General features: G+C 34.1%; 17 protein-coding genes, 2 long non-coding RNA genes and 1 other non-coding gene across 23 annotated transcripts; 14 read left to right on the forward strand and 6 right to left on the reverse strand.

The window, feature by feature from the left end:
* Positions 1–2,567: 2,567 nt before the first annotated feature.
* On the forward strand, positions 2,568–5,202 carry LOC145591244 (proline dehydrogenase 2, mitochondrial-like). Its single transcript, XM_081647647.1, has 4 exons — positions 2,568–3,269; positions 3,846–4,494; positions 4,594–4,834; positions 4,964–5,202. Exons 1-4 carry the CDS (start codon positions 2,700–2,702, stop codon positions 5,004–5,006), a joined length of 1,503 nt encoding a protein of 500 aa, XP_081503773.1. The 5' UTR covers positions 2,568–2,699; the 3' UTR covers positions 5,007–5,202.
* Positions 5,203–10,260: 5,058 nt separating this feature from the next.
* Positions 10,261–10,896, forward strand: LOC145592537 (uncharacterized). Its single transcript, XR_014102445.1, has 3 exons — positions 10,261–10,382; positions 10,567–10,626; positions 10,758–10,896. It is a non-coding gene; the product is annotated as an uncharacterized LOC145592537 (long non-coding RNA).
* A 3,535-nt stretch (positions 10,897–14,431) lies between these two features.
* LOC145591246 (uncharacterized) lies at positions 14,432–18,431 on the forward strand. The gene is made up of 6 exons (XM_081647648.1): positions 14,432–14,671; positions 15,183–15,522; positions 15,724–15,869; positions 16,164–16,440; positions 16,948–17,220; positions 17,695–18,431. Exons 2-6 carry the CDS (start codon positions 15,214–15,216, stop codon positions 18,172–18,174), a joined length of 1,485 nt encoding a protein of 494 aa, XP_081503774.1. The 5' UTR covers positions 14,432–14,671; positions 15,183–15,213; the 3' UTR covers positions 18,175–18,431.
* Positions 18,432–18,929: 498 nt separating this feature from the next.
* Positions 18,930–20,828, forward strand: LOC145591247 (uncharacterized). Its single transcript, XM_081647649.1, has 3 exons — positions 18,930–19,490; positions 19,737–20,108; positions 20,222–20,828. Exons 1-3 carry the CDS (start codon positions 19,063–19,065, stop codon positions 20,727–20,729), a joined length of 1,308 nt encoding a protein of 435 aa, XP_081503775.1. The 5' UTR covers positions 18,930–19,062; the 3' UTR covers positions 20,730–20,828.
* Positions 20,829–21,685: 857 nt separating this feature from the next.
* Positions 21,686–26,940, forward strand: LOC145592764 (uncharacterized). Of its 2 annotated transcripts, XR_014102483.1 has the most exons (8): positions 21,686–21,831; positions 22,485–22,809; positions 22,909–23,125; positions 23,619–24,156; positions 24,242–24,340; positions 24,502–24,777; positions 26,005–26,177; positions 26,510–26,940. XR_014102483.1 is itself a non-coding variant. In XM_081649275.1 (7 exons), the coding sequence occupies exons 1-6, from the start codon at positions 21,771–21,773 to the stop codon at positions 24,756–24,758; spliced, it is 1,497 nt and encodes a 498-aa protein (XP_081505401.1). In that variant the 5' UTR covers positions 21,686–21,770; the 3' UTR covers positions 24,759–24,777; positions 26,510–26,938. The 2 variants fall into 2 exon arrangements, 1 of the variants encoding a protein (XP_081505401.1); XM_081649275.1 differs by lacking the exon at positions 26,005–26,177 and having other exon boundaries at positions 26,510–26,938.
* Positions 25,812–26,797, forward strand: LOC145591619 (tetraspanin-9-like). Its single transcript, XM_081648135.1, has 2 exons — positions 25,812–26,177; positions 26,510–26,797. Exons 1-2 carry the CDS (start codon positions 25,812–25,814, stop codon positions 26,795–26,797), a joined length of 654 nt encoding a protein of 217 aa, XP_081504261.1.
* Positions 26,941–27,182: 242 nt separating the features above from the next.
* On the reverse strand, positions 27,183–27,256 carry TRNAN-GUU (transfer RNA asparagine (anticodon GUU)). Its single transcript has one exon. It is a non-coding gene; the product is annotated as a tRNA-Asn (tRNA).
* Positions 27,257–27,771: 515 nt separating this feature from the next.
* Positions 27,772–29,848, reverse strand: LOC145591620 (glucan endo-1,3-beta-D-glucosidase-like). The gene is made up of 2 exons (XM_081648136.1): positions 28,686–29,848; positions 27,772–28,552 (listed from the first exon to the last, which is right to left on the reverse strand). Exons 1-2 carry the CDS (start codon positions 29,846–29,848, stop codon positions 27,772–27,774), a joined length of 1,944 nt encoding a protein of 647 aa, XP_081504262.1.
* A 1,834-nt stretch (positions 29,849–31,682) lies between these two features.
* LOC145592765 (uncharacterized) lies at positions 31,683–32,669 on the reverse strand. Its single transcript, XR_014102484.1, has 2 exons — positions 32,471–32,669; positions 31,683–32,210 (listed from the first exon to the last, which is right to left on the reverse strand). It is a non-coding gene; the product is annotated as an uncharacterized LOC145592765 (long non-coding RNA).
* Positions 32,670–52,999: 20,330 nt separating this feature from the next.
* Positions 53,000–60,371, forward strand: LOC145591248 (protein trichome birefringence-like 19). The gene is made up of 2 exons (XM_081647650.1): positions 53,000–53,648; positions 59,488–60,371. The coding sequence occupies exons 1-2, from the start codon at positions 53,139–53,141 to the stop codon at positions 60,307–60,309; spliced, it is 1,332 nt and encodes a 443-aa protein (XP_081503776.1). The 5' UTR covers positions 53,000–53,138; the 3' UTR covers positions 60,310–60,371.
* Positions 60,372–62,012: 1,641 nt separating this feature from the next.
* LOC145592766 (protein trichome birefringence-like 19) lies at positions 62,013–64,655 on the forward strand. Its single transcript, XM_081649276.1, has 2 exons — positions 62,013–62,590; positions 63,813–64,655. Exons 1-2 carry the CDS (start codon positions 62,021–62,023, stop codon positions 64,590–64,592), a joined length of 1,350 nt encoding a protein of 449 aa, XP_081505402.1. The 5' UTR covers positions 62,013–62,020; the 3' UTR covers positions 64,593–64,655.
* Positions 64,656–65,278: 623 nt separating this feature from the next.
* Positions 65,279–67,594, forward strand: LOC145591249 (protein trichome birefringence-like 19). Its single transcript, XM_081647652.1, has 2 exons — positions 65,279–65,770; positions 66,664–67,594. The coding sequence occupies exons 1-2, from the start codon at positions 65,279–65,281 to the stop codon at positions 67,414–67,416; spliced, it is 1,245 nt and encodes a 414-aa protein (XP_081503778.1). The 3' UTR covers positions 67,417–67,594.
* On the reverse strand, positions 67,593–70,862 carry LOC145591250 (uncharacterized). Its single transcript, XM_081647653.1, has 6 exons — positions 70,553–70,862; positions 69,339–69,461; positions 68,704–68,883; positions 68,411–68,492; positions 68,133–68,197; positions 67,593–67,979 (listed from the first exon to the last, which is right to left on the reverse strand). Exons 1-6 carry the CDS (start codon positions 70,841–70,843, stop codon positions 67,677–67,679), a joined length of 1,044 nt encoding a protein of 347 aa, XP_081503779.1. The 5' UTR covers positions 70,844–70,862; the 3' UTR covers positions 67,593–67,676.
* A 1,768-nt stretch (positions 70,863–72,630) lies between these two features.
* LOC145592769 (glucan endo-1,3-beta-D-glucosidase-like) lies at positions 72,631–75,366 on the forward strand. Its single transcript, XM_081649278.1, has one exon. It carries the CDS (start codon positions 72,872–72,874, stop codon positions 75,068–75,070), a length of 2,199 nt encoding a protein of 732 aa, XP_081505404.1. The 5' UTR covers positions 72,631–72,871; the 3' UTR covers positions 75,071–75,366.
* A 769-nt stretch (positions 75,367–76,135) lies between these two features.
* LOC145592770 (proline-rich receptor-like protein kinase PERK8) lies at positions 76,136–81,283 on the forward strand. Its single transcript, XM_081649279.1, has 10 exons — positions 76,136–76,232; positions 76,408–76,497; positions 77,046–77,943; positions 78,800–79,189; positions 79,424–79,510; positions 79,613–79,683; positions 79,877–79,959; positions 80,138–80,285; positions 80,381–80,542; positions 80,633–81,283. Exons 3-10 carry the CDS (start codon positions 77,193–77,195, stop codon positions 80,858–80,860), a joined length of 1,920 nt encoding a protein of 639 aa, XP_081505405.1. The 5' UTR covers positions 76,136–76,232; positions 76,408–76,497; positions 77,046–77,192; the 3' UTR covers positions 80,861–81,283.
* Positions 81,284–88,314: 7,031 nt separating this feature from the next.
* Positions 88,315–93,152, reverse strand: LOC145592771 (uncharacterized). The gene is made up of 9 exons (XM_081649280.1): positions 92,763–93,152; positions 91,054–91,171; positions 90,861–90,970; positions 90,331–90,456; positions 90,131–90,251; positions 89,954–90,038; positions 89,123–89,236; positions 88,980–89,019; positions 88,315–88,820 (listed from the first exon to the last, which is right to left on the reverse strand). The coding sequence occupies exons 1-9, from the start codon at positions 92,943–92,945 to the stop codon at positions 88,668–88,670; spliced, it is 1,050 nt and encodes a 349-aa protein (XP_081505406.1). The 5' UTR covers positions 92,946–93,152; the 3' UTR covers positions 88,315–88,667.
* A 7,514-nt stretch (positions 93,153–100,666) lies between these two features.
* Positions 100,667–109,627, forward strand: LOC145591621 (uncharacterized). The gene is made up of 20 exons (XM_081648138.1): positions 100,667–101,053; positions 102,083–102,159; positions 102,289–102,358; positions 102,599–102,679; positions 103,093–103,167; positions 103,431–103,532; positions 103,618–103,755; positions 104,388–104,453; positions 104,550–104,693; positions 104,781–104,871; positions 105,354–105,496; positions 106,629–106,905; positions 106,995–107,324; positions 107,406–107,652; positions 107,744–108,028; positions 108,118–108,204; positions 108,404–108,436; positions 108,517–108,576; positions 108,678–108,820; positions 108,946–109,627. Exons 1-20 carry the CDS (start codon positions 100,785–100,787, stop codon positions 109,519–109,521), a joined length of 3,294 nt encoding a protein of 1,097 aa, XP_081504264.1. The 5' UTR covers positions 100,667–100,784; the 3' UTR covers positions 109,522–109,627.
* A 993-nt stretch (positions 109,628–110,620) lies between these two features.
* Positions 110,621–115,081, reverse strand: LOC145592772 (uncharacterized). 3 transcript variants are annotated; one of them, XR_014102485.1, is made up of 4 exons: positions 113,127–113,258; positions 112,388–112,972; positions 112,118–112,256; positions 110,621–112,027 (listed from the first exon to the last, which is right to left on the reverse strand). XR_014102485.1 is itself a non-coding variant. In XM_081649283.1 (4 exons), exons 3-4 carry the CDS (start codon positions 112,805–112,807, stop codon positions 111,830–111,832), a joined length of 888 nt encoding a protein of 295 aa, XP_081505409.1. In that variant the 5' UTR covers positions 112,808–112,972; positions 113,127–113,217; positions 114,070–115,081; the 3' UTR covers positions 110,621–111,829. The 3 variants fall into 3 exon arrangements, 2 of the variants coding, with proteins under 2 accessions (XP_081505409.1, XP_081505408.1); XM_081649283.1 differs by adding an exon at positions 114,070–115,081 and having other exon boundaries at positions 112,118–112,972; positions 113,127–113,217; XM_081649282.1 differs by having other exon boundaries at positions 112,118–112,972.
* Positions 115,082–122,885: 7,804 nt separating this feature from the next.
* On the forward strand, positions 122,886–124,825 carry LOC145591622 (putative F-box/FBD/LRR-repeat protein At5g62970). The gene is made up of 3 exons (XM_081648139.1): positions 122,886–123,629; positions 123,719–123,862; positions 124,583–124,825. The coding sequence occupies exons 1-3, from the start codon at positions 122,886–122,888 to the stop codon at positions 124,823–124,825; spliced, it is 1,131 nt and encodes a 376-aa protein (XP_081504265.1).
* Positions 124,826–131,945: 7,120 nt separating this feature from the next.
* LOC145591251 (protein CROWDED NUCLEI 1-like) lies at positions 131,946–138,770 on the forward strand. The gene is made up of 8 exons (XM_081647654.1): positions 131,946–132,508; positions 133,609–133,818; positions 134,236–134,489; positions 134,589–134,859; positions 134,938–135,021; positions 135,190–137,255; positions 137,831–137,993; positions 138,114–138,770. Exons 1-8 carry the CDS (start codon positions 132,323–132,325, stop codon positions 138,342–138,344), a joined length of 3,465 nt encoding a protein of 1,154 aa, XP_081503780.1. The 5' UTR covers positions 131,946–132,322; the 3' UTR covers positions 138,345–138,770.
* Positions 138,771–140,848: the final 2,078 nt, after the last annotated feature.

The following is a 140,848-nucleotide window of genomic DNA, read 5'->3' on the forward strand; positions in this document are numbered from 1 at the left end:
TAGAAGAAATAAAAAATTAACAAGTTGCAATCTAACTACTTGGACCATGGAGCAACAAAATCAATAATGTATTACGTACGTACGTGGTCACGAATAATTAATATAGATAGTAAAGATTACTACGAGTAGATAACATATTTTATATAGTGGGACGTGGGATTAACGATCGTCAGTCAACTAATCACTCATGACATGACATGACTAATTATATATTTATATGACATACAATCACTAAAAGAATATACGGAGTACTACATATATACTCCCTATGACCCTATGTGTTTGTTGTTATTTCTTATATATGCTATCAAGATATTTTAGAAAAATTGTTAGCAATGTAAACTTTTTTTTTTTTTAATTTTTATTTTATTAAATATGATATCATAAGACTTTTGGTGCAGTGTTTATTGAGACTCATTTGGTAAAAAAAAACAAAAAAAAAAAAAAAAAAAAAAACACATAAAAAATGAAAATTATTTACGATAATGTCATGTTAAATTATTGAATTTTATCACTTGATGATAAACAAAATTAGAGATTAAATAAGATTTTAAATAATTAAAATGTTCGTAAAAAAAAAATAAAAAAATTAAAGTGAGATATTTGAACCGTAACTTAAAAAAAAAAAATGAAAATACAATGAAGCATGCTTGGCGGACAAAAATTCTAAAAAAATAGAGCAGTGAATGAAGGTTGAACGTTGAATAAACTTAAGGTCATAGTCATACGAAATTAAAGATAGTCATAAAATAAAATGTAAGGGTGTATCTTAGTCAGCACCACATGCAATTAACTTAATGTTTATCTTTTTTAATTAATTGAGTTTTAAGTTTGAAGTTGAAGTTGAAGTTGAAGGGTTGTCACTTTGTTTTGCCAATTTGACAACTCTCCCTAATTAGTTGCAAGTCGGTGTTTCTTTTTTCAATTCTTTGCATACTAACCGACCAACATTATTTATTACGCGGTACTTTCAGTACGATTCAAGAAAGAGTCTTTTTGTTTATTTACCGAGTATTTATTTATTATTATTTAAATTTTTAAATTTTATTAACGGATGCAATTTAGTAGGTTTTTTACTTGTGACTCTTTAACCTATACATTATTTAGGCCTTGTTCACTTTACCTTAAAAAAAAATAATATTTAGTAAAAACAATTTCAGTTCATTAGAATTAATTTCAATTTAGTAAAAATAAGTTCAGTTCAGCAAAATTAAGTTCACTTTAGTAAAAATAATTTAAGTTCAGCAAAAATAATTTCATTTCAGTTAAATATTTTTAGTTCAGCAAAAATAAGGTGAAGTGAACGGGGCCTTAGAGAGTGATGGATAACTCAAGTGATTAGAGTTTCCCTCCCACTTTTAAGCGATTCTGGGATCGATTCTCATCACTCGCTCTTATGACTCTCTAAACACACACACACACACACACACAAAGGTATGCATTATTAAATACACGGAGCCTGTTCTCTTCATCTTAAAAAAAATATTAAGTAAATATAATTTCAGTTCAGTAAAATTAATTTCAGTTCAGTAAAAATAAGTTCATTTCACTAAAATTCAGTTTTTTTAAAGAAGAATTATAATAGAAAATCAGTAAAAATAATTTCAGTTCAACAAAAATAATTTCAGTTCAGCAAAAATAAGGTGAAGAGAACGGAGCCTAAGTGTTAACTGAAAAAATGTTGTAATTTTACGAAACAAAAAATGAAGTACATTATACTCGTACTAGTTAAAAAGGAGTAATTATGGAAATATTGAGCCCTAACTGTAAGCTTGTAAATTCTCAATTTAGATTTGGTAAATATAGAATGATTCTCTTTTTCTTTAGTAGACTAATTGCGTTACTAATGAATCTTTTATCTTTAGTAAATCCATTAAAACAAGTTGTAAAAGTTAGGTAAGAGATCAAACTTTAATTATGGTAATCAACATGTAAATTTGTGATTCATACACTTATAAAGATAATAATCGGTAAAACTATTTCCAACATTATGTATATATTTCCATGTACTGTATAAAATATTAAAATGTGATACTTGTATTAGTTTGTTTCCATTTATTAAGGTGTGAAAATTGTTTCCATGTAAATGCCAAATCAATGTGATTTTATACAATAAATTGAAATCTCATGAGTTTTTATAGACATATCACATGATTTAGAAAGAAGTCGATATTTAATTTTTAGAAAGCAATATCACATAATTTTATTTTTTTTTGGGAAATAAATCTCAAAATTTATATTTTAAGTAGATAAAACCATTTTATTTTTTTTAAAAAAATTATTTGCATGGCAAGAACACACATAAACTTTCCACGTAATATTGATGTGTTTTACTCCGCATGATTCAACGCTGACGTATATAAGATTCAAGGAATCCTCACCTTGAAAGATTCCCTTAATTAGTAAACAATAGACCTGTTATTTCGCTAATTACAGCTTCAATACAGCCTTTTCTCTCTTCAACGGCTCAAAAAATTAGTATAACCTCAAATTTAACTGTCTTTTTAGTCAATTTTTAAAAACAACTTACCCTAATATTTTTCACTATAAATACACCCTTTTTGTTCTCAACTTCAGCAACTCACAAAAACCTTTTTCCTTAAAAATACAGAGAAAAAACAGAGACAAATAAGAAAACAGAGAGAAACAGAGGAAAAACAGATAAAAAACAGGGGAAAACAGGGGATTCTTATCAATTGATGGCAATTCGATTTACACCAAAGCTTTTTCAGAGATTTAGCCAAATCACAAGGCCTTTGAATTCATCTCCATCTACCTTACCAGTTTTACCCTTCAATTTCGATGAAAAACCTGAATCATTCGTTGTGAAAAAGCCCGAAACCGGAACCGAAACCGAAACCAAAACCAATACCAAAACAGAGTCCTCAATTCTGAATTTTGAGAATACCCAAGAGTTGTTTTCAAGTTTTTCAACCACAAAATTGATAAGATCAGTGTTTAATCTTAACATGGCATCAATTGATCCTGTTGTTGATATGGGTATTTGGGTTATGAGATCAAAATTGCTTGATGTTCCTGGATTTCGTCAGGCAATTTTAGGGTCTGTTAAACATAGTTTCTATGAGCAATTTGTTGCTGGAAAAGATTTGAAGGAAACTAGTGAGACGGTCCAAAAATTATATGGTGATGGATTAAGAGGGATGTTAAACTATGGATTAGAGCATGCTTATGATAATGATTCATGTGATCAAAATTACAAGACTTTTCTCAATACTATTGAATCAACCAAGTTATTCCCTCCATCTTCGGTATGTTTAAAATCTTTATAATATTTTTTTTTATTTTAATCATGTTTTATTTTTATATAAGCTTGATTAATTGAGGTATGTTTCTTTATTGGGTATTTTTGTTGCATGATTTTGCCTTTTTTAGGACTTAAGTAGGTCTGCATGGCACTTTTGGACTTTTGGTTTGGTTAAGTTTTTGTGAGGCTATGATAAAAAAATAAATAAAAATTTCCGGTGTGTGTATATGCTAAGTTGCTAACAAGTTACATGGGATATTGGGACCCAAAAACCCAAATCTCTACTACAGCAATCGTACATCGCACGAGGACTAATTATGCATGGTCCGGGACCTCGCACTTAAGGTGGAGGTCTCGCGACTAGGCCAAGGACGACTATATCAATTGAGGCACGATGCATGGATGATGGGAATGAAGGATGCAATATGATTTGAAGATGAGAGGCAGTTCAAGAAGATCTGTAACCAAACCAAGATAAAAATTTGCCAACTTTTATGTGTGACACGTTTTTTTTGCATCATTTTTTTTTAGCACTTTTAGAATTTACCTAATTAAAGTTTGTTACAATTTCTTTTGGCAGGTAAGCTTTGTGATAGTGAAGATTAGTGCAATTTGTCGTATGGACTTGTTGGTGAAAATTAGCAATTTGCTTAGATGGGAGAAACAAAACCCTTCATTTAAACTCCCTTGGAAACGAAACACGTTACCAATTTTATCCGATATAAGCCCTTTATACCATACCCTCGACAAACCCGACCCGCTAACCCGACAAGAAGAGCAAGACCTTGAATTAGCCCACGAACGATTATCTAAACTTTGTCAAAGATGTTTAGAGCTTAATGTGCCATTAACCGTTGATGCCGAGGATACCAAAATTCAACCCGGGATCGATTACTTGACGTATAACTCGGCGATTGAGTACAACAAATTGGGTGACGCCCCAATTGTGTATGGTACACTTCAAGCGTACTTAAAAGATGCAAAAGAAAGAATGTTAATAGCAACCGAAGCTGCTGAGAAAATGGGTTTACCAATAGGGTTTAAGATTGTACGAGGTGCGTACATGTCTAGTGAAAGCAAGTTGGCTGCTTCACTAGGGTTTGAGTCTCCTATTCATAACACTATTCAAGATACCCATGATTGTTACAATGATTGTGCATCTTTTATGCTCGATAAAATCGTTAGTGGGTCAGGTGCTGCAGTCCTTGCTACCCATAATGTCGAATCAGGTAATTTAAATAAATATTTTATGTTTCACAAATAATACCCTTTTCGTTACTGTTATATGTTGTCTTTCAAATGCTAATGATTTGTTGTGTTGTCCATAGGGAAATTGGCTGCGACGAAAGCGAGGGAATTGGGGATAGGAAAGGAGAATGAAAGGCTACAATTTGCTCAATTATATGGAATGTCGGAGGCGCTTTCATATGGGCTAAAAAATGCTGGTTTTCAAGTGAGCAAATACTTAACATTTGGGCCAGTTGAGGAGGTCATTCCTTACCTTTTAAGAAGGGCTGAAGAAAATAGAGGGATGTTGTCTTCTTCTAACCTTGATAGGCAACTCATGGGGTATACTTCAATCTTTTGTTTTTATTTTGATGTAACATATTAATAGTTTTATTATAAGCAAAAAAAAAAAATATATGAATATTGTTTTTTTTATGTATGAGCTAACTTTTTCTAACTTGATTTTTGTAGGATGGAATTGAAGAGAAGAATGAAAGGTTGTGTTGGACTGTGAGAGAATGAAGGGTAAATTTGCTGCTGCTTGGATGTAGATAAATAAAGTAGAACTTTCTATTAAAGAAAGTAATATGTTTTGTTGGTTGTAATTAAATTCATTTCTCAAGAATTGTAAATGTTGATTTACTTCTTGTGATAATGATAATTTTCAAGTGGATTTATTTATAATCTAAATATTGTTCCTTGAGCTATAATTTGTTATGTTCTTTGATGATTATGAATTATGGAGTAGTATGAAAATACCACTTAGAAATTTAAAAAAAAAAAAAAAAAAAACCTATAACACATAGTAATCCTTAAACCTATAAAGTTATGTCATATTTCAAATGATGAAATATAATTATGGACTGATATAAGTTAATCAATAAAGAATACGATCTTTAAATGTGTGTTAGTTAAAGTCGTGGATCAATCTTGTAACTTGTGTGAATTTTTTGAGGCAAGGTAAAACCTATTAAAGGTGATTTGTACCTTTGTTAATGAGTGAGAATAAATTAGTGTGAGGCCATCACATATACATGTGTGTATCATTTAGTGAACGATTTAACATACATGCATAAGCCATAAAGTAACACTTAACTTGAGTTGCAAGTTGTTACTAATTCTAATACGAGTAATATCTGAGAATAAGTTAGTGTGAGACTATCTCACATCTACACGTAACTAGCTCAAAATCTAAAAAAAGCAATTTAGCATATTTTAAATACATAAAAACTTTATCCTGTTATTTCATAGTTTGTTATAGAGGATGTCTTTATCAAGTGGGCCAATTAACCTAATCTTCAAAAGCTCGTATGAGTCATATGTATTTACGATGTAGATTAATGGTTGATTGAAGAGTTATTAGTCAACCTCAAAATATTAATTAGTCACGCATGAAGCACACTCATTTTTTTTTTATGTAAATTTATTTCAAACTATAATCGAATAAAGAAAGAATATTTCAAAAATGTTACTTTTTTCCAACTATATCTTCAACGCTTAATTAATATTCTAAAGAATGAAAAGTCTTTATTGTTAATAGTCATTTTCTTTGACAAATTCTTTTGTTTATTGAAATTCATTTTAGATTGGCAAACATTTGAATAAGAAAAATATTTTTGAACCAATTGCTTTGATAATTATCTAGGCAATTTATTAATTACCTATAAAATGTAAAATGTAAAATTGATATATCACCCTTTCAAAAAAAAAAAAAAAAAAATGATATATCATTTTCACGTACTTAATATTATCATAATATAAGTAATACTTTAAACAGAGTAATAGTTTACTCTTCACCTATTCAAATAACTAATTTATAAATTGTTCAATAACATTCCGTGTCAACTAAGTAATTACCAAATATCCCACTTAACACATTCATTTGAAATTAGCCTAATCAGTAAATTAGATAAATAAATTAAATTATTAGATAATTTAAATTAGATGAATGAAAAATACCTTAATTAGTAATATAATTAGGTAAGAGGATGACATAATTCCATAATTATACAATGAGCAAATGAAAAATATTGGTAAAGGTTGGGCAAGAATTAAAGTGAGATTGTTGGCAAGTTGTAAAATGCGACAAATTAGAGGTTGTAAATTTGTAATAAGTGTTGAATGCAATGTCTAAGTGTGCTTCCCGCGTGATAACAGCTGCTGATGTTGATATGATGTGGAATTCCAATCCTTTTACACGCCAAATATTCTTTCCTTTGAATTTAAATTATAAGATAAGATTCCCAAGCATGATTTTAATTGAAAAGTATCCCCATGATGTTGGAAAAGGTGTTTTGGCAACTTGTTCAATTCTTCTTGAGGTCTTTTTAATTGATTTGGATATAATTTTGTATACTATCACCTCAATAATGTGCTGATTGTTTATTCTTATCAATTACCGACACTTTTTCAGTTTAAAAGTTCTTTATTTCAACGATGATCCTCCAATAAAATAAATATGAAAAACTTTTAGAGACGGAACATCTAAGTACATCTTCTGATTTAATAAATTGAGATGAACTGAATTGTTTATAAGAGAAGCATATTAGGAATTGAACTAAAGTGAACTGAAATTAAGTTGAATAAAACAGGTCCTTAACTATGTTTGAATATGACGTAAGATTAACTTTAAATGATTTAACAAAATTTAAAATACTCCATATGATTTTATTTTTGAAGACATATTTGTTTGATGAAGGTGTGATGAGAGCCCAGGTTAATCTATTCCAGTTTATTCCTCTCACAATTTTATGCATTTATTTCTTATTTTATGTCACTTTACTATTTTACTTTTATCATTTAAAAAAAAAAAATTAAATTGTGAGAGGAGATATATTTATAGATTTATCTTAGAGAGAAACTTGGATTTTCTCATATTCAATGGGTGAATGAATTGAACCAATGAGTTGAATTGAATAATCATTTTATCTCAATGAATAAAATATAACATCATTATTTCATTTCAACTAATATAATGTTATTCTGTCAATCTATATTATCATTTGTTGTATGATAGTGGTAAATTTAAAGAGAGAAAGTGATGGCATAATAGTGCTAATTTTTTTTAAGCACATGTCAAATTAAAATAAATAATAACACGATTAAAAGATATTGTTGATTGATTGAGGATACGAAATTGGGAGTAATTGTTGTACTTTTCTTTCTGGTTGATTGATTGACGATTTCCATTAACAAAACATTTAATTGCCTCATGCAAAGTATGAGTAATATAAATTTTTGTTTTCCTCAAAAAAAAAAAAAAAAAAAAAGTATAAATTTTTGTAGAGAGCAAAGAACTTAACCTACAAAGTAATTAGAATGATTAAACAACGTGTTAAAACTAATTTCTTGCACCCTTCAACTAAAAGCTAGAAACAGGGACAACCACTTGTTATCAAAAATTCAAAAGTACAAAACCAATAGAGTACATCTAAGCTAGTACCTCTTCTAAAGGAATTTCCTTAAACTATGGATCTTATATCAACTAATTTTTTAACGTCTGTTTTTTTTTTTTTTTCCTACCTTAAATTTTTTTTTTTTTTAAAAAAAAATTACCAATCACGTATCAAAGACTTAAGATCTCATTACATACAAACAATTGTCGTGATGCAACAACTATATATAACTCTCTTTATCCTTGGAAGCAAATCATCCAATATTCAGTAAACGAATAAAAGTTATATCTAAGTAAAATAAAAAAAATATAAAGTAACGCCCGTCTCTGTGAGGTGGTGAGCTAATTAACATCTACCATTCACAGTGGTTGCGAAATAATTTAGATGTTGATCAGTTTAGTCGAATAATGTTTTGTTAAAAATTATCTATATTATAAGTCATGCTAATACATACACATTGTATTTTTTACTTCCATTGGTTTGGGTTACAGGAGAAGACTAGCAACATCTCAGAAAAGGCTACCAATGCTGCCCAATCTGCCAAGGAATCATGCCAAGAGGTCCATTCTTATTTCCCTTATATCAATTTTTACAAGTGTTACATTTATGAAAATTATATGTACATATAAACTTAGGTTATGAATTAACATTGGAAATTTGTGTTTAATGTAGACTGGAGCACAAATGCAAGCTAAAGCGCAAGGCGCTATGGAAGCAGTGAAGGATTCCATGAGCAGCAGCAAATAGATGCACGCAGTTCGTTACATTTCCAAAATCATGAGCCATTATTGAAGACGAAGCTTAGCTTGATTGTGCTTTGTGCCAGATTTTCTAGGGTTTTTTTTTTTTTTTTTTTTTTTTTTTTTTTTTTTTTTTGGTTTTCTTATAGCAATTTTGTTTATCTTATATACTCTATTAAGGAGCCATGCAAGTAATAATCTAGTTTCTTGCTTGTTCTTCTTAAATTAGATAATAATATAAATTAAAAGTCTTGTGAGTTACAGGCCAGGTTTACGTTTTACCGTATTTTTTTACTATAAGATCGAATTGAAGTTTTAATGCAATCATAATTTATAGACATCATTGTTCCTTAAGCTAGCGCAAGTAAATGGGCCAGGATGCCCAACCCACTGGCTTATTTTAAATAACTTGCCATGTCATTTTTGCCTACCCAATTGCAGTATATCAGCCCATTTGGACATTGATAATTTAAGTACTTCGTATTTGTTTAGGGGACCAATTGTTCATAGCTTCACAAGTAGTGTAAAACTACAAGAGAAATAGATAGAAGGGCATGGGTCTAATTTGGATCTGAACATTAAGTACTTTTTTTTTTTTTTTTTTTTTTTTTTTTTTTTAAACTCGTCATTTTAGGGAAGCTAATGAAGTGGTTTAACTCATTTTGGCCCCATTCAACTCTTCTATTAGAGTGTGAGTGAAAAATGTCTAGCTGCTGATTTTTCTTTAGCTAATAATAAAAGTTAAAATTGTTGGTTGCTATTATAAAACATTGAAAAACACATGTTTGTTTTTCAATTATGTTTGGTGTATAGGAAGGCATGTTGAAAATCATTTTTTGTACGTCATAAAAATTACTCTTATATTCACAAAAAATCATCTACGTATATATAATTAAATGCATACTACTTCTTGGCGATAGTCAATTAGTTATAGTTTTGGTTTTTTGTATTGATCGATTCCAGAATTGAAACTTAAATAATCATTTAGATCTATTAAATGAAAAAAATAGGTAACTTATGGTAATTTAAAAGTAACACAATGATGATTGATGATACAAGGAATAAAGACCAATTCATCTAACTCTGGCTGCTCTACTTTATAAACATTTGTAGTGAGTGGAATAAAGACCTGAGCTCAGTTCTTTAGTTTTACTTCCCTAATTAGGAATCACTATTAAATTTACAAGGTAAATTGCTACTTCTTCCATCCAAAATTAGCAATCACTCTCTATTTTTTACGTCAAATTTTAGCTATTAATTACTTTTTACATTATAATAAAATAAACAAAATACTACGTATATGAGTGAACATTAATAAATAAAGATATTTTTAACTTCAATAAACCGAGATTGAAGGGGAAACCATAAAAACGTACACCCTCCTAATTCCCCTCCAAACTTCATCTCTAACCCTAATCTAACTATTACATTACCACTTGGCAAGGAATTAATTATTGAAATATTTTTAGATCTTCCAATTCTTGATTTTCCTTGAATCATGGATCGTACATCAACATCTTAGCACCATTTGTAAGGAGCACATTTCACAAAAGTATCAACCACTCACTCGATCATAAAAAACATCTATAAATACACTCCTTTTCTAAGAAACAAATCATCAACACTTGAGTTATTCACAAGTAAAAAAGCAAGAAAACCTTTATCTTCTGAAAAAGAAAACACAAGTTCAATACATAGAAAATGGACTCACAAAACATTAACTACCAAGCTGGTCAGGCCAAGGCCCAAACCGAGGTAAGAATTTTGAAACTTTTCAATTCACTCAAATTTTTTCTTAGAAGATACAGTTTGATAGCATGCAATATGATCTTTAATTTTAATTCAATTATATTTTCCTTATTACCATTATATTACACAATGTCTTAAATTTTTACATTTCAATTCCTAAACATATACGCACTTGTGTGTTGTCTCACAGGAGAAGGCTAGCAACTTGACAGACAAGGCTAGCTCCGCAACCAAGGAATCCATTCAAGGGGTCCATTTCTATCCTTCTCTTATTTTAAACGAACCAGGTCTTGTGCGTGTGAGACGGTTGTATAATAAGATATGCACTTTGATTATAATAAGACTAGAAAATTCTTAATACCATAATTTGATTACATGTAGGCTGGAGCACAAATGCAAGCTAAGGCACGAGACACAATGGATTCAGTGAAGGAAGCCACCGGAATGAACAAATGAAGCACCTCACTTTAATTTATTTCAAGTCTTGAATTGGCTACTTTTTATGAATCTAGCTTTTTTAATAAGTGGGGTGAAGCTAGAGTTTCTACCCATTTTTTTCTAGTACTAATTAAGTTTTGGTGTTTTTAGGGTTTATTTGAATTTCATCCTAAAAAGAGATGATTTATATCCTCTAGGTATCCAATGTAATATCGTTCTACTACTAGTTCTTCGAACTTCTTATATAATATCAAGTGAAATATTATTTGCCTCAATTATTTCGATTTTCTCTCAGCACCTTAAGTTTTTTTAATTTTCACTATGAGTATTATTGTTTCCTTTCAAATTAACATCTTGTGTTATTACTCCGTACAAATAAATAATGATAATTAAATGTTGTATGCTCGTATTATTTCTTCCTTCTCAATGTATAAAACTTGTAAAAGTATACAACATTATGCCTTTAAATTTCACTAGTTTAAGAAGTCGTGATGGATTGAGGTTAATTTATGATTATCCTCTACCATAGAACAAAAGTTAATAAATAATAGAGCATATAAATAAAAAAATTAAAAAAAATTATTTATATTGATTCTTAAAATAAGTTAATAGCTTAGTTTCCACCATAAGAGTGACATTCAAATATTTTAGTTTATCGATAATTTTCACTTAGAATTGTTGTCATTAAAAAATGAAAAAAAATTATAACAAAACATATGTTGGATCACTTGCATAGTTGCATGTATTCAGAAATGAACAAATGAGAAGTATATAAAACAATGCAAAGATTGAACCATTAGCACATTCCTCAAATTATTTGGGTTCCATAAACCACTTATCTCCCTCCATAAAATTTAAGGAGCAATATTAATTAGATCATATTTTCATCTTAACTTCTGGTCTTTTGTGAATAAAGTTACTTTTTATGGTCCAATGTGATTTGATATAAAATTTTTTTTTATTTTTTTAATATTTGAAATTAATGTTTTTCATTTCTTGACATATCTTTGATTGTATTTGTAAGCTAATAATATAAGATAAAACATCATCAAGTGAGTTCAGTCTTATTTGTATTACTTTTGAGTTGTAGTGTTCTAATATTGATCTATATACCGTACATAGTATTTTTTGCACCTCTTATTTTTTTTAAACTTAAAGATGATGATTACGGAGAAGTAAAAGACAATTTTTTTTTTATTTTTATTTTTTTATTATTTTTTTTTAAGTAAAAGACTAGTTTGTACTTCATATCTATTATTGAGTAATTTTCTAGTAAAAATATAAAATTATTGTACCCCTAGAAAATTTTATAATATATTGATGGATGAGAAAAACCAATTTAAAGCTTTCTTGGCCTAATGTAAATAAAATATTTCTCAATTTTGTAAGTAGTACAAATATCAAATTAATAAATATAGCTGGTTCTATTTTTTACATATTATCAAAGTATGTGTTAGACAAGGTTTCAAAAAAAAAAAAAAAAAAAAAAAAAAAAGAGAGTATGTGTTATCCAAGTACAAAAAATGTGAAATGTATATTTTTTTTGAGGCAAAATGGAAATTGTGTATTATAGTGTAATAAAATGTGCAATGCCTGATATTTAATATCTAGACCTACATATTTTAACCGCATATGTCTTTAATTACATTATTTACATACTATGTCATAAGAAATATACTTATCAACTCATAGTTAAGTTTGTTTATCAATTCTTTAATTAAAATTTTGATAATTCTAAAAAACATTAAACAAATTCAACAAAATTATAAGTTAATCTTGTCTTTCACTAATCCACTATATTAACTCGCACCAATTACCAAATCTATGAATTAGTCAAAGTATAGATTTAAAATTATGGATGTTCTTAAAATATGGTTCATACAACAACCTTTTAACACTCAATTTGTAAGGAGCTCATTTCACAAAACTATCAACCACTCATTTAATTTCCAAACATACCTATAAATTCATTCATTTTCTATTCAAAAAATCATTCACACTTGAGTTTTTCACAAGAGTTAGAAACAAACCAAAATATAAAAATCTTTTTCATTCTCTAATACTTAATACAAAATGGACTCACAAAACGCTAGCTACCAAGCAGGTCAGGCCAAGGCCCAAACTGAGGTGAATTTTTTTATTCCAACCTTTTGCATTTTTTATTTTTAATTTTTATTTTTTATTTTTTATTATATGCTAATTATTTATTTAATTATTTGCGTTCAAAAAAAAAAAATTATTTATTTAATATATTTTGATGATTATCGGATTTCTTATAAAATGTTGGGAATTCATAGGAGAAGGCAAGTAACATGGTGGACAAGGCTTGTTGTGCCGGCCAAGCAGCCAAGGAAACCGTTAAGGAGGTGCTTTCCATTTGCCCTCTATGTACTTACTATTTCACATTTCATTTAATTATACTTTGTATTTCATAAACAAATTTAAATTACACGATTTATAATTAATTATCACATTGTCCTTGTTATTTAATTTATAATCACTAGGAAATACGACTACTTTTTTCTTCGAACATTTTAAGATGTATAGTATGATTATGATGCAGTAATATTGATATGTTAAAATTTGTCGTATATTTATAGTTTGATGTTTTATTGTGCATAGGGTGGATCACAAATGCAAGCTAAGGCAACTAGCGCTATGGATTCAGTGAAGGAAGCCACCCGGATGAACAAATGAAGATCTTGATAATTAACTTTGAATTATGAATCTAATTTTGTTAATAAGTGGTAAAGCTTGCATGTATGGCAGTATGGCAAGCTTTCCTAGTACGTAGTATCACATTTTTATAATTTTTAGGTTTTTTTTTTTTTTTTTTATTTTTTTTTATTCATCTTTAAAAGTGGCTTCAATCCTCAAGATGATATGCTCAATGTAAAATGATATGGAGTGAATTTATTGGCCTTGATAAATTGATTATCTATCTTGATCAAATTTCTATGGATCAATTTTCAATTTTATTGGCCTTGTTAAATTGATTATCTCAATGTAAATTATGAGGTTTGTTTGATTAGAGTGGCTTAGCCAAATAAACACAATATGGTTAATTAAAAAAAATATGCTTAGGATTCAAATGTCCACATCAAATTAAAGTGTCGTGATTAAGCTATCCATAATAAGAATGTGTCAAAGTGATATATAAAAAATGCAAAAGTCAAATTTGTAATTTTTGTTTTTTCTGAAGTAGATCAAGTATTACATACAAAGTATCAACTTAGGATTAAATGTCGATCTAAGTTTTACAAGAGATACAATACATCAAGAGGTACAATACAATCGATAGTAATTCAAGACTATCGATTGTGTGAAAGGAGGGGTTAGTTGAGAATTACTATCAATTGTGTAAAACATCGATGTTTAGAAAAGCCTAATAAAATTTGCCAAAGTTCAAACTATAACAAAACTAAAGTTTAAATTCAAGTAAGTTCAAATTTAATCAATTGAATTCAGATAAATTCAAATAAGCAAAATTAAACAAAGTAATAAATCTAATAATTCCATGATATAAAAACAGAAGATGGCTAAATGAGTAATCCCTACTTACGAAATTAGAACACGTTACCCATTCAACTCACATTCCAATTTCTAGCCCAATATCAATTACTAGCACAAACCCTAAAAAAATTGAAATTAGTCTTAGAAAAAAGCCTATTATAAATTGGCAATTTGATCCGACAAATAAGCCAGTCCATAATAATTAATTGAATTTAAAATTCACACGTATACAGAGAATAGAATTAATTCCAATTTCCATGGCTTCCCACTTTAGAAAAAGAAAGTGAAACAATTTCTCATAAGATTTGATTTAAGCTCTTCATTTAAAGATTATACTTTTACTGGTAAGTTTCTATTTCAATATATCAAGTCTTAATTTTGTTGTTCATTTTTAGAAATTTTATTGTGGATTAATGTTGATTATAAATTTATAAGATTGTTGTGCTTTGTTTCTAGGATCTGATTTTTGATTAATTCTATCTTTTGTAATGGGTTTGATGGAATTTGGATTAATTCCATATGCGATGAAAAATTGAGACTTTCTGATTGTGATTGTGGTAATTATAACTGGGTTTGAGTTGCATAGTTATGGAACAATGTATCCTTGTTGTTCGGATTTAGTTGTCGCGTTACTAGTTCAGATTACACTATCAATGCGACTATTGTTATCTAGAAGGGACGGAAGGAGTATGTTTTGGGGGTGTTGGTATATTATGAACTTCGTTAATCTTAGCATTTTGTTTAGTTGAAATAGTGTAAGATGATTAGCTGAATCTTGGTACTCTTTGCTGGATATTAGAATAAAATGAAACCCTATAGTTAATTTTTGTTGGGCGTGATTGATCACATGTTCAGGGACTTTTAAAGAGATACCTGAGATAGAAGTATGGCTCCGGCTGAGAATCCTAAGAGAAGAGTAGCATTTGTGCTGACTGATGGCTTAGGTGATGTATCTATCCCGAAATTCGGGTTTAAGAGCCCGTTGGAAGTGGCTAGAGTGCCCAACCTGGATGCTTTGGCTTCAGCTGGAGTTAATGGGCTTATGGACCCTGTTGAACCTGGCTTAGGTTGTGGGAGTGACACTGCCCATCTTTCTTTGTTGGGTTATAATCCAAGGTTGTATTACCGCGGACGAGGTGCATTTGAGTCCATGGGTGCTGGGTTGGCCATGTCACCAGGGGATATTGCATTCAAGGTACTGGTCCTCTTATTTTTTATTTTTAAAATTTTAAGTTGTTTCTGTCACAGTTTAATAAGATCATAGGAGTAATTGACAATGTTTGGTTGTAAAATTACTGAATAACTGTACTTGATATGGAGTATATGCATGGCATGCGCATATTTATGATTTCTATATGTATTGGTGCTTTTGTAATGCCATTTTGTTTTGATTCAGTCAAATTTTGCAACCTTGGATGAGAAAACAGGCATTGTCACTAGTAGAAGGGCTGATCGGCATTTTGAAGAAGAGGGGCCTATTCTCTGTGCTTCTTTGGATGGGATGAAATTGCCATCCTATCCTGAGTATGAAGTTAGAGTCAGGTGCATATGCTTCTCATTCCAGTTCAATCTTACATTAGTCTCAGGGTTTCATCCACATTGTGAATGATATCATTTTATGGATCTATGCTGCATGAAATCAATTGATCAACTATGTGAAGCCCTGTTATTCAGTGAACATTTATTGTTTTAGCTACTTGATTTTAAAAACTTGAAAATTCCCATGTATTGCTGTGATTGATATTCAGAGTTGTAGTATATCATGTCAACGGTATATATGGTTTATGCTAAAACTAAGGTGATAAACTTTGCTATATTTGGTGTTGTTTTGTGCAGGTATGCCACAGAGCATAGATGTGGAGTGGTCGTGAAGGGACCTAAGTTAAGCGGGAATATTTCAGGAACTGACCCCTTGAAGGATAACCGCTTACTTCTACAAGCCAAGCCCTTGGATGATACTGAAGAAGCAAAACACACAGCTGCAGTTGTGAATGAATTATCCAAGGAGATATCACGTATACTTGTGTCACACCCTGTGAATGCAAAGAGAGTAGCAGAGGGAAAGAGCATTGCTAATCTTGTCTTGTTACGAGGTTGTGGTATCCGAATTGAGGTCTGTTCTTCCTTACTCCACTTCCTAGACTATCGTTTTGCTCATGTGTGCCTCATAGAGAAAAAAGTTGACGTAAAATTATATGGACTGGACTTATTTTGTGATCCTTGGGAAATGGGTCCATCTCCCTACTCGAGTTACCAATCTTGGACAGTTAAACCTCGTGTAATTAGCTAATTGCATGATCATTTTACTGCTCTATGCCAAGTCTGGTTTTAACTATGATCCATGCCTTTTCACTAGTTTGTCATGTTAGTCTGTGTCGTATAAGCCATATAACCTATCACGTGGTTTAGTCTAGTTTCGTAGTTTATTGAAATTAAAATTCAAACTACTAGAAGAAAAGAAATATAGAATGTACAAAAAGGTCTAAAATTGCCTCATGGAAAAAGATGATAATTAGTCGATTTCTTTAGTCAGTTGGATATTTTAGCTTTGAATGTTATTATGTTTGTTTATTGTTTCTGTTTTCATCCAATGTCTTTTCTTAGACTTCACTTATTGCAGGTACCACCATTTGAAAAGCAACACAACCTACGACCATGCATGGTTGCTCCTACTAAGATCATTGCTGGTCTTGGGATGTCTCTTGGCATTGATATTCTTGAAGCTCCTGGAGCAACAGGAGACTATCGAACCTTGCTAACTTCCAAAGCGACTGCGATATCCAGGGCTCTTTCAGCTCCTTTAAACTCTTGCCCGAATGTTTTTGTTCCTGGGGAGGATGAGCACAAGCCTGGTCATTCTGATGGATACGATTTTGGGTTTCTGCACATCAAGGTATTCAACTTTCCTCTATTTAACTGTTGATATATTCCCTACTTTGATACTTAGTACCTTGAACTTCTACCAAACCTGGTTCCCACCCTTGGACACCTGGTCATCTGGATATAATGTAAACTTTGGACTGTTTGTACACTTCAAACTAGAGCAAGGGCAAGAAGAACTCCCTGCATTCAGTTTTTTTTGCATCAGATCCACACCTGTATCATTCTTCAATATGTTTGTGCACATTTGCTGAAAATTTTCGATCTTTTTCTTTTTTCCTTTAATCAGGTATTGTTTGCTTTTGTGATTGGTATTTGCTTATGTTATTTGTGAAGGATTTCTGAAGCACAAATTTTACTTAAGTTTTAGAGTATCCACCATTTGAGATAGCATTGTGTATTTGATGGTTTGATCATATTCATGACAACTTTTTCCAAGTCCATTTTTCATACGCTCTTGTGATGTCAAATTGATTTATTCTTGCAGGCGATAGATGATGCAGGCCATGATAAAGCAAGTGTTTTAAAAGTCAAAGGATTAGAAGCTGTTGATAGAGCAATAAGGCAGCTAGCTAAACTCCTTTGGCAAGCTGAATCGACAGGAAAGTTTGAATACTTCCTCTGTGTAACGGGCGACCACTCTACACCAGTCGAATATGGGGACCACAGCTTTGAACCTGTTCCTTTTGCACTGTGTCGATTGAGAGACTTTGTGGGTGCAATAGGCGGTGAATCAATCCTGATGGAAACTTCCCTTGAACCTTTTCCTCTTCCAACTGTGACTGCTGGGGAAGATCTAGCGGAAGAGTGCATATGTGATGATGAAATAAAAGCCTCAGTGAAGGCTTTCTGTGGTGATTCGGTTTCTGAATTGAGCGAGATTGCTGCTGCAAGGGGTTGCCTGGGCCGTTTTCCAGGGAGTGAGATGATGGGAATCATTAAAGCATTTCTCAAGCTGAAATTTTAATCTTCTCTCACAGGAAAAGGAAGGTAACTGACTGATTACAGGGCACTGATTGAAATTCGCTGACTGTCATGATTTTGGCTGAATTACTCTCAGTATCAACTTTATGATATCATGTTCTGCTATCAAATTTCCTGCTGCTGATGTTGTTGTTGTATCTACTGCATTCACATTCTGATGGTTCAGATACTGACCGAAGTTTTGATATGTACATACTGCATTCACCTTAAAAATCTGATTCCAGAGTATTTTGTCATAAGAATCTGATTCTCTTGTACCTCTTTTTGTTATTATTTTTGTTTTTAAATAATTACAAGTAATACATGTTTCTCAAATTGGCATTAAATCGGGGATTTATGGCCTGCTAGCCCTTCTTATTAGTATGTGTTACGTCTTTAATATTTCTACTTTTAGCTAGAGTTCGAGGTGTTATTATAGACCTTGCTGTAAGTAACATCCTACCCCTCCTTCTAGAATTAGTTGTCATGTTATCTTAACGGCTTAAGGAATGAATCAAATGTGGCCTATTATTTTAAAATTCTAATTTCAGCTTTTTTCCGAGGATGAAACTATTGGTCACTACAGGATATGCATGCAGATTTTTGGGTTTGTCTTGTTTTGCTTTCTTTACACCACTCTTTCAGCTTGTACTAAAATATAGTATGACCCACTAAGGTACATAAAAGAAAAAACAATGGCTGCTTTCAGCTTTAAAGATGCACTATCTTTATATCTTCATCTGCAAGGAATAATACTTCCTTCACCTAAAAATTTAACAAATTCAATAATTGAAATCACTTTGCATGAAAAACAGAGTAAAGCTCCACATCATTCTACATTAAAGTACTGAAAAACCACCACTCAATTTAAAGTTGATATGACACTTAAAAAATGTGGACTACACTTGTATATATATGCATAAACTCATATACAATAAGATTAAGAAATCAAATTCACAAAGAAATCAAAGTTGTTAAGAGTATAGTTGATCATAGGATAATGTATGTTACAAGGGGTCTGTCATTATACAGGAAAGACCCAAGCTCCTTGTCAATTAGGCCACCAGATTATGCACCAAATACTGGTGTGTTAGTTATTACTGATGATTTAACAGAAGAGCAGGATACTTACTGTTGGGGCGCTTGTGATTATAAGAGGGTTAAGGCTTTACCCTTCCCTCAGAACAAGATGCTGTCGATTGTTCATTCGTCAGACATCAGAGATCCTACTGTCACTAAGGTTTGGTTTCTCCCGGTTGTTGGTGAGCCACTGTCTGCTCATAGGTACTACATTATTCGCGCTAAAGGCCATCACAAAGGGTATTCTCTCTAACTCTTTCTTTTCGTGGCTAAGTTATCTGATATTGAATTGGTGATTATACATGCATATTTTATCTTACAAAAGCATTAATAGTTCCTTAAATTATTAAATTATTTGATCATGGTATAGTACAAAGTTGAACTTAAATCATGTGAAGGGGATCCTATATTGGTACTTTGGAGCAAATCCTTGTATATTCTTTCTTCTAATCTAATAATTTTCCTAATTCTATCATTGTTTATTAGGAAAGCATGCACAAGCTCAAAAAAGTCAGACATATGCTCATGTTGCTGCTACTCTGACTTTATAAACGATATAAAACCGAGGCCATTTGATTACAGAGACATCTACCAACAGTTTGAGATCCGCCGTTACCATGGTGGTGGCTTCTATGCTAAGTCTGTTGCTTATGATGGAGTTCCTCCACGATTCTTACGAAAGAAAGGGTGGGAGGTACGAGTTTATCGGTCTATTCGAGGAAAAATACATGATGCATTAGGCCTTGATGAGTCTGTCCAAGCATCTCTTCCTCCACCTCCATCTTATCCTCTACCACCTCAGAATCAACATGCTGCAGTTATTGTAGGACGATGGTATAGCCCCTTCTTGTTTCTTAGGTAAGCAACAAACAATAAGCAAAATTTGGGTGTTTATAGTTTTGGACCGCCTTTATGCATCAACATTTAAGTGCGTAGTCATGTTTATGATGGTTATTGCTACTTTAATGTAGGGAAGAGGCAAAGTTGTGGCGACATATGAAGAAATCGATGTTCTATGAGATCACCCTCGAGCAATATTGGGAAGAGATATACTCGCGACCAAATAGGGGCAATGAAGAGGATGACACTATTGTCATTGACGCGATGGTAAAAAGAGAAGAGGTATTAGTGTATGGCTCAGAGGCCACTATAGAAGTGAAACCTATGTTAGGATTTGTGTGTTTCACAGTGCCTAATAATTCAGGCAATGGAAATAAGGTGAGGTTGGGGATGGGATTGGCGGTGTTCGATGCCATGAGAGGGATACAAATGGAAAGGGGATGGATGGAAAATCAAGAAGATGATGTGAGAGTGGAGAGAGTTGAAGAGATTGGAAGGAGGAGAAGAGAGAATATGAAATGGAAAAGATTTGGGTGTTATGTTTTGGTGGAGAGCTTTTTGGTTAGGAGGATTGATGGGATTTTGATAATGAAGTATAACTTCAAGCATACACATAAGATTCAATGTAAATGGGATTGATATGTAATCTTTCTGTAAAAATGTCAAAACTGTGCATAGAGTTTGGTTAATAATGTACAAAAACATGTACGCGTGATATATCAAAGTATATTTCATGTACTTTGTTACTTTCATTCTCATAATAAGCTCTATTTCACCTTTGATACTAAAACTTATTTTTCCAATAAAAATTTGACTTTTCATCCCAATAAAATTTAGTTATAAATTTCAAACAATACTTACCGTATTAGATTATACGAGTACATAAATAATTAAAAAAAAAGTAACACTCAATCGACTAATATCTCAATTTAAAATACAATCTTTGACTTTAGCATAAATACACAAACAATATTATTAAAAGACGATAAACTATGATTAGCCGTGGTTGCGAGGATATGCAACTTGTCCATGTGATCCCTACTATCATTAAACTGTTTTGCCCCTAAGCATTCTAATCAAAGAAACAGATTCCGTATAAATTGTAACAACATATAGTAAACGCTTTGCTTCCCATCAGAGACCTTTAAGACAGACATTCATCTCCGCATGTAATGTTGATTGAGCCAAACAGTGAGCCGCTCCTCTTAACACTCCTTGAATACCAAACTCCATAACCTCCAGTACTATCTAGCCTATGCATTCAATTTTCTACTCTGATATTTTCGCACCAAATATGTGACCCAAATTAATGATAATACCAAACTATATTAGAATTACGACCCGATTTTCTTTTATCACCTCTCTTCTAATGAGGGCAAAGAGTATCACTAGAACCAACTACCAAGGCGTGTCACACCGTCATTAAAAATAAAAACCAAATCATTAATGAAGTGGGCACATTTCTAAATGGGCTGCGCTTAAACTTTGTGTTGAATTTGTAAATTTCTGCCAAGACTACATGAATCATTTAAAAGTCCAACAATTCTAATTTAATGCAAACGAAACAACTTAGTTTTCTTTCCTTTCTTGTTTATAAATTATAATAATGTGGATTAATTAATTTTATATTATAGACTATAGTACAAAGTTTTACTGATTTCAGTAAACTCAACTAAAATAATGGCAACTCAAGCTCTTCTTTCTTCTTCTCTCATTGTTTGTCCAAGTTTCAACTTCAAGGGTAATCTTCCTTTAACTCTGTATTTTCTTGTATTTTTACTAATTTTCTTCAATATTTTTGGTGCAATCTTTATGTTAACTAATTGTTTTTGGGTTTTTCTGGGTTTGGATCATTTACTGCCAATTTTGTTTTTACTGTGTTAGTTGAAGTTTCCTAATAGTACTCCGTTTCTAAAAGTTATTCCTACTTCGACAGTGATTGTTTCAAAAAGTAAGAACAAACATTTAGATACGAAAGAAGTATTACACATTTCCACTGCATGATTTTGGATCAAATTATCTAGATTCGGGAATTTAATCTTACTGTCAATGTTAGTTTGCACCATTTCAATAAAGAAAGTCAAACTATTGGATTGTTTTCATACTTAGATTGTTAGTTGTTTATGTGCCATGAGGTAGGCCTAACCCTGTCTCTTGTGATCTGGGTTTATGTTAAAAATTTCTAGATTACCATTAAATTGGAAATAAATTGAAGTATGAGGCAACCTTGTTATTTTTTCTGGGTTGAATCTAGATCTCTATTGTGGTTTTGAATATAAAATTTGATAGTTTGTAGCAATAATTGTAAACCATTTTATGCAGAATTGTTTTAGTTAAATTCTGACACTATACTGTCCTAGGCAGTAAGGGCTAAACTGAAATCATTTTGTTTAGGTGATAAACATGGCTTAAGGTATTCATCATTGAATACTAAGCCATTGAAATTTGTGAAGGTTTCCACTGGTTTTAACGTAAGAGCACAAGCTGATTCGAGAGGAATCGAAATCCCAAAACATTGGTACAATATAACTGCTGATCTTTCTGTTAAACCTGCCCCACCCCTGAATCCTCGGACTTTTGAGCCTGTCAAACCGGAAGATTTGGAACCTCTCTTCCCTGAAGAGTTGATCAAGCAGGAAGTGAGCAATGAAAGGTTCATTGAAATACCGGAGGAGGTTATTGATATTTATAGTCTGTGGAGACCAACTCCTCTAATCAGGTTATATATTGACTGTATATGTTTCCATTGTACAATGTTTGTTAATTGTAATCCATATAAGAATGTACATTAAAATTTGTTTTTCATAAATGAATGTAGAGCCAAGAGATTGGAGAAGCTCCTTGGAACTCCTGCAAGAATTTATTACAAGTATGAAGGTGTTAGCCCTGCAGGATCACATAAGCCTAACAGTTCTGTACCGCAAGCATGGTACAACGCACAGGCAGGTGTCAAAAAGATTGTGACTGAAACTGGAGCTGGACAATGGGGTAGTGCCCTTGCCTTTGCTTGCAGCATATTCAACCTAGAATGCGAAGTAAGAGTTACTTGATCAGTTGATTGTGTGTTATTTCAGTTATTGTTTCACATATTCGGTCTGATCTCTTTGATTGAACTTTCTTTTACCAGGAAGAAATGATGACAATCTGCATACTTTTGGTTATTCTCAGCATATACATGCTAGGCTACTTGTTTTGTTTTTCTAGTTCTTCTATGTAGCATATTTTTCCTTTTGAAAATCATCTAGGGCTCTAATATTCTTTCGAGAACTTTGTTCCTTTCTTTTTCATGTTCTTAATCTCAGTTTTGGTGCACATGAGTTATGTCAGTTGGAGCTTTCTTATAGCTATGCATAAAGCAGAAAACTTGTTCTATGCATTGATGACTGTGTCTTGAAACAAGAGCGCCCAAATGTAAAGCTTTTCCTGCATTTGACTGTATGAGTACCTTTTTCGGCTTGCATGTTTCTTACTGTATGTGCATATTATCACAATTCACTGTGATTCTGTTCTGTGCTTATAATTTTGCAGGTGTGGCAAGTTCGTGCATCTTATGATCAGAAACCTTATAGGAAACTGATGATGCAGACTTGGGGTGCCAAGGTTCATCCATCACCATCTGACTTAACTGAAGCAGGCCGGAAAATCCTGCAATTAGATCCATTGAGCCCTGGCAGTCTAGGAATAGCAATATCAGAAGCCGTAGAGGTTGCTGCAACAAATCCTGATACAAAATACTGTCTAGGAAGTGTGCTTAACCATGTCCTGTTACATCAGACTATCATAGGCGAGGAATGTATAAAACAGATGGAAGCATTTGGTGAGACCCCTGACGTGATAATTGGGTGTACTGGTGGAGGGTCCAACTTTGGAGGGCTATGTTTCCCTTTTATTAGGGAAAAACTGAGTGGTAAAATGAATCCTCTCATAAGAGCTGTTGAGCCTGCTGCTTGCCCTTCCTTGACCAAAGGGGTGTTTACTTATGATTACGGTGATACTGCTGGGATGACTCCGTTGCTGAAGATGCACACTCTTGGCCATGACTTCATTCCAGACCCTATCCATTCCGGTACTCTCTCATTGTTCCTTGTCTATATACTTCAGAAATCCCCTATTAACCTCGGTATTGTTATGATGTTGGTATGATTGTGTAGGTGGACTGCGTTACCATGGTATGGCACCATTGATTTCACATGCATATGAATTGGGTTTGATGGAAGCATTGGCTATTCCACAAACTGAATGTTTCCAAGGTAATCTTACTCCCTTGTAATCTTCAAGCTTGTACTTCTGATAATCTTCCTGTTAATTAGCTAGCACGCAATGGCTTAGCAAGATTTTTCATGATGGTGATTTGTTTGGCTCAACTGAATGAAACTTTAGTATGATCTAAACCTACTTTGATATACATCAGGTGCTATACAATTTGCAAGGTCTGAAGGACTGATCCCTGCACCAGAACCAACCCACGCCTTAGCAGCCGTTATCAGGGAGGCTCTCCATTGCAAAGAGACAGGAGAATCTAAAGTGATTCTAATGGCAATGTGTGGACATGGCCACTTTGACTTGCCAGCCTATGACAGCTTTTTGCAAGGAAAATTGGTCGATCTGTCCTTTTCCGAGGAGAAGATACGGGAATCACTTGCCAAAATCCCCCAACGTGTGTCTTGAAGAGCTGAATCCTTAAAAGGTATGCATGTTCAGGACTTCTTTCCTTTCAGTAATATATTTTCGGTTAGATTGTTGCTTGGGTGCTTAAAGATTGTTCTTATTAGCCTATTTGGTGTGTGTGCTCAATGTTTTCAGATTGAAAAGTTAAGAAAAACTTATCAGTCTATCAATATGCATTAGAATTTTATTTTATTTTCGGTTAGATACTAATGCATATTATATGTTCACTAACCTCATACTATGAAACCAACTTTTCTACAAAATAGCATGTCTTTCATTTTGCTTCTAGACTTATGTAATGTTCCCCTTGCTCTGTGATGTTCATGCAAGATTTTCATAATTGTCGGTGTTGTTTGTTGATTAGATCCATCAAGGATAAGCTTTTTATAAAATGAATCTACATCTGATTCCAATTTTGTATGAATCTGAAATGATGGATTGATAATCTTCAATTTCTGTTTTGTTTTGATTATGCACTGCATTGAGAAAATCGCAAATGTAATACCATAAAATTTTGGATTTTGTTTTTGACATTACTTACCAAAAATGGGTTAAAGAGGAGTTGGTCATTAAATAGAATGAACAATTGTTATAGCTAAATACAGAAATCTATTTTACAGCCTTTATTTTTGAATGGGGCAGGGTTGGTTGGGTGTTGGCATTACATTAACTAAATTCGGATGCCTACTCTATTGTCACCCCTAAATCAAATTAAGAACAAGAAAATATGCGAATTCATTGCATGTATTTGTACTGAAAACATCTAATATTCCACGCAATGACAGATTCCTTCCTAGCTAAATACATTTCCCCAGCTCCTGCTTGAATATAATTAAGGTACCGCCTTTCTTTGCTAAACACCCACAAAAACCTTTTTTTCCTTCCCCAAACGTTTCCAACTTCCATTTCTTTCCGACTATCAGATTTTATTTCAAGGGATCCCTTGCAATGGCACGTCGAAGCAATGGCATCACAGCCTGCATAAATTTGATAACTCTCCTAATTGGATTTTTCCTTTTATTCCTTGGAATATTCTTGGCCACCCATAAGGACATGACCTGCTTTTCTCTGCTGAGTTCGCCTTGCCTTAGAATAGGTATCGTGCTTGTGGTCATATCATTCTTAGGACTAATTGGGAGTTGCTGCCGATCCCCTTTCATTATGTGGCTCTACTTGCTCGTCTATTTGATCCTCATTTTGGTGGTGACGATTATTGTTCTGCTTTGGATTGTTGTTATCGCCAAAGGTGCTGTCCGTCTTGATGTTGGGAAGCCTCACAATCTTAATGACTTCACTTTCTGGTTCCAAGATCAAGCGATAGGTATAGCTGACTGGTCCATAGTCAGGAAGTGCTTAATCCGCAAGGATATTTGTTGTCATGGCCTAAAGGATAACTTCTTCTTTTCAAACAATCTTAAGGTTTGTTACGCTATATTTTTAACGTTCGTAGGATGTGAAAACAATATGAACTTAAAGTCACCCTGCCCCTAAATAATGTAGTACTTCGTTGTTGATTAAAAGAAAAATTCTTGTTTGAATTTTTTAAAATCAGCTTGTTCCGAGATAATGTATGTATAAATTTAAGCATATGAAAACTCTTGTCTTAGACCATTTGCATTAGGATTCTTTAGACTTGATGATGTATGGTGTGTCGGTGTTCATAACATTCATGATTAAAACACGTCTACATCATTGTCGTTTGTGACTCCTTATAACAAGCCTGACAAAAATTTTGTTTATGTTTTACACAGCAAGGTTGCTGCCGCCAACCTGCCAACTGCACTGTGAACTTTTTGACAAAACACGACTGCAATGTTTGGAATAGGGACACCAAAATAATGTGCTACTACTGCAGTACTTGTGCAGAGGGGTTTGTTAGCCAACTCGCCGTATTGTGGAAAAGGTTGTTTCCGGGGATTGTCGTACTGCTCGTTGTCCTCATTATTGTTTTTATTATTGGATGCCGGGCTTTCAGGCAGAATAAGGCTGATCATTATAGAAGACTCCATCAAAATGATCAAACTGCTGCTAGGACTTGAACTTCAACTCAGATAATTGTAGAGTTGTAGAACACTTTTGGACACTCTCATTTGGAAGTGCATTTTACCTTAGAAACACAATGAATTTTGGGTGTTTTTTAAAATTGCTCCTTTCAGGTTTTTACTACAAGACTTATATTGGCTGCTAGCAGCAATGTTTTACATCTATATGCCTGTAAGATGTGTAATTTGCAACCATAGAGATCTCCAAGTTAAGGTGGATGTTGCCAATGCATCAAAAAAATCGACGAGTTTCAATACACAGGATATTCCTTCTGGCTCAAAATAAATCACATTAATCTATTCAGTCACCTAGATTGATCAATTTCTTATAATTTGCATATTTGAGCTTGAGGTTTAAATAAAAAATAAATTAAAAATATTGCGCTAGAAGGAGGGGTCGAACCTCCGACCTTGTGGTTAACAGCCACACGCTCTAACCAACTGAGCTATTCCAGCTTTGTTGCTCATTCGTAATACTCGTAAAAATAATCTTTCTATATATGTAGATTGTTGCTTTAGCTTTGCATTCTAGTTGCTGAAAGATGAAAATACCCAAATTCATGAAAAACGAGACAAATTTACCAAGCTTCTTCACTCGAATATTAGTACATAGAAATTAGATTTAACAACCGATTCAAAAGTCAAAACACTATCCGCTACCACCGAACAAGGCCATATAGTCTAAAATGTGCTTAGTGGTCGCAAAAACTAATACAAGAGCTCAATAAACTTAAACAAGCAAAGACTAACAAGAGCTCAAGCAACTTGTACTTAAAAAAAACTAAGAGTACCTTACGGCATTAAGCCGTTAATTACCGAACAAGACCATAGCATAGTCTAAAAAGGTTTGGTAACAAAAACTAGTACTAGAGCTCAATAAACTAAACAAGCAAAGGCTACTAAAAGAGCTCAAGCAACTAACAATGCACAAAATTAGGGAAGTGCAGCATTAAGCCATTAACAAGTTGAAATCAGCAGCAATAGGTGCAAAACCAACAATCCTTCGCTTCCTTCTTACACCAAGAACACACGTTCTTCTTCCCAACCCTACTATGAACCCACCACAACATATTCGAAATCGAGTTTCCTTCATGAAAACCTTTCAAATCCCTGATCTTCTTCAATGCATTCTTGTGATCATAGATTGCTTCCAATCCATAAACAAAACCCTTCCAACCATCAGTAGCTTCCTTCCTCGCCAAAGACGGCGCCGCCCACTCAACAACATCCTTAAAAAACCCGATATCGGAAAATAAAATCTCAGATAACACAGGCATTATAGGAAGAACCTGAATGCCAACCCTACACTCCTTATTCTCAGCCACTGTAAACCACAGCTTACCTTCTCTCTTATACTCCCAACATAGACCAACCATCTTATTCTTCTTACAAAACTCCCCATTGTACACACCGCCCTCCTTAACATGCCACCATGTCTTAACAGCCTCGATCTCGAACGAGGCTAGTGTCGACCCAACACTCACTAGATGATCATCGCCATACACCATACCCAATAGTGAAGCCGAGTAATAAGCATTGATTGAAGCACTCGGATTCTCGGAATTCCGAGTATGCTCATCATGTAAACGATTTGTCAATGAATGTAACTTATAAGGATCAAATGATCTAATTTTTGTATACTTAGATTTCTCCTTATTCTTCCCTAAACTCATATAAGATGCAACCAATGCATATGCATGACCCTTAAACTTCATACCCCATTCAACATCAAATTTTGCCAAAACAGCAATACTAAACACAAAATAACCCAATGTAAAATGATGATTATTGTACATACAAAACCCATAATCGGCTAATTCAGAAACAATACCACCCCATTTTTCATCATAAAAAAAACCCATTTTTCTCAAAATTACCAACTAACCAAGGCTCAATATATTCCCTTAAAAACATCTTAATTGCTGGGATTAACTCCATGCAATTAATTTCCTCCGCAATTAAACCCAATCTAGCAATTTTAGCAACCTGCATTGCATAATGATCAGAATTGGTGGCTGAAATTGGGGATGAATTTAAACCACCAACATCTTTCCAAAGTGCACTAGCAATTTCTGGGTAATTTTCTTCACAAATTCCTCGATTAGAGTGCCATGAAATTGGAACATTATTAACCCTCAAACTCCATTGATTTCCAATTACAGCAACTAAATCTCCATCAATTGATTTATACTTAAAATTATCAAGAACCCTAATCCCAGAATTATAAGCAGAAATCAGCTTAAGATGTAATGGATGAGCTAGCATTAACAATTGATCCCCCCACCCTTTTTTCTCCCATTTATACTCCAACTCAAATGGGGTTGCAAAAATTGCTTCGCCATTAACAGGGTAACAAGTACTGTATAAATCAAGAATTTCTTCAGTTTTCTGGGTTTTTTCATCCGGTGAAATGGCAATTCTAACAACCCCATAAAACAATTCTGAACTAACAAAATGGGTATCATCTTTTTTTTCAAGATTCAAATCAGAAGAAGAGTAAATTACCCAGATTTGCTTGTTTTGAAGCTCGACTCTGTGTTTTCTGGGGGTCGGAGAAGAGAGAGAATTGATGGCGAATTTGGTGGAAAAAGAGAGGGGTAAAGTTCTAGAAACTTCTAGAGTAATGTAGGGACATCCTCTAGCTAAGATGAATCGAAAATCAGAAGAGGGGAAATCTAGGGTTACAGTGAGGTCACTGAAGGCGGAGACAAAATGGCGGGAAGATTGAGGGGTGGAGATGGTGAGATCAGGGGAGTTAGAGTGGGAGATGGAAGAGGAAGATGAGGAGATTGATGGGTAGGAGAGAGAAAATGAGGAGGGAGAGAATTTTATAAGGTATGGGTGTATGAAAGATGGTTGATCACCGTTTCCGACGATAAAGTTAGTGAAAAATGACGTGGTAGGAAGTGGTGAGGATAGGAGGGGTGAGGAGAAGTATTTAGATGGGTCGGGAATTTGTTTGGAATTTGATGTTGGGAATAGAAATTGCGATGTTGGTGTTGTTGTCGTCGTTGTCGTCGTCGAGTTTTCGAGTTTGACTACGGTCATTTTTGTTGTTAAATGGAGTTTGAATGTATGATGGTGCAACAAAGTTAATGGAAATTTGAGGGATGAAGAATGAAGAATGCAAGAAGATATGGAAAGTGGCGTGGAGAATTGATTGGAGTTTAAAAGAGTGAATGAAGGGGTTTAAGCATGATGATGAATATGCAACATTTTTTAGGTAATTTGGGGGTTCGTCATGCTCTGCTTGGTTCCATGCAAAAAGAGGGTACTCCGTTTTACTGGATTGTGTGTTTTATTACTTGTTGGATTGTGTGTTTTATTACTTGTTGACTACTTGTGTGTAGTTAAGTACCATCCAAATTGGCTACTCTTAGCCGGTATTGATGGTATTTGATGAATTGATTCTTTACTCGTTTAAATTTACTGCTGCATGTTTATTGTTTATTGTTTACCACATACTCCCTATGTCTCTATATTTTGCATCATTGCCAAAGTATGGTAAAATTTTATAAACTTTGACCATAAATTTTCGTTGATCTACAAAAGGAATGTAAGATTTGTTTTGTTCGTCTCATCATAAATGTAATTAATGTCAATTTTTTATAATTTTTACAGTATTAAAAAACATAATCAAAATGTAATTTAAATCGTCCTTTTATGCCTGCATTAATATACGGAGTACTAGTGCAATTATTAACTCATCATCATTTTTAATAAGTCATTAAATTAAATGAGAAACTAATAGTGCAATTATTAACTCATCATCATTTTTAATAAGTCATTAAATTAAATGAGAAACTAATAAACAGTATTTAGTACGTACAATTCAACAAGCTATTATGACATTCTATCATATTTAAATCGCTAGTCTATTCCTATTATTTCATCTATACGAAAATGACTTCACACAAAAAAAATTAAAGTCGTGATGAGCAAAGGACCAAGTGTGTGAACAAAATGAATTTCTTATATATCTATTTGTTTTTCTTTACTCCCGTGCATTAAATTTGGAAACAATATGAAATGGGCCTGGGTAACCTGAACAAGGAGGAGAGTTCGGTCCACAAACATGGCTTAGGAGGTTCCATACTAAAAACCAATTGGCAATAGTAGGAGGTACTCCTTTACCTTATAAAGTTAAACCATCTCTTCTCTTTCTCTAACATGGGACTGATGGAAGTACTAAAGTTGCAAATAGAGTACCTAAGTTTAAGGTAGAATAACCTCAAGCCCAGGCCAGACCCAAATGGGTCAAGAAGTAGGGTTCTAGTTGACACAAGTGATCTGATAATTTATATTTTTATGTACAAACATACTTCTAATGTGATTAAATAATACTTCCTCTGTCCCTTATTTTTTGCCCCATTACAAATATATGGGTCAAACTTTTAAATCTTTGACCATGAATCTCGTTAATCTATAAATAATACGGAGTAATCGTTAATCTATAAGTACTTAATAGTTCTAGTATGTTACGAATTGTTTCCTATATAAGTTAAGAAAGGAGTACTAGTGAGATCAATATAGTGTTTCCAACAACTATACCAACAAAAGAATTAATGAAATGGTACCCTTTGTAGTTTGTAGGACAACAATATTCATTACGCAATTGTAATGTTTATACTTATTGGCTTATGCTACTTGTCTATGGCTGTATTTGGAATCATTTAGGTAGCTTTTAGTTGTAAATTTTTATCTTTAGATGAATAATACGAGTACTAGCTAAAAAATAAAAATAGGAAACTCCTATAAGCTACTACTCCGTATAAATTAGTTAGCTTAAAAGTCACTTTTCTGTTATTAAAATCAAGAAAATAAAAACAAAACTTTGTTCAAGTAGAAACAGAAAGCATGCACAACAAAAACCACGACAATATGATCATAACACACAACTTAAACGTTACCATAAAAATTCATACAAATTGTAGCATTTTTTTTTTTTTTTTTTTTTTGTTGAAAAAATACAAAGATGATGAAAGTTTATTAAAACCATACATATTAAATTATTAGTACTCCTTATAAATTAAATTGCCTCTCTTAGTAGAAAAGCCGGTGTACTCTAGTCTTAATCTTGAATGAGGTCAAATAATCGGCTACACAATTTGCTTCCATGTTGATGCTTTGCATGACTATCCTGAATTGTAAAATAATACACGACCTTAGCTTCTTGATTTTATGTCAAATGGAAACACTTCTCTTAGTTGGAGAATCGGCAACTTTGAGAGTCTCTTCAATCAACTTTCGTGCTTTTTTACTTCTTATCTCTATTCTCATACTCTCACTCTTCTCAATCTCATCATATTCATAGAGCTTTTTCCCCTTGAAAGACCTAGCCAACTTTGTCTTCAATGTCTCCATCAATCTCTCCAACCCCATTGTCACCATTATAATCTTTTGAACGACCCTACAAGATATAAATTCAAATGAACATTATTATTCGACAATTAAACCCCAAACATATACTTTTTATAATGATTTCATGATGAAAGACTCTACAAATCTTTAAGGGTCGTCGATTAATCTAGACCCTTGAGAGGCGACTAAGTGATTGTTGATCGAGGGATATCCTCAAGAACCCTTAGGATAAAATTTGAACGTGCAGTGTAATCTTAAGATCATGAGAATGAAAAACATATGAACGGAGATAACATTAAAGTAACATACCTGAGAGAATAATGACTATATTTGTATATAAACCTTTAATTGCTATATACAAGCAAGTAGTTGATAATATAATGTATGAAATGGTGAGAAAGAGAGGAAACAAGTGAGAGAGATGATGTATATGAAATGAAATAAGCAGTTGAAAGGTCACGATAAATACATTTAATAGGAAGGGCAAAAATAAGTTACGTGTAGAAGGACGACCACACAATTGTGGTACATTTACAATTTACAAATTACAATATAGATTATTGTAGGAGTAGGACCATACAATGCACCTTAACTTGTAGCTTATTAAATTATTCATGATTGTAATGTGCTCGATTATTAGATTTGTTAATGTTAACTATTAATAATTTCTCAAGATGTATATTTATGATGTGAGAATATAATTATTGGATTATAATTATACACAGATACCACGTCCATGATCTCATACGTAATACATAGTACGTAGTTTCTAGTAAAATATTATGAAAAGAGATTGAAAGACTAATCAAGATTCGTCATCGTTCATTTTTGTTGAGAAATACAAAGTATATAGCCTACATACAATCAAGATTTGATATTTTTCAATGATCTAAATTTACTTGATCTAACTATAAGTTTCTTATATTCAACCAAAAACCTCTTAAATTTGTTTATCAATGTACATTATAAGTTCTCATTATTTAATGTGGATAAACGACCTCTTATAAATTAATGGGAATTCATAGTACGGTCAAAATTATTAAAAGTTGACCAATATACTTCGTATTAGATTTGGGGCAAAAAAATAGGGATAGAGAGTAGCTACTAATTAAGTGGGCTACACAAATAACAAATTAGAACCCACTAATAATTTTTAGGCGTCATTAACAATTACTCTGTATTATTGATATATGATGGATGTGACTAAGAGTCTAAAACTAGAGTACTCCACTAAATAAACGATTTCACTCACTTTGATTCTGATTTCTAAATAGTATAATGACTCCCAACTCCAATTCCACTACATTTATGAGCTCTATTCGTGAATTAGGTTAGAAATTGAAGAAATTAGGTCTAATTTAGATTATACAATATTTCATGATCACCACCAAGTCTATCACTTACTAATCTACTACTCACATTTAATGATTTAGGTTTGAGTTACGATTGTGCATTAGTTATAAGACTATACAAACGAAATAAATTATTCATGTGATCAGTATGTATACACTTCATATAATATTTAACCACAAGTTTTATGATCGAAAAGTAGTTATAAGACTAAAAGTAAATTAGTTGTAAAATTATGTGAATTTTGGCAATCATCTACCGAGTGTCTAATTTATTATACTGTAAATAGAATGAACTGTAGTGATGAGTTGAGTGAGTGATGGATGGATGACTTGGATGTGGGTGAATGAAGATCTATATTTCAATCTAAATAGGATCTAATTACACCCTAATTAGTTGAAACACAAATTAGATCCATCTCATGCTAAAGAGTCAAAAGTATATGACCCCTCCCTAGACTCCTTGCCATTTCAGTCCCCTATAGAACCACCCATTCATGCCATTTTAGTAGGGTTGGGCAGATTAATTATATATTTTTGGACATTTTATGGTTGGATTTAATATAGAGAAAATGGGACAATTTCCCCCATTAAATTTTCAGATTTGTTTTCCTTTAAGTTATTTATTTTAGAATTAGTTTTTCGTTTCCATTAAGAAAAATTAATTTAAGAGGGACAAATTCATTAAAAAAAAATACTTAGTAGTTAGATTAATTAATTCTATGTTAGAGGGAATAGAAATCATTATACAGAGTACTTATTACTCATACAATATACAGATAATTAAATTTTTCTTTGTTCAAAGAGCCATACATAATAATTAACATAAACGAAACTTTATTATTGCATGTTTTAGGTATGTATCGTCTTTCTAGATCACAACACCTACTATAATTTTAAACTTACTATAACCACTTTTATTTGTACATTTACATTACATTTGCTAAGCAAATTTAAGAGATAGATCAATTATAAAATGTGAAAATACATGCACAAATCCACACTCATCCCATGCTTCCACGCATCATCCATCTATCTACTCCCCATCTCTCTCGATCGATCCCTCATGTGTTATGTTTAATTTGTGGACCATTACGTATATGGTACTACATGCATGCATATATTTATATATTATGAATTATGACATAATTAAAAATAATGTTAAAACCGAATCCAAATAGAAACATCACCTTCTGTTTTAACAGCTTTATTGCAACTGAATGAAATTAAAGAAGATGATGCATGCATATTACAAACTTCACCAAGTGTTGTTACTTTTGCCCCCTCGAAAAAACATGAATTGTCATTTTATATATATATATATTTTTATTATATTTTATATTCTAATTAGAGGTCTACAAAAATCGAAAATTTATCTTTTATCACTTTGGAGAAAGTGACAATCTATTTGATGTCGTATTTCTTTTGAGATTAACATATTTGGTTTTTTGTTCTTGGATATATTATTCATGATTCACTTATTTAGATTCCGATAACAGATACTTGTAATAATATGTGGCAATAGTCGTTATATGTTACCAATCACGACTCTTCACTTATCTGGAAATGTTTTTGTCCTTTCAATTCAAGAATTTTCAAGGAAAAAAAACCTAAAATTCTAAGTACTAGTTTTAGTATCTTTTACCAAAATGGTTAATTTTACAAAGTATTTATCAAAACGGCTAATTATAAATTTTAATTCCCAAATTAACTAATTTATTAACTTGGAAGGAATTTATTTCTTATGTTCCTTTGAACTGGTTTGCTTCACTTTATGCTTTTTTTTTTTTTTTTGTTTTTTGTTTTTTGTTTTTGTTTAATTTAAAAAAAAAAATAGTTGCCATAGTTAAAATTGTAGGAATCTATAGGTACTACGCAGCGGAAATAACATACATGAATCATATTCAATAAAGTACCTAATCCCAAGAATCGCATGCATAACACACAAGACACATAATCATACCTTTGAAGCGTGAATTCCACGTAGCTATTCGACAGGCAAATCAGGGAGAGAATAGAGCCCCAAGTGTTGCTCCTCTACTTAGTCCACGAGATTCGAACGAGCCGTCCACCAATACTAGATTGGTCGAGTGATTGAGGAAAACCGCGATCACCACCTTTTCGGACAACCGACCACCGCACGAACCACCACCACCACGAGACACCACCGTGCGCCGGGAGGAGGAGAGAGTCGTGAGAGAGGGAGTATGAGAGGGGTTTGGTTTCGTGTTTGCTAATTAGGGTTTGATCTAAATGATCAGTTAATTCCTTACCTGCAAACCTAGGCACCTAGTCTATTTATAATCTCATTATAATTAGACTAGGGCACGAAGCCCAATAGCCTCTCAAAGCCCCTACATGGCCGGCCACCTAGAGAGATGAGGCCCATGATGGGCCTCGTCCTCTAATGCTCGATCTAGCCCCTTTGTGTGACCTCATAGGATCCGTCCAATTGGGCTTTGGCCTATTTTACTAGTCCAAAGATCGTAAGTACCTCTAGCTATGGCAAAACGACGACCCAAATGTCCGAACTTAATTATCTCCATAATTTGATCCAATTATATATCTAGTAATTGCACACAACGAAGACATAACTCCTTCAATCTCCCACTTGTCTGAGACAAGGGTGCAATATTCAAATTCCTTAAGTCAATGTATATGTCGATTTGATAATATGATTGCATCACATGTCGAGATCATATTAATCTACAAATCGTTTCTTGAAATCTGAGTTAGAATTACAAAACCAAATGATTACTGAGTAATGCATTTGAACGCGGCCACGTATTTTCTGAATTCTCCCTCTTCAAGCGGCCATGACACATTTCCTAATTTAATAGGTAGACTCTATCCAATCTTGTGGCAACAAGCCTCCCACTCAACTTCTGAAATAACCGGGAAACATCCTTTATAATCTCCAGTTACGGGTAGACGTTTGAATGTACCACAGTTATAACATCCATTGAATGAAATCAATGTTCCACTCATGTCAAAGGAATCCACTAATATATACGGAAGCTCTATACTTGAACTTCAAAGTAGGTCAATAGTTCAATCATGCATCATTCATGCATATCCAAGTGATTGATCGAGCATCACTGTGCCCCTATAGCCCATGAAACCGAGCTATCCAATCAATCTTACATGCTAGTCCATTTATTGAAATCATTTATGTCCACTTTAATGATTTCGAACTAGGAACTTAAATAATATACGGATTTTGTTCACCTGTGGGGTTTCATACACCAGGTCTCTATCTGATAGATAACCTGATGAGCCCATCAATCCATAATTATTTTGGACATTTTATTTAATTTCAAAACCATAATTAAATAAGAGAAATAATAATTTCTGTTTTAAACATAATTCTGCAAATTGATGTATTTTCTCATGTAATATGTTTCCACAAACATACACAACTTAAAATTACATAATTTGCTTCAATCCAAGACTTTAATATGACTTTCATACCTTTGTCTATGGAAGGGGTTTAGTGATTTCTCACTCATAATAAAACTTCGCAGAACGTGACCTTCCGCCGGTCAATGATCTCATAACTGAGGCGATATTTTATATCCATTTGTTTGGGTTTGTAATGTGACCCTGGCTCCTTTGTTCTTGGGCAAAGGTGATCCTTTAGTCATATTACATTTTAATCCGAACTTCCTCTAAAACTATCCGACTATAGCTTAATACACATATTCTGACATTGAGCATGCAATAGTGCTCTGCTTTGAACTTTTCAAGCTCACTGTATTTCTCCATACTGACAAAATTGTGCGTCTAGATCAAAATCTAGAGTCATCTTGCCTGTTTGGAGAGAACTCGCATTCGTAAAACTTTTGACAAACTTGTTTACCTTTAACACCATAAACTAGACAAATTCCTTTAGTGCTTCTCAAGTACTCAAGGATTTGTTCTTGGTAACTTTCCGTATGCTTATTCTGTATTTGCTTGAAACTTGCTACACATGCACAAGTCATATGTAACAACTTGCTTTGTACATTTCATGGTACATGTAATGGTCCCTTTTGCAAAAGCATTAGGTCCACTGCCTTTACAACTCAACTCAACTAGCTTTTAAGGCACTGAGTTTTACTGAGTGTAAAACCATGAAACATGGGAAGAGATCCTCTCTTAGAATCTTGCATCTTGAACTCGTCAAGAACCTTATCAACATAAGTCTCTTGATTTGGTCCAGTCATCCTTCAAGATTCACTTTGTGGATTTTGATTCCCAATATGTACTCAACATCTCCTAAGTCTCCCATATAGAAACAATCTTTCTAACCATTGCTTGACTTATTCAAGCATTGATATATCGTTTCATATGAACTGTATGTCAACTACATACTAGACTAAGAAGACCAATTGCTCCCACTAAACTTCTTGTTTGTACAAGATTTCTTTTCATTCTTCCAAGGTAATCAAACTGTTTGATTTCCTAATGAATATTTCAACTCCTTAATGCTTATTTCAATCCATAAATGAATTTCTGAAGTTTGCAAAACTTTCTAGGAATTTCTGGAATTCAAAAACTTAAGTTTTATCATATACATCCCATCCGTCAAGAACATTTCATGAAGGTGATTTTGATTTCCATAACTAGAAATAATCCGAATAGGCTTACATGACTAATAGGTTTGACCCTATTTGTAAGACTATCATGGACTAGCACATCTTTACAGACATGGAGTCCATTCTGGATTTCTTAGCCTTAAGCCATTTCCTGAGTTGGCACTTGTCCAAAGCTTGCTTGTAGGTATGGATTCCAACCATTCCAATAGGAAAATTTTAGAATCCACCTTTTACTAGAATTCCAACAAACTGTTTGTTTTAATCCTAAGTAACCTACGATAGGTGTGAGCGACAATAGAATTATTCTCTTCAACTCTTTGAAGCCTTTCATTCTAGTAGGACGATAGAAGTCTCGTTAGTTGAATTAGCTTGCTTCGACACACGTTTTATCAAATTAGCTGATTTCATGCGCATTCGTCTCTAATGTAGTGTTATCTACATCCCTTTGTTGCTCGTCTCGAATCTCATCGAGATCTAACTTTACTCCCACTTGGCTTTGTAGGAAGACATTTCTTTCTATAAAGACACTATCGCGAGCAACAAACATTTTGTTTTTACGCGATTGTAGGAATAATACCTCTGATTTAGGGTTTATGATGTCATCTTTGTAAACATTTTACATAGATTTCATATTCCCTCAATCCTGTTTAGAAAAGATTATTTTGGAACATTTCCAGTCTTTCTACTGCTTTGGTGAAGTTTCTGTTTAGTATATTCGCAATTGTTGTTGTTCTAATGCATATCCTCAAAACGATATTTGTAAATCATTAAATCTTGGATCGAACCATGGCAAGCAAAGTTTGATTCCTACTTTATACATACATTTTAATTGTAATGTTCCTGGATTGTGAACTAATTCAACAATTCCTTTAGATGATCATTTGTTTTGAGTTAAATATTTATTACAACAATCATATTGTGGTGCTAAATTGTTTATCTCAAACTTGATTTTACATTTCACTTTTGGAATTTTGAACATTTCAATGATTCCAACTTTTATTTCATTAAGTAATTATCGACATATTTGCTTAAATCGTTAATAAGAGCAATGAAATAGTTAAATCCTTTTGCTATATCTTGAACTTATGGTACACACACATCATATGTTTGTGTTCCAAAAGGTCATTTTAGCTCTTTTACCCTTTCAACTAAAAGGTAACTTGGTCATTATACCTTATCAAGCATGACTTCTAATTCTTAAGTGATTCATAATCATATAAGAGTAAGAGTCCATCCAAAACTTTGGATGTGTAAATGGTTTATGTGACCTAACTTTACTTTGTTATAAGTATGTTTGCTTTGAATCATCTAAATTTACTTTGTGATCTACATATATCAATGTCATAAATAAAATTAACTCATATCTAGCAAAATGAAAACAATTTATTACCTTGGTCATGGATCAACATTTGTCCAAGCCAAGTAAAACAAATCAGTATTCAAAACAAGAAAACCGAAATATTGTCTCATCAAAAACTGGAAATAGTTCTAAATGTCATGATAAACTAATCAGAAATTAAAACTATGAAGCTATCTCTGGCCACTCAAATACTCTTAGTGCACCTTCAAGCTCCATCTCCATGCTAGCTTCACTTGCTTGCAGTTCCTGTGCAACATCATAATGTTAAGCACTGCAACTTGGTATCACATACCTTAGTGAAAGTTAAAATGATTATAACTTAATACCTGAGGTTGATGCTCCATTCTTCTTCTTGAGGAAATCAAGGTATTTCTGGCAATTGCGTTTCCAATGCCCCTTCTTCTTGCAGTAAAAGCATTCACTCTCACTTGCAACTTTGGGTTTTGGATTCGCCTTAGGCTTTTCAGGAGCCTTGGCAACTTGCTTGCCTTTGCTCTTGGCACTAGCCTTTTGCCCCTTCTTCTTGAACCCCTTTCCCTTTTGGATCATAAGAACTTCCTTCTTAGGTTCCTTAGGGATTTGTTTCTCAGCACTCACCAGCATTGCATGCAATTGACTCATAGTCTTTGCATTCGCAGTCATGTTAAAGTTCATGATAAACTGGTTGAAACTTTCTGGAAGTGAATGGAGAATGATGTCTGTTGCCAAATCATCACTAATTGGGTACCCCAGTTTCTCCATACTTTGAATTAGGCCGATCATTTTGAAAACATGATCATGAACTGTGGCACCCTTCTCCATTCTACAATCCATAATCTCACGATGAAGCTCATACCTTTCAACTCTAGCTTGTTTCTTAAACAAAACTTTGAGCTCTTCCATGATTGAATAGGCATCCAGGTCCTCAAAACGCTTTTGAAGACTAGGTTCCATAGTAGCAATCATTAAGCAAGTGATAAGCATAGCTCTATCATGAGCTTCCTTGTGCTACTTGATATCTGCCGCAGTTGGATTTTCTGGCAGAGGTCCTGGTAATGGGGTATCAATGATATCCTCCTTGCCCTCAGATTTCAGAACAAGCCTTAGCATTCTTTCCCAGTTGGAAAAGTTTTCCCCTGTCAACCTATCCTTTTCAAGGAATGGTCGCAAATTGTAAACGTTGTTGTCATTGTTATTACGGCTACCCATCTATGTCAAAATAAGGCAAAGTTTAATAATTATGTTTAATAAATTAAAGTACCACAAAACATATTCATTTTGTAACTTTAAAACACTTTATTCAATAATTAAATGATCCCAATTGAATTTTAAGTGATTCCAAGATCCTTTATTTGTGCAATAATTGACCGGACTGAGGCCCTGCCATCAACCATTATATTTTCAAGGTGAGTAAACTCTTTACTGATTACAACTCTTGTAATTCTTGGTTGAATAATTAACCATCACATGTTTAATTATTACCCTTAGCTTCAAGGTTCTAAACTGATCTTTAGGTAACCTTGTTGAATATAACCAATTAAAAGTGTAGATGTGCGGTCCTACCCCCACTTCCCCAAGATATATTATGATGCTCTGCTGAGGCCGACCCATCACAAACGATCAAGGTTTTCGTCGGGTTTTTAATTGGGAAAGCTGTATCAATATTTCTGGGATCTAGATTTATTATGTTGTGATTGTATAGTGAACTCTAGCGCATCATCAAGCAACATAAATAAACCTAAACATGCATAATCTACTAATGCAATAAAATATGACATAGTATGGCCCCTTAGTCCTAAGAAAACTAGAAATAAAATGCTCCCACTTGAATCATCATGGATCTTCATCCACCTTGCTTCTTTGGGCCTTCACTTCATGGGCTTCTTTTGGGCTAACACCATTTAAATAACTATTCTATTTACATTAAATAAAAGTTATGAAAATACTCAACGGTACGCAGACCGTATTTAGATTACAAAAATACATCACGATACGCAGATCGTATTTAAGAATCTATGGGCCATACTAGTCTATATATAGCAACATAATATCATATATTATAAAAGTGCCATATAATAAATCACTCAACATGCTTGTCTAAACTATAACATCTGATGATCATAATAAAGACAACGCATTTCCTAAAATATCTTATATATTTTAATCATAATTAGATAATATCATATATTATTCATGACGGTTTATAAAATATCATATATTTAATTTAGTCATGAGATAGAATCAAATCATATTTTAATCTAGAAAGATAAAATCATATTTAATCTTCCATGATTATCCTAATTTAGGAGATTCTATCCTAATTACTAGCCAATCAAATAATTTTAAAATCAATTACATCCTAATCTAATTATGGGATAATCACATTATTTAAATCAATTATTATCCTTTTGGAATATGCTCAGAATATCCTCATCAATCTTACCCTTAATTAACCACTTTAATTTAGGATAATTATCAAAATAACAAACTAAATATGGATAATATCAAATATAACAACTTTTGAATATTTGATTTTATCCTAAAACAAAAGATTTTATCCAAATAAAACCAACTTTATCTTTTAAAATAAAAGATCATATTTTGAAAATATTTTAACTTATCCAAAATAAAACCGATTTTATCCCAAAATAATTCGTAATTATCCTGAAATAAATTTTTAAAACAGAATTTTTTTTTTTTTGATTTTTTTGAAAAACCGCAACCACCAACGCCGGCCACCGTGGTTGGCTAGCCGAAGCTAGCCACGGTGGCTGGCTGCCGTGACAGCAGCCACTGCCACAAAGGGCAGCAGCGTGGAGCTGCTTTGCTGGGGCTGCAGGCCACCGTGCGTGGCCAGCCGAGGCTAGCCACGGTGGCTGGCTGCCTTGCAGCAGCCACTGCCGCGCAAGGCAGCAGCAGCACCGAGCTGCAGCTGTGGCAGCAGCCGTGCAACGGTTGCACGCTGCTGCCCACAGCCACCCTAGACCTCCGCCCTCCCTTCCCTCCCTCTTGGACGCCACCTGGTCGGCAGCCGCCGTGGCTGCGCCACCCAGCCGCGGTTGCCGGCCAAAATAAATTATTTTTTTTTTTTGTGTTTTAATTTAATTAAAATAACATTTATCCTAATTAAATTAAATTAGTCCATAAGATTAAAATTAAATCATATTCAATTTTAAAATTAGGGTTCATCATAAAATTAATCCCAATTTAATTTTAACATTTAAAATTAAATCTATGATCATACATAAAACATTTTTGTGCATGAATCAAAACAATTAAAATTATGAAACATAAAACAAATCGAATAAAACCAAAGTCAAGCACAAAAATCATATTTTAGGGCTTGAAATTTTCGAAATTTAGGGTTAGGGTTTTCGAAAATTTTCGAAATACTAGGGCATAATTCGGTCTCTTTATGGCTATTTGAGCATAATTAAATCGCATTTAACCGATTCCAAAAGTTTAATCACATTAAAATAATAATCGAACCATAATTAAATTAATTTCTCCCTCTTAATTGATTATAAAATTAACGTGGACATCAAATAATCGTATTATTATGATCTAGCGCGTTAATGCAAGAGGCTAACTGATACCACTGTAGGAATCTATAGGTACTACGCAGCGGAAATAACATACATGAATCATATTCAATAAAGTACCTAATCCCAAGAATCGCATGCATAACACACAAGACACATAATCATACCTTTGAAGCGTGAATTCCACGTAGCTATTCGACAGGCAAATCAGGGAGAGAATAGAGCCCCAAGTGTTGCTCCTCTACTTAGTCCACGAGATTCGAACGAGCCGTCCACCAATACTAGATTGGTCGAGTGATTGAGGAAAACCGCGATCACCACCTTTTCGGACAACCGACCACCGCACGAACCACCACCACCACGAGACACCACCGTGCGCCGGGAGGAGGAGAGAGCCGTGAGAGAGGGAGTATGAGAGGGGTTTGGTTTCGTGTTTGCTAATTAGGGTTTGATCTAAATGATCAGTTAATTCCTTACCTGCAAACCTAGGCACCTAGTCTATTTATAATCTCATTATAATTAGACTAGGGCACGAAGCCCAATAGCCTCTCAAAGCCCCTACATGGCCGGCCACCTAGAGAGATGAGGCCCATGATGGGCCTCGTCCTCTAATGCTCGATCTAGCCCCTTTGTGTGACCTCATAGGATCCGTCCAATTGGGCTTTGGCCTATTTTACTAGTCCAAAGATCGTAAGTACCTCTAGCTATGGCAAAACGACGACCCAAATGTCCGAACTTAATTATCTCCATAATTTGATCCAATTATATATCTAGTAATTGCACACAACGAAGACATAACTCCTTCAAAAATATCCCATTAATTTGAATAGTAACATTCAACATAGTATATTTGCAACAATTCTCAATTTTAACAATCACTCAAAAAATTAATCCAAACTTCCGCTCAAAAAAAAAAAAAAAAAAAGTTAACACATAAAGATAGAAATGTATTAAGGTCTAAAGACCCAAAGTTTCTAATGCACTTACAAGGAGAAAAAGGAGCATTAGAAAAAAAATAAAAGCCTAAAAGTTAGAAAGCAAGTAAGAACAATCAAGTCTTGCATATAAATAACTAGAGTTATACAAATATTAAACATAGAATCATTTTATTTGCTCTGAAAACACCTAATATCAAAGCTTCTTCTAAAAGATTGAAGATAAGGCCCCAAATCAAGCTGCAAATACAAGTTAATAGTGTATTTAGAATTATACATATACCTCTAAAATAAGTAGTAATAAGCTAAATATATAGCTAATAATTTTATTTTATTTTTGGTTTTATTTAAATAAAATCTTTAAGAAAATTAAAATAAAACAAAAAAAAAATTAATAAAGTGAACCAAACTGGTTCAAAGAAAAATAATTAATTAATTAATTAATTCCTTCAAAATTTATAAATTAGCTAGTTTTCCTTCAAAATTTATAAATTAGCTAGTTTGGGAATTGAATTTAATAATTAGCCTTTGGTAAATACTTTTGTCAAATTAGCCATTTTGGTAAAAAATCCCTAATTTTATGATATTGTTACAAAATGTAAAACATAGTCAATGTAATTCTCAAGTCATTGTATTTCACCCACAACAATTAGTCCGCATGGTTCTCTTTGTTACGGAGTAATAAAAATAGATATAGAGTACTCAAATCTGATACATTAAGGTTGGAAATATCGAATCTGTTAATGTGTAGATTCACCAAATAACGGGAAAAGATATTAATTGGTAATACTTGAACGTACTCTTTATTTAAAATAAAATGGAGTCACAAGTGTAATGTGGGGTGCCGGGGTGGAAGTACACGGTGTTGGCTCAGCATTCCCTGTTTCTGTCAACGAATGAATGGTATGATAGAATTGGAGTTGGGCCGTCGAGACTATAGATAAACAAGCCCTCATTAATCTTAATCTACGTGATATGGGCCTTATCTATTTTTGGCCCAAAATTTTGTTGGGCCGATAGCTTAATCAAGACCCGCTGCCTTAATAATTGAAAATTTTACCCGGGTGTAGGGTGTGTTCCCTACACCCCCCTATGCTACGTCGTTTTGTAGCTGGTATTGAGTTCTCAAGTGTAGCTTCTTTCCTTTTGCGATTCTTTCCTTTTTTTTTTTTTTTTTTTCTTTCTTTCTTTTTTTCTTTTCTTCCTCTTTTTTCCTTTTTTCTTTGTTTCTTATTATTCAAGCTATGTATATATATGATTTTAAACCCTATTTTTTTCTCTCTCTTCAATTGATCAACCTCCATTTTTGATCTACATTTTTCTCTCGTTAATTCATCTTCTTCATTTGATTTTTTGAACGAACTCGTTAATTGTTACCGATCATCAATGGCGAATTCTGCATCTGAAGATTGCGTTGATTTTGATCGTGATTGCGAGCGTGTGTTTCCTTCTGGAGTTCGTTTGGTTGATTCGTTTGTGCAACAATGTGAGTAATTGTGATCATAATTTTGCAATTTTTAATTATCTCTAATTTGTTCTGTTATAATGCTCTGTTAATTTGAACTTAATTGATGTATTATTATTCACTTTCGATTTTTGAATTTACTACTTTGATTACATTATGATGAACGTTTTTGGATTGTTATACTTTGTATGAACATTTTGTTGCTTCATTTGTTGTTTCATTTGTTGTTTTCTCTGTGTTTTAGAATTGTGTGTTTTTGTTGTATATTTTGTAGATTATACTTTCAATTAATCGTTTATGTTTTCTTATTCATACTTACTAATGTGTTTATGTTCAGTCTTAAAGTCATTTTTGATCATTTATTTTTACATTTTTATATCGATATTATGTGTAGTGGTAAATAATGAAAATATTGTTCAAAATATTATGTGCTGAAATTCTTTTTGCAATTGATCATGTGCTGTTTTGATATAGAACATTTTACTTATTTGTTATTGTTCATTCATGAAACTCTTTATGATCATTTATAATTGTATATTGTGCAGTGGAAAAAAATGATGATATTATGTATTTAGAAGCAGAACAGTCTGAATTAAAGGATAAAGAATTTAAATCTGAAGATGAAGCTTTCGAAGCGTATAATGAATATGCTTTTAGGAAAGGTTTTGGAATTCGAATTGGGAAGAGTAAGAGAAGAAGAGATGATTCTTTTTTGATGAAAAGATTTGTTTGTTGTAATGAGGGATTCAAAGATAATAAGTGTAAGAATAAAAGGATTTATGAGAAGTTGGATCATCGAACTGGTTGTTTAGCTTTTTTGCAGTTTCATATTGATCATTTAGGGGTCTATACATGTACAAGACATGAAATGGTTCATAATCATGCTATGATTCTGAGATGGTTCATCTGATGGTACTTCTTGTATCTTTTTTCTCTTTCCAGCATTTTTCTTGGCAGGACTGACATCTGAAATATCAATTTATGATTTTGTTAATGTATTGAAAATGGAAAGTAAGAAAATGATAAAATGAACAAAATTGTTTCCTCAAATGATCATTCTATAAATATCAATTGAACATTTATAATATATCATTATATACCTGCTTTTCTTTTGCCAGCAACCTTGGAAGTTTTCTTCACTTCTTCTACAGTTTTCTTTTTTCCACCTATAAATTGAAATTGAACATTAATGATATACCATCATAAATGATCATTCTATACATTAAGATTGAACATTTACCCTTTTTAGCAGAGGCACTTGGCAATTTTTTGGTTGGAGTAGGTGCTGGAACATATTCAACAGGAGCACCTGCCATTTTTTTTATTGGAGTGGGTGCTGGAGATGGTGCATCAGCTTCCTTTTGAATAGGAGAAGTCCTTGTAGACATTCTTCTCTTCTGACCGATTTTTGCAGTTCCTTCAGCAGGTTCAACATCCTTTTCAGATTCATCTAACAGAACATCTATTTTTTTTAAAAAAAAAAAAATTATGTTAGTATATTTTAAAGTGTAATATTTATTGTTAAATAGAAAAGTATTATGATTACCTTGGCTCCTTGTAATTCTACCACTTGGCACAACAACAGGGTTTTTGTTTTTGTTCTTCCTTGCAACCGTTTTGTATCTTGTTTTCCCTTTGATTGACTGATCACTTTTTTGTGATGATGGAGCTATCTCATCACTCATTTTTGTGAAATCTTTATCCACATCTTGATTTAGAAGATGAGTCTCATCCTCAATTTCAACAAAATCATGTGCAGTTTGTGCTGCATATGAAATGATCAAATATAAAAGTTTAAATAAACATTTATGTAAATAAGATAACAAATGTTTACTATATACAATATAAATGAACATTTCAGATAATGAATATTACCTTTCTCTTTTGCAGTTGAATGTTCCATTACTTTAGACTTTTGTGAGTCTTGCTTTTGTCCATCTGTGTAATTTTAATTAGTGAAATTTATTATTATTTTTGAACATTTATAATTATGAAGATTTAAAATGAACATGTGTGTAAAAATATGTACATTTTCCACTATTTACCTTTCACATCAATTGTCTTTGAAGACTCATCTTCCACAGTTTTCTCCTTCTCAGGCCCTTTTTTTCCCTCTTGTCCTTCTATGAATGTTCAAGATATTATAGATCCAATATGAACATTATTGAATATTATTGAACATTCAAGATAATATAGATCCAATATGAACATTATATGTAATAAAAATGTACATTTAAAATTAATTACCTTTCACAGCTGTTGTCTTTGAAGACTCATCTTCCACAGTTTTTTCAGGCCCTTTTTTTCCCTGTTGTCCTTCTATGAATGTTCAAAAAGTTTAAATTTATATTTTTTAATATTATTGAACATTCAAGATTATGTAGATCCAATATGAACATTATATGTAATGAAAATGTACATTTAAAATTTTTTACCTTTGAGGTCTGTTTCCCCAGTTTTGTCTCCTACTGGCCCTTCTTCTTTCTGTTTACCCAGTCTCCCCAGTTCTCCTGCAAAAGAAATAGTATCGTTAAAATTCATATTTGTAATAATTAAATAATAGTATTCAATAAATTTGAACATTTACCTCTCTTGATTTCCATTTTTGCCTTTTCCACTCTTTTGAGACTTTCCATGATTCTGATTGTTGATTCTTTAAACTTCCTGTAAATTTATTATACTGTTAAATAATTTTGAAATATCTACATTATTTGATTATATTAATTCACTTATTCAAATTTTAACATACTTTGGGTTTCTCTTTATGTCTAAATGTATTTGTTGCATCTTGTCCTTTAAGGTTATTATTTTCGATTTATTTGCAGGCTTCTGTTGATCATCATCTTTTGATTTTCTGATAATTCATTAAAATATGTTTGAATTTACAATTTTGATAACATAAATTAAAAATGAAAATAGAGTATAAAGAGAATGAACATTCAACTTATCTTAATGTTGACCAAGAGTATTCTTTTCTGTTTTTCTTTGCAAATAAACATAAAATGTATAGACAATGAATATTTAATTTATCTTACTTTTGGACAGGAGTATTCTTTTCTGTATTGCTTTGCCCATCTGGTTGAACTTCTTCCAGTTGGCTGAAATAAACATTAAAAAATTATTTAATAAATGCACATAAATGGAACACAAAATAGACATTTATCAAAAATTAAATGAACATTATTTATTAATACCTTTGATCAACATCATGCTTGTCCTTTTCAGAAACAATAGTATCCTGTTTTTGCTCCACATTCTTTTCACTGAATATTGTATATATTCATTTATAAGAATTTGTATTATTAAAAATGAACAAATTATGTATGTAAAATGTACATTTATTTATATACAAGTGAGCATTAGTATACCTTTGATCCCTACTCTCTTTGTCAGTTGCAGACTCACCCTCAGTTGTTGCATGAGTAGCAGAGATGTTCTCACTTTGTTCACTTTAAAAAATATAGTTATTTTTATATAACATGCAATTAAAATATGAACTAATTTATACAATGAAGAAGAGGATCAGTTATTTTGGTATAAAACTTTTATACCTTATTGGTTGATTTGTTTCTGGTGGTCTTGATTTTGACATAACAAATTTCACTCGAACCTTTTTTTTTCACTAAAATTTTAAGAGTTATCTATTAAGTTTGGCATACATACACAATGTACAATGATTGCATATAAAAACATTTATTTGTACACATATAAACTTACTTGTTTAAAGTGTATCTTTGATAACTATTATCAAATTCATTTTGTTCTATAACCTTCCTTAGAGTTAATGGTTCAGATTTTCCATCTCTAAATTGGAGTAAGTGTATCACTCTAAATGACACATCACTACAATATAAATTAATCACAGGACATTAGTTTGAATGCATACAAATGATTATTCTCATATTTATATATGTGCATCATGTGTCAATGAAATGTACATTTGTTATTTAAACCCCAATGAATACTCAAATGAACAAAGATAAATATATGATCACAATTATATATATAAATGAACATTATGAGTATCAAATATGATCATGTACAATTTTAATTCAATAAAATGTACATTTTATATTTAAGCCTCAATGAATACTCAAATGAACAAATATACATATATGATCATAACTTTATCTATAAATGAACATTATGAGTGTCAGATTTGATCAAACACAAATAGCATATTAAACAATCATAAAACCAAATATTATCAAATACAAGTAACATATTACACATGATTATAATATATATTGTAAATGATTATTTACCTTGGAAGTGGAGACATTTTTAAATCCGTACCAATTGACTTGTCAATATCTTTTAAAAGTTTAGGATCTACAATTGGAGTCTTTTCGCGGTTTTTTTTCAATTTTTGTAGTCTTGACTGAAGAGGTACATCATCATCTTCATCGTCTCTGTTTTATTTAAGAAATTGTTAATGTTTTAATTGATTTGTTAATTTTCAGTAAAATTTTACTACAATCGCAATAATATGAACAAAAATTAGGGTTTATACATAAAATTGAACAAAAAATTGATCAAAAATGAACAAAAATTAGGGTACATACATTTCTTCAGAATTTTTCACTGATTTACTCGTCTCTGAAGTGTTCTTCTCCAAAGTCATACTATAATTGCAAAAAATTGAACAAAAATTAGGTTTCACATATAAATTCGCTCTATAATTTTCATCGCAAGAAATGAACAAAATTACTTACTCTTTGGACACATTTTGCTCCGTTTTTCCAGATTCTTCTTGCATGTTCTTCTCTAAAGTCTTTTTTTCCAAAATCACTCTACAATCACAAGAAAATGAACCAAAATTAGGCTTCATACAAAAAATTGTACTAAAATCGCAAGTAAAATGAACAAAATTACTTACTCTTTATCAAAATGTTGCTTCGATTGTTTAATTTCATCTCGAATATTAGACATTTGAAGCACTTATGTAGTGTTTTGAAGCAATTTTGCAATAATTTGAAGCGAATTTCGTCCGATTCGACGGTGTGATGAGAGAGAAACTCTAGAGAAATGAAGAAGATGGTTTTTAGAGAGAGAAAATGATTTGAAATGGATTTTTTTTTTTTAATATATATATATGTGGGGTAGGGGAAGTTATTTCTAATTTACCCCAGTTACTGCGGTTAGTGGGGGGTGAGTGGGAGCAGTTACTGATTTGTGGGGGTAGGGGAAACATGTGAAACGATGTGTTTTGATGGGGGTGTAGGTTGTGGTACCTACACTAGGGTGTAGTGTATACCAACTACTTAAGAATGACATTAGTAACGTAACTACCTGTTGAGTCCCTAGGTTCTCGTACGCAACCAATTGGCCATTGCCCATTGACGATCTAAAAGACTAAAATCAACACGCTCGAGTTGAGAATTGTTTTATTGTTTTAGATAGTTAACTACAATTTCATAGTTGTGGTCATAACAATTAACAAGAACACATATATGGTTAGTGGAGGTGATGCATATTACAGATTGTAAGAAGCTATTAGAAGATGAAAGATGGTTAGTGGAGGTGATGCATATTTATCGCGAAGGAAATAAAGCAGCGTATTGGCTTGCCAATCAAGGACTTTCACATAACAACAAAGTGGAGTTGGTTCAATTCCCAACTTCCCACCCTTAGCTTTAGCCTTTAGATTGTATTTTACAATAGGATAGAGTTGGTGTAGCATTCCCACGGTTTGTTCCACCACTTCCACTTTATTTTTTTATTTTAATTTTTTATTTATGTTTTAGTTTCTTTTTAGGCTTAGCCCCTCGTTTATACTTCAATACCTGTGATGAATGGGTTGCCTATGTGGCTAATGGAGTTCTTTTGGCAATAAATTATCAAATTTCAAAGACTCACTTAAATTGTCGAATTTAACTGTGATAAATTTCTAAATCTCACACAAAATGTTGTCTAAACCGCATTGAGAGCATGTTCCGATTTACTGGAAGACAATTGAAGTGAACTGATTGGGGCTGAATTGAAGTGAACTGAACTAAATAGAATTGAGATAAATTATTTATGAGAGAAAAAAATTAAGAACTGAACTAAACTGATCGGAGAACAGAACATAATAGGCCTGAGTTTCAATAATCAAAATTAATCATAATAGTGTTGGAAAGACAAATTAAATCTCATACCAAATAAAATCAAAGCACAACTTGATATTGGAGTGGTTATTAACTTATTTTCTCCGAAAGACTGATTGCTGATACCTAATGATGAATGTAACCACGTGATCAAGTACCTAACTTTATTAGACAAATGGTATATCAATACTTAAACAGATTGCTCCAATAGAAAAACCATCTAAAATTGCGCTTCTCACAAGGAAAGTATGTCAGATGTTTTGCATATTAAATTACGTTTTTATGTACATAAAACCCCTTATAAAATAAATTGTATTCCAAATTTTGGTTCAGTAGAATACTAAATTATAATTGAGGTCATACATTAGATCTACCCAATGCAATAATACGAAGTACTAGGATATTATATATGTACCGTTAATTACGCATAATATACTTCGATTTGATGACAATTTTGTAATCTATAGTTGACCAATTTGGCACTCTTAAATGCATTATTACAATTTTAATTACATACCAATATGGCATATAGATTAAGAGCCATACCAATCAGGAAATGATCAGTATCTGATTAAAAATTAAGAGTTAAAAATTTCATTTTATAACATAATATGAGTATTGATTACTGAGTATACAGCAGACTAAACACTATACTATACATGATGTTGCTTGCATATATTGATCGTGTCTTGTATATATGTGTCAGATTAAGATATACGAAGTATGTATATACAACCAATACTCCAAAAAATATATGGAATATATAAACTTTGTATACGAATTAATGATACATGTACACTAATTTGTAAAAGAAAGAGATGGCTGGCCATATGTTAAAAATGCTTTTTTGATCTTTTGCGTTAAGATATATATACAAGTATGACCATTCACCATTGATGGTCAATTAATTATCAGAGAATTTTAAGTACACATGAATATAACAAGATTTTAGGAATGTGCATCTCGGTGAAAATAGTATTTGACACTTAAAAGCTAGATAACTCTTGCAACTTTATTTTATCAAACAGGTGAAGTATACAATAAGTAAGAAAAATACCGTACTAGTCTAATTTCATGAAAACTTAGAGATAAATAAAAGTGTTTATTTATTGTCTAGAATTATATTAGTAGAGCAAAAGATGAATGTAGTAGTAGTTATTTACAAATTAATCTAAAGTTTTTATTCCATTTTTTTTTTTTTACGAGAGTTATTATTCCATTTATTAATTAACATTTGTGTGGAAAAAAAAATTAAATTTAATTTGCATATTTAGAAAACGCAACAAGGTACCCAATGCAAAATTTCAAATCATAATCAACTTAATATAGCTTTTTTATTTTTTACACCACTTAATATAGCTACCATGCACTTAATTAAAAGTGTTATTATAAGTTTATAATCATATACTATATAATAACAATAATAACAAGTTAACAACTACACATAAATGATAGCCCTCTTTTTGAGAAAAATGATAAAACATTGGGTCATACTCATATATAATACCACCAAGTCCAACAATTATTTTAACAACTCCATTCCTTCATCACAAAATCCCAAACAACTCTCTTAGAAACTTTCAAACTTTTCTCATTCACTCACTTTAGCTTATTTTTCTCCCTCTATTTCTTTCTCTTTCTCTCTCATCTATCCCTCTTTCCTCTCTACCTCTCACAAAACATGGAAGTCTCCTTACCAAAAAACCAAAAACTTAAACTCAACCTAAAACTATTCCTACAAATAGTTTTCCCATTAATCCTATTAACCATTATTCCCCTACAATTAGCCAAGAACATTTACTTTAAGAGTGCACCTAAACCAATTAGTACTCCTAAACTATACATTAACAATGAAGATGATCATACCCCAATTCGCGCTCCTCCTAAGCATGGATCATTGCCTCCTACAACAAGGAAATGTGATATCTTTTCGGGCGAATGGGTTCCGAATCCGGAGGGTCCATATTACACAAACACAACATGTTGGGCTATTCATGAACACCAAAATTGTATGAAGTATGGTAGACCGGATAGTGAGTTCATGAAATGGAAGTGGAAACCGGATGGTTGTGACTTACCAATTTTTAACCCTAGACAATTTTTTGAGATTGTTAGAGGTAAATCTTTGGCTTTTATTGGTGATTCTGTTGCAAGAAATCAAATGCAATCCTTGATATGCCTCTTGTCTCGGGTAAGTTCTTTATTAATTTATATTTATATATCTAAGTTTTTATGTCATAGATTCAATCTTATATTATAAAGTATTCTGTTATTTTGATGCCTGAAAAAAATGCATGGGTTACGTAGCATATACAAAAGTTGGTTAGTGTTTTTCCTTCTTTTATGCCATGTAATTCTTGACAAGTTTGCATATATGATGTGTGATTCATAACATTTGTCATAAAACTAAATACTAACTCCATTAATGGTTATCTATAACTTTGGGTATTATTTTTGAGATATAAAATATTTCAAATTTGCAAATACTCGTTAACAGAGGTAATATAGAAGTATATTTCTATTTTATTTTTTTCTTATATGGTGTTTAAAATAACATATATCATGTCAATAATTCATTATGTCATCTATCGAATTAAACAAACTCTTTTCTTACCATGAAAATTCAACACATAAAATACGAAGTATTATTTAATTAAGTATATTATTACTGGTAACAGCGTTAGCTTAGCTAGCATTAGCGGTTAGTGTCTTACACGTAGCATAGTACTCGTGGCACATAGGAATCTTTTGGAAGCACGTATATCTATCTTTTTCAGTTCAATTTATGTTTTAAAGTCTTAAACGCTAGCAATGTTCAAGTTCAAGGATTAAATCTTGTCTATATCACAACAACTTGTGATTGAATCTTCATAGAAAAAAGAACGCTTACTAATAAATCACACTATTATTAGTTTCACACTTTGGATCACATCGTATATCAAACTTCAATCTAAAGTTAATTTGATGTGCATTGATGTTATAAGCGAAAAATATAAAGGATAGATGAATTGATAAGATGCTTCAAAAATAATTGCAAATTCTAAGGTGTCAATATGAATCATTAAAAAAAGTTAAGAGAGGTCCTACTTAAAGACTTGACTTGTACGTTATGGTAAGATACATAAACTTTTAGAAATTAGTGTGAGTGTTAATTTGTACATCTCGGAGTAACAACAGTGTAAAATAAGATTGATGCAATTATCTTAGATCTTAGGTGGTCAAAATATAAATAAATAATTTGTAGATCTAAGAAATTTGGGTCCAAGATAATGAGATTAGTTGAACTAATACAAAATGGTAGAAAGTTTAGGTAAAATGTGTCAGAAGAAGATATTAATGCATTGACTGTTAGAAAAATAGTAGAAGTAGAAAAAAAGAGTGTGGGAGGTAAAGAAAATTGAAGGGTGATAAAGTATACACTGCTTTACTGTTAGAGTGTAAGGTATAATTTACCGACTCTGCTCTCTATTTTAATTATAATTATAAATTACTCTGTACTCTGTAAAATAATACTCCTACAAACTATTGTTCTTTTAAATTTAAGCACGGACAAAATAGTATTCTCTCTGTTTTTTTTTTATTTGCATCACTTAAGAGTACACATAGTTTTAGGAGAGTAATATAATATTGTGAGTGAGTGAATAAATTATTATAATAAAATTGCTATGGGGACCATGAAAGAGAAAGTATATGAGAGAGGATAGATATTTGTATTATTTAAGTAGAGACCACGGAAGAGAGAGAAATGATAAAATAATTTAAGTGGGGTTTAAAGTAAGAGAGATAAATGATAAAATATAGTATAAAGTTACCAAATATAAAAGTGATGTGTTTAAAAAAAAAACACAAAAAGAAAGTGATGCGAATAAAATAAAAAATAGAGGGAGTATTGTGTATAAATAATGTCGGTTATGGAGTGCATACTACATTATAATGTGATCGGCTTACTTGGTAGGTTACATTATAATTTGCTAACTCTAGCAATGACAAAACATTACTTCGTATGGAGTTACAATGTGGTTATAAAAAGTATAAGTATTGTGTCGGTCTCTTAAGATAATCATCTAATGATTTTTACTAAATTAAGCTAATTTATCTTTAAAATAAGTTTAATATTCGGAAAGGTTATGCTGTCACTCTTGGAATAAACTTTTTGAAAGGAAAAAGCAAGAAAATAAGATTTCATTAGTTTTTTCATTAAAGTAGTGACAGTGTTGCTAAAATAAAACATTTGATCATTTTATGCCCAAAACAAAAAAGAAAAAGGAAAAACATTCGATGGGCCATTGTCAAATGGGCCTTCAAAGTCACATGACTACAAGCTCGGGTTTCATGATAATGCAGCAATGTCACATAGTCACATGCACTCCTTCACCAAATCGTCTCCATTTATCATTCCCTCTCCTTTTATTAGATATTCATTTCTCTTTATTATTACGTAAGTAATAAATATTAAAAACGAGTCTCTAATAAAAGAAAGGACGGACAAAGTAATATTTTTTGTAATTTTTTCCGCTTAATTTTTCACACTCACACAATTCAAAAAAGTATGTTATTGTCCACTATTTTTGAGTCACGTATGAAATTATGAATGTATGAGTGAGTAGTGGTAAAGACTACACATATAATTCTTTATAGATAGAATTTACAATATATTTAAATTATTTTCACTTATTTACGATCTTATAATTACAATAATTTCAAAAACAATAGAAATAATAAGTCCTAACAAGAATTACCTATATTTAAAATAAATTTTAATAAAATCTATTAAATTCAAATAAGTAATCATAAGACACAGTATAATTTCCGATGGTAATGAAAAATTGTACGAGTAAGGGCCTGTTTTTTTTATCTTTATTTTAGTTCATTTCCTAATTTTCTTCTCTCATAAATAATTCATTTTATCTTTATTCACTTCAATTCAGTTCAGTTTAATTAAGCTCGGTTCAAAACCGGCCCTAAAACCAAGTATTTTGGTTACAAATAATACTCGTAACACTAATTGATGGCACGTTATTTTGTATTCAACAAACCACAAGTGAGACTGTGAGAGCAGTTGTTTTAAAATCCAAAGTCACATGCGGCGTGTTAGATTATAGTGCACCGTTAAAGTTGAACGCAAAAGGTCTTCAATTTCCAATGCTATGAAGTATGTGTACTTCCACTAATTTTCCATTTTATCCACTTTATACATGTCATATAGTCGATATAGATTTAACCTTATTTTATCCAAAATATTTCTACTTCATATCTTGAAAATAAAATATTCCTCATTTTGATGCAGTACTCCGTATTTTATTTACTCATTTTATAATTAAATGAGCAATAATCATTAAAATGAGCAATTTTTTAGTTTTTAAGCACACCGTACATTTGGATGTCTAGAATAATTTCTCTCATATCTTTTTAGTTTTTACAAAAATTTAGAAAAAAAAATGCATAATGTTTTGAACAAATATATGGAGTATAGATTTGTTGAACTATATCCTACTAAATAATATATATATATATAAGGCCCCGTTCTTTTTACCTTATTTTTGTTGAATTGAAATTATTTTTACTGAAACAAAATTATATTTGCTGAACTTAAATTATTTTTACTGAACTGAAATTATATTTGCTGAACTGAAATTATTTTTACTGATTTTCTATTATAATTCTTCTTTAAGAAAACTGAATTTTACCGAACTGAACTTATTTTTACTGAACTGAAATTATTTTTACTAAACTGAAATTAATTTTACCGAACTGAACTTATTTTTACTGAACTGAAATTATTTTTACTTAATATTATTTTTTTAAGGTGAAGAGAACAGGGCCTAAGTGTCTCATATTGAGAAAAGAAAAGAGAGTAAAATACTTTATAAGGTTAAGAGGCTACTCCACTTATTGAGTTATTGCTATATGATTTTGGAATAAAATTAACTTTGGACTTGTGAAATGGACCCTCTTTCTTGAGGTTCTATATTTAGATTTTTTTGAGGTTAACAAAGTCTATCTTTATTTGTCTAGGAAAACATAGTGATTTATACCTTATCGTATGTATAAATTGTGTATTGATAAATCTAAAAAGTGTAATTTGATCAAATCATAATCAAACTATACTTTCCATATTAAGAATTGGTTCAGATCCAAAAGATATGCTTGATAATACAATCATTATTTTAAAATTAGCAATGCATCTAAGGGCCTATTCTTTTCAGATTATTTTCAATTCAGTTCAATTAACTTCTTAGTTTCCTTCTTTTGTAAAATATTCAGTTCAATTCAGTCAATCAGAACAGTATCTAAATTGATTTTCTTTTTACATATCACCCCTTTCGAAAAATTCTTAATTATTTTTTTAATATTTTTTTGGGGAGTTGAAATTAAATTAAATTAAGTCACATAAAAGATACCTTCTATGTGTATAGATTTGTACATAAACTAGAAACGTTGTAATTTAGTGTTTATAGGGACTAAAGATCTACACACTCCCATGTGGCGTGTTTGGTTAAAATGGTCTTTTTCTCTACAATTTAGTTACTAGGCTCCATTTTCATCTAGTCGTATTACTCGTCGTTTTATGTTTTGTTCATTAGTAGAACTTGTGTTTTTTTCCTCATCTTTCCAACTCATGAATAGCTAGCTATTCACGAGTTTGATATACAATAGTCCAATCACTAAAATGTCCTCTCTTTACAATTTGCCAAGTATTATTCATATGATAAATCATCCAAAGATAAGACATGGTGAGGTGTCATGCAATTTCCTAGAATTAGTCTTGTTTTGATTAGTAGATTCATAAATAGATTCAAAGTTTCACAAGATTACGAGAGGTTTTAGCATATGTAGGAATTTTTGTTTTTTTTTTTTTTTTTAAAAAAAAAGCATATGTAGGAATAAAATGTGATTTTGTTAACTATATAGGTTTCCAATTTGTAAAAGAAGTGCTTATCGACACTTGAGTACATGCATTGTTATTAAAATCCCGATTTAAATCTTAGAATCTTACGATTTTACGATTCATGTATATCATACGATTCGATTTACGATTTAACATATTTTTCTTAATTAGCAAAATCCTTACAAGTAAAAAACATGTTTATATAGGTTTTTATAAAGATATATGGTCAAGTATTAATTGCTTGATGGGTAAATAACTATTATCTATCAATAATTAGGTTCAAACTCATAATTTCAATATATTTAATTAAAATTAAGATTTGACGTCTTGATATGCATGTAAGTAGAATCTTATAATTCTACGATTCGGTTTTACGATTCAATTTTGATAGCCCATTTCCGATTCAAAGTAGAATTCCGATTTTAATAACTTTGAGTACATGTAATACATTATAATTGAGATCAATTTTTGAGAAACACGGTCTAACAGGTTTTTAAGTAAAAGTTACATACGAGTAATCAACAAAGTCTTTCAATGATTTATGAAGGGAAAAAAAAGAGTATAAACTTATAATGGAAAAAAGCTAACTAGATCGAGTATGACATAATACCAAAACTATAGAAAAGAAGGCAAATTTCTAGATATGATTGTTGCTTGTTACCTAATTTGCGGTATTGACAATTTTAAAATATATGACTAGGGTCCTTAATTTGATGATAATTGTGTACAAATAGCAAGTAGTTGATATCCTTTCACATCCTCATTAATTATTAAAAGGATAATTTAGAAAATTTGAGTAATAATTCAAGTACAATTAGTTGAAACTTATGTCTTAACTAAGATTAATCATACGAAAATATGGAATTGGAACATTTGCCATATTTGTGGGACATTTCAGTATATATCACAGTCTTTTTTTATTTTTGCATGGAGTCACATCACTATATTTTCTTTGCATATATTCTCCATTATTTGCTTTGATTTGCATTATATAGCTGTCTTCTTAACTTTTAGTTGATCAAATTTCAGCTAGCCAATAATGTTTATATAAAATTCACAAATACCTTAATTATCTTTGTTTTTAATATCGGATCTTTCTATTTTTTTTCTAATTAATTTTTACGCTTTGATCATTTTTTAGGTGGAATATCCATACGATGTCTCCTACACTAAAGATGAACACTTTAAACGTTGGCACTACAATAACTACAATTTCACGGTAGCCATGTTCACGAGTACATTCTTGGTCAAAGCCCAAGAGAATGACCCAAATGGTCCAAATGGAAACGGTTTGTTTGGTCTATTCCTCGACGAGCCAGATGAGACTTGGACAACCAAAATCGATGAGTTTGATTACATTATCCTATCAGCGGGTCATTGGTTCTTCCGACCCCTTATGTACTACGAGAAAGGTGCTCTCACAGGGTGTCGATTTTGCCAACTTCCAAACGTGACAGACTATACCATGGCTTATGGTTATCGAAAGGCATTCCACACCGCGTTTAAGGCCATTTTGGAGAGGGAAAACTTCAAGGGAGTAGTCTATTTGAGGACCTTTGCCCCCTCACATTTTGAAGGGGGGGAGTGGAACAAAGGTGGGAATTGCTTGAGGCAAAAGCCTTATAAAAGTAGTGAAATTAGTTTGCAAGGGGTTGATTTGGACTTGTATATGGCCCAATTAGGAGAATTCAAAGTGGCCCAAAAGTTGGGCCGACAACGTGGGCTGGGGTTCAGGCTTATGGACATGACACAGCCCATATTGATGAGGCCCGATGGGCACCCAAGTAGGTATGGGCATTGGCCCAATGAAAATGTGACTTTATATAATGATTGTGTCCATTGGTGCTTGCCTGGGCCCATTGACACTTGGAATGATTTTCTACTTGAGATGATAAAAAGTGAAGGAGTTAGGGCTAAAGAAGATATGGTTCTTCATTCAAAGGAGAGAAAGTTGAAGAGTTAAACAATGATTTATGATTTGATTAATTTTGGAATTATATATAAATATATATATTGTTTAATTTATTAATGGGGTTTAGCATATGCATTTGTCAAAATATTTATATTTGTATAGTATGAGGGTTCCCTAATTAAGGGATCAAATAATTGAGTTTTTTCAATATTTGATACATCATATTCATTTTTCTTGGCTTTTCTACCCCTTGATGTTTTTAGCTCCAAAGTCAAAGAAAACAACTATTATTACAAGAAGTAGTTAATAAGAGTATATTAGTATCAATAAGAGTTGGATCAAATGGTAAGCAACTTGATATCTCTTAAGGGAAGTTTCGAGTTTGAACCTTAATGTATTTAGAAATGCTTGTTGGTAGACTCACCCACCATAAGCCAGATGTGCGAACCAAGTTATATTCGAATATAGTTGGAGCTAAGCTCCAGCGAATCGGGTGGACATCCTAAAAAAAGAGTATTTTAGTGTGTGACTGATATCTTACATATTCTGATACGAACACCATTTTAAATTTTTAGACTCGTTAAGAATGTAATTATGCAATCAACTACAATATTTTAACTTTTAAGTAACTTTTTATAAAAGAATGCAAAATAGCATTGTTACTTTTTCTGTTTGTAACCTTTTTTTTTTATTTTTTTTATTTTTTTTAAAGGGAGTTGAATATGCTTCACTTTTAAGATTAGTAGACTTTTGCTCTGTTTGATTTACAATTAAGCATGAAGTCGGTGTTCCCAAATTTTGTAATTTGTCAGTAGTTTTAATTTGATTCTCAAATCTGAATTGAAATTTAAAATAAAATTGAATCTTTATATCATCATTATGAGCTGGAAAATTGGAAGTAAGCAGATATCCCAGAAACTTCATTCGACGATTCTATTCTTAGTAGCTCACATGTAGTGATGTACTACAACTTTTATATAGGAAAATATTGCCCACTAATTTACCATTATTGGCACCGGTTGATACATTCCAAATTGGCAACTATGTAGTATGTATATGTCAGCAAATGGAATAATAATTGTATATTGGATCCCCTATGTTTCAATTATTATGAGACGTGTTATGTTGATAGATTTGAACGTGGTAATGATAAATAATCATTTAACTTGGCTTTGTTTCAACTTAATATGAAATAATTTAACTGATGAGGTTCTGGATTAGTGGTTAAGATCTAAACACTATATACAATAGGCTATATGTATAGATCTTATTTAGTCAAATAAAATACCCTGATCTTAAAAGTTAAGCAAGTCGAACTTTCAAGGACACTGATGCGAGACATCTAAAGTTCCCTTTCAATTATTTGACTTAGTTAGGTTAAAGTTGCAAAATTGATTTCAATTACTTTAATCATCATAGTCTAATCTGAATCCGGTTAATTTCAATTACATCATAATCAAACTAGCACGTTAGTTTTTTACATCATTAATTAATCAAGTAAAAGTCAATTTAATAAATTAGATCATTTAAATAATACACCATTAATCCGTATTAATCAATTGACTATCTCCCATAATATTCTAAATCAAGCTAATTAACTAGTAACATGCTACTAATTATAAATAAACAATTTAAGGACTACTTAGCATGATACTCATTATTTTTTTAGTTTTGTTGACAAAATTTAACATGCACATTCTTTCCCATCACATCAAAACTCCAAAGAAACACCCAAAAAACTCAAACTTTTTCTCTCTCCTCAATGGAAATGCCAATACACAAAATTCCAAAACGTAATTACAAGTCTAAACTTGTTCTACAAATTTCATTACCAATAATCTTATTTACTATAATCACATTACAATTATCCAAGAACATTTCTTTCAAGAAATCTCCAACTAACCGTACTTCATTACAGTCATTACACACTAATAATGTTGAATTATTACAAACTTTTCCTCAAAATGAATCATTACCACCTACTAATTATGATGATGATCAAGTTGTGATCGAATCAAAACGCTATGAAACAAGCCCTAAACCTACCCCGGTTACAAAATGTGATCTTTTTTCGGGCGAATGGGTCCCGAATATGGATGCTCCGTATTATACAAATTATACTTGTAGGGTGATCCAAGAACATCAAAATTGTATGAAATATGGTAGACCCGATACCGAGTTTATGAAGTGGAAATGGAAGCCAAACGGGTGTGAATTACCCGTTTTTAACCCGAATGAGTTCTTGGATATTGTTAAGGGCAAGTCTTTGGCTTTTGTTGGTGATTCTGTGGCTAGGAATCATATGCAATCTTTGATTTGCCTCTTATCTCAGGTAATTAAGACTTTTTGCTTACTAAATAAAATTATTTTATTTTATAATTTACTACTCCGTATGTATAATGTGGAATTGCATTTTACTTAGGATTACTAAAATGTATGTGTTTTTATTGAATTTACAATTTAGTATAAAAAAAAGTGATCAAATAAATAAGTTAAGATAAAAGTGAGACCGTAAAAAGGGAATATAAAAGTCAACGGAATTATGGATAGAGTGCATTTAAATTTCTCATATTGTTGTTCTTGATGATCAAATTGCCTTTATGATGAACAAAAAGAATACATGTAGAGTTAATACTACACAAGATTTATAACCTACTTCATTCGAATTTAGTTATTACGTTAGATATGATTACCAACTATATTGACTAATATGCTCAGTACTATGAAGTTAGATCGACCATTGAGCTGACATTTAGGCTTATTTATTTAGGCTCCGTTTGTTTTGAAGGAAAACAATTGTCATGGAAAATCACTTTTCAAGCAAAATAATTTTCAATGGAAAACATGATTTTAAAGAAAGTTTCCTTTGTTTGTTTGATTAGAGGAAAAAGGAGAAAAGGAAAAATGAAATAAAAGAAAAGGAAGGATGCGAGGAGAGTATAAGGAGAAGCTGGAGAAGTAATGAGTGAAAAGGAAAATGTGGCATACTTTTTTTTTTTCAAAGGAAAACGATTTTCCTTTTCTAAAGTGCAATTTTATATCTTTAGAAAAATTGTTTTCTGTCTCTTAAAAAAACAAACAAAGGAACATAAAAAGATGACGGAAAATCATGAAAATGAAAAACAAATGGAGCCTTAATGTTAATTAAAAGTTCAAATTACACTGAGGTGGAATGACCTCCTTACATCATACATTTGCATTTCCACATATTGCAATATGATATACACTGATTTGTAAAAGAATTTCATTAGAAATGTTATTACATATTACATTTACACCCTGCAATTTTGTATATATGTTTGAATTTCTTGACAAAAAGCAAAACAATAGATGCAAAAGTTCTGGTAAAAAGACAAGGTTAGTTGAACTAACACACTCTAATAAAGCATTCAAAGGGATGCATAATTAGGTAATTGTGTCAAAATCATTTAACAATATGATGTACTATATTTTATTATAATCTCATTTAAATTACTAATGTTGAGCCAAAAGAATAGTGGTAACAATGTTTCAATTAAGATTGTTTGTTCAATGTTTTGTCTATTATATTACAGGTAGAACACCCCTTAGATATTTCTCCTACAAAAGATGATAACTTTAAACGTTGGTACTTCCAATCTTCCAACTTCACACTTGCTATATTTTGGAGCCCATTCTTAGTCAAGACCCAAGAAAATGACCCAAATGGCAAAGCTGGAAAGACCTTTACTGGGCTCTACCTCGACGAGGCCAATGATGTTTGGACGACCCAAATCGATGAATTTGACTATGTTATCATATCCGCGGGGCATTGGTTTTTCCGGCCCCTTATCTATTACGAGAAGGGTAATTTTATGGGATGTCGTTACTGTGAGATAGATAATCTTACGGAATATTCCCTCTCCTATGGGTACCGAAACGCGTTTCAAACCTCGTTTCGGGCCATTTTGGAGAGGGAGAATTTCAAAGGTAAGGTGTTTTTGAGAACCTTTGCTCCCTCCCACTTTGAAGGAGCAGATTGGGACCATGGAGGGGACTGCAAAAGAACTAGTCCAATAAAAAGCTATGAATTGCCTTTGGATGGACAAAATATGGAGGTGTATACAGCCCAATTGGAAGCTTTCAAGGAGGCCCAAAGTGTGGCCCAACAACGTGGGCTTAAGTTCGAACTCATCGATATGACCCGGCTCATGTTGGTGAGGCCCGATGGGCACCCGAGTGTATATGGGCGTCCGGCCAAGATGAATGGGATATGGCCCAGTGATTGTGTCCATTGGTGCTTACCCGGGCCCATTGATAGTTGGAATGATTTTTTGCTTGATATGTTAAAAAGTGAAGAGAAGAATCTTCATTAAGATTAGATTAAAAAAGGGTTATATACTGTTGATCATGATGCATGAAGAAGTTTAGCAATTGGTATAATTGTATAAAAAAGGACCAATTTGTTACAAAAGAGGTTGATACATGATCAATTCATCATACAAGATTCATTTTTCTTTTCTTCTATTGTTGCACTATAATCTATTTGTTACAATTGAGGTTACATCAAAGAAGAACTGATTTGTTGCAAGGAAAAAAAAAAAATTGTCTTTTGTTTTTCGTGTGTTATTTCCTTTTCACATTTTCTATTATTGACCATTATCTTTTTTCTATTTTGAATTATAGTTAAAATTAGTTTGAAAGGAGTGTCATTTTAATAGTAAATCTTAGTTTAATTACGTTTAGAAAATTCTTCAAAATTAGGTGTACAGTATACTCAAGAGTCAAGACTACGGCATAACCCCAATAAAGCTATAACGAGATAAAATATAAAGAGGCAAAGAAATTTCTACATACTCACCATTTCCATTTGCTTTACTTTGTCCCCTTTCACTATCACTATCATAGTATCAAAAACAGTAAAATCTACTGCCACATGTCAGATGATTAAGGGTGCACTGAATACATCACAGATAAGAGCTACTTTAAAAAAAAAAAAAAAACATATAAATAAATAAAAGGGGAACTAAACCACAAAACTTTCAAAAAGAAAAGAAAAATCATGGAACAAATACACTTAACCAAAACTCAATATCGTAGCTTCAACAAAAAAGTAGTTTTCCAAATAACACTTCCAATAATTCTTTTTACAATAATAACTTTACAATTAGTCAAAAATATATCAATCAAAACACCTTCAAATCCAATAATTTCAACTTCATACATAAATAATGAAGAACAAGGAGCTCCACCGACAGAAAGTGATACAAGAATTCAAAAATGTGATCTTTATTCGGGTGATTGGATCCCAAATATGGATGCTCCATATTATACAAATGAAACTTGTTGGGTGGTTCAAGAACATCAAAATTGTATGAAGTATGGTAGACCCGATACTGAATTCATGAAGTGGAGGTGGAAGCCTAATGATTGTGAGTTACCCGTTTTTGATCCGATTAAGTTTTTTGAGATTGTTAAGAATAAGTCTATGGCTTTTGTTGGTGATTCTGTTGCTAGGAATCAAATGCAATCCTTGATCTGCCTCTTGTCTCGGGTAAGTTTTCGATTTTTGTTTTTTTGATTTCGTCAGCTAATTTAGTTGGTAAAGTTTGAATTGAAACTGTATGGATTTAGATGTTCTTGATGTATTTTTGTCAATGTTAGCCAGTTTAATTGGTTAATTGAAAGGTTGGTAATTTAGTATTGTTGATATGCAGCTAGTATTAGAATACGTTGCCGACAGTGTTATTAGTGACAAACTATACTTTAATTAAGACTATTAAAATGATACTGAGTATACTTTTTCTTTTTTACCACTTTATTACGGTCTAATAATGTCTCAATTATTTATTCTATAGTTTGACTGCCAGTAACAAACATTCAATGATCACATACTCACATTGGTATATTAAAGTTATTCCATTGTGTAATGTAGACTACATCAAAGAATAATACCTTTTCTATTCTTTAGATTACATTGATCATGTATTTCCGTGACAACTAATTTTAGACGAATGGAGTAGTGCTTGAAGTCATTGATGCTTAATTGTGACATTAGATTTAGATTTGTACTCCATATCATATGAGAATTACTGTAGTCAAGCTAACAACCCAAATCAATCAATGAAATGTTTTACACAAGTTAAAAGTCATTAACGGTTTTGACAAATTGAATCATATTAGTGGTAGAAGTTGGCTGAGTGTCATAAACAGGTACCAGTAATAAAGAATAGATCATGGTCCTTTCCCCAAATTGGTGACAATGGTGCATGTAATGTTGTGCAGTTGCACATTTTATTTCATGTCAGACTGACAGCAAGAATCCTCATTTATCATGTGGTTTCATCACCCACCACTCTTCATTTTTTTTTTTTTTTTTTTTGAGAAATTGTTAATTTTGAGAAGAATAAAAATCATAATCATTATTTGTTTATTTAAATTATACAGGTTGAACACCCTTTAGATGTCTCGACTAGCAAAGATGATAATTTCAAACGCTGGTACTATCAATCGTACAACTTCACATTAGTTATATTATGGAGTCCATATCTTGTGAAAACAATCGAAAAAGATCCCAATGGCCGAACAGGAAAGACCTTCTGGGGACTTCATCTCGATGAGGCTGATAATGTTTGGAAGGATGAAATTGACAAGTATGAGTATGTTATCGTATCTGCAGGACAATGGTTCTTCCGACCTCTTATATACTACGAAAAAGGACAATTTATGGGTTGTCGTTATTGTGAGATCGATAACCTAACGGAGTATTCCCTTTCGTTTGGGTTCCGGAATGCGTTTCGGACAGCATTCAAGGCCATTTTGGAGAGGGAAAGTTTTAAGGGCAAAGTGTACATGAGGACTTTTGTTCCCGGTCACTTTGAAGGGGGTGAGTGGGACCATGGAGGAGATTGTTTGAGGAAAAGGCCCTATAAGAGCAATGAGGTCAAGGTAGAAGGGGAAACTTTGGAGCTGTACACGGCCCAAATGGAGGAGTTCAGGGAGGGCCAAAGATTGGCGCAGCAGCGTGGGCTGAGTTTACAACTCCTTGATATGACCCAGATTATGTTGTTGCGGCCTGATGGACACCCGAGTACATACGGGCGTCCGGCCAATCTGACCTGGCCCAGTGATTGTGTCCACTGGTGCTTGCCAGGGCCGATTGACAGTTGGAGTGATTTCCTGCTTCTAATGCTAGACTGAAGGGATGATATTCAGCAGAAAATGAGGGAAATTGTGTTTTTATTACTCAAGGTTTTGACAGTTTGCTAGAATATTTTATAGGGAAAATTTGTTGAGGTCAGAGTTCAAGTAATACTATGTATTCTAACTATCAATATCATTACATTGGTGATAATACAAATCAGGCATTTTACTCGTACATGGTATTCACTATTCATCATTTATTCTATGCACAACGTTGATCCTCATATTAAAACCCAAAACTCCTAAAGACAGCATTCTCAAATGAATGAAATTCTGATGAAGACTATGATGTGCAGCAAAAAGACATAAAGCACAAAGGACGACCTTAAAATCCTGAGTCTTTGCCGGTATTCAGAACGACCACCAGAGTGATACGGGAGATTGCTTTGACTGTCGAGGTCAGTGTCAGTTTCATAACCATAGGTTGGGCCGCTTTTTGCAAAGCGGTTCCTAGCAGCAGTAGCTTCCTTGGTATTCTCAACTCTTCTCCACAATGCGTTCAATCTTTCAAGTTCCTTCTCCTTGATGTGTATCTCATTTATAAGAGCCTCTGCTTGAGCCTAGAAAAACAATCTTAGATCAGACATCAACAATACTCGAATAATGTGGTTGGGTATAGCAATCACTTTCAACACAAGTAGAACAGTAGAAATGTCTTTTGTTCTCACATAATATATCAAAACTAATGCCTCGGCTTTTTATGGACAACTAACCTGCTTTGCAGCCAGTTGCTCCATCAAGCTATGAAGCTGCTTGTCCAATGCCTTTTCTCTTTGAGCTGTAGAAGATCAATTTCACCAAAATGAGAGTTGCTCAAGGATATGTCGATAGCCAAAAATTAATAATACCATGTATTTTTATTATGCTAAGATAAGCTTAAAGCACCAGCTTTAAAACCTTGGAGAAAATGTTACACAGACAGCAATCAGAGAACTCTTGTAGCTGGCTAGCTGGTTAAAGAGTTACAGTTTTAAACTTTTAATGTACAGACCTGGTGAAGGTTGCTTAAGTGCCTTTTCTTGAACATCTGCCCACTTCTTCTCCAACATTTGAATCTTCTCTTCTGTTAATTGCTGTAAGAATTACGAAGAGGGGAAGATAGGAAATTAATAACAGTCAAATGAACATGCAGGAATTGTACATAAAACTACAGTTCGAATCCTTTGTCCTATCTTCCATCAAATAAAAAATGCTAGCCTTTTCCAACCCTTTCTGCAGCTTAGTTCTTTATATTCTAATTTTAATGGTATAAGTGTTTAGCATATTGGAAGAAGCAAGCATTACCATTTCTTTCTTCTGGTTCTCCAATTTCTCAAGTAAAGCAGTTCGGGAAGCATCTTCTTCAGCTGCAGAGTCCACTGCTTTTTCATGTTGAACAACAGATTTCTCAGACTGACTGGCACTTGAAGCTGCTTGAACTCTTTGCAACTCAGTTTTCAGATTTTCCTCAATCGAGTCCAACTCCTGTCATAACAGAAGGAGGAAAGGATTTAGCAATTAAATTGGCCAATGGAAAGCAGCAGATATGGGTAAAGAGTAGTTGTTTGGGTAAACCTTAACTTTGATAAGAATACCAAACTTAAGATCAATGACCAACTCCAAAACAATTAGAAGAATTTGTATCTTCCAAGGACAGATTTTCCTCTGATATTAATTACGAAAATATGGTAATCTTAATCCTACTGTGACTGTAATTTTAACAGATTGATGGGCATAACAGGAAACTAGTTATCGGAAAAATTTCTACTTCAGTCAAGCAATGGTAAATGAAGCTAATTCTCCACATCATATGCTTGCTCACTACCCTAAACAATAGCTTGGACTGTGACAGAGGTCAGATAAATACTCTCACTCTCTCTCGACTTGTTTCCACATTAACGAATATGTATAAAACCATATACTTGAATAATCATGCCTACCTTCAACTTCTGCTGGAACTGTTCTGCCTCCTGCAACTTCTCTTGAATCTTAGCTTCACATTTTGTGATTTCTTTTTCATAAGCAGCATTTTCTTCCAGCAATTTAGCCTCCCTTTGTTGTGCCTGGTCAGCAAAGTCAATCACAAAATGAAGCCATGAAGAAAGCTTCCACCATTACCCATAATCCTTTTTTGAATTTGCACAAATTACTGGTCATAAGTCATATTTGTCCTTTCAGATATTCCATCCCTGATTTAGCAAACAGGAAATCACAATCAAAGGCATTTAAGTCACTGAAAGGAAATGCTCCCCGATTCCAATAACAAAGATGGGTAAGATTATCAAGAACTGTATTGCTGTTCAAATAGCAAAAGGGATGACATGGTACCCCATATATCCTTTAAATTCCTTCATCAAGCAATAGTTCAATAAAGGAAAAAATACATCCAAATCAAACCTAAGATCACAAAATTGCCAACACGGATCAGACACACAAGCATAATGCATGAAGTATTGGAATGGCTAAACAACGCCTATCATATTAATCATTTGAAGCTAAAAGCTCCAACATCCTAGAAGCTGAAATGAGAATTTGCGGCGAAGCAGCACAACATAAACTATCAAAATGTGTTTTACTTAAATAAATAAGTTCATGGTTTTAGGTGAGAAGAGCACAGCCTAAGCATTAGGCTGCGAAATATCGACTTAATCGGCCAAATGACCTCAATCCCCAACATTGATTCAACCATAGCCTTACTGACTAGGAGAAATCAGACTTAAAAAACCAGATATCAACATGGTCAATATGACGCAGCATTGAAAAGGGTTAAGTTTAAATGACAGTAAAAGATTGCAGTAATCCATGAAATTTCAGATACAAAGATGATCAAATTATCAAAACTCCAACATTTGAATAGCAAATCAGAAAGTTTATAGATTTGCAACAAAACTCACATTCCCAGAACCTCGCGATAACAATTATAAGCGCAATCACCACAAATCACAGGAAAAATTAAAATGGGCACGACAATTAAACTAAAACCCCTAGAGAAATAAAATCAAATTTCCCACGAAAAAACCCAATTAACAACCAAAAATCAAATACCCAGAAATTATATCAAACAATTAACCTAAAAACAAGCACCCCCATTCAAAAATTAAGCAATACAACAATTTCAAATCATCAAAGAAAAGGGAAAAATCGAAGAAATTACCTGTTCACGAGTGGAAGAATGGGAGTTTAATTGAAGGGTAAGAGCAGCATTGGAAGCAAGAGAATGAGCATGAAGATGAGGAAGACGTTGAGCGATGTCAGAGGGAGGGAGTCTAATCCGTAGATCTTGGATCGAACGAGTGAGATAAGCTGATTTCTGGTTCAACTCATTGAGATATTGCTGCTGTTGAGGGGTTAGAATGAGGGGAATCGAACTGGGGTCGTCGGATACATCGGAGCCACTTTCATTTGCGCCTACTACATCGGCTGCCCATGCTAGCAGTCCCGCCATCTGTGTGTGTGTGTGTCTGTTTCTCTCTCTTTCTCTCTTAAGATGTTGTATTGTTGGTGAAATTCAGTGACAGTTGAATTTGTTGTTAGGATCTGGGTTTTGGACTTTTGGTCCCATAACCCGACCCAATTCAAATTATGTGTGTTTGGTCCGATTGTTTAGGCTACGTGGTTCAGTCACTATGGTATTGGATCATTTTGGACTTTAGCCGCAAAACTCAATATGACCTAATTTGATTTTAATTTGTATTTCGTACTAATATATTGGTATAATGATTTTTTTTTTCTTTTACAGCACAGTCATACCTATAGTAATATATGAAGTACCAAGCTATGTTTGGTCTAGTGGGATCACTAAAGGCATTTTGGGGTGGGGATTTCCTTACCCATCCCCCCTCCAACCCCCCTACTTCCAAAGTGCCTAACCTGTTAACTCGAGTCGGGAAGACATGTGAGAGGTTCCGATCCGATAAAACCCTTCTCCTTACCAATCAAAATAAAATAAAATAGTAATGTATGGAGTATACTACATTATACTTCCTTTGTTTATTTTCAATTGCAATGTTTTGCAACAATGTTGATCATTGTGAATGCTTGAACTTTAGTCTGGCTTTTGGCCATTGGGAACTAGATGACTTTTTGTTTTTCTTTTTTTTGACAAGTAGATTTAATATATTGATTGTTTTCATACTTATATAAGAGCATGGTCAACCATTAAAAAACATTTGATAGAACTACTAGTACTTATATATGAGTATAAAACAGTTTACGAGTATGTATTAAGTCATCCTAGTTGCCAATGGCCACAAGGACTAAAGTTTAAGCATTGAAAACTAACAATTTGGCATTAGCTTAAAATAGTAGTACGAGTAGTTGAACAAACCAAAGTGCAATGCATTATCAATTAAGTATACTTAGTAAGAAGGGTTTCCTATGTCAAATGTTGGAATATTTCCAAGAAGTTTCTTGGATTAACATTTTATGTACTTCGTAATTTATTGTGTGTGTGTGTTTTTTTTTTTCTCTTTTCATTTTTGACTTTTTTTTTTTTTATTTTTATTTTTTATATACCTCTAAAAGCTATGTATAATGTCTTTCTTTCTTAATTTATGTTAATTGGAGTACAAAAAGTGATATAAATTTTACAACATTTAATCTTAGATAGCATCTTATAAAATTTTAAGTAGATAATTTGATTGCAAATTTGAAATACGCTCTTGACATATTTCATAATTTGAATTATATTCCACACATCACCCATAATTTCGACCCTAAGCCATGGCACACTATTTCCTCTTATTCTTCCTACTTCCCTAGCTTTGTAGGCTTGTAGCTCAATAGTTCAACAATTGAAGACCACAACCACACTGCCATCGCCACATCAACTAATCCACCCCTACCCTTCACCATCAACCACCACTAATCCCTCCTCCTCAACCTTCTCCCATCCCAGCCTATAACCCTTTTCGGGTGGTTGAATATAGTTCAAATGTTCATTTTTATTACTAGTAGCAATATAGATATTAAAAAATATGGATTTGCTAAATTTATATGAAGTATTACTTAAACCTAATGTAAAAAGCCCAATGGTAAGTCATCATATGAATCCTATGCTAAATGTCAACCTTAACCATACTACAAGAATATCCAATCCCTTAACATTGCTTCCAAGGTATTTCACTTTTTCCTACCATCCCTTGCTTCACACTTTCAATCTCTAAAAGGTAAAACACCCTTTACATGATTCCACAAATTCACACACATATCACATCAACATTCCCATAATCAAACTCTATCATTCTCCCCACATACCTTGGAATCCAACCTTCTTTCAATCATGCCATTTTCATTCTCTCCCTCCACCCCTACAATACAAAGATAGAAACTTCCCTCAATTGTTGGATCAACTTCCCGTTTTTCCTCTCTTACTACTTAAGTTATAACAAATCATTTACTTTGTACAATTATTTTATTATTATCGGTAATCAGAAGACGTCCTATAGGATTGAAACCTATAAACAATTCCCACATGGTACTTAAGAAAGCTTCAAGGAAGATAAAATCAATGATCACCAAACCCTTTAAAAACCCCCCAAAATCTTCATTTTCATTTGCACCACCTCCCTTTATCTCTCCTCCTCAACAACCCGTACAACCCGTACAACCTTCATCATCTTCAACAATGGCGGTTTATCACAGAAATCAACCATTTCTATTCCCAAAAACAGAGTCCTCTGTTCTTCCAGACCCTTCCACTTTCTTCTCCCCTGAACTTCTCTCTTCCCCTCTTCCCACAAACTCTTTCTTCCAAAACTTTGTCCTCAAAAATGGCGATCAACCTGAATACATCCACCCTTACCTCATCCGTCTTTCTCTCTCCTCACTTTCTCTCTCATACCCTTCTCGATTCGCCAACAATTCCTTCATTTACCAGGTTTTCAACGCTGATTTCACAGTTTCTGCAGCAAATAACCCAGATTCAAATACCCCACATAAAATATCATCGTTTAGTGATCTTAGTGTAACTGTGGATTTCCCCTCTTCAAATCTCAGGTTTTTTCTTGTTCGAGGAAGCCCTTTTGTTACTTGTTCTGTTTCAGGAGGTATATCTCTTAAATTCTCCACAATTCATGCGATTTTATCGTTTAATTCGTATGATTCTAATACTAAGTTTGTTGTTAAGCTTAATAATAATCAAACTTGGGTAATTTACTCTTCTTCACCTATTAACCTAACCCATGATTTGTCTAATATTGTTTCTGATTCGTTTTCGGGTATTATCCGTTTTGCGGCTTTACCCGATTCGGACCCAAAATTCGAGTCGATTCTTGATAGGTTTAGTTCTTGTTATCCTGTTAGTGGTGATGCTGTGTTGAATGAACCATTTTGTGTGAATTATAGATGGGAAAAAAGAGGGAGGGGTGATTTGTTAATGCTTGCTCATCCTTTGCATCTTAAGTTGTTAAATAGGGATAATGTTGTTGTTTTGGATGATTTGAAGTATAAGAGTATTGATGGAGATCTTATTGGTGTTGTTGGGGATTCATGGTTGATGAGAACTCAACCGGTATCGGTTACTTGGCATTCGATTAATGGTGTTAAGGAGGAGTCATATGATGAGGTTATCTCAGCTCTTTCCAATGATGTTAAGGGTTTGAATTCGAGCTCAATTTCGACAACTTCCTCGTACTTTTATGGGAAGTTGGTTGCTCGAGCTGCTAGAATGGCTTTGATTGCTGAGGAAGTTTGTTATCATGATGCAATTCCTGTGGTTAGGAAGTACTTGAAGGAAACAATTGAGCCTTGGTTGGATGGGACTTTTAATGGGAATGGGTTTCTGTATGATGGAAAATGGGGCGGAATGGTTACTAAACAAGGGTCAACTGATTCTGGGGCTGATTTCGGGTTTGGAATTTTTAATGATCATCATTACCATTTGGGGTACTTTATCTATGGAATTGCTGTTCTTGCTAAGATTGATCCTGCTTGGGGGAGGAAGTACAGGCCTCAGGCTTATTCAATGATGGCTGATTTTATGAGTTTGAGTAGACGAGCAAATTCACAATATACTCGTTTGAGATGTTTCGACTTGTATAAGCTGCATTCTTGGGCTGGTGGGCTGACAGAATTTGCTGATGGGAGGAATCAGGAAAGCACAAGTGAGGCAGTGAATGCCTACTATTCTGCAGCTTTGATGGGGTTGGCTTATGGGGATGCCCATCTTGTTTCTGTTGGTTCATCTCTTGTAGCCATGGAGATGCAAGCAGCGCAAACATGGTGGCATGTAAGAGAAGGAGAGGGAATATATGAGGACATCTTTTGCAGTGAGAATAAGGTGGTGGGGGTTCTGTGGGCTAATAAGAGGGACAGCGGACTTTGGTTTGCACCACCCGCGTGGAAGGAATGTAGACTCGGAATTCAAGTCCTTCCAATATTGCCTATTACCGAGGCTTTGTTTCCTGATGTGAGCTTTGTGAAAGATCTTGTGAACTGGACATTGCCAGCTTTAGAAAGGGACGGAGTGGGAGAAGGATGGAAGGGGTTTGTCTATACTTTGGAAGGGCTATACAACAAGGAGAGCGCCCTAGAGAAAATAAGAAATTTGCAAGGTTTCGATGATGGCAACTCCCTCTCCAATCTTCTCTGGTGGATTCACAGCAGGGGCGTTGATGAAGATGGGTACCTTGGAATGGGAAGTCATTGTTGGTTTGGCCACTATTATCACTAATTATGTTATATCAGGTCTGTTTAATCTGCATATCTATGACTATTAGTTATGATGGATTGCTTCATCTGTTGGTTGTGTAAATCTTATACTCGTATTTACTTGAGCAGATATATTAGTAGCGTAGTGTTCTGTTGAATCAATAAGAATGTATCATTTTAGGCTTGATCACCAGGCAAACCACCCTTGAAACTTGTTGCTGTGTATCTGCTCAGCCTTTGAGCCATTTGCAGTATCTTATCATCTGTGTTTTGAATGTATTATACACACTAGAAAATATACGAATTTTTTTTACTCTACTTAATGTTTGCTCACTGTCATACATGTGTTTACTAATTGCTAAGAACATACTACAAAGTTATTATGTTGATACTTTAAATCTCTCTCATATGCTTGATGAAGACAAAGATGCTATGAAATTTCTGCTAAAATAGTTGCTTCCTTGGAGGAAAATTAGAAATGTGCTCTCAAAGCATATTGTACTACAGTAGCACAGTCCACAGATTTCTGACTGACAAGTTTATAACACTTGCCAGATTTGCACCAAAACGGCTGAATTTTTAATTATCCAACTCAAGAAAATGAACAATAATAATAACGAACGTAAAGCTTCATACTATTATATGACTAAAATCAAATAGACCTTTTCATGGCCGAGCACTACGTGATTTGATGTACCATAAAGCCAAGTAACTAAGTAAGGCAAAACCATAACAATTTTCGTATACAATTATACAGCTTGATGTAATATATACACCTTGATGTAATCTAGATGTACCATTCGATTGTAAAACCAATGCAATTTTTTTTCCTTATGTACTTTTGTAGAACTTATCCTGAACAATTGAGCATAGAAATATGGATAATAACATGTGCAAAGTGACTCTAGATGTATAATAGACTGCAGAGTCATGGACAAGACAATTGAACAAAAATATACATGATGCGGATGTAGGGTCGTGTCTCGTGTGAGTGATACATCCAAACGTATAATAGACCACGTAAGTCAAACTTGGCCAAAACTCATTATACCCTGTAATTGATTTCAAGCGCTGACAAACCAAAGTCTTAGAATGGGAAGAACAGAGCACATGAACATGGGTGATGAAATTGATCATCATCATCTTCGTCAACTTGAAGACATTCCTACACCAGCTAAGACGGGGTAATGTATATATTTTTCTTATACTATGATCATGTAATCATATATTGTATCGTCCTAACATTATCTTAATTAATAACTAATTATATTTATATTTTCTCTCTCCTAACACTCATGAAGTTGCTCCCACGTTTGCTAGCGCTAATTTTGGCTAATCAATTTTATTTTTGTCATTCAGAATGCTCCTTTCAATTGGGAATTTTGAAAATATACATCTGTATTTACTCTGCATTTTCTCTATTTAGAAACCCTCTAAATAAAGAACAAGGTAATTATTTCTTTTGTATTTTTTTCTGAGTATCTTAATTTTGTTCTTTGAGCTATTTTTTCAATTAAAGTTGGCTTCTTTTTTTTTTTTTTTTTTTTTTTTTTTATAATTATTATTGTTTTAGGGAATTTAGTTTTATGCAGTTAAATTGGGTTCTTCTGGGAAAATTATAATGTGGGTAACTGGGTGTTGTCCTATGATTATGGTTTGCTATATTTCGGGGTAATATTCTCTGTTTGGTGATCCGGGTTTTTCTCATTTTGAGCAATTTCTGCTAATATTGGATTTTTGTGTTTTTTCTTTGAAGAAAAAAAAAAAAAAAAGGTTGATCTTGTTGATTTTGTATTATTGAATTTGAATTAAGGGGAATTAAAAAGGGTTTTTAATTGGTTGAATTGAATTTCTTGCTGAGTGAATTGAATTTCTTGCTGCAGAATTTTTTCAGTTTTTGTGGCTGAGTGAATTTTTAAATTTTTGGGAAAAAAAAATTAGGGTTCTCGAGGATCTTGGCAATTTGATTAATGCATGAGAATTCTGGATTTTTGCAGTGCATTAGGTTTCACATAAAATTGGCATTTTTGGTGGGAATTTGAAGGAGAATATTGGAGGTTTGTAACGTTTGGCAAAATTGGGATGTTTGTATGAATTTACATGCTTACATGTTGTAGGGAAGGAGTAATCTAGGAAAAGATTAGATGGCTTCATCCCCAGATTCTCAACCTGAAAGCCCTCCATCTACTACACTAACTCCTGTCCTTACAAAATTATTACCACCTGTTGAATCACCTCCGAATGTCGTTCCATCTGCTCCCCCTCCTGCCAATAATCCTGCGCCACCATCGCCACCAACTTCCCCTCCACCGGTTGCCACTGCACCGCCACACTCACCACCTCCTGCACCAGGCTCACCGCCTTTGTCTCCACCACCATCTTCTCCCCCGCCCTCATCAGCACCTGTTAACTCTTCTCCACCGGCCTCTTCCCCACCTCCTATTGTAACGCCTGCACAGTCTCCCCCGGTTGCTCTCCAACCACCACCTTCTCCATCCCCCCCAGCTCCTCCTGGCTCACCTTCAGACTCTTCTCCACCAGATACTTTTGTTCCTCCTCCTCCTGTGGACTCTTCATCTCCTCCAGTGCCACCCGAGTCCACTCTTTCCCCTCCAGTATCTCCAAGTGACTCTTCTACGCCTTCTAGATCAGTACCAAGACCAGCAACAGAATCTGGAAGTACTGCCTCGATTTCACCGGTGAATTCCTCTGCTAGTCCCTCTCCTGGTAATGATGCAACAGTTAAGACAGGAATAGCCATTGGGATTGTGGCAGCTGTTTTCATCATAGGCTTTTTTATGGCCATTGTGTGCTTGCGAAGGCGGAAGAAAAGACACATACGACATAATTCAGTGTACATGTTGCCATCCCCATATGCCTCTTCACAAACATCAGGTAACACTTATGTAATGTTTAAAATTGTATTCTGATTAAAATCATAAACTTGGCTGCATAGAAAATTTCAAATTGCCAACATTAAGTCAAATATGAATCACTTGTTATAGCTGGTAACCTGATCTGGTTTATGCAATTTACCAACTTCATTCATACAGATACTGCATGTGGCTGATTAGCCTGATAATGGAAGTTTAAGAAATTGTATGATTACTGACATACAAATTTAAACCCCCTGCCCAATTATATAAACTATGTTTATAATTTAGTCAAAACATGAACCTGAAAATTGGCGTACTGTGCTGTATTGATTAAACATGAGCCTGAAAATTGGCGTACTGCTCTGTATTGATCATCAGTAGCATCCATACCTTACCCCCCAACCCCCCGACTGAAAATATGAATTCGAAACCAAAACAATGACAAATTGCTGCATTACTCTATACCTGTCTAGGGTGGTTTGTACTTTCTGACTGGGCATATAACTAAATTAAAATAATTTTTTTTCCCTGAGGCTCAGTAAGCAAATATTTTATTTTTCTACACCAGTATCTTATTGTCTTTGATTAGTGTAGTTTCTGGAACTTGGGCAATAAAAAAACTTTTTTTTTTTTTTTTTTTTTTTTTGGTGTTTTGTCAATATATATACTGATCTCATTAAGCCATAGAGGTGAGGATGAATAAAACACTGTGACAGGGCTGAAAATACAGACTACTATTCCCGATGATGAAGATATAATGGCAAATAAATCGAGGGAAAGACAATCAGATCATTTTGTTTCACAGCACCTTATACACTATGTATGTTTTAGCCTGCATGTGCATACATAATGAACAGCTTACTTTGTATTTCCAGGCACCTCTTTTATGAAACCAAGTGATGGTGGTGGTGGTGATTATATAAATTCATCACCAGATACCGGTGGAATAGGCAACTCAAAAACATGGTTTTCTTACGAGGAGTTGCATGCTGCCTCGAATGGGTTTGCTGCACAAAATATTTTGGGGGCTGGTGGATTTGGATGCGTGTATAAAGGTTGTTTGCAAGATGGCACAGAAGTAGCTATTAAAAAGTTGAAAGATAACAGTGGGCAAGGAGATCGTGAGTTTAAAGCGGAGGTTGAGATTATCAGCCGTGTGCACCATCGCTATTTGGTTTCTCTTGTGGGTTATTGCATCACTGATTTTCAAAGATTGCTCGTCTATGAATTTGTTGCAAATGGCACCCTTCATTACCACCTCCACAGTAAGTTTATTATTAAGGATTGAGACGCTTTGCTCTATAAATGTAATACACATGCCAATGTGTCTTGACTGTCACTCATTCCTTGTCTGCCTGTCAAGTATACATAGGTAGTGGGTAAAACGTCACAGAAGCTAATAAGATACTAAAAATCATGTCTGCAGTTTGATACTTAACTCCGTCAATCTCTTAAGTAAAGACAGTTAATTGACATCTGCTTGCTTATGGATTTTCCAGATTCTAATAAACCATTTATGCCATGGAGCCTCCGAGTCAGGGTTGCTTGTGGTTCTGCTAAGGGAATTGCATATCTCCATGAAGATTGTAATGCATGGAAATCCTTTTTTGTTTTGACTTGTTCAAATATCTTTATTCTTGATGTTTCTAATGCAATCTCTTATATTTTTCCTTGTCTTTTGTCACCAGGTCATCCAAGGATCATTCACAGGGATATTAAAACTGCTAACATCCTTATAGACAACAACTTCGATGCTAAGGTACACCCTTTCATGTGTAATGAACATTTCGAAGGAAACACTGTGACTTACAGTTACACTAATGTATTTACTACATATATAATCAATTAAGATTAACATAGGCTGATATTCTTACATTCTGCCTCTTCTGATACTCAAATTGTTGGTTCAAATATAGTCCTTGTCTTTGACAGTGGTTTACTGCTGCGAACAGGTAGCTGACTTTGGGCTGGCAAAAATAGCACAAGAGTTGGAATGCAACACACATGTATCTACTCGTGTCATGGGAACTTTTGGGTGGGTAGTTTTTCAGTTTATTCTGTTTTTGCCATGGTAGCAAGTCAGTAGTTTCCATAAGACCAGTTTTACTCTATATTCTGCTCTATATATAAGCTGAAACATTGCAATTATCATCTGGCAGCATATTACGGCTTTGTACATGTCTAATTGTTTGTCATGTATGGCTTCTTTGCAGCTACATGGCACCTGAATATGCATCGAGTGGCAAGTTGACTGAAAAGTCTGATGTATTCTCATTCGGAGTAGTGCTTCTAGAGATTATAACGGGACGCAAGCCTGTTGATGAAACCAGGCCACTAGGAGATGAGAGCTTAGTTGAATGGGTGAGTTGGGGTACTAATTTTGTAGTAAGAAATCCCTCTTCGTTTTAGTCTCTGTTCTGATAATCGCTTCACATGTTGTGAATGTGACCATATAGGCTCGACCTTTAATGACTGAGGCGTTGGACAACCAAAACTTTGATGAACTTGCTGACCCAAGATTGCAAGGAAACTATGATAGAGGTGAGATGTTTCGGATGATTGAAGCAGCAGCTGCTTGTGTACGGCATTCGGCTGTAAAGAGGCCAAAAATGAGCCAGGTAAAATATTCAAGGAAACATGCCAAAAAGGATACTTTTTTTCCCCCTTAGATAACTGATTTTGTTTATATTGCCTTGTTAATAAATAAGGTTGTGAGAGCATTGGATACAATGAACGAACTATCAGATATATCGAATGGCATGAAACCAGGCCAAAGTGGGATATATGATTCAAGAGAGCAATCAGCACAAATCAGAATGTTCCAGAGGATGGCATTCGGAAGCCAAGAATTCAGTTCAGAACAGAATAACAGCCACAGTAGCCGTTCAAGTGGAGGGAGAAGTGGAATAGCTAGGGGCAGAAGTGGACAGGTCTAAGTTACAAATGTGAAATTTTTTAGTTTATGAATCATCATCTCGTATCTGGTGGAGATAGATACTTGATGCATGCTTATAAGGAACGGCGAGTCTATCCCCTTGAACTCGATAACATATGGGGAGCGAAAGGATGCTTAAAGATTGCCAAAGAGCTTGTAGACTTAGTTCTTTGGCTCGGCGATTAGACTCTTGAAAGGCTCAGTAAAGATCTTGTACGTTTCCATACCACAAGTGTAAAGTATCACTCAATTTTTTCCTTCTGTGGAGAAGCTATGTCTTTGGCTATAATATAATTTGAGTTTGTTTTAGGGCGTGCTAGTTAATATCAATTCTAATCTCGCATCTTCCTCTATCTTCTATATCCTTGCTCTTTGGTCAGTAATTTTGTACTGTAATTTATACAACTTTAAATATTCATTAAAGATCCAGGCACACAATTATTAAGGTGAGCAAAGTTTTTGATAACCTCATAATATAGTATATATTTCTTAATCATTAAATTTGTCACCATCTAATATTGAGGAAAGAACTCTCATGTTTGTCGCGGAGTATTTCTCATCCACATCCAATTATTGATTATTATTGCACGGAGTACTTTGTATTGTATTTAGTTATTGACAAGAACAGTACATTACTTTTAACATAAAAATAATACTACCTTCGTTTCATATTATTTGCAACGATTTGAAGTAAACGGAGGTAGTAACTTCATTAATAATACTCGGTACATCATAAAGAGTTTTCACATTATCATCTTGGCCCAAATACAGGGAAATCGAGCCTAAGGATTAGAAATACTAAAGCAACAAAGCTGAAATAACAAGAAATTAAACAACTGAAAATTAACTGGATGTCATCAATGACCCTTTTGACATCCATGTTGACACTAGGGAGAGCATAAAAAAATAACAACTTAAGGATAAAAACAATACTGAATACTAGAAATTAAAACAAAACAAACTTAACATAATACGACTGGTAGTGGGATACAAAACAGCTTGATAAGTACGTTGTACAACACACTGAGACAATTAAGATGTCTCTAGCCAAGTAAGGAGTATCATCTTTGATAGTCACAGAACTACCCGGAATAAACCTAACCTGAACCTTAGTATTGTTATTTTCTAGTACCCCCGAATTCCTCCACTGTCGCGACAAAAACGATACTTGAGCCCTTAATTTTTCTGTCACCTCATCCATTTCTTTTTTGAATTCTCTTTGTATTTGTCTTTTGCATTTTTTTTTTTTTTTTTTTTTTTTTGAGATAAAAAATATGCAAAAGAAAAATTCAAAAATGAAATAGAAGAGGTAGATAGAAAAGTAAAGGGCTTAAGTGTTGTTATTTTAGACTAATTGCTTCACGGAATAAGAATTGATTTTGATTGTTACTTGATTCACCACTTTTAATTTTTTCTTGTGCTTTGAATTGTTTCAAGAGATAAGAAATGTAGAAGGCTTATATATAATAGCAAAAACTTTTGCATGTACCCGGTTTACAATAATTTTATTGTACATCGAATATTTTTGCAAAAAGTGACCCTTTTTTCTTACAAAAGTGACCCTTTTATTAAACAAAAGTGACCCTTTTTTCAAAAAAGTGACTCTTTTTTTCACAAAAGTGACTATTTTTCACAAAAGTGACCTTTTTTTTCACAAAAGTGACCCGTTTTTTTCACAAAAACGCACTAATGTTCGCCGACGTCGCCGCCATATCCATTAGTGGCGGGTTGCATCCCTGTCATAACATTTACACTAGCAACACAGTAAAAACTAGCTCCAATCATTTGATCACATTTACCAAACATAGATCAATAAGAACACACAACCACAATTTGTTTAAATAGAAGAATTGTAACAAGAATCAATACAGTATGGAAAAAAAATCAACTGCTTTGTAAAAAAGAGGAGCATTCCATCATTCCTAAAATAAAGCATAGTAGTATAGGAGTAATATTCAACAATTTACTCAAGATTAGAGTTATAAATTTGCGATTGATTTGGTGAAATTATCAATCTCCATCTTCCCCAAATCTCACCAAATCAACCAGTTAAGTGAACATTATATCTAATTATTGTAGTATCTCTTCTCACATTCAATATAGAATGAAAGAGAAAAAAGATTGAGGGTATAAAATTAATGTAGTATATCAAAATTAGGGAGGAGAGAGAAAGTGGGAGGAATTATGAAGTTTTGATTATCATCGCAGCATTGAAATTGGAGGAAAAGATAATTGAAGAGTTGGATTAATCTTTAAGATTTAGAGCAAAAGTAGTGTTGGAGTGGAGAAAGATGGCGATATCGTCAAGTATCAGTTCCTTTAAATGCCATGAACCTTAAAAGAGGAAGGAGAAGAAGTCGCCAGCAACCGCCATTCAATAAATAATGTAAACCGGATTTTTTGTAAAGTTTGTGATATAATAGAGAAATTGGAGATGATTATCCAAATCCAAGGTAGTAGTAGTACTAGCTTTTTTTTTTTTTTTTTTTTTTTTTAACAGTTGAGTTGTCGATAAAAGAGCCAAAGAAGATAAAGATAGAGCCATGCAATGATAGTAAGGTACTACATAGTACGAGCTATATTTTTTGAGTAAATACTAGGTACTAAACTTTGCTAAATGTTGCAGATTGGATACTCAAGTTTGGTTTGTGGCAAATTGGGTGCTGAAGTTAGGTATTGCCTGAATTTTGACTTTTAACAACAGGTTAACAGTTTAATTAACATTAATAACTTAAAAAAAAAATTAAAAAAAAAAGGGCTTCAATTGAATTAATTAACCAAAAAATTCATCTTTTCCCATAGTTTTTCTCACTTAACCTCTTCTGGCTCTTCTTTCTTTCTCTTCAACCTTTAAGAAACTAATTCAATGCGGATTTCGTCGGATTTGTGGGGTTTTCGTAGTAATTTCCGTCGAATTTGTGGGGGGTTTCGTGGCTTGGGTTTTGTAAGGCTGGTTGGAATTATGAGGGCGTTTTCGCAAGGGTGTTAGCCTAGGTTTTTTGAGGGTGGTGGCCAAGGTTAGTGATGGTGCTCGGATTTTTGAGGGCTTTCATGGGGGTGGTTGAATTTGTGGGTTTTTCGTGAGGGTGGTCGGATTTGGAGGCGTGGGTTTCATGGAGGTGGAAATTTCGTGGGGGTGTGGATGCAGTGTTGGTAGTCAAGGTGGTGTGGGTGCCTGGGTGGTTGTGGGTTGGGTGGTGGTCAAATTTTATAGTTATAGACATCTAATTGTGTTAGTGCGTTACTAATTAATGAAGTTGTTTCGTATGCCAGTACTTGTATTATATATGTTAAGTTTGTTTAAATTTAGCTTTTGAGTATGCCGTGTTGTTTTTATCCTACTTTCTTATGCTAATTACTGAGCTGACACATTTTCTTTTGAGGTTGAAATGTTCCATGGCTGCTTTGATTGCCCCTCTTTTAATATCATCTCCTTCTTGATATTTTAACAGGAAAATGAGGACATTAAATTTTTCTTCACTGTTGAGCCTGACTTGTTGATGCCTATGATGAGTTTGCACTTGATTTGTTGCCTGAGCATTTGTTCTTGGTTCTTCTTGATTGGTCGCTGAATCATCGATATGCTGATTTCCTGAGTTATTCTGTATATTTGCCCCTGTTTCTTCAACTGGCAGCTGATTTAAATCAAAAAAATGTCCCCTAATATCGACATCGTTTTCACCTCCATGTATTTCATGATCACTTGGCAACCAATCTTCATTCAAGTCCATTTCTGAGGCCTTCAACAACAGGCAATGATGCAGAAAATCTTAATCAGAAAAATGCAATTAGTTTTATGGAGTAATTACTCCTAACATGGATACTGAAACATTCATTCTGTTTTTTTTCTGGTAATGCAGTGGTATTTATATGTTGATGTAAGCTGATGGTGTAAGAAATTTAAATCACCTTTGAAAAGGTGAAAAATATGGCGCCATTGTTTTGGCTGAAAATTATGGCGGTTTTTTTTGGCTGAAAACTTTTGATATTTGTTTCTCAATCCGTGTGAACAGCAATATTGAAATGCTATTGGACCACACTATGTCATTTTGGAATCCTATTGGTTAACAATAAATGCAAGGATTGTGGTCTATTGGGTAAAGAGATGACACCTATTTTCTGATATTTTCAAGTTTTTTAAACAATGCATTAAAACAGCCCCACATGGGCATTGTACTTCCAATGATTAATGTACAAGGAATCTTCCCATTTTCTTAAAAATTGTGCTTTTAAGAGTTATTTGCCTGTAATTACGGGACGGAGGGAGTATAATGTATGATGTGTGATATTACAGGCGCGATATAGTAGATAATAATGTTATCAAAAATATCGTCCAAATCAAAAATAATTTTGAATTCATCAATTGTTGCACCCCGGTGTTGATCCACAACATGATCAACCCACCTAACAAATTTGGGTCTTTCTCCAAAAACCTTTGAATAATTATGTCTGATTGTTGTCATTGTTGGTGAATCTTCGAAAATCAACCTAGGAAAACGTCCGATTAGTCGGTTTTTCCATTTCTTCGAAACAAGACAGCCTCGTATAATTTCCGTCGTAGTGAAAACGGATAATATTGACAGCAAAATGTCATCGTTAAGTAATTCCATCAACCTATCATTCACTTCATCATCACCACTTGCCGCATCATCACCCTAATTAAGCAGTATCAATAAATAAAATACAAACAAAAAAAAGTCATAAGCAAGAAAGAAACAGAAAGATAAAAATATCAACCCAAATAACCTTAAATAAGCTTCGCTGATGAACGATTTTGTGGAATAGAAATTGATTAGTTGACTAAATATATAGTGGATGGAAACTGAAATTTAGAAAGAAATACTCCGTAAAATTTATCATAATTATTACGAGTATTCCGTACTTAAATTAAACTAAATTAATTAATCTTACATGTTTAAGATTAGGAAAGTCCTTGGAGAACAAGGATTATGAAATTATGTAAGTAATACTCCGTAATGATTCTGATAATTAAGAAAGAAACGTGAGAAGTTTTTCTAGTAAGGCTCCGTTGAATTCATCTTATTTTTGCTGAACTGAAATTATTTTTTCAGAACTGAAATTATTTTTACTAAATTGAAATTATTTTTGCTGAACTTAAATTATTTATACTGAATTGAAATTAATTTTATTGAACTAAAATTATTTTTATTGATTTTCTATTATATTTCTTCTTTACTGATTTTTACTGAACTGAAATTATTTTTACTGAGCTGAATTTATTTTTACTGAACTGAAATTATTTTTACTAAATTGAACTTATTTTTACTGAAATGAAATTAATTTTACTGAACTGAAATTATTTTTACCGAATATTATTTTTTTATGGTAAAGTAAACATGGTACCTTTGTAATTTTTATTTTATTTTTAAGGTTAAACATATTGCAAATTGCAATAGCTAGTACTTTTGTAATTTTTATTTTATTTTTAAATATCAAAGAAGTAACTTTTTTTTTTTTGTTACGTTTTAGAGGCAAGAACCATAATAGACGCGGCTATGTAAGGTACTTATTACACAAAATCTAAGATATATAAGAAACAGTATACACAAAGTCTTATATGTAGTTAGCTACATAGTGTGGCCACTTCACATTATCACATATAAGGCAATTAATTAAGTAATAGGGGGTTACGGTGATGAACAAATGGGGTTAACTTAATGTATGTAGGCTACTTAAATGAGAAAAAGGGTTACTCTCTTAAATAGGTGGAATTATTCTTTTATTTTCTAAAACAAAATAACAAGGGTTACTCAAATAAACAAATGAGGTTACTTATTTCTAAATTATTTGATTTCACTCGTATAATGAATTTGGGTTACTTTTATGAACAATATGAGGTTACTCTTATGAAAATGTGAATAGGTTACTTTTCAGTTCAGTTCAGCTCCAATCAATTCAGTTCAGTTCATTTCAGCTCAATTTAGTAAATGTGAATGTGAATAGGCCCTAACTATATCATATGTCATATGCCAATATAGTACAAATGTACAATAGTGAGTAGTAATAAAATATATATATATATATATATATATATATATATATATATATATATATATATATATATATATATATATATATATATATATATATATATATATATATATATATATATATATATAGAAAATATGAGAGCTCTTTCCTCAACATAGGATAGTGACAAATTTAATATATAATAAATTAATAATTAACGAAAAATTACTCCATATCTTTTATATGTTGAGAGTGAGGGAAAACTCAAGTGGTTAGAACTTTATTTTCTTCCAATTCCAGTACATCCTGAGAGGTTGGTACCATATAGCCTCACAAATCACAATTCATACTTTTATTCTCCATGCTTTTTAAAGAGGGGTGAGGTCATATATCATAGTGCATGCCATAATCAATAGCAATATATTAACATGTATAAATGATATGACCTAATTAAAATGAAAATTGTAAAGACCTATATGACTATGACTATTATTTATATTAGCCTAACGTAGTATATAGATGATAATTAATACAAAAAATATTGTATCTTATTTTATTATTTGAATATTATGATTTAATTTTTCATGTTAACTATATTTTATTTTTGCCGTATTTTATACGAAATATGTGACAAAATATTATGTTCGACTAATTAATGTAAATCATTATTTATATAGATGCTTGTATCATGTTAGCATAATATTTTTAGACTTTACAAATAAGATGTGAAATTGCATTTTACTAATTAAGGTATTCGTAATTAAGGAAGTATATATATACACGACAGCACAGGTCCTATGTTACCATAATAAGTGGCATAGTAGTTTACTAATTAAGGAAGTATATTTATGCACCAGAAAATCTTGCATAGACCTATTCCACAATAATATTATTGTGGACCTAATTAAGGTTTATACATACGTAACTGACATTATATTTAACATAGTAGTGATCTAATTTTAACTTAGTGTTCTTTATTATTCATATTGATCATTATATTAAAAATTTCATTAAAAAAATTAACCTCTCATAACTTTTATAATGTCACACTAACTTTTATTTCAACATAATAACCTTTATTTTAATATAGTATCCTTTTTATTTATTAATAAAACAATCATATTGTCTCCAATGTTGGTGGTTTATAATAAATTAGTGTGAACCGGGTCCATTTTAAGAATTTGTATGCACGGGTGCTATGCTACCATAATATTACTAACAAAATTATGCTCTGCCCATTTACCATTATTACTATGTTAGACTTTATGAAATTACTTTTTTTTTTTCCATAATATTTTACATAATTATTTAGAATAAGATACTTAGAATATTCTTGTTTTAATATGGAAACATACACATTAATAAAGTAAAAAAAAATAATATAAAATAGCAAATCATATAACGACATTTGTCAGGCTCACATTGAAGATAGATAGATTGTGTGTTTTTAGGAGGTAGATGGAGTTAAGTAACAAAGGATCTTTTGAGTATATTAGAGTAAATGTATGTTAAGAGCTTCAATCAATGTAGTAAAAATCTCAAGATTATTCTGTATGTTAAATTTCTCATCAAAGACTAGTACTCGTACTCCAAAACTTACCCAAAAATAGTATCTAAAGTCAGTCAATCAAGGTAGGACAAAGCAGTGTTAAGAAAGAGAGAGATTCTAGACATTGATCCCTCAAAAACTTAAATAAAAAAAAATTCCTCCACACCATTTAATTAGGTTGGCTCGAAATCCTCATATCCTTGCATGTCGTCAAGCCTCTGGAAGAACTTGAAATCTTTAGACAATATACTGTCAACGATAATCGGGTCTACCTGAGCCACCATCTTTGAATGACAGAAATGGGTGTGTCAAGGAATGGAGCATAGCGATGAATGACAGGGGAGACGCTCCTTCCTATCTTAGTCCAAACACTTTGGTGATAACCAGCAGTAACAGGGGCATGATACATGAGCTTCAACAGCTGCATCAAGAATTCAGGCACATCATTAGTTTCCATTACAAATTTACAAGTGTGCGGAGGCAAGCTAAGCATGGCTCCCCCCACCCACAGATATAAGTGTTCAAATTTTATACGAAGTACAATCACAACATAGTAAAAAAGGCAAGCTATGTAATATACCTGCCAGTACATGAAAATTTGGATGAAGTTGCGCTGCCATCTGCAAGGATATAAGCAAGGTTATTGGTTAACAGAATAGGAACGAGAGAGAAAATGGAGGAATTGACAAGGGGGAAAGTGATGAAAAAGAAAAGTTAACTCACGAGAATAAGGAGATGATGAGAAGGAAACCAAGTCCAACCTCAGCATGTGAGGACAATATGCTGAGGGTGGTTACATTAGATTCCACCCATACACAAAGCTCTTCCAAGTATTTTCTGTTAAGACACGACAAATGTAATGAGAAAAGTTCATCCAAAAAACAATCAATTCAACTCTTTACACTCAGGAACCACCCACAATCTACAAATGATTATGATTTTGGTCCAGGAATACTTGAAAAGCAGTGATGATCCATGTAAAGTAAGTTAGATCGAACATTAATACATAACCTATAAAATCAAGCTGAGGATAAAGTTTCTTCAATGTAGGCTACTTAGTTTAGTGATTTAGATTAATTTCAATGAGGTGTTATCGCTTGTCAAGCTGCAGTCACAATAGCTTAAGCAACTAAAAACTTGTCATGACCCCACAAATATACTTTGTATGTAACAGTGCTCCAAGAGAGCCTTGCACCACATCAAACAAGGGAAAAACTAACACTTTGACCATAACCTCTATTGAACTTCAGCATAAACAAATTAAATCAAGCTTTAGCTCAAATAAGGGCTCAAAGTATCAAACAATAAAAGTATAAAACCCCCAAACCATCCACAGATCATATGACCTATTGCTTTGTTTTTGGTCTAGCATCCTTTAGAGAAAATCAATAACATGAATGCATGAATCAGACCTAAAACTTAACTATAACCTCTGAATCTTTATCAGCAAAATTAAGTGCCAATATAACTCAAGCTGCTTGGTTCTCAGTCCATCCAATTCAGATAAACTAGCACACATTCAATGAATCCAGTGCGAAGATGAAAATTCCCTACCTGTATAAAGTAGAACTGCTGAAATTACGCCTGAGAAACTTGGCAACATGTTCTAGCGATCGGCAGAGAATGGGTATCAAAGCAACTGCAAGATATTTTGACATTATCATGTCAGGTGAAACTGTAATAGCAACATACATGTGTGCATTAATGAACAAACAATAAACAGACACTCACATCGGAGGCAATAATTTGATGTAACAAACATGAGGGAGTAAATGAAGTAAATAAAGTCCTTCGTTGCAAGTATTGACTGCAACCACATTTGAACAGCCTGCATATTCCATGCCCTGGGAGTCTGCAGAGTAGTCAAACAGAGATTTAGATAAAGTAATCAAACAGATATAGTAAAGGAGAGGAAACTGAAATATGCTTACCCCATATAGTGAGTACAAAGAATATAATGACGAACATGCAGTGCCCAGTAACGATAGGCGATAAGCCCTGTTTGAAAGATTTGCAGGAATAAGGGGAAGGGTTGAAAGTAAGGCTAAGACAAACACCTGCAAAGAAAGGGCAAAAAGTATATAATACCACCAAATAGACACTGCAATTAAAAATAGTTAAGCTTCATGTCAGAAAATAAAAGCACTGTATTACTGTGAAGTAATCTTTCTTAAATACAGATGCCTCCATGGTTTCAAATGTCTGGCAATATTGATTTTTTCAAAATTTTGCAATGCTAACTTTTATTTCTAGCATTAAGGACCAGTTTATAGTTTAGAGAAGCAGATATTGAACAAGGTAACCAACAAATCATCTAAGAAAAGTGAATGTATATAGCTGATCCCTTTTATAATTTTGACTCCAGAAGGGAAGATAATTAACATATTGGCAACATGAAGTAGCCTGCTGTGTCTGTACACATAGTACACACATTTTAATGACCTTTGAGTAATTTGCATACCCAGGCATTCACAGAAAATTGTATGGTTTGCTTATCCCAGCGCATAGCAGGAGCTGGACCAGGACTGGGAGTTGTTGATGTTCCAGATCCAGAGGTTCTAGTACTAGTGCCTGAAAATGAAAGGAGCTATCAGTGTATGTAAAGGAATTTTGATGGATGTAAATTATCTACCAGTACTTCTTTCAGAGCATACCAGAGCTACGAGGTCTCGCTTGATCGCTTGAAGATGTTGACGCTGATGATGAAGATGATGGTTTCACTGGCTGAGAGGAACCAGTTGAAGACATTGGCTCGACAATAAGACCAGGATCCTAGCAATCCAGTAGCATACAAACAACATCAAGATTGGACAACAATAGGTAACTAAAGAATAATAAAAGACCAAATATGCAAGATGCAGGAATATGACAGATTTTTCATGTATATAGCAGATACAGTGTACATAGCAGCAGCAGAAAGAAAATATTAAGTACTTCAAATTTATATACCAAAGTTATTTTTCTGGCAATGCAGTAGCATCCAAACAACATCAAGATTGGACAACAATAGGTAACTAAAGAATAATAAAAGACCAGATATGCAAGATGCAGAAAAATGTGACAGATTTTTATGTACTACGTATATAACAGATACAGCGTACATAGCAGCAGCAGAAAGAAAAAATTAAGTTCTTCAAATTTTTATAATGCAAAAGTTATTTTTCTATAAGACAAAGCACCACAGATATCAAAAAACTCATCAAGCTTATCCTATATTGTTAGTACAACAATTCTACATAATGTAATTCATATTGAGTTAGTATATACCTCCTTCTTACTTCTTAGTAGGACCCATCATAGAGCAAAGAAAGAATTCATATACTTAACCAATGTCAAGCCCAAAAGCAAAAACCAAAAATAGATAAACTGCCTATATATTGTAATGGCCCAAAGTATACTCAGCAATGTAACTAGGATATGGCATGATAGAATAAGACAACATGAACAGCAATTCTATAATTTTTCTTGCAATGCCTTATTCACTGGGAGGCTCCTGATATATATTTCCTTTAATTTTTCTTCAATAGGCAACTTTGACAATTGTTGAGAACGCTTTAATATTAATACACTCTTTAAGCCCATTGTTCATGGCTATGCAAACAATTTCGAGTCAAGACATGAATTCCACGAATATTTGAAAACATTTGACCTTTTGACCTCCATGATCACCAGTAATTTTCTAATTGAATATGATGTTATCATCAAGTGCTTTATTGTAACAACCAAACATAATAAAGAATGTCTTTTAAGTATAAAAGAGGTCATACACACATAACCTAGCTCACAAGAAAGGATATACAAATTGAAAATTACGCAAGTAATTTCATCAAAAGCAACTCACAAGTCGATTTCGAAGTTTGCTTTGAACACTAGAAGGACAATTATGAGTAACTGAATAAACACATCTATGCAATCTTTAGCCCCTTACATGTGAAACTCAAGCCAATTATACATGCTCAAATTCAAGGTTCACTAAAAACCCAAGATTCTGCCAACTTCAACCAATCAATTTTTGAGTATAATCAGCATCCAATAATAGTAAAAACAAAATCAACATGCAACCACAAACACCCCAAAAATTTAGGGATTACCAATAAACCAAAATCAAATTACAGAACACAACAGCAATCCAAATCCAAACAAAGACACAAACTTGAACCATAAAACATCAAATTATGAAAACCCCAGCAACCAAAACCCAATATATGAAACAAAACCCTTTAACTAAAGCAAACCCATCACCCAAAACATCAAATTGAAAATACCCACAAACTAAAAACTAATCTGATTGAAAATTAAACATAGTATAAAGAATCAAAAACATGAAAATTGAATAATTTGATTAAAATTGAAAAGTATATACGATGTAACGCTGGTAGAATTTGCGCTTGAAATGATCAACAACATCAGAACGCGAAGCCATATTAGGAGGGATGAGAATGTTGGACCAATAATCAGCCCATCTGGGGTCTCTCTCATAATCGTATGAAGCTGCTGCGATTCTTTTCATCTTTTGCGCATCAACACCTTCATCTTCTTCTCCCATTTTACTGATTTTCACAAAATTCGAGATTTGGATTTTCTCTACTAGTAATTATGGTGTGCGAGTGATTTTGTGTTGTTCGCAGTTGACTCACGACTTCTCTCTCTTCTGAGTTAAGGGGAAAGAAGAGATGGATAGAAAGGAAGGAAACTGAATCTGAAATTTGGACTTGGAGCAACTTCGATGGGCTTGGACTCATGGATTCATGGAGGGGTTGAATGGTTGATAGTGTGATTAATAAAATAGTAGGCTTGTCAAACGGGTTGGTCCGGTGAAGTTTGATTATGATGATTTCGAGTTTGAATTTCTTTTACAATAAAGATTAAACAATATAAAGATTTTTTTGTAAAATATATATATATATATAAAGATTTTAAATTTTCGGGTTTAGATGGAAATTTTAGGGATTTAATGACGTATTTTTTGTGATCTAGTGAGATTTGATTATGATGATTTCGAGTTTGAATTTCTTTCACTTAAAATTAAACAAAACATGTGTAAAGATAAAAAAAACTTTTAGGATTAGATGGAGTCTAATATTTTGGGAGTGAAATACCTTTTTTCTATGCTCATTGTTTTTATGACATGTCTAGAACAAAGTTAATAAAGCCGGTATTTCGATAGACGTTACAAGTAGCAAGTAATTATAGTAATAAACAAAATTTCTTTCTTTGTACCTTTGTTGACATGCATGTTTAGTTAGTATGTATTCCAACATCTTTCTAAATTTGTTTCCTAAAAACCTTTAACATATTTATTGATGTTAGATTTTACTTATTATCTTATTTGATTCCTTAAACTTATGCATGAATAGAATGTGTGTTTCTTCTTTTTAGAGTTTTGAAGGTCATTAAATTTTGATTACTTATAGATGTGGGTATGAGTCGAGCAAACATAAAATAGCTCTTGATGAGCAAATTTGATGATCAATTTTCTACGGTCTCTCAATACTTAATTTTGAATACTCTAAAAATTGGATTGTTTAATTGGTCTCTAATTTGAGCTTCATATATATATCACCCCATGATTCTAAGTCGACAGCATCGCACTTGACTTAGGGCCTGTTCTCATTGACTGAACTGAGCTGAACTGAACTGAACTTATTAATTAGTGATTTTTAACTACGGATTAATGATCTTTGATTATTTATTATTATACATATGTGTATATACAAATATACATATTAAAATATTTAAGAAAAGTATACTATGTAATTAAAATATTTATGAAAAATATAGTAATAACATGAAACCCCAAAACATTTTAAAAATATATACTATTTAAATAAAAAATAAAATTAGTTTAAGTTGTGTAGTACTCTCATTTTGTCAATGAGTTTAACAGTAAAAATGTGTATCAAAAAAATATAACCATTTGAACAATGAATTGTATTATTATTATTATTATTATTATTATTATTTGTTAGATTTCGGGAAAACTCCTCAGGTTGGAGTGTGTACCATTGAATAATATATATAGTGTTACAACGCTAGTCCTAATCTTGTTAGGAAATCTAGTCTGATAAGAATACAAACTATATCACAATAATATACAAATATATCCTAATTGTGTGACAAACATTATCGTAAACTCTAATATCTATCACACCCCCGCAGTCGTAGCGGGAGGAGGACGTACGCTAAGACTGGATCTAAAATCCAAAAATAATTCTCGTGGTAGGCCTTTAGTGAAAATGTCTGCAAACTGATATCTAGAAGGAACATGCAACACCCGAACTTTCCCCAAAGCAACCTTTTCACGAACAAAATGTATATCCATCTCCACATGCTTGGTGCGTTGGTGCTGAACCGGGTTGCCAGAAAGGTAGATAGCACTGACATTATCACAATAAATAATAGTAGCCTGCCGTAGAGGACAATGTAACTCAAGTAATAAATTACGAAGCCAACACGCCTCAGAGACAACATTTGCGACGCCTCGATATTCTGCTTCTGCACTTGACTTAGACAAAGTATGTTGACGCTTAGATGACCAGGACACGAGGTTGTCCCCAAGGTAACAACAATATCCCGAAGTGGATCGTCGGGTATCGGGACAACCTCCCCAGTCAGCGTCTGTATAAGTGATCAGTCGATGAGAAACAGTCGGATATAGATGTAAGCCGTGATCAATGGTACCCTGAACATAACGCAAAATGCGTTTCAATGCCTCATAATGAGGTTCCCGGGGATCATGCATAAAAAGACACACCTGTTGTACCGCATAGGCAATATCTGGCCTAGTGAAAGTGAGGTACTGAAGAGCACCTGCTAAACTACGATACAAAGTGGGATCCCGAAATGGTGGTCCTGCATCTGCACTAAGTTTGGACTTAGTGTCAACTGGAGTAGCTGCAGGCTTACAAGAGCCCATACATGCACGCTCTAAAATCTCCTGTGCATACTTAGCCTGTGAAGTAGCATAAAAGAGGGAGTACGAGTCACCGCAATCCCTAAAAAATAACTCAATGGCCCCAAGTCAGTCATAGGGAACTCAGCTTGCAACTGAGAAATGATCCCTGCACGCAACCTGTCAGATGAGGTAGCTAGAATAATATCATCAACATATAAGAGTAAATATGCCATATCATCACCCTGTCGAAAAGTAAAAAGAGAGTTGTCACTTTGAGCAATGACAAAGCCCAATTTAATAAGAAAATTCGCAAAGCGTTGGTAGCAAGCTCTCGGAGCTTGTTTCAAACCATAAAGTGCCTTGCGGAGTCGACAAACATGAGTAGGAGCCCTGCGATCAATAAAACCCAGAGGTTGATGCATATAAACAGTTTCCTGCAAGTCACCATGTAAGAAGGCATTTTTAACATCTAATTGATGTATTGATCACTTTTTAGCTAAAGCTAAACTGAGAACAGTACGAATAGTGGCCGGTTTAACTACCGGACTGAAAGTCTCATCACAATCCACACCAACTTCCTGCGACCTGCCATCACAAACAAGACAAGTTTTGTGCCTTTCAAGGTCACCATTAGACTTGTATTTATGTTTAAACAGCCACATGCAGTTAACAATATTCACCCCCGTAGGCCTAGGCACCAATTCCCATGTCCCTGTTTTAATTAAAGCACTGTACTCATCATTCATCGCTGCATTCCAATTATGGTCATTTAACGCTTGTTTATATGATTTTGGAAGAGGTGATTTTATGTGAGGTGGACCCGAGTTTTGAACGGTTAGGTTGCAATACTTCGGATTAGGCTTAAAAATACCCCGTTGACTACGGGTGACTCGGGGAGAGGGAGGTGGTGGCCGAGTGGGCTGAAGGGGTGGGACACCACGCAAGGGTGGCGGAGTATAGTGAGCTGTGGCTGGGCTGTGAGGCTGGGCCAGGTGGGGAGTGCATGGGCTACCCGCAACTGGGCTGGGTATGCCTCGTGTATGCTGTGGGGTGGCGTGGGGAGAAGAGTGGGTTTCTGACTGGGCCGCTGGTAAACCACCGCACGCTGGCCCAGTCCGGGTTGGTGAGGGCAAATCTGCCTGGGCTGCTGGTAAACCAGCGCACATAGGCCCAGTCTGCTGGCTCGTTTGGGCTGGCGGTATTGGGCCATGTGTTGGTTGACAGTGGTTTGGGCTTGGATTTGTGAGGTGATTTCGTAGGTAATAATGGGTGAGCAATGGAGATTGTTCATCAAAGCCTAGAAAATCATAATCCGAGAGTTTATATTGAGCCAAATTTTTGTATGGAAAAGATGACTCATCAAACACCACATGTCGAGAAAGAATGATTTTATTAGTGTTAAGGTCAAGACACTTATAGCCACGGTGATTGGAGGGATAACCTAGGAAGACACATGGAGTGGACTTAGGAGCAAGCTTGTGTGGAGCGGTGGCGGCTAAATTTGGGAAACAAAGACAACCAAAAACTCTTAAATGATCATAAGAAGGGTTTTTGCGAAAGAGAGCTTGAGCCGGGGTCAAGTTGTTTAAGGACTTTGTTGGCAAAATATTTAGAAGATATGTAGCGGTCTCTAAAGCATGAACCCAAAAGATCGGAGGAAGAGAAGCATGGAATAGTAAAGTGCGCTTGATATTATTTATGGTGCGAATCATACGTTCGGCTTTGCCGTTTTGGGAAGATGTGTGAGGGCATGAGAATCTAAACACCATTCCATTATCTAGACAAATTTTTTTAAATGGATCATTGTCGAATTCACGACCATGGTCACTTTGAAAGCATTTAACGGGTCTTTCAAACTGAGTTTGCACATATTGTCTAAAGGTAAGAAAAGATTGGAAGGCTTGAGATTTAGAAGCTAAAGGAATTGCCCAAACATAATGAGTAAAATCATCAAGAAGAACCAAATAATATTTGTGACCATTACTACTACGAATAGGAGATGTCCACAAATCGGCATGAACAATATCAAAAGCACAATAAGTTTTACTATTCGAATCATAAAAAGGAAGTCTAACATGTTTCCCTATTGGACATGAATTACAAAACTTAGAGTGATGCTCCTTATTGTATTCAATAAAATTATTGCTCCTAAGAAAGCTTAAAGAAGGTGCTCCCGGATGTCCTAGGCGATCATGCCAAGTGGAGGGGGCGACTGTGGTGAGTGAAGTGGCAAGACATGTACTCGGGTTATTGGTGGTGATAGGATAGAGGTCTCCGGAACTATTGTATCTGGTGATTACCCTCCCCGTTCGTAGGTCCTTCACAGAAAAACCATTAGAGTCAAACTCAATAGAAACCAAATTATCAGAGGTAAATTTACGAACAGAAATAAGGTTTTTAATGATTTGAGGGGCGAGGAGTACATCTTTTAGAGCTAGGGGTTTGTTCAGGAATTTAGCGTGACCATAACCAGTAATTGGAATACGATGACCATTGCCTACTAAAATATGATTATTAGTGCTTAAATTAAACAGGGGAAGAAGATTACCGGAAGTATGAGTCATGTGGGAGGTAGCACCTGAATCCATATACCATCCATTATCCGGTGTGGATAAACCCGGTGAAGAATAAGCACTACCAAGTTCCGTTGGAGTCATTGGCGGACCAAGCATGGGTGATCCAACATAATAAGACTGCTGCTGTGGACTTGGAGCATTGGGCCGTTGCTGAAGTTGGCCCGAAGTGGGAAAAGGGGCTGGTGGGATAGCCCACTGTTGTGGCCAGTAGTATTGCTGATTGGGCCAGGCCCAATGTTGGCCAATTGGGCCGTTTTGTTGTTGTTGGGTTGAAGCTTGCGAAGAGACCTGCTGCTGGGACGATTCACCACGGCCTTGAGCTTGGCCACCACAGCCTTGGTCTTTCCCCTTGCCGCGGCCACCCTTCCCACCACCGCGGCCGCGAGCGGACCCACTGCCTCGACCACCGCCAGGGGCTAGCGACTTTTCTGCCGGCGATGAGCCACCTTGTTGTGCGACGAACGAAGAGGGAGGAGTGGTGTGTTCATTGTTGCGCCTAGACTCCTCAAGGAGAAGCCGAGATCGAGCATTGTTGAAGGAGGGCAGGGGGTCTGTTTGGGCTATCATAGTTGCAACAGTATCGTAATCAGTTTTGTTGAGTCCAGCCACCATACGAAGGACTAACTTCTGATCGGAGATGGGTTGGTCGACATTCGCGAGTTGATCAACAATACTTTTGAGTTGTTGACAGAATGCGGTGACATTTTGGAAGCCGTCGAGGTGAATTGCATTCAATTGAGTCTCAAGATACACCGCTCTCGTGCTTTTATTATCTTGAAAAATGTCCTTGATGCGATCCTAAGTCTCTTGAGCAGTAGACTTTCTACCAAGAATAGTTTCAAGAAGGTCCTTTGAAATTGTGCCATAGATCCATTGCTTTACGATTGCGTCAAGGCGTTTCCACAAGGTGTCAGAAATATATGCAGGACGTGGAGTTTCGGAGTCAATGTGGTCTAAGACATCATAGGCGCAAACGTGATTCTCAAATAATTCGACCCAGTTCGAATATTGAACTTTCTCATAATCAAGAGTAAGGGGGATTGAATTTTTGATGTTTGTCACGGGGAGTGCGGGGTGGAACTCAGGGGAAGAAGGTGGAGGAGGAGGCGGAGGTGGCGTTTGGTCATCCTTAGCCATTGAAGAAGGTTGCTGACAGATTTAGGGGAAAGCGGAAGCAAGGTAAATTAAAAAATAATTATTTCTTTTTGTGAAAAAAAAATTAATCAGGATCGAAAAACCTAAAGCTGTGATACCATGTTAGATTTCGGGAAAACTCCTCAAGTTGGAGTGTGTACCATTGAATAATATATATAGTGTTACAACGCTAGTCCTAATCTTGTTAGGAAATCTAGTCTGATAAGAATACAAACTATATCACAATAATATACAAATATATCCTAATTGTGTGACAAATATTATCGTAAACTCTAATATCTATCATTATTATTATTATCATTGTTGTAATAAGAGCTTAAAAGAATGAAATTTGACTTTATATCATAGCAATATCATTAGACATAAACTGAATTGAACTGAAAATAAACGTACGAGAACAAGCCCTTAGAGTGTATAGACCATTAACTACCATACCATCAAGGTACATGTTACACTCACGAATTGAATCAACTTCAAAGTTGGCTACGTGACTTAGATTATAGAGACTATAGACACTAACTACGATACCATAATACATTTTGGAAACCAATTTCATTAACTTTAATAACATAAGCATCGATTGTACATAAACATCCCGTAAATTACTTTTCAATTATAGACTTTTTAGTAGCTTCAACAACAAATTCCAATACTTGGTATTACAAATCAATGAGTAAATTGAAGTTTTTTCAAAGTTAAATACAGTACAAGTATGTCATAATATTAGGTATAGAAAACAAGAAATGGACATGGAGCGGTGGGATTTATAGTGGGTGTCGTCAGTTGTCTGATCACTCCTCCTTTTCAGTAAATCTGCATGAGTTTTGTTTATGGAAGCATGCTACATACATTGGAACATTGCTAAAGCTAGCTACTATTTCGTTGTCATAATCACTTGACTTTCACTCCATTTTTTTTTTTTTTAAAAAAGAATCCTTTGAGAATCAGTATTGATTTAGGTTTGCTTTTAAATAATTGATCACTTCCTAAGTTTTGTAAATTAAAAGGCTTAATATAAAGTTATACTTCTACAATTCTTGTTTTATATATATATATATATTGATTAAGGGGTCATTTAATCTGACTTAGATTAGCGCACAAGATTATTTGGGAGTGAGATTGAAGAGCAAAGGAATCACATGCTCAATGAGTTTCCATTAAGATTTATTTTCACAAGAAAAAAAAACTCCAAATTCAATTGTATACAATACACGTACAATTAATACAAATAGAACTTTCTTTCAAAAAAAAAAAAACACAAATAGAAGTCCAACACAAGTACAAAACACATACAAATGTGCAAGCTTTTTTACACTTAACCATAATTTCATTTTCATAACTTAAAAATTTTATGAAACTTGGCCACAAACAAATCTTCAAGATTCAAAAACTTTATGATAGTGGTGTATGAATAGATTATAGATCACACCCTCAACTTCTCTAGAATTGCCTACAACAATTTTGCTTTTGCTTACAAGTTTTTTTTTTTTTTTTTTTTTTTTTTTTTTTTTTTTTGGGCATGGAATGATCACACGTCTCCCCACAATGGCCCCACCTCCACGTGCCCCACACAAAAACTCTCTCTCAAAAAACATACGAAGAATATTTTTATTTTAGTTTTATTTTTTTTTTTCGAAATTAATTTGGACCCACAAAAAATACAGCTATTGATTCGCTCAAACAAGATTCGTCCTTTTTTTTTTCTTTTTTTTATATCGATCCATTTTCCTGCGTTTCAATCCTCTGCTAAATTTCGAAAATGGAGTCTGATACGTCGTCGTTTGAGGGGTCTGAAAAAGTTTCCATTTTTGGCAATTACAAAACAACCACCTTCGGAGAAGAAGAGGAGAGAGAAAGAAGCGAAATGGGTGACCGGGAACCGGTAATTGACAGTCACCGCCGGAGAATTTCCGGTATTGGGAACAAATCATTGTCAAGGCAATCGTCGTTTCGGCAGGATTTTGAGCATGCTGCTGCTGAGACTTACCTGATTACCGGACTTAGTTTCAAGCTTCTTCGCTATCTTGGGTAATTTTTCTGTATTTTTTAAACTTATTGATTTTGATGAATTGTTTGTTTTCTGTTTTTTTAATGGGATTTGTTGGTAAGTTAGATTACGTCTTACTATTTTGTAATGTCCGGAAAAAATTGTCACTTTTTTTTAATGATGGGAGGCTAAGCCTAAGAGTGCTTCAACTATAATGTTATGATTATTATGAGGGATTGTGAGTTGTGACCATGTAAGTTTGTAACATGTTATTTTGTATGTGGGTCTTGAACTACTCTTGCTAAGAGTATTTTCAATTGCATGATTTTTGGGTAATTATGTGAATATATGATTGATTTTTCCTGTGAAGTGGTCCAAATATTTGGTTGTGTATTGAGACAACAAGAGAACTATGGTTTTCATACTGGTAAATAAGGCTATGTGATGTGCCTATGATTATATATCAGTAAACATATATGGGTGTGAAGTTGATGAATGGAAGAGATACACAAGGCCATGGTTATGTGTTAACATAAGTATTTTAAGTGAATAGACATCTTGGGTTCTTCGGATATATGAAAGTTGGTATATGTAGTGAAGGTAGTGTACAACTGACTGGAGAAAAGATGTGTGATAATGGAAAATTTTCTTCTAGAGGCATGTTCACTTCATCACTAGTTCACTACCAATGTGTGTGTGATTTTTTTTTTTTTTTCTTTTCGATATACAAAGGCTTTTTAAATGGTGTGGTATTTCACTTGGAAACAATGATAACTTCAGAATTTGAAAGTCAAACAATTGTTCTTGATTGTCATGAGAATTGGAAATGGAATATAAAAAATAGTTCAATTATAAATAAACTTCTCGAGAGGATGCCTTTTTATTTTGGCTTGATTTGTTGTTTCAAGTTCTGGTTGTTACAATCTTGTATTTGGTATGACTTTCATGTTATTGATATGCATGTTGATTGAACTTTGAGTTTTTTTTTTTTTTTTTTTTTTTTTTTTTTTTTTTTTTTTTTTTTTTTTACTGGAGTAGTTATTTTGGTGTCTAATCATTTGCTCGTTCAGGGTAGGCTACCGCTGGATCACTAGACTACTTGCTCTTCTCTGTTATGCCATCCTTCTTTTACCTGGTTTTCTTCAAGGTAAGTTGATTGTTATGAGTAAATGCAGCAATCAGGTTATTTCTAGTAAATTGCAAGTGTTTACACTTAACATTACTTATTATATTTTTGTAATATTATTATAATGAACTTCAATCATTCTTTGTGCAGTGGCATATAGTTACTACTTTTCCAACCAAGTACATCGTAGTATTATTTATGGAGATCAACCAAGAAATAGGTATGTCTCCAGTCTCTTCACTTTATATTGGTTGTTTGTCTTTGGTTGTGACTTGTGAGACTCAACAGCGTTAGGAATCATTTTGTTCTGTAAGTACAGTAGAGCTCATCTTAGATAAATGAAGCTTAGGACTGTGCTCTTTACTCTTTATCCTAATTAAATCCCTTTTTTATTCACCTATATATGTGTAAGTTCTTACGACAAGTTTGTTGTCATACGGATGTAATTGTCATAATGCAGGCTAGATCTTTATTTACCAATGGGTCATGATGGAAAGAAACCAGTTGTGATATTTGTCACTGGGGGAGCCTGGATTATTGGGTGAGTAATTTGTCTAGAACTCACTTTGAGTTATATCATTATTGATATAATTATTTTATGTTGGAAGAGGAAATTCTCTGTTGTTTTGGTAATAACATTAGTTCATTTGACTGTATCACTAAAGGTTTGAATCAAAATTGCATAAGGCTCATGATTTATGCTCTTATTGATTGCTCTTGTGTTTTCGTCTAACAAACAAATGGATGTTAGAAGAATTTCATGTGTACAAGCTCTATTACTTCCCATTTTCATGAGATGGAACATAGAGACTCTGCTACAAAATTTTTATGTTTTTCAAAAAATTATAATGTTGTTCTAATCATTCAAGCTTGTCTAAAGTAATTACTGGTTGGGATATTTCACATGTCCTTTCTTAAGCATTCTTTAATCTCTTTCTCTTCTTACCGATTTAGGTACAAAGCGTGGGGCTCTCTTCTTGGATTACAATTGGCAGAAAGAGACATCATAGTGGCTTGCCTTGACTATAGGTAAGGATTTTATTTGTATATATACACTGTGGGATGACAGACATTAATTTATCCTTCCAATTTTCTTAACTGACTTGTTGTTTTGATTCAGCTATACTTCTTACTAAGATTATTTACATTAAAGAGAAGTGGAAACAATAGGCTATAGCTTAATGCCTCTATGTGTTAAATTTGTGCGTGTGTGTCTTTTCTCATTTATTTATAGATGTTTCTAATATGATTGATGATCATGAGATATTCATACTATCAAACTTTTTATGCAGAAATTTCCCTCAAGGAACCATCAGTGACATGATTAAAGATGTTTCCCAGGGCATCTCATTTGTTTGTAATAATATTGCCGCTGTTGGAGGTGATCCTGATAGGTATTTGACTTAAAATTCTATTTTTAAAATTTCAAGTTTTGCTTCTTGTCATATTGTTAATGATTTCTGTCTTTTGTGGACACAGAATCTATCTCATTGGGCAATCAGCTGGTGCACATATATCAGCTTGTGCTCTCTTGGAACAGGCAATCAGAGAGTCACAAGGAGAGAGCTGTTCTTGGAGTGTTTCACAGATAAAAACTTATTTTTCTTTATCTGGCGGGTATGCACTGATCTAATTTTTTTCAATTTAGTGGTCATTTCTTGATCATTTTCAAGTCACTTTAATGCTTCTAATGTTCTGCTTCCTAAATGCCGATTACATTTTATTGAAGTTGTGCTAGCCCATAGTGGTTGTTCTAAGACTTCTAACTAGCTCACTGGAATTGTTTTATGGCATAGTTGCATTGTTGCAAATTTGTAAATTTGATGATTCTAGATCACTGAAAATACTTCACAAGCCGTTCTGATTAAATTACATATCATGATATCACTGTTTTATGCTATTGTAAACTTCGTAGTAGAAAGTGCCTAAAGGGGCTGTCCTTACTTGTTGCTAGCTAAGCAATAAATTCCAGCAAAATGTCCTAAATTACAATAGTAATAATACAATTGAGTAATCCTTGTCCTTTTTTTCTAAAAAAAAGGGTTATTGACTAAGGTCACTATTGACATTTTGAACTCTAGTTGGATTCACAGTAGACTAGTAGAGTATGCCTTCCTGTTAATATGGTTAGGAATAAAAATTGCGGTGATAGAATTCTTTTATTTTCGTAGATTCTTTTATTTTTTTTAAAAAGATAATATGAATGTCTTTCCTTTTATCTAACAATCTCCTCTGAATCTGGGGAGTAGGTTTAACTTGGTGAATCTGGTTGATCACTTTAACAATCGAGGTCTCTATCGATCCATATTTCTGAGGTATTTCCAACTAAATCTATCTACTTTTTTTATATTTTTTATTTTTCCAGTTTCTGTTTGACATCATAATGTAATGGTTACTGGATTCCCTTTCAGCATTATGGAAGGAGAAAGTTCTCTGAAGAAGTATTCTCCTGAGCTTCGGGTACAGGATAAAAGCATTGCAAAGACCGTTTCATTGTTGCCCCCTTTCATTCTTTTTCATGGAACTGAAGACAAGTCCATTCCTTCAGTAGCCAGGTCTATAATATCTTCAAGCATTATCAGTGTGATTGGTTGTTGATGACTGTACATTGACTCTTCGTTATTGATCTTCTTTGTGTGCAGTGAACATTTTGCAGATGCTCTCAAAAATGCTGGTGGTCATGCTGATCTGATATTATATGAAGGGAAAACTCATACTGATATGTTTGTTCAGGTTGAAAGTTTCACTCCTTTTGTTTGTCATACTTAATGCACTGGGGCATTTTTTCCAAATCCATGGCATTTCCCTATCCAAATCGGAGGGCATTTTTGGGAGGAAATTGGCGGAGAGTGGATGTTCATGGCTTATACTTATCCCCTGTTTTTTACCAGTCATACTGTATACGACTAAACTTTAATGAACATTAGTATGAACAATTGGAAGCTTTTTCTGAAGAATAAGCTCATTCTATTCAGTGTACCTGACCCAAATCTGGCCTATTGATGCAGTTGCATCGACAACGAATCACTTTTTTTCCCATCTTTCAGTGTGTTCTCTGTTTCTCAATAAATTCCAGAAACCCTGTATAGCTTTACACAAAAAAGCATGGTAACAGAACCTATGCTTAGTCACAAAGACTTTATAACGAGTTTGTGTGTGTGTTTGAATTTGAGCAACCATGTGTTTTTTTTTTTAACACGATACTAATGATGCAAGATCCATTAAGAGGCGGTAAAGATGAGCTGTTTGAGCATTTGGTTTCTGTCATACATGCAGATGATGAGGAAGCTCTGATGAGGGATAAAAATGCTCCACCCATGAGACGCCTAGTCCCTGAGATATTGGTGAAGTTAGCCGGGCAAATAAGCCCTTTTTAGACTTTCTTCTTCGCTAATCGGGCATAAACTTCCATGGCTTATTGGTGTGCCACATACCCATTCTTTGTTACTGTCGTTATAAATTTCTTCTGTATAGGATTAGGAGCTTACTGCATTCTTTATTTAGTTCATTTATTGGTAATGTAGTTTACAATTATTTGTTAGTTTAACGAAATTTTGTAAATTCTGGTGTCATATGATTGAGTATAATTATATTTCATGATCCAAGTTCAACATAATACTGATGGTTGATATATAGTTATATAATCTATACTGCTATACATCTTTATGGCTATTAACACACTTTGCTTGCCAAAGATATAGGCTCATAGGTTTGAGCCGGGAACGAAGAAACTTAGTAAATTGTACGCCTACAGGTAACATGTTACGCCAATCATCAATCAATACTATAAGTCACTATAAGGTCTATAACCTGATAGTTTTACAATAGCTACAACAAAAGTGTTGTAATTACTAATTACCTCTCATTTAGATTTAGACCGTTTATTTTTAACATCCAATCTTGAACCTTAATAATATTGGCGGCAAACTATAATTTATTACTATAATTTATTTCCAACCGTTGTCTTCTAGTCCTCAATGGCGGCAAGCAAGCTTAAGAAAAACTTTAGTTTTTTTTATTTTTTTTTGAGGGAAAACTTTGACTGGAATTTTTTTTTTTTTTTTTTTTTTTTTTTTTTGCTATTGAAAAAAATTTATTAATTAATTAAAATAAATTTATTAATGATAAATTCAATATAACTACCCAGCTGTTAGTTTTCAAGAAAAAAAACAACACTTTAACTTGTAACCGTTTCTTTCCTTGTTCATTTTCACTTTTGCATTCAACCTTTACTTTCTTTGGCATTTTTGCAAACAATTATTTTTTTTCTCGTTGGTATTATGTGCAAGGTGGGCTGCCATTGGTTTACTAGACTACTTGTACTTCCTGGTTATGCCTTGTTTCTACTTCTGCCTGGTTTCATTCTAGGTATGATGCGACACCCCGTCCCAAATTAATTGTCATGTACTTGCGTTGATATTGTAACTTGAACTAGTAACGTAACAAAAAAAGTTTGGACGGAGTTAGTATTAGATGTGGTATATGCAAAGTGTTAGTTGCTATATGTTTATCTATCCTTTATATATTATTAGTGGATTTACTAAGAATTTTCTGAGAAGTGTGCATTCTTTCTTTGTTGCAGCCGAACCATGGAAAAGTTTTACTTCTAGGCTAGGGAAACCTTTGATTGTAGATGATGGAATTGTGTATTCTTGTTCTGAGAAATTTTTGTATGCTTTTAAAAGTAATGGGTCTATGGTTTCGAGTGTACACTTGAATTATACGTGCAATGGCGGCATTGCTCCGGTTTATGGTGGAAAAGGGAAGGTAAATTTTATCAGCCTTTTTTAGTGAATATGCAAGGGTTTTATGAATTCATGACTTGCAATTACACGAACTTGTCAAATTGTTTGTAGGTGTACATCATTGCAGAAAACAAAGTGTTAAGGATCAATACTTTGACTGCTGGAACTTCTGATCCAGCTGTTGAACTTTTCTTTGGTAATGAATCATCAGGAGATAGATCAGATGAAATCCTTGGACTTTCTGCAAGTATGTTAACATCTTCTGTCTATATAAACATTAGAAATAAAGGACTTTTTGCATATTCGTTGAGAGGGAGGCTGCGTTGGAGTGCTGTACCAGTGATTAATCAGTTCGGGTATTTTCAAGGTTGCAAGAATAATGTTACAGACTGTTACTTCACATCACCTCCCATTATTGATAGTTGTGAGAGCAGTGTGTATGTAAGTAATCTCAGATCAGTCTTTCAAAGTTATGTCATTGACAAGTTTTTGTTAAGTTTTTGTGTTGGATTTGGTGTGCAGATTTCAAATAATGAGGGAGAACTGTATTCTATATCAGCTCGTAGTCCTCATTTTAAATGGATTCAGAATTTGAGTTCATTTGACAAAGTATTTACTGCCACTCCAGGAAACAATGGCTTCCTGTATGTTACAGTTCCTGCTAAGGCCATTGTACTCGGCTTAGATGCTTTTACAGGTGATATTTCATGGGAGATTAATATTGGACCGCTAAGTTCTGCAGAGCATTTACCTGTAGTTGATACCAATGGTAATTTACTTTGTCATAAAATGTGTTTCTAACAATTGATTGTTTTTTGTATTTGATTTTTGTAGTATGTGTTCTTCTAAAAACATTGTAGGGTGGGTATCTATCGGTTCACTTGATGGATATCTCTACTCCATCTCACCAACGGGGATCCTAAAGAAGTTCTCTAAGGCGTCTCCAGTGAACTCCGTGATACAAGTCAGTCCTGTTCTTGATTGCTCTGGCTATGCAGTGTATATATCACAGACAGAAATAGAGGGTAAAAGCAGCCGTGTGATTGATAATTACACATTTGTATCTGCAATGAAACCCAAGAATGTTGTTTTTTCATTGTTGGTTCCTGCAACTGAAGCTTTCTATTGGTCGGACATGTATCCTGGTAAGCTGTCCACTGTAGAACTTGCATTTTGAGCATTCTTCTTCAACTCTCTAAATCACTGTGTGTACTGTCTACATCACTTAACACAGGGGAATTTGCATCAAACCTATCACGAAGTGACCTGAAAAAGTTTAATCTGAATGAGGAGACTATCCTTGCTTTTATTGCTGCAGCAAGTAAGGTTTTTAGTCACTCTTTTGCTTAAAAGAATTATTGCACAAAATTAATCAATGGCCTTGAGTTGATATGCATATGTGTGAAACTTTCCTGTTTTCTGCGCGTAATCTAAGCTCTCATGCTGCTTGTTTTACTTCAGACTGCTAGAAATTCTAGAATGCTCTGACTGATTGTTTGCACTTTTATATTGTAATGCAGAGATCGGAAACCCACTTCCATGCAGAAGCACCAGTATTTCATCTGAGACACTCATTTTTTATGCTCTTAAATTGCATATTTCCAACATAACTAGTTTATGTTTCTGGTTGCAGATCTGAAGCTTGCATTTAGTTGCTCCGAGTTGAAGCCTAAGAGCATTAGTGTTTATACAGGTAGATCAGTTGTATTTTCATTCAGTATGTATTAGGAGTCTTAAGACTGGAAATTGATTAGTGTTTAACATTAATCAGGATGTTTTTCTCTCTTTTACTAGGAAACGAAAGAGCCATACTTTTATTCCTGCTGTTTGAAACCATTATCTTGGTTGCCTTGGCTATAAGTGTACGATTCTGTTGGATATTTTGGAATAAACAGAAGCTCCGAAATCAAGATCTTGGAAAATTCCTTGATAAACGAGTAAGTCTAGTATTAGTAACACTGGTTCTTTTACTATTAGCCAATTTCAGAATGTGCAGTGGAATTCTGGCATGCTGTTATGAATATGTAGTGGAATTCTGACATGCTGTTATATTTTTCTCTAGCAATCACTGCGGCTTAAAAAGAAAGAGTATGATCAGACGATTTCAGAGCTAGAGCAGAAGGCAGCCAAGGAGACAACAACCAGAAACGTTTTGGAAAATTTGAGCAATCTAGTACGAGAAAGAGAAGGCATCGAAAGGAAACTCTCAACAACTTACAGCTTAGGAAAAGACAGCACAAGTTCACTGTCAAAACCTGTACTTCCAATATATGATAATAAAGCAAGAAGCTATTCTTTTCAAGGGTCAAAAACCGAGAATGTTACTATCTTTCACACATATAGCAGTACTTCAGATGAAGAAAGTGGCCAAGAAACAAATTCTGAGCATGATTTTCATACTGAAATAGAATTAGCTGCTAAAGATCTGAAGGGGAAAGCAAAGGCAGATGAAGCAAATGAAATAAGCTATAGTGAAGATAATAGTGAATGGGAAGACTCGTATGATAGCTCTTCAAGAACAAGTTCGGGGTCTAGACGCTTTCATGATGACTCTTTCCATGATGTGAACAAGGTTCAAAGTAGGGGTGAAAAAGCATGGTTGTTCAGGAGAAGAAGGTCCTTGACCTCTACTAATTAGGAGTGATGTTTTATGTATGTATTATTATGCTTTACAAATCAATGTTTACATTTAATTATTCTAAGAAAATAAAAATGATAATACTAAGAAGAAAGCATTGGAGTAATTATCTAAATTGTTTCTGAAACAACATTGAAAGAAGTTAAATGGTCAATCAAATTATTAGCAATATCATAAAAAATGCTTTGATACAAAGCTTTTTCTATTGATCATTAAAAGGCTAATGTATAACAGCAAGCATTTCTAAACAGTACTTTTGAAGCTTGTGCTTATTTCAGAAAATCCAACACAAACAACGAATTTTGTTTCCTTAGAAAGTTATAATACGAAATAGAACAAACTAACATATATAGTTAAGCTAAGACATTACTGTATAAATATATAAAAAAAACATAAAACGAAGTAGAATCCCACACAAGACTTCCTAAGAACTTGCAACAAACTACAGTTCATAGCTACTTATCATACTCTTCTAACCAGCACAAGTAATTAAGATTAGTGTGATTAAGTAATTAACGATCGTATCTCGTCAATATTGGAACGCTTTATAACAAGTCTTGCACCATTTGGAAATTTATCTTCGAGCTTCCTAGCATGGAAGGCGGCATCTTCTATTGACTCCATAAGCAACAATGAGGTCACATCCAAAATTACCTCACTGAGAACATCTGAATTCGCCAGCACATAGGTGATAAGTTCATTATCGAGACGACTTCCGTAATAGCCAAAAATCTCGAAACTCTTTGAGTATCGGGGAGGGCAGGATACAGCACATGCCCTCCCATACCCAGCGCGAATTAATTTCATCTTGAAAGAGGGGTGGATGAGATTTGAACCCATGACCTCTATGTCACGTTGACTCTGATACCATATTAGTGGACCATCTCAACCAAAATCTTAAGGTAATAGTTGAGGCCTAGAAATATGTTTTATACTCTATCAAAAAATCAAAGGGACAAGATTTTCAAGGTATTCGAATTACATTCCAACAATGCAGCCACTATAAAGCATCAATCAAACACATAAATATAGATGTTCGTATTCATCCAATAAAAAGTGCTAGTGTTGTGTTGGTTAACCACAACCAACAGGGCTGCTATTTCTAAAAAATTTGAGCTTTGATAATCTAGTCAATTTCAACCCAAAATGGAAAATAATTCACAAAAATCCCACACAAGACTTCCCAAGTACTTGCAACAAACTACAGTTTATAGCTACGCATCATATTCTTCTAACCAGTACAAGTAATTAAGATTAGTGTGATCAAATTAACGACCATATCTCGTCAATATTGGAACGCTTTATAACAAGTTTTGCACCATTTGGAAATTTATCTTCGAGCTTCCTAGCATGGAAGACGGCATCATCAATTGGCTCCATATGCATCAATGAGGTCACGTCCAAAATTACCTCACTGAGCACAACAGAATTCACCAACACATAGGTGATAAATTCAATATCGAGGCGACCTCCGTAATAGCCAAAAATCTCTAAAGTCTTTAAACATTTGAGGGGGCATCCTTCACACTTTTGAAATTCCATTGAGGGGAGACCCTTACCTTCAAGCTACATAAGAGAACGAGGTGGATAGGGTTAATAAAATCACAGCATTTAGCAAACGATCCAACAAATTAGCATTTTAGTGAGAAAAATACATTTTTAAGCATGCAAGAAAATGGGTATATTGATTACTTGTATGATAATATAATCTCTTAAGCTATATAGACAAATAAACAAAAGAAAGCCAGTATTTTACAACACTATTAAGTTTAGAGACAATATTGGGGTAGGGTAGCATAACAAAGGGTGGCTCTAACAGGCATATCCACAGCGGAAAGGTAGTACTCCCTTTGTCTCTTAATTATCACACTTTGTTTGACAAGGTGTAAGGAAAAAGTGAAGGAACCTTTTTCTCAAGGGTGGTCCAAAATCACAGTCAACGACAATCACAAATTAACATATGAAAGAATCTAACCACATAAGAGATGTGAGATAAAGAATGACTAAGCAGATAGATATATATAACGAATGGAGAAAAAAAAAAAGGGAAAGAGAGGTTGTAATAAATCAAAAACAGAAATGTATAACTATTGGAACACATTTTATAGGCAAGTGTCCAAACGTAGAGGAATAAAGGGAGTAATTTCATAAAAAAGGAGAAAGATCATATTCGATGCGTGGTGAACAACATAATAATGACAACAATGAAAGTAAAGATTTGCGACTATTGCTCAAGGCAATACAATGGATAATAAGCTAGAAGAAACTGATTATTCAAGCTGTATTAGATCAATGTCACAACATATAATTAAACTCTTAACATCACTAACCAAAAGCATGAGCAAAGGGAAGGGTGACTTGCCTTCAAAGTCAGTTTCTGCAGGATAGGACAAGCCTTAATCAAAGGGATCCATCCGAGGAGGGATTCGTCAAAATCAGCCAAAACATACAGCTCAAGATGCTTCAGATTTGGGAAGGCAGGTGAGTGCTCGATCGCTAGATTATTCTGCATAAAAAGAAGTCAGCAGTAAGCATACACATAAACACGGAAGCTGCAATAGCACAAAACATGTTGAATAGAATGAAAAAAGCTAACCCCATGAATAAAGCGCATCCGCAGTTGTAGATACTTCAATTGTGAAAGATATATTGCCAAAGGTTCAAAAGCATAGGCTACTTTGACACGTCTATCACCACCAACAGATAGCTCCAAAAGTGAGGAGGCATTCCGAATACTGAACTCAATAGGATCGCCAAAATATGTCAACGACAAGAGCTTTGGGGCAGATATATCAATTGTTTGCATATTAAAGCAGCAAGAAACATTTAAATGTTTCAAGGGTAGTGACAAGGAAGCAGAGCTTACACTAGTTAAAATTTCTGAACACTCGAGGCACAGATTCTCAAGGAGTTGACAGGATTCCAGAAGATGCTTAACAGTTTCATTAGCAACATTAACATAGTTTAAACGTAAAGATTTTAGGGTAGGCTTAAAGTCAAGTGTGTATAGATACTTAGGAGGTATGAAGCTGTTATTGATAGGATGTCTCCGGGTGAAAAGCAATGCAGGATAAAAGTCTAATTCGAGCTTATTGAGTTCACTTGCCGTTGCAAAATTCACCCACTTATCAATATCAAATTTGCAAAGATTATCCAAATCAAATTTTATCCTCATTTCATCAATACCACCACGAGGTTGTTCCAAGACACGATTCACAAAGCTAATAAAACATCTTTCCAAGTCGACTATCTCATCCTTGCTCATCGAAGCTTTGATCCTATCCATCGCCCTTGAATCTTCGAAGTTCAACTTGGGAACATACTTCCACTAGCACATCCATCTGTGGGAAGGAACACAAGTTTGAACAGCTTGCTTTATTGTCAGAAACGACAATATAAGCCCCAAAACTTGATCGGGAAGCTCACTTAGACGATCATTTGTCTCGTAATCCTGAGTGGTTGTAATTGAAACATAAGATTAAAATCAAAACCACAAGATCAAAGAAGAAAGGATGATTTCAAACGAGTTGACGCTGCATGAAAATGCCATCAAACTAGCACTTAGACAACTACATGATATCAGGAATAGAAAGGTAAAAATGCACCTTTTGGGATTTGAGAACTGGCCTTGCTTTAAACTTGTCCATCAGACAGATCAAAACACGAAATTAACACCACCAAGGTTCCTTGAGTTGACTGAAAAGAACTTATAAATTTTAATAGAGTTCAACTTGGATTTTATTTCTTAGAGGCTAAAATGCCATACACATAAAGTAAAATTTAGAAGATTGTGCTGTTAATACAACCTATGAATGCACACAATAAAACATGTCCTCCATCAAAACCATTCGGATTAAAATCATACTTAAGAGACACATTAAAGCCTTTAGAAGCTAAATTATGATTATATTCATAAGACTTTAGAAGCAAAATCACGATTGTATTCATACGACTTTAGAAGCAAAATCACCATTATATTCACAAGACTTTAGAAACTAAATCTGGTACTTTGTAAGTTATACTATCAAAAACCAACTACTAAAGAGTTGTATCAAAGAATAAATTTGACGCTGGTTCATAAAAATCATTAGTAATTCAATGAGAAATAAAAGTATGAATGATTGAGCTATAATATCCATACCCTAAGGTGCTCGTTTACATACAATCAGTGGCAGATCATGAATTTGGAGAACGGGGTACGAACACAGCAAAATATATTAAAATAATTCAATAAAAAAAAAAAAAAAAAGTTTACATTATTCATATTACAAATCCTATCATGAAAACTTAAAATTTTAATTAAGGAACTCATACTTTAAAGTTAAATTATTTTTTTAATTTGGGAGATTGGAGCCTTAAATTTATTCGAGCCTTAAAATTCTTCTGAGCTTAAGGTGATTGAAAATTTGTAGCAACAAAATTCCATAATTTGAGAAATTAAAACCAAAAGTTGAACAATCCACATTCAAAGAACCCTAAATTGACTGTAATCAAAATCAAATAAGCGGAACCCTTAGCGAAATTGAACTTCGATGATTAAAAATTTACCTCAGAAGCCGTTTCAATGATAGAGAGAGGGTAACTCAAACTCAGACTACGATGTAAAACAAGAGAGAAAAGGGGAATTAATGAGAGTAAAGGTAAAATAAAGTCCCTAATCATTTATATTTGTGCACTTTTAGTCCCCAACTTTTGTATGTGCATTTTTGGTCCTTCAATCATCTTGAGTGGTATTTCTGACCAAACAGTTTAGGAGATTTTGCCCAGTCAGCAATAGTTTAGGGACCTTAATTTATTATTTGTCATTTTCCTTTTCTTTTTTTTTGACACATTGATTTTCTCATCAACATTAATTTTAAAAACAAAAGTAATTAAAAAACAATACTGATTTCCTATTAAAAAAAACCCCAACAAAAAGAAAATAATAATTTTTAGCTATGATTTTATATATTAAATTAAAAAAAAAAAAAAAAACCCACTCCTAAACCCAGCAACAGAGCAACCACCACAACCTCACAACCCCACCACAACCCAACCCCACTCCCCCACCGACGAACACCAGTGCAACCCATCCACAATCCCCCCAGCCCCACCGAAATCACATTCACACACCCCAACCCTACCTATTACCCATTGAAACCACCGTCGACCTACCCGTAAAATCTTTAAATTACTTGCTGCAATCCAATTAAAAAAGGAGAGGAGAAAAATGACGCACATGCAGTTTGAGAATTCAATTGATGGCAAGAACACAAGAATTCTTTAACCAAGAAGGAAAATTGGAAGAAAAAGATATACCCTTTTCATTTTATTGTGTTTGATAGTGGGGTGAGTTTTCTTAATCAAAATTAATCTTGATTTGATCTGATCTTGGCCTAACTTTTGAGTGGTGGTGGTGGTGTGGTGGTTGTGAGAAAAGAGGGAGTCATTGTCGGAGCTTAGCTTGATTTCTTTTTGGGATGGGAGCCATTGTCGAAAGTTGTATGCCTTCATGCCATGGGAGTGACAGGAGTATCATGCCATCATGGGACTATGGGAGAAGGGAGGAGAGAGAAAATTGGAAGGGGGTTACTGTAATTTGTTTTTTCAATTAAAAAAATTGGTGAATTTTTTTTTTTTTTTTTGGTTTTATTTTTGAAGAAAACTATTGTTTTTAATTACTTGTTTTTTTTTTTAAAAAAAAAAAATACTTTAGATTTTTAATTTATGCTAATGAAAACGAACTTGCAGTATTGATGGCTTGATTAACGCTTCTGAAACCTGATTTGCAACTGCCTCAACTGTGGACGATTGAGAAGCACTCAAGATCTGATGAGAGGGAACCGCTTGGTGCTCCAAGCCACAAAAAGGAAGAACCGAAAGAATAGAAGTTTCTGCTTCCCTGGATTTTTCACCTAGGGGGACCTCTGTCAAGATTTGAGTTTTACTTAGGATGACCCGAACTGACATTACTGACATAGACCTAGAATGATTAAAATGAAGATACAGCTGACCTACATGTATAAAATACTCATGCTCTTAGGCCTTAACTTGGAGCAGCTAAATGCAAGCTGCTGGTGCTTTTGCATGGAAGTGGGTTTCCAATCTCTGCATCATCACATTATAAAAGTGCAAACTGTGAGTCATAGCATTCTAGGATGTCTATCAGAATATGAAGTAAAACAAGCCGCGTGAGAGCTTTAGTTACACGCAGAGAACAAGAAGTCTTCCACAAGTGTTTGGAAATCGAATTCTGGTAATGTTGTCTAGAAAGAATCAAGTGATGCAAAAGTTCCATACATATGCATATCAATTCAAGGCAATTGATTACTTTTGTGCAATAATTCTTGTAAGCAAAAGAGTGACTAAGCCTTTTCAGGTCACTTCCTGATAGGTTTGATGTAAATTCACCTGTGTTATGTGATGTACATAGTGAATTAAAGAGTTGGAAAAGAGTTCTCAAAATGCAAGTTCTAAAGTGCACAGCTAACCATAATACATTTTAAACCAACAATAAGCTTCAGTGGCATGCTTGGGTTTCATTGCAAAAAACAAATGTGTAAGTGTGACAGGCATCTGATTAACTTTCAGAAGGGAGTGACAATGTGATATTAAGACAGTCTGACAAAAAATTGGCATAGCATAGCCTGTGACATCAGTGACACCATGATTTCTCATCGATTCTGAACAAATGATACTAGGTGCAGTAGATATCAATGCTTTACATTTGATTAGGCACAAGTCCCTTGAGCATAGGGAGGCCGAGGCTTGTAAGTATGATACAAAGCCGAGGGCAATACAAGACCAAAATCTCCTTTAAAGAAAGGAGATAGGGAGGTAAGCACCCTTGCAGTGATTCACAATGTGAAAGTGACAGCTGCTCGAGGTGTGGGAATGCCACCATGTAACCACTTCTTCCAGGAAGTAATATGAGAGAAAGGAAGAGTACATAGTTGTTAATGCAGGAAAAGGATTCAAAGACTGTCCATCAAAAACAGGTTCTACCTTCTTAATACTGTCCATTCTTTCAACTGAATCAGCTCAAATTAAAGCTCCCTTAAACAGGGTAGCAGTCCTAGTGGTGGAAAACTTCCGCAGCTCACATAACCCTTCAAACTTATGCAGATCATGCATTTGAAAAATTTATGACACACCCAAAGAACACATACTACAGGAATCAAACACAAAAATAATCAAATTATTAGAAACAAATTTTATGACATATTAAATTACCATTGGCATCAACTACAGGTGAATGCCCTGCAGAACTTAGCGGTCCAATATTAATCTCCCATGAAATATTGCCAGTAAAGCCGAGTACAATGGCCATAGCAGAAACTGTAACATACAGGAAGCCATTGTTCCCTGTCGTGGCAGTAAATAATTTTGTCAAATGAACTCAAATTCTGAATCTATTCAAAATTTTAGGAATAGGACTGCAAGCTGATATAGAATAGAGGTCTCCCTCATTATTCGAAATCTGCACACCAAAAAGATGATATAAATAAAAAAACAAAATAAGTTATATAATGCTCTCACAACTATCGACGATGGGAGGTGATGTGAAATAACAGTCTGCAACATTATTCTTGCAACCTTGGAAATACTCGAGCTGATGGTAAAACACTCCTACTCAACAAATATGCAAATAGTCCTTTATTTGTTATAATTATGTAAGGAAACAAAAATGTTAGCAGAAAGTCCAAGGATTTCATATAATCCTTCTCCTGTTGATTCAATACCAAAGAAAAGTTCAACAACTGACTCAGAACATTCAGAAGTTCCAGCAGTCAAAGAATTGACCCTGAACACTGCAATTATGTGACAATCAACAATTCGCGTTATTTGCAAGTCATGAAATCCTTGCTGCATTGTATAGCTCAGGTGTATAATTCGGTTGAAATGAAGACAAAATGCTCATTTCTAAGAGAATTAATAAACATAAATTACCAAATCATACCTTGAACTCGAATAATTATTATCTATTCGCCATTAGTATTACGTTGAACTCGAATGATTAAATATAATTCTTGGAGTTGAAAATTTCATCAAACTAACAATTTAACAAAAACTTGGTAATTGTAAACAGTAAACTACATCATCGATAAATAATGGATTAAAGAATGCAATAAGCTCCTAATCCAAATTTTTGATTGCAATAGTGAGTTCAATGTACATCAACCAAAATCAAAACACACCTAATATAGGATGAAACTAGGGCTACCAACTCAACACTCTCCTGGCCCCTCGAGCACGCCTCATCATCCTCTCAACCTGACTGTCAGTAGCGCCGGGTCGGATGAAGAACTCGACATACTCTCCAGCAAGTCTGTCTGCATATACGAACTCGTCGATGTTGCCGACAATGATCGTCTCAGCGTCGCGTATGAGTTGGTCGAGTTGCAATCTCATTCCCAATGCAAACTCTGACTGCACCCTCGCATTCTCAATGAATGTATTGTTCTCATTCCATAGTAACTCTGTCTTAACCCCCTCGTCAAGAAAAAATGGGGGCGGAATGTCTGAAACGGGAACCTCCATTTTCGGAGGAGAGAAAGCAGGTGCATATTCGGCCATGGTCAACAAATCGATATTCTTTGTTTTGAATTTTTGATTTTTGCGTATTGTATACCGACTTTATAAAGTTTATATGGCGATGATGCTGATGTTATTGTTTCGATTGGGCCGGTTTTTGTTTCTTTTAGCCCATTTTTTTACCTTAATTTTGGGTTCAAAATTAATTTTTTTTATTTTTATTTTGGGTTATACAAAGTACTCCATAGTTATTATTCTTTTAGAATTCAATATACCATTGAATGTTTAATTTTTATTTGATTAGATATTCGATGCTTGCTCGGTTTTGTTGGAGGTCTACGATCCTACTACAAAAATGCATTGTGTCAAAAAAATACTACAAAAATGCATTGGCAAGTATGGCAACGATGGAACCTTTTATGCCAACCTAAAACACTTGGTGGAATGGGTTTTCGGGACTTAAACTATTTTAACCAAGCACTTTTTGCGAAACAATTGTAGAGATTATATCATAAACCGGGTACCCTAATTCATTCAATTTTGAAAGCTAAATAATTTAAAAATTGTGATCTTCGTGGGCTAGTTGTGGTCATAATCCTAGCTATGCTTGGAGAAGCATGTGGGATGCTAAGGTGTTGCTTCTCGATGTTCTCAAGTGGAGCGTGGGAAATAAAAGTGCAATTAACGTGTGTGGTGATGCGTGGCTAGTGGGTAACTCTCTTGCTATTGTGTCAACCCTGTTGCATCGAGTGATATAAGATCGAGGGTAAGTGATTTAATTAATCACAATGGTTGTGTGCGGGATTTAGGTGTTCTGACCAGCAATTTTTGTGAGGAGGGTATAGCAAAAATTCTGACTATTCCTTTGTCTCCTCCCCCCTCCCCCCTCCCCCCCCACCAATTTAATGTTTTGGTGACTGTTGAAGGATGGTGCATATAATGTGAAGTCAAGGTACTGATTAGGCTAGAATGAGTCGAATACGATTCAAAATGTGGATATGAATTAGGTATGGTGCATTATTTGGACATTGGTGATGTTTAGGATAAAAAAAACCCCACCATGTGGTCTAATCTCATGACGACACGTAGTCCAATAAAAGGACAACACGTGTCTATAAAGGGCTTATTTGCCCAACTAACTTCACCACTAATTTCACTTGGGCTGCAATTAGTTTTTTTTTTTGGGCCCATTTTTTCTTAAACTTAACTTTTTTGGTCCAAAACTAATTTTTTTTGTCATAGTTTGGTTGTTTTTTTTAAAACGAAGCAATTATTATTCTTTCACAATTCAATATTGAATGTTTAATTTGTAAATTGTAATACTTGATTAGATATTTGAGGGACGAAACTAAGAATTTTATGGTGGGAACACTTGATGCTCATGCCCGTCAAAAGTTATTTTGGTACACATCAATGGTTACAAAATTTCAATAGTGAATTAAAGTTAAATAAATTTATGATTGTAAAATGAAAAACACTCGATTTCAGAAAAAAGAAAAAAAAAAATGAAAAACACTCGTTTTTTTCTTTCAATGATCAAACGTTGTCATTCTTTTGTTGTTAACACATAGATACTTCATTAAAAAAAAAAATAAATAAAAAAAAAAAAAAAAAAAAAAAAAAAAACATAGATACTTAATAAGCCCCCTAACACCCTCTTGACAGTTAACACCCAAGAAGGCAAGAAATAATGGTAGGTGCCAACTTCAGTGACTTGGTTGGATCAGATTGCATTTGGGCCGAAAGTATTTTCATACAAATCGAAGTTTATATTGTGATACTTTTGGGTCATAATTGGACCAATTCGAGTCATGTGAATCTCTAACGCTCTATTGCTTGTATTTAACGTATTGGAGTTAGGAGGGGCAAAATGACACATGTTGACAAGGAAGAAAAAATATAAGGTATTATGGTTAACATGTTATTTAGGACTAACTAGCCTTTTAGCCCGGCAATGTACAAGTTGTTTATAATACAATATATATTTTTATTTTATAATATGTTTTTATTGAAAAATGAATAGTTTTTATTTTTATTTTTTATTTTTTTTTTTTTTTAAAAAAAAAATATAAAAAAGGAAATTAAACAAAAAAAAAAAGAGGTTAAATGAGATGACATGTGACATGATGTGGACGATGGTTTGTGTTTTTAAATACTAACTAATAAAGTATAGAAGTATAGATTGTATTTGAACCCTAAAAACACCACATCTTAAAAAGTTTAAAAATTGTATTTCACTTCTGCTTAACTAGATATTAGTGTCAAATTTTGGTCTATTAAGACTTTTTGAGTCATTAGTTCCAATTTGAGGCTAACACTCCAACAAATATTGGAAATGCCTCATTTTGGGAGTGTCATGCAAACCAAAGTAATTTTTAACATATTAAACGAGTCATCTTCAATAATCTTTATATGAAATTGTTACAAATTGTAATAAAGCACAGACTATATTATTTATAAAAGATCATTGCACAATAAACTCATTAGGGAAAATCAAATCATTTACATTAAGCAAGTTAAACCTATTACACAATAAAGATCTACATAATTTATCCGTAATAATCTAATTTAGGAATAATATTCAAAAGATATCCCAAGGCATCACACGGGGCACATACGATACTAGTATTTGTGATTGTATACGATTAATCACAATTTGATCCAGCTCTCCCAATAAGGCCCTATTCACCCCGAGTCTCCGTAGATAAATTGATTTCGGGTAACAGCGTTCCCCCCCTTTTTCTCTCCTGTTTTACAGCCTTCCCCCGTTGTCACCTCTAGTCCGAGTTCTCATCATTGAAACGCCTTTTCAGTTTTCCTCTCTTCTTAAACGGCTTCTCAGGTAATTTGGTTCATCATATTCTTTTTTTTTAAATTCTTTAATCAGCGAAGTTCAATATCACTAGGGTTTCGTTTATTTAACTGTGATTATAGTCAATCTAGGGTTCTTTGTGGGTGGATCATTGGACTTTTTGTTATAATTTCTCAAGTTATGTGTTAAATACGGGTCTGGGCCGCACCCGTCACGGGAGAGTGCAAGTCCACCACTTTACAAGACCAAGGAGGTTCCACCTCAAAACCATATGGCAATGAGGGGAGTAGCCCCTTAACCTTATATTGTGGTGGTAACTCTTGAATTCTTTCAATGTGGGATTTCATAACCACTACACTCCCCCTTTAGTGTGGGACAAGAAGAATGCTCACATGTGGGTTGTTCATGGGTTCAACATTATGGAATTTTGGTGCTATCATTTTTCAATCACCAAGATATTCTTAAGCTTAGAAGAACTTTATGTGATTTTTAAGGCTCGAAAAAATTTAAATGTTAAAAGGCTCCAATTTCCCAAGTTACAATTTTTTAAGGTTAATTATAACATTAAATTATGATAAACCTCAATTTAACCTTATAATTATATTGCTGCCAAAAGTTAATTATTTTAAGGTTTTATGGTATTGGTTTTGAATGGTGAAAAAGGTATAGCTTGGAATGTTGGTAGACTGGAGGGCTATGCTAGACTTAGTTTTGTAGCTCTTTGCAATGAGTAGAATTTACTAGCAAAACATGTAGCACAGTAGCAGACTAGAAGCTGTTATAATAACATCAGAAAGGTCCTTTTGTAGGCGCTCGAAACAGTTAAATCAGTTATTCCTTTTCAAGTATAATTTGCTGACATATAAGTGCATTATAGATAAGTTTGGTTCACATGAAATTCTAAATTCAAGTGTATGTACACTTTGCTTACGGATATTGATAATAAGATTTCTTATACAAATTATATAATTTTTTTTTGCTGGTATTGAATTATTTTAATACGAAGTACAGTATATTTTACTGAGTTCGTACCCCATTACCCAAATCCATGATATGCCACTGATTGTATGTAAATGTGCACCTTAGGGTATGGATATGTATAGCTCAACTATTCATGCTTTTATTTCTCATTGAATTACTAATGACTTTTATGAACTGCCGTCAATATAATTCTTTGATGCAACTCTTATAGCAATTGGTTTTTGATACTACTATGACTTACAAAGTACCAGATTTTGCTTGAACTTATGAATATAATAGTGATTTTGCTTCTAAAGGCTTTAATGTGTCTCTAAAGTATGCAACTTTCTCTATTCACTGTCAATGGGTATGTCCCTGAAAAATTTTCTCTATCCTCATAGTCTTAGTCCTTTTCTCTTTCAGCTCTGGTTTAATTCTTTTATGTTGCTTTCCTTGTTGATATTGCATGTAACTGATGTAAACCTCCAAATTGTCTTTGGTTCATAGCTGATTTACTATATTTCTGTAACTTATGAAGTATTAAACTTCTTGCTCAGAGCCCAGAGCTAACTTGAAAAGCCTTTCCAAATGGTTTTGATGGAGGACCTCTTTATTGTGTGCATTCATAGTTTGTTTTAACAGCACAATATTCTAAACTTTTCCTTTGTGTATGGCATTTTAGCCTGTATTGACTTTTAAAGTTATTTTCAGTTAACTGAAGGAACCTTGGTGGTGTTAGTTTCCTGTTTTGATCTGTCTGATGGAGAAGTTTAAAGCAAGGCCAGTTCTCAAATCCCAAAAGGTGCATTTTTACCTTTCTATTCCTGATATCATGTAGTTGTCTAAGTGCTAGTTTGATGGCATTTGCACACAGTTTCAACCCGTTTGCGATTATCTTGTCTTATTTTTCTTCTTTGATCTTGTGGTTTTGAAGTTTATCTTATGTTTCAATTAAACCACTCAGGATTACGAGACATATGATCGTCTGAGTGAGCTACCTGATCAAGTTTTGGCGTTTTTATTGTCGTTTCTGACAATAAAGCAAGCTGGTCAAACTTGTGTTCTTTCCCACAGATGGATGTGCTTGTGGAAGTATGTTCCGAAGTTGAACTTCGAAGATTCAAGGGCGATGGATAGGATCAAAGCTTCGATGAGCAAGGATGAGACAATAGACTCGGAAAGATGTTGTTTTATTAGCTTTGTGAATCGTGTCTTGGAACAACCTCTTGGTGGTATTGATGAAATGAGGATAAAATTTGATTTGGATAATCTTTGCAAATTTGATATTGATAAGTGGGTGAATTTTGCAACGGCAAGTGAACTCAATAAGCTCGAATTAGACTTTTATCCTGCATTGCTTTTCACCCGGAGACATCCTATCAATAACAGCTTCATACCTCCTAAGTATTTATACACACTTGACTTTAAGCCTACCCTAAAATCTTTACGTTTAAACTATGTTAATGTTGCTAATGAAACTGTTAAGCATCTTCTGGATTCCTGTCAACTCCTTGAGAATCTGTGCCTCGAGTGTTCAGAAATTTTAACTAGTGTAAGCTCTGCTTCCTTGTCACTACCCTTGAAACATTTAAATGTTTCTTGCTGCTTTAATAGGCAAACCATTGATATATCTGCCCCAAAGCTCTTGTCGTTGACATATTTTGGCGATCCTATTGAGTTCAATATTCGGAATGCCTCCTCACTTTTGGAGCTATCTGTTGGCGGTGATAAACGTGTCAAAGTAGCCTATGCGTTTGAACCTTTGGCAATATATCTTTCACAATTGAAGTATCTACAATTGCGGATGCGCTTAATTCATGGGGTTAGCTTTTTTATTCTATTCAACATGTGTTGTGCTATTGCAGCTTCCGTGTTTATGTGTATGCTTACTGTTGACTTCTTTTTATGCAGAATAATCTAGCGATCGAGCACTCACCTGCCTTCCCAAATCTGAAGCATCTTGAGCTGTATGTTGTGGCTGATTTTAACAATTCCCTCCTCGGATGGATCCCTCTGATTAAGGCTTGTCCCATCCTGCAGAAACTGACTTTGAAGGCAAGTCACCCTTCCCTTTGCTCATGCTTTTGATTAGTGATGTTAAGAGTTTAATTATATGTTGTGATATTGATCTAATACAGCTTGAATAATCAGTTTCTTCTAGCTTATTATCCATTGTATTGCCTTGAGCAATAGTCGCAAATCTTTACTTTCATTGTTGTCATTATTATGTTGTTCACCATGCATCGAATATGATCTTTCTCCTTTTTTTATGAAATTACTCCCTTTATTCATCTACGTTTGGACACTTGCCTATAAAATGTGTTCCAATAGTTATCCTATGTGGTTAGATTCTTTCATATGTTAATTTGTGATGTTCGTTAATCTTGACTTCGGACCACCCTTGAGCAAAAGGTTCCTTCACCTTTTCCTAACACCTTGTCAAACGAATGTGATCATCAAAGTTCATTAAGAGAAAAATGGAGTACTACCTTCCGGCTGTGGATATGCTTGTGATCAGAGCCACCTTTTGTTATGCTGTGTTGTCTTTAAACTTAAATGTGCTGTAAAATACTGGCCTTCTTTTGTTTGTTCTTTGTAGCTTAAGAGATTGATAATATCATACAAAGTATTCAGTGTTTTGATGAAGTACTTTGTATCCTCATTTTCTTGCATGCGTAAAAAAATGGTCTTTTCTTTCAAAATTATTAATTTGTTGGATTGTTTGTCAAATGCTGTGATTTTATTAACTCTGTACACCTCTTTTTCTTATTGTAGCTTGAGGGTCCAGGTCAGCCCCCATTGGAATTTCATACGTGTGAAGGATGCCCTCTCCGATGCTTAAAGACTTTAGAGATTTTTGGCTACTACGGAAGTCGCCTTGATGATGAACTTATCACATATGTGTTGGCGAATTCTGCTATTCTCAGTGAAGTAATTTTGGATGTGACCTCATTGTGTATAGGAAGTTTAAGAGATGACTATTTCCTATTTGTAATTTACAGCAAGTTTATTTTGTAATTAATGCTTCACTAGTTCTTAGATAGCACTCTTTTCTTAGCTTTAGAGTAGGCTGTATATATTCTGGACAGAGCTTTGTATCAAAGGCAGGGGAATCGTCATATATCATCCCCAATTTTATCATGGTATCAAAGCCTAGGGTTTAAGATCCAATTTTTCTACCCTCAATTTTCTTTCTCTAATCTCTTCACATATTGAATTTCTAGGTTCCTTCTGTTCAACCTTTTTCACACAAGAGTTTTTATTTCATTTTTTTTTCTCACAATGACTGGAGGCGAGACGAATGTGAAGGCACCAATGCTAATTCATGACCCCTCTTCAATTTTTTATCTTCATCCTTCTGAAGGCACAGGTATGTCTATTACCAAGTATATTTTGAATGGAGATAATTATGATGTGTGGGCTTTGGCAGTCATGAATGGATTAGAGGGTAAGAACAAACAAGGTTTTATTAATGGTGAAATTGCTAAACCAATTGATGAAACATCACATGAATTTATCGCTTGGCGTTCAAATAATTCGACTATATGTGGCTGGTTGTTTAATTCTATTGACGTCTCTATCCAACCTAGTGTTGTTGGTCATAAAATAGCAATTGATATGTGGAATGATATCAAGGAACGTTATGCTGTCATGAATGGCCCTCGTATTCATCAACTGAAAACTGAGTATCATACACTTCGTCAAAAAGGCTTGACTGTTGTCAATTACTACAATAAATTCAAGTCTCTTTGGGATGCTTTATATGGTGTTGAAGATATCACTTGTGGTTGTAGTTGTGCTTCTGCTACTAAAATACGACTTAGGGTCGAGCGTGACAAAACTCATGATTTTCTTATGGGTTTAGATGATGAGGAATTTCGTAGTATTCGAACTCAGATTTTGGGGATGGATCCTTTTCCTGTTCTTAACCGTGCCTTCTCCTTAGTCACACAAGAGGAGAGACACAAAAATATTATTCGAGGGCGGGATAATAAGAATGATATTTTGAGCTTTGTTGTGCAATCAACAACACCTGGTGTGGCTACTACTCAACCAAGGTTTGCACCCTTATCACAACCACCTCTTGCTCCTCTTACTTGTACTTATTGTGACAAAATTGGTCATGACTATGACCATTGCTTTGAGCGTCTTGGTTACCCAACAAGCACTCGTGGTCGTGGTCGTGGTCGATGGGGCAGTCGTGGTCGAGGGGGAGGTCGAGGGCAGCCAAGAAACAACAAGGCTAACACTCTACCAACAGCAAATGCTACATCAGCGTCCAATGTAGCAACACCCTCTTCTTTAGCTCCTGCTTTTACTCCAGACCAAGTGCAACGCATACTCCATCTCCTTGATTCACCCTCTGCATCAACTATGAATGGTAAGAAAATGTTTGATAATGGTATTTGGTTACTAGATAGTGGGGCCTCCCACCACATGACAGGGACATTGGAATTTTTATTTGATTGTGTTGATTTAACTCATCAACCTGTGAGCTTGCCAAATGGAATGCAGACAAATGCAATAAAGCAAGGGAGTGTTCGTTTGAGTACAGAAATAGTACTCCACAATGTCTTATATGTCCCAAATATCAAATGCAACCTTATTTCTGTGGGAAAATTAGCTGTTGAATCTCCCTGTGTTGTGACTTTTACTGACAAATTGTGTGTGATTCAGGATTGCAATACGAGGACGTCGATTGGAATGGGTGAGCTTAGAAATGGGGTGTATTATTTCAAGTCTGTGGCACAAGAGGCTCGTGTTTGTGTGACTACTGCTGATACTACTTTGCTCCTTCATCAAAGGCTTGGACATCCTTCTAGTCAGACTATGTCTCTTATTTCTAGTTCATGTAGAAATAGAAAAATTAAGAAAATGTTGGATGCTTGTGATGTTTGTTATCGAGCAAAACAAACTCGTACTATTTTTCCTATTAGTGATAATAAAAATTCGGAACTTTTTGGTTTGATTCATTGTGATCTTTGGGGTCCATATACAAAATCTTGTTCTACAGGTTCTCACTACTTTCTCACTATTGTTGATGATAACTCACGTGCAGTTTGGGTGTATTTAATGAAGGACAAAACTGAGGTTCCTAGTTGTTTTCGTAGTTTCTTTGCTATGGTAAAAACACAATTTGGGAAAGTTGTTAAAATGGTGCGTTCTGATAATGGAACAGAGTTTCTGCCTTTGTTACCCTTTTTTGATGAGCAAGGCATGCTATTTCAGACTTCATGTGTAGGAACTCCTCAACAGAATGGTCGGGTTGAGAGAAAGCACCGCCACATTTTAGAGGTTGCACGAGCTCTTCGGTTCCAAGCATCCTTGCCAATTGAATTTTGGGGTGAAAGTGTGTAGGCTGCTGTTCATCTTATTAATAGAACCCCTACGAAAATTTTAGAAGGCAAGACACCATATGAGTTTCACTTTGGTTCATCTCCTCACTTTGACTTATTAAAAGTCTTTGGGTGTCTATGCTACGTTCATAACAAGCAACGTCGTAAGGACAAATTTGCCTCTCGGAGTCGGAAGTGTGTATTTTTGGGATATCCATTTGGGAAAAAGGGTTGGAAAGTTTATGATTTGGAAACTAAAGAAATTTTTATTTCTAGAGATGTTCGCTTCATGGAAAATGTTTTTCCTTTTGCCCAAGTTCCTACAACTCCACTACCTGCTTGCATTGATGATGTGTCATTAAATTGGGATATTGGGTTAGATTATGTGGACAGGGGGAGTACTATTACAAATACTACTCCACCAATTCAATCCCCTCAAATGCTAAATACACTTACACCCCAAACACAACACCCTTCTGGAACTAGCACCAGCACACCTCACCAACCAACTTCTCCCATAGTCACCCATAATCAAGATCAGAACACTCCAATTGTTGAGAGCTCCATTGCTGATCTGACTCCTCGTGTGCGACGTCCTCCTTCTTGGATGACTGATTATATATGTCACTCGATTCAATCTTCACCCCCCATTTCTAAAGCAACAACGCCTACTCCTTCGACATCCTCAGGTATGCAATTTCCCATTGCCAATTATGTTCAATATAATAATTTTTCTACTGATCATCGAAAATTTTTGGCTGCCATTACTTCTAATGTTGAGCCTACTTCTTATAAAGAGGCGGTTCGTGAGTCTAGATGGCGTAAAGCCATGCAAGATGAAGTTGAGGCTCTAGAAAGAAATGGCACATGGGAAATTACCGATTTACCTCCGGGAAAGAAACCCATTGGTTGTAAATGGGTTTATAAGACTAAGTTCAAACCCGATGGTACGATTGAGAGGGACAAAGCTCGTGTTGTAGTGCTTGGTAACCATCAAAAAGAAGGGGAGGATTTTACTGATACTTATGCACCAGTAGCTAAAATGGTAAGTGTCCGTACTTTTCTTGCCGTAGCGGTTGCTAAGAAATGGGAAGTTCATCAACTTGATGTCAACAATGCCTTCTTACACGGTGATCTTAAAGAGGAGGTTTATATGAAATTACCTCCCGGGTTCACTACGACATCTCCCACCAAAGTATGTCGTCTTAGAAAATCTTTGTATGGTCTCCGTCAATCACCTCGAAATTGGTTTGCCAAATTGACTTCCGCTTTGCGTCTCTATGGTTTTCAACAATCACATGTTGATAATACTCTGTTTACTCTTCGAAAAGGGACTGATATTCTCACAGTTTTGGTCTATGTCGACGATATTTTGGTAGCTGGTAACAACTCAGCTCTTTGCTCGTCTTTTAAGCGGTATTTGAATGATTGTTTTAAGCTAAAAGACTTGGGTCCTCTTAAGTATTTTTTGGGTATTGAATGTGCTCGATCTTCAGAAGGAATGTTTTTGTCTCAACGCAAATATACGCTTGACATTCTTGCTGAAACTGGTTTAGGGTCTTGCAAACCAGTAGATACTCCATTACCTCAGAATCATAAGTTAGCTCTTGCTTCAGGTCCTTTGTATCATGATCCTGCCAAATATCGACGTATCATTGGCCGCCTCATTTATCTCACCATCACTCGCCCAGACATCTCTTATTCTGTCCACATTCTATCTCAATTTATGCAATCTCCACTGCAAGAACATTACGAGGCAGCAATTCGAGTCTTGCGATACCTTAAAACTCATCCTGGTCAGGGTGTGTTCCTTAGTTCAGACAATGATTTGCAACTATATGCTTATTGTGACTCTGATTGGGCGAGTTGCCCTATTTCACGTCGTTCAATTTCGGGCTATTTTCTCACCCTCGGCACTTCTCCTATTTCGTGGAAGACAAAGAAGCAAGCAACCGTGTCCCGTTCTTCGGCGGAAGCAGAGTACCGTTCCATGGCTTTTACTTGTGCCGAGGTTAAGTGGTTACGCTCCTTCCTCTCATGCTTAGGTGTTTTTCATCGTCAACCAGTTCGCTTGTTTTGTGACAACCAAGCTGCACTCCACATTGCTGCAAACCCTGTTTTTCACGAACGAACTAAGCACATTGAGATCGATTGTCATTTTGTTCGAGAGCTCTTGGTTGCCGGGGTTATTAGTACATCTCATGTACGGACTTCTCTTCAACTAGCTGACATCTTCACTAAGGCACTAGGGACTAATCAATTTTACTTTCTTATGTCCAAGTTGGGTGTTCGTGATCCTCACACTCCCACTTGAGGGGGAGTATAGGAAGTTTAAGAGATGACTATTTCCTATTTGTAATTTACAGCAAGTTTATTTTGTAATTAATGCTTCACTAGTTCTTAGATAGCACTCTTTTCTTAGCTTTAGAGTAGGCTGTATATATTCTGGACAGAGCTTTGTATCAAAGGCAGGGGAATCGTCATATATCATCCCCAATTTTATCATTGTGGCTTATGGAGCCGAATGAAGATGCTGCCATCCGTGCTAGGAAGCTCGAAGATAAATTTCCAAATGGTGCAAGACTTGTTATAAAGCGTTCCAATATTGACGAGATACAATCGTTAATTACTTTATAACACAAATCTTAATACCCGTGTTGGTTAGAAGAATATGATGCGTAGCTATGAACTGTAGTTTGTTGCAAGTTCTTGGGAAGTCTTGTATGGGATTGTTGTGAATTAGTGGGAATTTTAATATTTGTTTTCGATTATGGCTTGATATTGACTAGGATATCAAAGCTCAAATATTATAGGAATATCGTTCTGTCTTACATTCATGTTAAAGCTTCATTTCTGGGAGTGGATTATTGAATGGAAATTTCGTTATTGGAAGAGCCATTGTTAGCAGCCTTGTTGTTGTGGTTTTGTAGCTTGCGTATCAAGGCATTGTTTTTATGATACTAGGGTCCTAACTCGTAAGACGCATGCATCCGCGTGGAGCTGTTAGGCATAGATGTAGGGTAAGGTAATTAAGTGTTAATAGTTAAGAAATTGTGTACATGCTAAAATGAAGTACCGTTTGGAGGTAACATTGCTTGCCTTTGAAATTGGGTTTGAAATTGGTGCATAGCGCTTATTGATTTCAGCGCATATAAGATGCTAATTTTGCAATTAGTTGGAATTTATAAGATGGTAAAAAGTACCACTACACTTGTAATTGTAATGTAATAATGTGAACCATAAATGCAGCTTGCTTATAAGCAAAAATTATTGAACTCCTAAATGTCTACAAATTGCAATGGAGAATTATGAAGAATTACTATTGAAAATACTACTATCCCAAATTTTAAAAGTTTGCAATAAATAGAGGGATTTTGCTAATGTTGTCTTTTGCTAATGTTGTCGTTTCAAAAAAAAAAAAAAAAAACAAAAATGTTGCTTAATGTTGTCAATTAATGTTATCTTTTCATAAGATGTAATTTGCTAATAACTTTCTTTCTCTACATATATATACCGTTGTTAATTATAATAATTATACGATTTTACCATTTTTTAATACATAAATGTAAACATTACACAAAAAGCCAATTACTATTAACGTTAATTTATGATGTCTTATACATTACGCGGTTCTTATTGACCTTAAACTAGCATTGAGTTGTTGACTCCTACCATAACAAGTCATCAATAAGGATTAACAACAAACATCTTACAACCCATTCAATAAATATCTCTTAGGGCCTGTTCATATTTACTAAATTGAGCTGAACTGAACTGAACTGAACTGAACTGATTGGAGCTGAACTGAACTGAACTGAACTGAACTGATTGGAACTGAACTGAACTGAACTGAACTGAATTGAGCTGAAATGAATATTTTATGTGAGAGGGAAATTAAGAGCTGAACTGAACTGAACTGAACTGATTGGAACTGAACTAAACTGATTGGAGCTGAACTGAACTGAACTGAACTGAAATTAAGTAAATATGAACAGGCCCTTAATTAAGTTTAAGTAGTACTTAATAGAGAAAACAGTTTAAGACAATGACACATACAAAATGACATTTTATGAAACAATGACATCTTATAGTATATTTATTAACAAATTGCCTTCAAAGTTACTATTCTTTAGAAGGCACCAAATGCATGTAAGATTTTTGTTGCACATTTTTTTTACCACTTTTGTCCTTTTTACCGATAAATAACTAAATTCTCCTACCCAAAGAGTAAAGTGCAATTTGCCAAATTGTATAAATGAATAATGAATGATGGCCCTCAAATAAAAAACTATAGTATATTAATTAAATAATTAACAAAATGGATAATAAAAGTGATTCTTATCCTCATAAAGTCATTCACATCTTCATTTCCCAAAGTTTAAACCTTCCTTTTAATTTTTTTTTTTTTTAAATTTAATAATTTTCATATAATGCTACATAACAGCCCGTCAACACCGTGGCATTTCAATTTCGTATATTCTTTCTTTATCATTCCGTCATCTAAAATGACTAAAATACCCTTAACACTAATAAGCTGGATGAGGGTATTTTCGTCAATTCATCACTTCGTCCCAAGCAACCCATGTTCAGTCCAAAAAAGCAGACCGTTATACTTCCCAAAGTACCCCTAAAGTAATGCTACAACTCCAAACACTCAAGGGTAAAAATGTCTTTTTCACAGCACAAAATTGCTGTCGGACACTTTTTGGTTTTTTTATATTTTGTATTTTTATTTTTTACAATTAAAATAAAAAAATAAAAAAGTTGAAAAATAAAAAGAAATAAATAACACGAACGTGACTGATCCCCGCGCTTCACGAAAGGTGGCTAAGTAGGAGAGAGAATAAAGTATTTTTCTAGAGAGAGAAAGAACCAAACTTTTTAGAGAGAGAAAGTGTTCGTTGGGAGAGACGTTATCGGATTTCAAACGTCTTTCTTCTTCGTTTCGCCGGTGAATTGGATTTTCAACTTTCAATTCCGGCGTTTTCTGGGGGTTTTATTGTCTTCTCCTTTGTTTTTTTCGCCTGATTTCGAAATTCTAGGGTTAGGGTTTTTGGTTGGTTTTCAAGATACTCAAATCTTGATTTGCTTTAATCAAAATTGTTCATCTTTTTTGATGAAGTTGAGTTACTGGGTTGATTTCTGCTGCTGTAAATCGGTTGAATTGTAGTTTGAAGCAATGTTTACACCCCAGAAGAAGGTTTTTTCGGGCTGGTCTTTGTCACCGAGGAGAGAGAATCAGAAAACTCCAGTGCCGAATTCGAATTCTAGCGCGCGAATTTCTGAAAATGGAGGTGCGATTGTTGTTAGGGATGGGGACGATCTCGAAGATTTGGATGAAAGAACTGCTAAGCTTGAAAATGAGGTGGGTTTTTTTGGTTTATTAGCTCTGTTTTATCTTAATTACTTAATTTCCCTGTTTTTTTTTTTTTGCATGAATTACGAGTTTTGCTCACCTGGGTTTGCTCTGTTTTTACTTTATTTTTGTGGGTCTTACTTTACTTTTTTCATTAATTTTTGTGCTCTGATTTGAGTAGATTTGTTTTTTTGCTTAACAATATAAGTACTTCGTATTGTTTGCTGTATATTATTAACGAATGTTGGTTCTACTTGAGTAAGGTTGAAAATTAGTTGTTTTTTTTGCCGTTTTTTAATTGGAATTCCCCACCCTTAAAAAAAGAAGCAGCTTGAAGCTGTGTATGTTGTCAGTGAAGTGTTGGGTGCAGTGGATGTGAGGTGCATTGGGTTGTACCAAAATGTCGATTGACCATCAATCGGTGGGTATGATGAATATAAGGTGTTGGGACTTGTGGGTTTTTTTTGGCGAAAATGCAGGAACTTTGGATATTATAGTTATATCTAAAAACTACTTTGTCTAAGGGACAGTGACAATAGCCCATTTTTAGGAGCTTAAGATCCTATGGTAGCCCCATAATGCCTTGTTTAGTTGTTTTTACGGACTATAATTGGATTTATAAAGCTGGTTTTCTGCTTGAATTGATGGTCATTGATTTAGGGAGCAGCTAGTTTTGGTGTAGATTCCTGTCATCATTTATTCTTGTGAGCCTATCTTCTTTTTTGGACGCTTATTTTTCTCGTCCGGATTCCACTTCCCCATGGAACAAGGAAAATCCACCTGAATGAGCCCAATTAGTTTCTTGTTTTGAAAAACCCCTGTCTTGGCTACAGATATTAAAGGTTTCCAGGATCAGCTGAACTTTGTCATTCAATTTACTATGAATAGTCATATTCTGCAAAGTTGGGTGTTGGGAGAAAATTCAGGGGAGTATAGTTAACACTATCTGCCTGGCTTGTTATTAGCGAAGTATTTTGGCTCGCTTGTTATTTTATGTGAATTGTAAAATCTGGTTACTAGTTCTGTGTGGCAACACTTATGCCATGCATGCTAAGCTCTGTGTAGAGGTTTTGTCTGCATGTTTTTGATCATGTGATTGATTCTTGCAGTTATTTGAATACCAATACAATATGGGACTTCTCTTGATTGAGAAGAAGGAGTGGAGTTCGAAGTTTGAAGATCTTCAGCATGCATTAGCTGAGCAGAAGGATGCACTTAAACGAGAGCAGGCAGCTCATCTGATTGCAATATCTGATCTTGAGAAGAGGGAGGAAGATCTAAGGAAGGCATTGGGTGTGGAGAAACAGTGTGTTAAAGATGTAAGATTTGCACTCAATTACTCCTTTCTTGAGATTTGCACTCAATTACTCCTTTACTCATTTTACCCTTCGAAGATGAGCTTATGCATTGATTGTTCGTTTGTATTTCAGAAATCAATTTGCTCTCTGCCTTTTGTGCTAAATTTGCTCTATTTCATTTAATTTTAACTTGCATTATGAATTATCAATTGGAGCTTTAATGGCATATATCAAACTAGTCATATTTCAGATTTGTGTGCGTGCTTCTGAGTTTGCAGTCCCACCTTATGACTCCTGTAATTTCTTTGGTGTTAGTGGCTGCTTTTTTACAACTCTCTTATTGTCAGTCTGTCATAGACAAACACATTCAGATTTCAGACATTTGGTGGTCATCTTGTATTATCACTGGCTAAAATTGTCAATTGTTGGTTATTGTAGCTGGAGAAGGCCTTGCGGGAGATGCGGTCAGAATATGCTGAAATTAAATTTACAGCTGATTCAAAATTGGCCGAAGCCAATTCTCTGGCAGCTAACATTGAAGAGAAATCTTTAGAAGTTGAAGCAAAACTGCGTGCGGCTGACGTTAAGTATGCAGAGGCAAGCAGAAAGAGCTCTGAAATAGAGAGAAAATTGCAAGATTTAGAAAGTCGAGAAAGTGCTCTTCGAAGGGAGCGATTGTCTTTTAACTCAGAGTATGTGATAGACTTGTGTTATATCTCTTATATAAACGGCTATGCTAATGTTTTGTGCTCAATTTAACCTAACTAATATATTATTGTTCTTTTCAATAGGAAAGACGCGCATGATGCTACTTTGTCTAAACAAAGAGAAGACTTGCTGGAATGGGAGAGGAAGTTACAAGAAGGAGAAGAGAGATTATGTGAGGCTCGGAGAATCCTTAATCAAAGGGAAGAGAGAGCCAATGAAATTGATAAGGGCTGCAAGCAGAAAGAGTTAGAACTGGCTGAGGTACAAAAGAAGATAGATAAAGCTAATATGGATTTGAAGAAGAAAGAGGAGGATATAAGCCAGAGGCTATCCAGCTTGACTGTAAAAGAGAAGGTGAATTTACTAAATAAACTTGTCTATCTAAATTTTAGTTTGTAATAGTTGCTGATCTGATCGTTTTTGAGCTTGCAGGAAATTGATGCTTTGAAATTGAGAATTGAAGGAAAAGAGAAAGAGCTATCTGCTCGGGAAGAAAAACTTAATGAGAGAGAAAAGGTGAATTTTTAATTATTTGGTGATATATTCGTGTCCAAACGTTAGTGCCTTTTTATGCCAGAGTAATTTGTAACTGCTTAATCAGTAGTGAGTCTGTGTTTGTATAAACAAGCTGTTAAATTGTTGTAACATTGACTTCTAACTTTATGTTTTTCTCACCTCCTGCAGAATGAGCTCCAAAGTCTTCTTGATGAGCACAACGCTCAATTAGATGCTAAGAAGCAGGAGTTTGAGTTTGAGATGGATAAGAAGAGGAGATCCGTTGATGAAGAATTGAAAGGTAAGGTCATTGAATTAGAGAAAAAGGAAGCTGATATCAGTCATGCAGAAGAAAAAATCGCAAAGCGTGAACAGGCTCTGGACAAGAAATTGGAGAAGTGTAAGGAGAAAGAGAATGACTTAGAATCAAAAACCAAAGCATTGAAGGAAAGAGAAAAGATTGCAAGGGAAGAGAATAAACAATTAGAGAAGGAAAAGAAGCAGATACTGATTGACTCTGAAAACTTACTTAAGCTCAAGGAAGAACTGGAAAATATTAAAGCTGCCAACGAGAAACAGCTGTTGAGGATACAACAAGAGAAGGAAGAACTTAGAGTGACTGAAGAAGAGAAATCAGAGCATTTGCGTCTTCAGTCTGAATTAAAGCGGGAGATAGATGAATGCAGATCACAGAAGGAAGTACTTTTGAAAGAAGCTGCTGAGTTGAAACAGGAAAGGATGGCATTTGAGCAAGATTGGGAATCGCTGGATGAGAAGAAGGCGGAAGTTGAACGGGAGCTGAAAAAGTTAACAGAAGAGAAAGAGAAATGGGAAAAATGGAGACATTTGGAAGAGGAAAAATTGAGGAACGAGAGTCTGGCTTCTCAGAAGAAGATGGAAAGTGAGCTTAAAGCTTTTGAATTGGAAAAGGATTCATTTGCAGCTCACATGGAGTATCAGAAATCACTGTTGTCAGAGAGAGAAGAGACCGAGAAGAGAAAGATGATTGATGATCTTGAACGGAAGAAAAGAGACCTCGAGATTGAAATGCGGAAGTTGATTGAAGAGAAGGAAGCAAATCTTTCTGAAAGAGAGCGTCTGTTTGAGGAAGAAAGAGAAAAGGAGCAGAATAATCTAAATTACTTGCGAGAAATAGCTGAAAGGGGAATGGCAGACTTAAAAGAAGAGCAAAGGAGAATTTCAAAGCAAACAGAAGAAGTGGCTGCTAGTAAGAAAGACTTGGAAGGGCGTAGACTTGAAATTCAGAAGGATGTTGATGAGCTTTTTGCTCTTAGTAACAAATTAAAGGATCAGAGAGAGCAGCTTGTTAAGGAGAGGGAGAGGTTCATTTCATTTGTTCAGAGATTTAAGAGTTGTGAACAATGTGGTGAAGTAACCCGGGAATTTATGCTTTCTGATCTTCAGTTTTTAAATGATATGGAGAATAGGGAGATTCTTCCTCTGCCAAAGCTGGCTGAAGATTATATCCGAAACAGCTTTAAGGAGAATCTCCATTCACCTGAGTCCCCTGTTCGTGGAAATGTGGAGTCATTTACCCCAGGGAAAACCGTGTCTTGGCTGCGGAAATGCACACAAAAGATACTGAACTTATCACCTATCAAAAGAGAAGAACCAGCTGCATCAGATGGTTCTCCAGCAGACCAGGATGCTAATGCAGGACTTACTTCTGATAAACATGATAATGTTGAAGAAGTGCAAGAATTGTCATTTAGGATGGCAAGTGATTCATTAGATGTGCAGGCGGCAGTTGATGAGAATGTCAGGGAGGTAGAAGGTGATCAAGATCCTTCAGTTGGAGCGCGGGGTAATACTGACAGTGGTAAGGAGCCTGAACCTTCCCAGAACTCAGATCAACACAGAGCTGGAAAGAGAGAAAGACTCAGAGTCAGGACACGCTCGGTGAAGGATGTAATTAAAGATGCTAAGGACATTGTTGGTGATGCAATTGAACCAAGTGTTAGTGAGCATCCAAATGGTGATGCTGAAGACTCTATTCATATGGATGGTGGGAGTCGGGAGGTTTCTAGTCTTGCAGACAAAGAAAATAGAAAAAAGGGAAGAAAACGCGGTCGTGCTCTCACTTCACAAGCTACCGCAAGTGAGCAGGATGATGGGGAAAGCGAAGGGCGTTCTGACAGTGTTGCGGCTGGAGGTCCCAGGACGAGGCGACGAAAAGTCTCTGCAGGTGTGCAAGTGCCTGCTGAAAGACGATATAATCTCCGGAGGCCAAAGAAGTAAGTATTATTATGAATTTTATACTTTTTTCTTCTGTTTAATGTGATGTCAGGGGTTTTAACCTTTAATTCTGCCCCAACTATAAACGATCAGAGACACATTTAAACAAATAATAAACAAGTGAGAAGGCAACTACAAATTGCTTGGCCTTATTAATTATGTATCTTATCCTTAATGCTGTAGTTCCTATGTTTAAGCAACTTTCTATTCTTTGCCTAATTTTGTTTTACCTGTCCATATATTCACAATTTGTTCAGAGTGAAGGAAATCTATGCCTCTTATCTCGTGGTGTATTGTGTATTTTGTGTGGTTTTCTAATGAGTTTTGGGTGGTCAAGCGTTTGAACTAGATGTTTATGTGATGGAAACACTCTGCTAAATCTGCAAAACTAGTAAATTAATTCTTGCGTTTGATTTTTCCTAATTAATAATTTTTTCAACAAAAATGTTTAGGTATTTCCTTAAAAATAATTATGAATTGGTCTCAAGTCAGAGATGGTTTGTCAAATTGTCAGTGTGATTATAATGCATCATGTCAAGGTTTGATTCTTACTTGGGGTTTATGCTGGTTATAGAGTTGCCACAGGCGCAGCTGTAAAAATAGCATCTGATGCAAGTAAAGGTAATGATGAAGAAGATGGACAAAAGGAGATTCTAGATGGAAATTCAAAACCTGGGCCCTCACATTCAGCCGGAGTCGCTAGTGAAGATGGTGCAACGAGTATAAACTTGATGGAGGTGAGGACTATTGTTTGCAATCTTGTATTGTTGCTTTTTCTTAAGCAAATTCTTATTTCAAGTACAGACAAAGAATGTCTATTTTGTACCATCTTAGTGATTTTTTTTCATCACTGACAGGTTCAGGTTGAGGAGACAAACATATACACTACTCCCGTACCTAAAAGGAAGGTCAAAAGCATTGTGCAGAGTGAAGAGGTAAATGGAACTCCTGATAGACATGGTAAATATGGTGATGAAGATGGTAGTGTTACGGAGGAAGAGGATGATGATGACAATGATGATGAAGAGGCTGAGCATCCAGGTGAAGCTTCAATAGGAAAGAAGCTGTGGAAATTCTTGACTACATGATGGCACATATAGAAGCATCAATTATCAGCTGATTCAGCGTTTGTTCTTCAATTTCGTCACCATTGATTATTATCCCCTTAATTCTTCCATTCGGGAATGTCCATGTACTTGTGTATTAGCATATTGAACCTAGAGTTGTGAGCCCGGAATCTCTATACAAAGTTTTAGGAAGAGTTCCGTTTAGTCTGTCTTGTGCTTTCTGGTAGGAGTAATGGGATGTCTTCTGTCTATTAATTACAGGAGCTTAGATGAGTGTAGTCGTGGGCCTGTGCGTTTTTTTACGCAGTACTTAGCTTACCACATTTTTTATAGTGAATGTCAAATTTGTTTGTATCATTGGTTTGAAGATGATTGAAATCTTTTGCTCATTTTGTATTCTCTTGCTTAACTCTCCCTATGTGAAGACTTTTGCTCTAATTGTCGATACCTTGACCTGCGTTCTATCATCTTTACCAGCTTGGGTATTCTAGGAGAAGTTTACGAGTTAATAAGCTTTGGAGTTTGATGTTATTGAGTTTTAAGTAGGAAAAAATTGTAAATTGAAAATTTTACGTATACGAGGAAATGCTGGATAATTGATACAAGTACGAAGTAAAGTCAATGACCATGATAACATGACACTAAAGTTTAAGTTAATGTAATAATAATCATAACATTATTACTCCATTGTTGATTAATTCCCAAAATGGAAAAATGTATAAAAAAAAAATCAATGAAGTTGACTTTAGTAATTGTGATTTATGGTAAATAAATCAGAATAATACAGATTTGTGCTGTAACCCAAATAGCTTACCAAAGGCCACTTCTTCACTACAGTTGACATTCTGATCTCATAATCATTTTCATTTGCTTGATTTGAGCAGCTATTGATCGTCGAAGAATCAAAAATGGAGACCGGAGATATATATGTCGCGGCATCTGGTCAACTAGTTATTGAAAAACTGGCATCTGTAGGGGTGAGTCAGTTTGTTGTTGAGGGAGGGGTAAAACAACTCAAAACAGACTGCTTTCAAGAATGGGAGAAAATGCTAAGGATGATCGAACCGCTGTTAAGTGAAGCTGAGCAGAGGCAATGTCAAAATAAGCTTATCAAGGTATGATTAGAAGATTTACAAGACTTGGCTTACGATTTGGAGGGTATTTTGGATGACTTTGTTGCTCAAACTCGAGAACTTCATGAGTTGAACAAGGATATTGGATGTAATAATAATATTCTTGGGTCAATTAGAAAAAAGGTGTGTATTGATCTATCTCAGCTTTCTTCTCTCTTTCTTCCTTTCTTTTATCCTGTTCCATGATTTTGTTTTTATTAGTGAATTTTAATGGACGGTCAGATATACATGGTGGAAAAAGAAAGAAAAAAAAAAAAAAAAAGATAGGGGGATTTTCGAATTATGTGTATTATTTTGCTTGTTAAGTGTTGTAAACAGAAGATGAGTACTACAGAAAGATGATGAATAGATTTTTTCTACTTGTGGTTAGGGGAGTTTAAACTATATCTGATATCCTCGTATTTATATAGATCAGATTTGTTTGTATTCATAAATGAAATTTACTAAGAATCATATTATTAGTTACGTTGCTGAACTTCAGCCATTAATAAAAAAAGAAAGAGAGCCTAAAATGGTGCAAAGAAACAGACCATCCTCACAAACAAAAGGCTTTCTTAAGCTGATTTGAGCAGATTGGTACCTATTTCACTAACATGAGTAGTCGAGTAGGCTGTGTATTCGTGCTCCACACTACCTCGGTCATGTAAGCTCAAGTTTCTCGTTGTGATCCTTATTGATTTGTGACAGCCTTAAACATCCTCTTGTTTACCACAGTTCTATGTACAAAGCTATCATAACTGTAGTCCTGTAGAGTGTAGACTATGATCCGGGTTAATGGCATTTTATCATACTTCATACCTGTATGTTCTTTTATCATTATACTACGTACTTGTATGTTCTTTTAACATATTTTCATGTACAAAGCCATTATGATAAATAACTCGTGAAATTCTTTCTTTAGCAACTGATTATATATGCCTCACTTTTCTGTTTCTTTGATAAGTTGAAGAGCGTTTCAGCTGGTGACTCCAGAGATGTGCAACGTTTTCAACATTTAGGCGGAGACCTTTCATCCAGGATTGAAGAGATGAGCAACCGCATGCAAGACATTCAGACCCAAGCTAGCGACTTGGGTCTTTCCGACTGTATCATCTTTAGTGTTGAGGTTGATGTCAACACTAAAAAAGGTATGAAGTGGCGGCAGCCTCACAATTGCATGAAAGTCTGTGAGTTTAAAGGGTGCAAGCAGGGCTTAGCATTCCCTGCTTGGTTAGGAAATAGATTTTTCACATGCATGGTCTGCGTAATTTTGATGGATTGTGTGAGCTGTGAAAGCTTGCCACCACTAGGATTGCTACCCTCTTTAAAGGAGCTTCGAGTTGAAAGAATGGACAATATAAAGAAGGTTGGTCCTGAATTTTATGGACAGTCTTCAAATCCTTTTCCGGCATT

This window comes from Chenopodium album, chromosome 18 (genome assembly GCF_948465745.1).
Source record: "Chenopodium album chromosome 18, dcCheAlbu1.1, whole genome shotgun sequence".
Taxonomy (NCBI): domain Eukaryota; kingdom Viridiplantae; phylum Streptophyta; class Magnoliopsida; order Caryophyllales; family Amaranthaceae; genus Chenopodium; species Chenopodium album.

What these genes read in the sequence shown, in the direction of transcription:
- LOC145592771 (XM_081649280.1), bottom strand. Translation starts at nt 92,945, where the DNA reads ATGGGAGAAGAAGATGAAGGTGTTGATGCGCAAAAGATGAAAAGAATC. An exon ending in AGCGAGACCTCGTAGCTCTG is followed by an intron (nt 90,971 to 91,053) that starts GTATGCTCTGAA and finishes TTTCATTTTCAG; the next exon opens with GCACTAGTACTAGAACCTCT. An exon ending in AGCAGTTCTACTTTATACAG is followed by an intron (nt 89,237 to 89,953) that starts GTAGGGAATTTT and finishes GTGTCTTAACAG; the next exon opens with AAAATACTTGGAAGAGCTTT.
- LOC145591249 (XM_081647652.1), top strand. Translation starts at nt 65,279, where the DNA reads ATGGAACAAATACACTTAACCAAAACTCAATATCGTAGCTTCAACAAA. An exon ending in TGATCTGCCTCTTGTCTCGG is followed by an intron (nt 65,771 to 66,663) that starts GTAAGTTTTCGA and finishes TAAATTATACAG; the next exon opens with GTTGAACACCCTTTAGATGT.
- LOC145591251 (XM_081647654.1), top strand. Translation starts at nt 132,323, where the DNA reads ATGTTTACACCCCAGAAGAAGGTTTTTTCGGGCTGGTCTTTGTCACCG. An exon ending in AGAAACAGTGTGTTAAAGAT is followed by an intron (nt 133,819 to 134,235) that starts GTAAGATTTGCA and finishes TGGTTATTGTAG; the next exon opens with CTGGAGAAGGCCTTGCGGGA. An exon ending in AACTTAATGAGAGAGAAAAG is followed by an intron (nt 135,022 to 135,189) that starts GTGAATTTTTAA and finishes CACCTCCTGCAG; the next exon opens with AATGAGCTCCAAAGTCTTCT.
- LOC145592766 (XM_081649276.1), top strand. Translation starts at nt 62,021, where the DNA reads ATGGAAATGCCAATACACAAAATTCCAAAACGTAATTACAAGTCTAAA. An exon ending in TGATTTGCCTCTTATCTCAG is followed by an intron (nt 62,591 to 63,812) that starts GTAATTAAGACT and finishes ATTATATTACAG; the next exon opens with GTAGAACACCCCTTAGATAT.
- LOC145592770 (XM_081649279.1), top strand. Translation starts at nt 77,193, where the DNA reads ATGGCTTCATCCCCAGATTCTCAACCTGAAAGCCCTCCATCTACTACA. An exon ending in CCTTCATTACCACCTCCACA is followed by an intron (nt 79,190 to 79,423) that starts GTAAGTTTATTA and finishes TGGATTTTCCAG; the next exon opens with ATTCTAATAAACCATTTATG. An exon ending in ACAACAACTTCGATGCTAAG is followed by an intron (nt 79,684 to 79,876) that starts GTACACCCTTTC and finishes TGCTGCGAACAG; the next exon opens with GTAGCTGACTTTGGGCTGGC.
- LOC145591248 (XM_081647650.1), top strand. Translation starts at nt 53,139, where the DNA reads ATGGAAGTCTCCTTACCAAAAAACCAAAAACTTAAACTCAACCTAAAA. An exon ending in TGATATGCCTCTTGTCTCGG is followed by an intron (nt 53,649 to 59,487) that starts GTAAGTTCTTTA and finishes ATCATTTTTTAG; the next exon opens with GTGGAATATCCATACGATGT.
- LOC145591622 (XM_081648139.1), top strand. Translation starts at nt 122,886, where the DNA reads ATGTGCTTGTGGAAGTATGTTCCGAAGTTGAACTTCGAAGATTCAAGG. An exon ending in GGATGCGCTTAATTCATGGG is followed by an intron (nt 123,630 to 123,718) that starts GTTAGCTTTTTT and finishes CTTTTTATGCAG; the next exon opens with AATAATCTAGCGATCGAGCA. An exon ending in TGCAGAAACTGACTTTGAAG is followed by an intron (nt 123,863 to 124,582) that starts GCAAGTCACCCT and finishes TTCTTATTGTAG; the next exon opens with CTTGAGGGTCCAGGTCAGCC.
- LOC145591244 (XM_081647647.1), top strand. Translation starts at nt 2,700, where the DNA reads ATGGCAATTCGATTTACACCAAAGCTTTTTCAGAGATTTAGCCAAATC. An exon ending in AGTTATTCCCTCCATCTTCG is followed by an intron (nt 3,270 to 3,845) that starts GTATGTTTAAAA and finishes TTCTTTTGGCAG; the next exon opens with GTAAGCTTTGTGATAGTGAA. An exon ending in TACCCATAATGTCGAATCAG is followed by an intron (nt 4,495 to 4,593) that starts GTAATTTAAATA and finishes TGTTGTCCATAG; the next exon opens with GGAAATTGGCTGCGACGAAA.
- LOC145592764 (XM_081649275.1), top strand. Translation starts at nt 21,771, where the DNA reads ATGGCAACTCAAGCTCTTCTTTCTTCTTCTCTCATTGTTTGTCCAAGT. An exon ending in TATTCAACCTAGAATGCGAA is followed by an intron (nt 23,126 to 23,618) that starts GTAAGAGTTACT and finishes ATAATTTTGCAG; the next exon opens with GTGTGGCAAGTTCGTGCATC. An exon ending in ACAAACTGAATGTTTCCAAG is followed by an intron (nt 24,341 to 24,501) that starts GTAATCTTACTC and finishes GATATACATCAG; the next exon opens with GTGCTATACAATTTGCAAGG.
- LOC145591620 (XM_081648136.1), bottom strand. Translation starts at nt 29,848, where the DNA reads ATGACCGTAGTCAAACTCGAAAACTCGACGACGACAACGACGACAACA. An exon ending in AGGGAATATATTGAGCCTTG is followed by an intron (nt 28,553 to 28,685) that starts GTTAGTTGGTAA and finishes TTTTGTGTTTAG; the next exon opens with TATTGCTGTTTTGGCAAAAT.
- LOC145592769 (XM_081649278.1), top strand. Translation starts at nt 72,872, where the DNA reads ATGGTACTTAAGAAAGCTTCAAGGAAGATAAAATCAATGATCACCAAA.
- LOC145591247 (XM_081647649.1), top strand. Translation starts at nt 19,063, where the DNA reads ATGTGGACTACACTTGTATATATATGCATAAACTCATATACAATAAGA. An exon ending in GCTAAAGGCCATCACAAAGG is followed by an intron (nt 19,491 to 19,736) that starts GTATTCTCTCTA and finishes ATTGTTTATTAG; the next exon opens with GAAAGCATGCACAAGCTCAA. An exon ending in AGCCCCTTCTTGTTTCTTAG is followed by an intron (nt 20,109 to 20,221) that starts GTAAGCAACAAA and finishes ACTTTAATGTAG; the next exon opens with GGAAGAGGCAAAGTTGTGGC.
- LOC145592772 (XM_081649283.1), bottom strand. Translation starts at nt 112,807, where the DNA reads ATGGATAGGATCAAAGCTTCGATGAGCAAGGATGAGATAGTCGACTTG. An exon ending in GGATGCGCTTTATTCATGGG is followed by an intron (nt 112,028 to 112,117) that starts GTTAGCTTTTTT and finishes CTTTTTATGCAG; the next exon opens with AATAATCTAGCGATCGAGCA.
- LOC145591621 (XM_081648138.1), top strand. Translation starts at nt 100,785, where the DNA reads ATGGAGTCTGATACGTCGTCGTTTGAGGGGTCTGAAAAAGTTTCCATT. An exon ending in GTGGCTTGCCTTGACTATAG is followed by an intron (nt 103,168 to 103,430) that starts GTAAGGATTTTA and finishes CTTTTTATGCAG; the next exon opens with AAATTTCCCTCAAGGAACCA. An exon ending in TTGGTCGGACATGTATCCTG is followed by an intron (nt 108,029 to 108,117) that starts GTAAGCTGTCCA and finishes CACTTAACACAG; the next exon opens with GGGAATTTGCATCAAACCTA.
- LOC145591250 (XM_081647653.1), bottom strand. Translation starts at nt 70,843, where the DNA reads ATGGCGGGACTGCTAGCATGGGCAGCCGATGTAGTAGGCGCAAATGAA. An exon ending in ATTCTTCCACTCGTGAACAG is followed by an intron (nt 69,462 to 70,552) that starts GTAATTTCTTCG and finishes TTTGCTGACCAG; the next exon opens with GCACAACAAAGGGAGGCTAA. An exon ending in ACTTAAGCAACCTTCACCAG is followed by an intron (nt 68,198 to 68,410) that starts GTCTGTACATTA and finishes GATCTTCTACAG; the next exon opens with CTCAAAGAGAAAAGGCATTG.
- LOC145591246 (XM_081647648.1), top strand. Translation starts at nt 15,214, where the DNA reads ATGGCTCCGGCTGAGAATCCTAAGAGAAGAGTAGCATTTGTGCTGACT. An exon ending in GAGTATGAAGTTAGAGTCAG is followed by an intron (nt 15,870 to 16,163) that starts GTGCATATGCTT and finishes TGTTTTGTGCAG; the next exon opens with GTATGCCACAGAGCATAGAT. An exon ending in GTTGTGGTATCCGAATTGAG is followed by an intron (nt 16,441 to 16,947) that starts GTCTGTTCTTCC and finishes CACTTATTGCAG; the next exon opens with GTACCACCATTTGAAAAGCA.
- LOC145591619 (XM_081648135.1), top strand. Translation starts at nt 25,812, where the DNA reads ATGACCTGCTTTTCTCTGCTGAGTTCGCCTTGCCTTAGAATAGGTATC. An exon ending in TCTTTTCAAACAATCTTAAG is followed by an intron (nt 26,178 to 26,509) that starts GTTTGTTACGCT and finishes TGTTTTACACAG; the next exon opens with CAAGGTTGCTGCCGCCAACC.